Raw genomic sequence first — 106,305 nt, 5'->3', positions numbered from 1 at the left:
TAAATAATTCCGTGTTTCTGGGGCCTCATGCCCTGCTCAGCCCTTCCTAGGATCAAATATTCCATGTCTGAGGGAGGGATCAAATACTCCATGTCTGAGGGAGGGATCAAATATTCCATGTTTGAGGGAAGGATCAAATATTCCATATTTTGTGGAAAGATCAAATATTCCATATTTGAGGGAAGGATCAAATATTGATCAAATATTCCATGTTTGAGGGAAGGAACAAATATTTATCAAATATTCCATATTTTGTGGAAGGATCAAATATTCCTTGTTTGGGGGAAGGATCAAATATTGATCAAATATTCCATGTTTGGTGCAAGAATCAAATATTCCATGTTTCCCAAGCTGCATCTCCACAAAGACCACACCGGGAGATCTGGCCCTGCTCTCAGACACCCCAAACCAAGGCCACTTAATTTCCTTAATAAAAGACAAAAGCGACTTCGATTTATTAAACCACGTAAGTGATCAAAATAGCAAAACATTTGCAAATATCAAATTCACCTGGGAACAATGGTTTCTTTATGTTTCACTGAGCTTTTGTGTGCTTTTCTCATTCAGAGAACAATTTGGATAATAATCCTTGGAAATTTGTTGCATATGGGTCCTTAATAGCTGATAATTCAAAAAGTGTCTGTCTGACAGTGCTATCAGCAGCACTTGATAGCTCTACAAATGTCTTCTTAGGAGCTGTCAAAGTGTCAGAAATTAATTAAATGTTAGCTTCTGTGACTCAGAGTGAAGGGGAAAAATCAATGCTAAATACAGCAACAGTTTTTTCTCCTCTCCTGTTGCCCTTTCATAATGCAAAACTATCTCGAGGAGGCAGAACCATGCAGAAAATGTAGGGTGGGACAAAAAAAAATTAAAAAAAAAAAAAAAGCAGGGGCATGGAGAAGTGTCTTTGAGGTGTAAAAGGGTTTGAGATGGGCAGGATCAGCCCCTTGGGCCTGGGCTGGATTTTCTGAGCTCTGGGTGCAGGAATAAAAATGGCTTTAAAAGGGAAAGGCCACAGAGAGGGAGATGGGCTCAGCAATTCCAGCCTTTTCCAGGCTGTTCCAGCTCCCTGCTGGAGTTGGAGGAGTCATTTATAGCTCATCTCTTGTGTCCATTCATCAGCAATTTACTCAATGGTGCTTAGGGAGTGTGTAAAAATCCCTGGATAAAGTAATCAACATTTCCCTTCATTTCCTTCCTGTCTTCCTCAGGATTTTTTTTTTCTTTAAATAGAACTATTTTCACAGTAATAATTTTTGTCCTTATATGCATCGTGGGGAAAGTTAATGTTTGAATATTGTACAAAGGAAAAGATTTGGTGTTTCTATTTAAAAAAATAAAAAGTTTTAGTTTGGGAATATGAAACAGAAGAAAAAGCTCCAAATATTTTGCATGTAAAAGGGAAACTTAAACACCAAAATCTAGGAATTAAAACGGTGTGATCACACAATTAAAGGCTGTATCCAGTACACATCCTCGTGGTACAAACTACAGCTACATGGACAGCTCTGTAAATTCCCAGCTTTGCAAAATTGGAGTTTTCAGCCCTAAAAAGAAGCTTCTCCTCCCCAGCCCCGGAACTGGCAGCGTTTGGAAGCATTCTTGGTGGCCATTAAGGAGGTTTGTGAGTCTCTCAGTCCTGCTTTGAGCAGCAATTTGGATTTCAGTGCTGACAGCTCCTCAGAAAGAGGAAAGAAAGAAGCACTTAAAGAGCTGGCTGGGAAAGGGACAGCTTTCCCCTGCCCAGCCCAAAAATTGCATTTTCCTGGGGAAAAGGGAGAGGGAAGGGATTAAAAACCACAGGGAAAAAAAGGCACAAACAGCACCCGGCTCTGGCCTGGCTGAAGCTCCTGAACAGAGATAAAACCGAGCCTTGGTTTGAGGGAGAAAGAGCCCAAAAAGGAACAAATTCCCTTGAGAATTAAGGGCAGCAAAGCCGCTGTAATTCCCACCCCGGCGATTTCCAGGGTGGCTGAGCTGATCCAGCCATGGATTAGCTGCAGGGTCAAGGGCAGACAGGGCTGCAAGGTTGCAGTGTTTGGTGGCAGCAGTGCAGCAGCACCCTGCTGCTCATCCCTGCTCCAGAAAACCTCCCTGCAAACATTTTTCCAGCAGCTGGGGGTGTGACATCTCACCAATACCTTATTTAAAAAATATAGTTTAAGTCTTGCTACTCTGGCTGAGCTAGCAGCTCGCTTGTAAGTTCCCGTGTAAACAAATCATGAAAATAAAAATCAATCTATTCTAGTGAGAAAAATGTTCACACCTCTAAAAGCAAAAAGTCTTTCCCATAAGAATCTGCAAAAACAATATGTAAACACCTAAGTAGAGAAAAAGTCTTAACACGTACACATACAGACATTTCCTAACAAATAAAAAAATATATATAGTTTAAAATGTATATAAAATATATATTTTTTTATATCATACAGTATATAATATAAATATACCATACAGTATATAATATAAATATATCATATAGTAAATATAGTAGCAAAAAAAAAAAAAAAACCAATTTGATTTAACACAGTGCCTTCTGATAGCCCTATAAAAATATGAGTTGTACAATAAAGATTCAGCTTTTCAGCTTAAGAAACCAAGAGTCCCGTGTGTTTGAATTACAGCAGGAGGGAATCTGCTGGAACCCACAGGGACAAGGCAGGCAGGACAGGGCCTGGAGTGCAGAGCCAGGGGTTTGCCCTCCTCTGCTGGCAGCTCCCCGTGCTTTTGCAGAGAGCAGACTGGAAAATGTTCATTAGCTGTGGCAGTATTTCCCCGTGATGGATCCTCTAATCACGGTGGTGCCAAAGAGCACGAGGGGGATGCTCACAGCCCAGCAAAACCCTGCGTGTCTCTGGCAGCAGCTGGAACCTTTTTCCTCTCAGAAACAGCAAAGTTGGAACTCTCCTTTTGGTTTTCACACCGCCTGAAAACCCTTCGAGGTATAAAACCCTGGCAGGGCTGATCCTGGTAAAGGTTTGGGGCCTTGGACCAAAACTTCAGCCAGCCTTTGCTCCTGCATGGATGCCCCCAAGGTTTTGCCTCAGGCGTGACCCATTTAGGATAAAACCTGGAGTTCAGGGTGAGCTTTCAGCGCCCAAGCTTTCCTCTGGACTCAAGGCACGATTTTGGGACCTAACTCCCCACCCCGAGGAGCATGTCCCACTCACAGCAGCCTCCACCTGCTGTCCCCAAGGCATTTGGCCTGCAGGTGTTGCTAAATTGATATTTCCTGCTAATTGCTGCTGCCCAGGGGTGCCCATCACTCCCAGACAGATCCTCTCCAAAGGCTTGGCACAGAAATCGATGTCTAAGTGGAATTTGCACAGAACACTGCCTCCCTGGATAGTGGCACTTTGCTCTGGAATTCTGGAATCAGCGGGGCCGTAGGAAACTGTCAAACTGACATCCTTTCTGTCCCCAAGGTGTTGGCTTGGCTCTGCTGAGAATGCAACCAAGATATTCCACTCAAAGGAAACAACATCATTTCTTCGGAGCAGAGAGAAGGTGGAAGAAAAGGGAAGGGGGAAATGTGTTTGAGGAGCTGCTTTGTTTCCCTGCTCAGGGGTTTTGTGGAGGGGGGAAAAAAGCATCTCCAGGAGTAGTTTCACTATTTTTTATTTTGCATGCAAGCCCAGAACTGCTGTGGATTCCTGGCTGTGGTTCCCTGAAGAGAAAGGAAGGTGTGGAACAGCTGCCACTGAGTGAGAACCTTTAGCTATTCATTTCTGCTCAGGGGACAGGTCTGCAGGCGCTGAGGAGGAGGAGGAGAGGCCAGGAATGAGGAAAATATTGTAAATCCTTGGCCTGGGAGCGCTGCTGGTGCTGCTGAAGATGCCCATGCCCTGCCCTGGGCTCCTCAGCTGGCACAGAAGTCACCCAGCAGAGCCCTGGTGGCTTTAAATAAACGAGCCTCCCCCGGGCACTGATGAAATGCAGCGGGGAGGTGACAGGGGAGGTGACAGCCGTGACTGAGGGCCTGGCAGTAATTACACCTGAGCGCTTCTGAGCACGGCGTGGAGGAGGCTCAGCTCTGCTTTCCACACTCCCCGTGCCCTCTCCGGTGCCCAGGAACCAGCACCTTTCATGGGCAGGAGGTTTGGCCACCCCTGCACCCACAGGGGCAGAGCTAGAGACAAAAATCTGATACAGGCATCTCCTCGAGCCCGGGCTTGTGAGCTCTTGGAGATCTATTCCGACAAAAATCCTGCCCAGGCTGGGGCTTTCAGCGGGATGAATTCTAATTTCAACACTGCAGCCTTCATATCGATCAAGCCAACAGTTCTGCCGTCAGCTCCTTCCAAAAACCTTTTGATTTCTGGAAAACCTTCCTCCTCTGCCTCTCTCCCGGCTCCCCGTTCCCCAGATCCTTCGCTATCCAAGATATCAAGGGTGTTTTAATTGCAGCTATTGCTCACTTCTGATTCAGAAGAATTCTGTGTAATACCTAATCGGGTGCTCTTGCTCGAAGGTGCTCACAGTGCCCCTGAGCAGCTGATGCCAGCTCTGCCAGGTGCTCAGCAGAGCTCTGAGGGTGACAGCACCCCGCTGCCACCGCGGCCTCGGAGTCACCCAGCCGAGCTGCTCTTGCTGACGCCGCGGTATTTTCTGTTCCCAGCGCTTCCCTGCCTGACTATGGCAGAGCTAAAAGCTCCCTGCACCAATTCCAGGCTGGGATTCACCCCCTGCCAGGCGGCAGAGACCCTCAGGAGCCTCCTCGGGAGTGCAGCGAGGGTTTCCAGCCTCTGGGAGAGGGTTAGCAGGACAACTCCAGTGCCTGGGGACTCCAGAATGTCAGGGCTCAGCGCTGGTTTTGAGGCAGATTTCTCAGTTCTCCATTTGTGGTGCTGCTCCTTCGATCATCCCTCTTTCCCTACGGAATTTTTGCAGAGTTTGAATTTGTGGGAAAGGGAAGAAGTTTTTTCCATTTTGTCCTTCATCCCTGTGACGGAGCAGAGCCTTCCCCAGGAGCAGAACCTTCCGCTCTGCCCTCCCAGCTGAGCTCCAGGGCACACATCAGGCTGGACCCCCTGCAGAAGGATGTCCTAACCTGAATTTCTCTGGGGATTCACTGCCTGCTGCTTTCAGGCCCTCTGCAAATCTCATCATTCCATGTTTCTTAGCAAGTCCTCATGGAAGGGAAGAATTCAGGGATATCTTCCCTAGAGGAGGAGGAATGCTCCTGTAACTTCCTTTAACCTGCCCTTCTGCTAATAAAAAAGCAGGTTCCACTTTCAAAGGAATCTTTAAAATTAAAGATTAAGGCCTTGTCTTCATCCAAGACTTGCAACTAAATATGGTTTTATCAGAAATCCTCCAATTTTAACATTTTCTCACTCCAGCATGTTAAACTTCAGCCAGGAGAGGTCGGAGTGGATTGGTTTGTGTTGTTTGCTTTGGGGTTTTTGTCATGAATAATCCTTTTAAGACCAGTTTGGGGTATAAATAGTTCCCTCCAGCAACAACCTCCTCCCAGAAAAGCCCAGCACTGCCCCTGCCCACCTGGAATTCAGGAGAGGTTTGGGTCCTGCCTGGCAGGCTGCTGGAGCAGAGCCTCGGGTTCCTCCTGTTCTTTAAGAATCTGTGGGTGCAGGGCAAGCTTTGATCTCTGCAACATTTGGCAGACGAATTTTTTCAAGCTGGAGCTGCTCCAGACACAGCCCACTTGAGCCCTCCTCAGCTGGGTGGAGAGGACGGGCAGAAAAGGCTTTTTAAAAATCATGTCTGACTCTGTGCTCTCAGCTTTGGACACACAACCAGAAATACTGGGCACATCTCGGTTTTCAGTGGTTAAAGGGAAGGATTTTTGCCTTCCCTGTGCTCTCACACAGGGATGGTCTCTGTCAGAGGCAGCTCCTCAGCCTGGAAGATATTGGTTCTTATTAAACATTGCATTGCTATAGACCCAACATCCTGTTCTCTACAAAAGCTCTTTTTTTCTCCTCATAATTCCTTTATCTGTATCCTAATGCCAGATCTCTCTGACGAGATCCGAGCCTCTGACTAATCTAATAAATTCCCAGCTTCATGAATGCTGGTGATCTGTATTTCTTTAGAATCTGTGCTGTGTTTGAGATCATCCACCAATGTCTGCAAATAACTCTTAATCAGTCACACAGCCAATTGTATTAATTCTGAGGAATTGGAAAGGTTGAATCTCTTCACTTCCCACCCCCTTTAGTTATGTACAGAAGTGGCTGAAATTTGAACAAAATACTTTTAAGTGCTGGATAAAACGTGGCAAATATTTAAGGTTTTTTTTTTTTTTCATGATTTGTTTTTTGTCTGTCTAATGTTCACATTTTGGTACTTGGCATTTGAAGTGTAAAACAATTTAATTGCAGAAATAGGTTGTGTTAATTCCTTGGCTGAATAAACCCTTTTTGCTTCCCCTCCAGCCAGGCTTCCCCTGTTTATGCAGCACCTGGCACAGGGATACTGTAGCTCCTGAATCCTCCAACCACACTTTATTAAAAGTAAATAATAATAATTCAGATTGAAGCCATCAAATATTTGCCCTCCACTTATGTCAGCGAGCACTCGTTGAACATCTGCTCTTTCCATCGCCACTCCTCCCCCTGAGCTTGTTTGCAAAAATGTTCGCCAAAAGCAGCGAGTTCCAGAGCAGAGCTCTCTTTATCCCCTTTCCCTCCGCCCTGTTCTCCTCAGATTTGTGGGAGTTTGCCCCAAACCATCCATGACTGAGCTTTGCCCCGGTCCCTTGCACAGCTTTGATGAGGATGTGTCAGTCAGCACATGACTCCCCTTGCTCCAGGGGCCACTTCCCTGCACTTCAAACCCCAAGAAAACACAATGAATTATTGTCCTGTCCCTCCTGGCCAAGGAGCACAGCCAGCTCCCATCTCAGAGGGAAGGCTCTGAGTATTCCTCCATCCACTTCTCCTCAAATTTCAAATCCTAATGATGCTTAATCATTTAATCCCTGGGCTACAGCAGCTCAGCTATTCAAATCCTGACCTCCAGCACCCACCTCTGTCGTCTTCGCAGGCAAAAGCAGAGGAGGAGAAGCCACCTCTCCTTCTGGATTCGTCCTTTCCCAGCTGCTGTGGGCACTGAGCCCTGCAGGAATTGTGCTGGATCAGCAGCTCTGGAAATCAGCATCTGTTTCTCCTGGGGAGTCCTGCAGATCCTGCTCTGCCCTGGGGCCTCTCCACCACAAGAATTTGCCTGTCCTCCTTGCTCTGACCTTCCCCAGGGCTCCCAGATGCACAGAACGGTTCATTGCCTTTGATAGCTGCGATATTTCATCCCTCCCTGCTCTGCCTTCCCACCCTGGTGCTGCTGCATCATCCTGTCCCCTCTCTGCTCAGCTTGCCCCACCCACAGAGACACAAATTCTCCTCTTTGCTGCTCCTTGTTTTGCCACAAAAACTCACATTCTTGGGAAAATCATCACTCCCAAGCAGGGTCTTCATTTTCCCTAAGGAAGATGCTCAGCTGGGTGCCCTGTGGGTGTTTCTGTGCATTTTGGGCAATATTTTTCCCTGCCTGGCCTTTTGAAATGTTTGCCTGGTCAATCAAACTTCCCAAGAGCAGAGGGGTCCCACACCACATTTTAAATTCTCGCATGTTTAGTGAAGTCTGGTCATGGAAGGATTTTTCTTCCATCAGGTGTGGTACCACCTGTTTTCCAGGTGAAATTGTGGCTATTTTCAGATGAAATCATGGCTATTTTTCAGATGAAATCATGGCTATTTTCCAGGTGAAATCATGGCTATTTTCAGGTGAAATCATGGCTATTTCCAGGTGAAATAATGGCTATTTCCAGGTGAAATCATGGCTATTTTCCAGGAGAAATCGTGGCCATTTTGCCTTTTGCCTGTTACAGAAGTGTTTTAAGGTTTTCTCTTGTTTTCACCAGCAGGAGCCACCAAACTGAACTTCTGCCATCAAGGCCTCATTAAAACTCAGGCAAGCTCCTTGAGGTGCTGCAGTGGAGCCCCAGCTCAGCTGTGGAGCACAGCCCAGGGACAGATTGGACTTTCCAGGTGTCTCCAACCTCTTGAGAGAGGATCCCTTGCTCACTTCATGGGTTTGGGCTGATCCTGCCTGAAAGAACAGCTTGGAAAGACAAATATTTTCTTCCCATATTCCACAGAACTTGTTGGGAGCATCGCTTTCAAATCTCCAGCCAGGGGAAAAATGTGAACCTTCAGTGCTGCATTTTTTGGCTGATTGGAGGAATTTCTCTCTCTCTGCCCCTGGGATCACTGCACGTGCTCAGCTGCTGCTCTCCTGAATTTTATTTGACTTTTACACAGTCAGCAAAATTTCCAGCCTGCTGGGAAGTGCACACTCCATCCATGATGAGCCCAATTCCTAAATCCAGTGACCAGGACAGTGAATTGCACATGATTTCCATTTCCCTTTAATCCACAAAGTCATTAGCAGGGCTCCACAGAGCCATGAATATTTTCCCCTGCTTGGCAGGGAGCAGATTTTCTTTCAGATGAAGCATTACAAGCAGCTCTAATGTTTTTAATTAAGGTGCTGGGTGCGAGTTGTTGTGGAAGTTCAGGCAGGACTGAACCCAGGACTGTTTAATTCATCAGCAATAAAAATCACAGGGGGCAGGGACTAAAATCATGATCTGAAGGTGCCCAACTTGCTGAAGGTGAAACGGGCACAGAAAGCCAAGAAAAGCCTCCTGCAGGCTCTGCTCTTGGTCATCCTGCAATAAATATTCTCTAAATATTCTCTTTTACGTGCTCAGGCAGCACTGGGGTTCTCTCCAGGAAAATGCCCAAGGAACCCCTGCTGTGGTCTGCTCTGCCATCAGGCCTTGCTGCTCTGGGACTTGTTTTTTTCTCTGGCACCAGGAATCAGACCCACAGGTCACTGTGTTTTCCCACCTGACCCGTTAAATATAATATTTTTATGGGAATGCTGAAAGCTGATGGACATGTGCAAGTTATTGAACTCCCTCTTTAGTAATTGCTCTGCCTGTTCTTTTTTTTTACCCTTCTTTTTTCTAACCTGTGTTTATTCTCTCTACAAACAATGCCTCTTAAGCTGAATTTTGATGGTTGCGATTCTGAGGCCTCCTGAATCAGAAATTCAATGGTAAAAATTAAATTGCCAAGTGTAGACCCAAAGAAACTTGACTATTATTATTATTATTATTATTATTATTATTATCCTTCCTTGTCATTTTCTGTTAGGGTTGTGATTTCCTAATTGATTCTTCCTTCACACTGAGAGAGAGAAAAAAAAAAATAAATCTTGAGATAAATAAAAATAACACTTGGAAAGGATGACAAAGGCAAGTGCAGAGCACCAGACATCACATGTAGACAAACATCCTCCCACAGGATGGGTTCCTGCGCATGGATTTCTCCTTTCCTTAGTGAAACATCCCGCAGGAAATGCAGGTTGGGCTGCAGGGAGGATGGCTGGGCGCCAGGGGATGGCAAAGGGGCAGTGCCAGGATGTCCCTTGGCTGGGACATCCACCCCAGCTCTGCACCCTGGCCCTGAAATGGCCAAACCTGCCCCCAGACCTGTGGGGGCAGGAAAGCAGAGGCCTCTGAGCAAAGCAGACTTTGTGCCGATGCTGATTTCGTTTCATTCCCAAGGGGAAGGGTTTAGGCCAGGCCTGGCTCTTTCAGCCCCTCAGAACCAACACTAACTATCAAAATAAGGGATTTTTAAAAGTGCAGCCTCATCCCACCACGTTTGCTCTACGTGCACACTTCCTTTGGCTACAGGGACAGGAAAATCTGCCCAATTTCCTCAGACCCTGCTCCAGAAGTGGTGGTGCCACCTGAGCCCTCGCTGTGCTGCAGCCACTGGGACTCCCAGAGTCCTTTTTCCTCCAAATGCTCCAGTAAAACCCCAGTGCTGGGCCAGGACAGGCCTGGGAAAGGCTTGGTGTGCCTGGAGCACAGCCTGAGCACCTCCCTGCTGTGCCTTCCTGACTCTGTAAAACACAAAAAAACATTACACGGGCACGCTGCTGCCCTCAAGGTAAAGAGGGCAGTTTATTTCCATTTATAGATTTCCAAAAGTGACAGTGGATTGGAGGGTGACAGTGCCACCTCTCCAATGACACTGGACAAACCAACAATCCATCAAATTTCTCTTCTTCCATAAAAGAACGCAAAGCAATAAGTCATTTACAGAAAGTGTGGGAGAAACTTTGTTGTACGAATGTAAACATCAGAAGGCTTGGAAAATCTTAAAAAGTCAGGGTGGCAGTTTCCAGTGGGCAGAGCTCTGTGCTGCTGCTCCCTGCCAATCCCAATAGCACTGACCCACTCCCACGATCCAGGGAGCAGCAGCAGGCAGGGAGGGAGCCCTGAATTATTCCTGGGTGGAAATCCATGTGGGTGGGAGCTGCACCTGCCCAAAGGGGCTGGAATTCACTCTCAGTCCTTGGTTTCAGCGTGGAAATAAACCCAGAGCCCCCTGACCTGTTCCCTCAGTGCTGTCCTTGGAAATGCTAAATCCTGCTCTGCATCCCGTGGCTGAATTTGAATTTTGCTCCTCTTTCAGTCTGGTTTTCTAGAGAGGAAAGATAAGCAGCAGCCTGAGTCTCACTGGTACCTTATGTGCAGTTGCAAAATAATCATAACAATAATAATAACAATAATAATGATAATGTCAGTGCTTTATAATAATAACTGTCATGCTTTAATGAGCTCCTGTTTTACAGCACAGGCCCCGGGCATGGATCACAACCTGCCTCACAAATAAAAATAAACCAATGTGTGGGACTCCACTCACATGGAAATTCTGATGTTGACTTTTTGACTCCCTTGTTAGTGAAATAAAGAAAATCCTCTAATCCTTACAGTTTTGCCATCAAAGTGCAAATGAGGAGCTTTACACATGCCTGGACATGGTGGGCTGAGGTATTCCTGTAACACTGATTATAATCCCCATTTTAGTACTCACAAACACATTTTTAGAGCATCCATAACCTCATGGGGATGATGAATGATTCATGTGCTGGGACATGAGTGATTCTTCCTGTTCAACAATATGTATGTGAATGTGGGGGGGTGTTTCTATTTTTGAGGGCTTTCAAATTAGCAAGTTCTTTATAATTGTGGCTTTTCAAAGCCGGGTGACTAAAATTCACCTCCCAGATCTGTGTGGGGACGTCTCAGGGAGAGCAGGAGGTGCCCTGGCCCCTCTCTGGGCTGGGTCCCAGGGATGGAGATAAGGCTGGGACTGAAAGGAGCTCAGAGCAAACAGATCAAGTGCTGCACACCTAATTCCAGGCTCAGGAATCCCAGAGATGATCACATTTTTCTCAGCTGCCGTGCAAATATGCAAAATCTTGGAATAAGCAGATACAAAGGGGCTGGGGGTCAGGGAGTGCTTGTTGCAGGGAATCTTAATTTGCTGGAGCTCCAGATTGCCCGAGATACCAAAACAGGCTGGAGCTCAGACAAGTCATTTGCGAGGTGCCATGTTTTAGGTAAGAGCTCGAAGTTCTCTGCTGGAGTGTGTCAGCTGCAGCGTTCAGGGGAGCTGATTGAAAAACCTGAGCTGCTGCTGAAGGGTTCATTTCTCTCCCTGGAGCTGCAGATTGCACAGAGCACTCTCAGTGGCGTTGATTTTGCTGATCCATCCCCAGCGCTGGCGGTTGGCAGCCTGGGGCAGCAAGCAGGATCCAGTATTTGTATTTTTGTGTGTATTTATCAGTGAGCAGGATCCAGTATTTGTATTTTTGTGTGTATTTATCAGTGAGCAGGATCCAGTATTTGTATTTTTGTGTGTATTTATCAGTGAGCAGGATCCAGTATTTGTATTTTTGTGTGTATTTATCAGTGAGCAGGATCCAGTATTTGTATTTTTGTGTGTATTTATCAGTGAGCAGGATCCAGTATTTGTATTTTTGTGTGTATTTATCAGTGAGCAGGATCCAGTATTTGTATTTCTGTGTGCATTTATCAATGAGCAGGATCCAGTATTTTTGTGTACGTTTATCAATGAGCAGGATCCAGTATTTATATTTCTGTGTGTATTTATCAACGAGCAGGATCCAGTATTTATATTTTTGTGTGCATTTATCAGTGAGCAGGATCCAGTATTTGTATTTCTGTGTGCATTTATCAATGAGCAGGATCCAGTATTTTTGTGTACGTTTATCAATGAGCAGGATCCAGTATTTATATTTCTGTGTGTATTTATCAACGCCAGCAGGATCCAGTATTTATATTTTTGTGTGCCAGGAACAGCCGAGGCTACAGAGAAATTTGGGATGAAGGAAACTGCAGGAGGATGCCCAGCAGAGGCTGCAGAGGGTTTCTCTCGTTCAGGTGACTCGGTGATTACCTTTCCCCAGGCGGCCCAGGGATTTATTTATCCCTCTCTCGAGTGTGAAGTGTGGCCGTGCCTGAGCTGGGCAGCCCTGCAGCGCTCTGTTATCTCAGCTTTTATTGCTCCTTGCAGTCTCTCCCTCTCCCCAGCGCTCCAGAACACATAAAGCTGCATTTACATTTTCTGAATGGACTAATCATGGCTCTCTGCTTTGATAAAGAAAGTGCAGCCTCCCACATAACCACATGGAAACCAACAGGGAAGAGTAAACCAGAAATAAACCCATTCTGGGGGGTTGAGAGAAAAATACCCACCAGGATAATTGGGAGGGATGTACAGAGAAGCAGCAACTGAACACACAGTCACATCTCCAAAAAAAAAAGAGAAAAAAAAAAAATCACAATGCTAAAAATACCCAGGTGAAGGACAGCGAGAGAAAACATGATTGAAGCAGAACAATTGGGAGAGGAGTTAATAGTTATTAGCAATCACTTCAGATTGAATCTGGGCTGGTTTTGTAACAGCACAGGGGATGATGCATCTGACAGGACTTAAACAATTGCCTCCCCCTTCCCCAAAGGATCTCGCTGGCAGCACCCTGGCACTCACTGCTCAGTGTCCCTGCTCCTCAGGGGCTGCTGGAAGTTTTTACTGGTAAAAGTCAGCAAAGTTTGATCCCAGACAAAGCTTTCCAAATCTATATTCCGAGCCTTAATGCATTTTAATCTTCAACCCACTGTGTTTTCTCTTGGAGCCTTAAAAAATAACCCTGGGAGGCCAAAGTTCCACCAGTCTGGAATCTCTTTATCCAATTCTGCCTTTGCCTGGGCAGGAGTGTGAGAATGGAGAAATGTTTATGATGTTTCTGCAAACACTCCCCCATCACCCAACTGTTTGCTGTGCCAGCCTGCTTTCTGTGCATTCATTAACAATCTGTGGACTTCTCTCCCCCGGAATTGCAATTCCCCAGGGTCCGCAGCACTTGGGAACGTTCTGCATCCACAGTCCTGTGCCAGGCCTTTCCAGCTCAGCGTGGATGTGTTCACTGTCCTGCACCTCCTGCCATGGAATATCAGCTCTGGGCACGTGGCAAATCCAAAACTGAGCTCCAGATTTTCCTTCCTCACAAGGAATATACCCACCAGGATAATTGGGAGGGATGTACAGAGAAGCAGCAACTGAACACACAGTCACATCTCCAAAAAAAAAAGAGAAAAAAAAAAAATCACAATGCTAAAAATACCCAGGTGAAGGACAGCGAGAGAAAACATGATTGAAGCAGAACAATTGGGAGAGGAGTTAATAGTTATTAGCAATCACTTCAGATTGAATCTGGGCTGGTTTTGTAACAGCACAGGGGATGATGCATCTGACAGGACTTAAACAATTGCCTCCCCCTTCCCCAAAGGATCTCGCTGGCAGCACCCTGGCACTCACTGCTCAGTGTCCCTGCTCCTCAGGGGCTGCTGGAAGTTTTTACTGGTAAAAGTCAGCAAAGTTTGATCCCAGACAAAGCTTTCCAAATCTATATTCCGAGCCTTAATGCATTTTAATCTTCAGCCCACTGTGTTTTCTCTTGTAGCCTTAAAAAATAACCCTGGGAGGCCGAAGTTCCACCAGTCTGGGATCTCTTTATCCAATTCTGCCTTTGCCTGGGCAGGAGTGTGAGAATGGAGAAATGTTTATGATGTTTCTGCAAACACTCCCCCATCACCCAACTGTTTGCTGTGCCAGCCTGCTTTCTGTGCATTCATTAACAATCTGTGGACTTCTCTCCCCCGGAATTGCAATTCCCCAGGGTCCGCAGCACTTGGGAACGTTCTGCATCCACAGTCCTGTGCCAGGCCTTTCCAGCTCAGCGTGGATGTGTTCACTGTCCTGCACCTCCTGCCATGGAATATCAGCTCTGGGCACGTGGCAAATCCAAAACTGAGCTCCAGATTTTCCTTCCTCACAAGGAATTTGTGCACAGAGGGTGAAATTGAAAACGAGTTATCCTGGAAGGATTGTGAGGGGTGTGAGCCAAATCCATCCTGTTCATGACTGGAGAGCTACAAAACCATGAAGATGAATGTTTTTCAAAGGGTTTGGTGGTTTTTTTTTTGGCTGCTGTTTTAAGGAATTTGTGTCTGGTGATTGTTAAAGAATGATCCTTGAGGGTCCCTGCAGCTCAGGGTATTCCTGGTTCCATCAGCTTCACTTGCAACTCCAAAGTTAAAATACCCAGAGGATGGGAGGGTGGAGATTTGCTGAATTAGAGCAAAGGAGAAGAACCCCCAGGGAATGGCCCTTTTTGTGCCAGGCCTGTGCCACAGAGGGGGAGCAGCTCTGTCACGGGTCCTGCCTGCTCCGAGCTGCAGAGTAAGCTTTTTCTGCTGCTCCAGCTGCATTTCCCAGCAGGTTTGTCCCTGCTGTGAACCCTGCCCCGGAGCCTGGAGCAGCTTGGAGCAGCCTGGAGCAGCCTGGAGCAGCTTGGAGCATCCAGGAGCATCCAGGAGGAGCCTGGAGCAGCCTGGGGCAGCCAGGAAGAGCCTGGAGCAGCCAGGAGCAGCTTGGAGCATCCAGGAGGAGCCTGGAGCAGCCAGGAAGAGCCTGGAGCAGCCTGGAGCAGCCAGGAGCATCCAGGAGCAGCCTGGAGCATCCAGGAGGAGCCTGGAGCAGCCAGGAAGAGCCTGGAGCAGCCTGGAGCAGCCTGGAGCATCCAGGAGGAGCCTGGAGCAGCCAGGAAGAGCCTGGAGCAGCCTGGAGCAGCCAGGAGCATCCAGGAGCAGCCTGGAGCATCCAGGAGGAGCCTGGAGCAGCCAGGAAGAGCCTGGAGCAGCCTGGAGCAGCCTGGAGCATCCAGGAGGAGCCTGGAGCAGCCTGGAGCAGCTTGGAGCAGCCTGGAGCAGCCAGGAGCAGCCAGGGCAGGGCAGGGGGACAGTCCCAGGCCCATCCATGCAGTGCCATGGGGGCAGAGCTGTGTCCCTGCCAGGTGTGTGGCTCCCAAGCAGGGCTGGGCACACGAAGGGCACCCCGTGTCCTGCTGCCTGGCACGGGGGCACAGAGGGGTCACCCTGTGCCTCTGCTGACCCCTCTGTGGGGACAAATCACTCAATCCCCACGGCCAGGCAGGCTCAGGGGGGGATCCCCCTCAGCTCAGGGTGATTTGGGGTGTGGAGCAGCGTCAGGACGGGCACAGGGGACACTGTGTGGCCACTCACCCATCCAAACCCTGGCCAAGCCTTTCCTGCAGGGTGACAATGACACAGGAGCAGGATGTCACAGGGAAGGAGCTCTTAAATACACCCACTGACTGCTCCCCTGCTTTGTGGGGTCACAGCCTTCTCTCTAAGCCTAAAGCTTGCACATTTTCTCCTCCAGTGTGCCAGTGAAGCTCTTTTCCACACACAGCGTGTGTGTGCCCATGGAAGTCAGGTGGAAATGTGGAAAGCACAGCAGATTCTACACAGGGGTTCATCAATCAGTAGAAAACTCTTTTACAAACTCTACTCAAAAGTAAAGAAGGAAGCCTTGAACGTAACAGAATTTCTGCAGCATGGAAAAGAAGTTAAGGGGGGGGAATAACAAAAACTACAGCAGTCTTTACTTAATGGAGTCAGAAATATTGCCAAGAGTTTTTTCTAGATTACTACAAGCAATTACTTCAAAAGAGATAAAAACCATGGGTTTGAGTTGTTAATACCACGGTGTGTGTAAAGAACAATCATGCCACGAAACCCTGAGCACGCAGGAAACCCAGCCCACGCTGTTTTGCATGTGTAACCTATCTGACCACCTCCATTATAACCCTGGTTATTTATAAAACAACCCAAGCTGTTTTTCTTTTCAACTTGGAGCTCCACTCGAGGAGCAGTGATTCATGCTCCACACACATGCTGGGAGCTCTGCAGTTCCACGCCTGGCATGTGGGAAAGTCGGGATGAGAGAGAGAGACTTGAGAATTACCGAGTGGGGATGTGTGATCTGGGGTAGAAACAACCTACAGACAACAACAAAAATACTCCAGGGCTGAGCAGGACCCAGCAGCATCCTGGAGTTTGGTTCCCTGCCCTAAAGCCACACTTTGCACTGGTTTCAAAAAGCTGGATGGAACTTAGGGCTGGGGGGAATGGAAAAAAGAAATTAAGGTCGAGACAAAGGTGATTGTAAACACAAAATCTGCTTACAGCGTTCAGAGAAGAATTTCTGAGAGGTTTCCTTCCTGGGGTTCTTCAGGAAAGGGTGACAGATCCCCTGTTCTCCACTGGGGAAGATTGTTCTACATCAGGACTGGTGCTGAGCACGAAGTCTGAAAGGATGCCAGTTTTGCCTTGATGTAAAAGACTGAGTGTGGTAAGAGGTAAAAAGAGTGTTTTCCCTCAAATAATTTGACTGAACAATCTTGTTCCTTGGGGAGCTGGAATGTACCCACATTATATCCTCTCCACACATCCTCCTCCTCCACTTCTCCCTGTCACTCTCTCTCCATTGTCTGTATGAGAGCAACGTTCAACATCAAACTTCTAAAAACCAGCCGAGCTTCTTAGCAGCTCCAAATGCCTCTTTAGCATACAATAACAATTGTTTGTTGCTTTGCAGTGAGTGGTTTAGATGGAGAAATGAGACAGCCTGAATTCCAGTTTGAAAACCCGCTCTCGCCTCTTGTCTTGCGGAAGGGAGCAGCTTAATGGATCCTTTTGGTGTAATGACAAATATTTTCCTTATTCTCCTGTCTTTATTTCCATCTCTAGGCAGTGGTGATCACAGCAGCCAGTGCTGTCTGTGTTGCCTCACCAGGATATTCACAACATTTCTATTTCTGGGAGAAAAAGCACAACACGAATCTCTTACCTTCACGCCATATGAATCCCTCGAGCAGAGGTGTGAGCACTTTGTGCCAAATAAATCCAAAACGCCACAACTCTCCACCGTGGCTTTTCCCAAGCTCTCCCAGGCTTCCAGGCACACTTCTTGGTATTCAGCAGAGGAGCAAAAAGAAAGGCAATCACCTGCCTGACCCCCGCCAGCCGGGAGCGGGGCGGGTGGAACTCGCCGTGGGTAAGCCCGGGCTGGGCGCTGCTGGAACTTCAGGAGCTCGGGAAGGGCTCAGCTCCCCGGGAAGGGCTCAGCTCCCCGGGAAGGGCTCAGCTCCCCGGGAAGGGCTCAGCTCCCCGGAATTCGCTGTCCATCCCCTTCAGCACCCGGCCGGCTGGCGAGGCAGCAGCTCCGGCTCCATTTCCCAGAGCCCAGGCTTGGCTAGCGGCTGAGCAGAGCCGCCCCTTCCTCCCACGGACAGATCCCAACAACCTGTTTCCACTCCAGCTCCCTTCTCCGGCCGCGGGATGCGAATTCCCGCAGCGCTTCCCCCTCTGCCTCGCCCGCCGCTGCCGCTGCCGCCGCTGCGGGGAGGGGAGGGAAGGGGAGGGGAGGGGGCGAAGTTTCCTCCCCCGAATCCCACGGACTCACCCCGGCGGGGATGGGCGGCTCCAGCCCCGGGGATGCGGCACCGGCACCGGCCCCGGCACCGGGACAGCGCCGGGCGGAGCGCGGGGCCGGGGCCGGGGGGGCTGGCGGGGCTCAGCCGCCCCCAGCGCAGCCCCGGAGAGAGGAGCGAGATGGGTTCCCACCCCCAGGAACCCCTCGGGGGGGAGCGGCCCTTCCCTGCGGGCTGCTCTGCCCCGCCAGAGCTCCCGGGTGAGCGCCGGGGATGCTCGGTCAGGGATGCTCGGTCAGGGATGCTCTGCCAGGGATGTTGGCTTAGGGATGTTAGGTCAGGGATTCTCGGCCGGGGATGCTCACTCAGGGCTGAGCAGGACCCAGCAGCATCCTGGAGTTTGGTTCCCTGCCCTAAAGCCACACTTTGCACTGGTTTCAAAAAGCTGGATGGAACTTAGGGCTGGGGGGAATGGAAAAAAGAAATTAAGGTCTAGACAAAGGTGATTGTAAACACAAAATCTGCTTACAGCGTTCAGAGAAGAATTTCTGAGAGGTTTCCTTCCTGGGGTTCTTCAGGAAAGGGTGACAGATCCCCTGTTCTCCACTGGGGAAGATTGTTCTACATCAGGACTGGTGCTGAGCACGAAGTCTGAAAGGATGCCAGTTTTGCCTTGATGTAAAAGACTGAGTGTGGTAAGAGGTAAAAAGAGTGTTTTCCCTCAAATAATTTGACTGAACAATCTTGTTCCTTGGGGAGCTGGAATGTACCCACATTATATCCTCTCCACACATCCTCCTCCTCCACTTCTCCCTGTCACTCTCTCTCCATTGTGTCTGTATGAGAGCAACGTTCAACATCAAACTTCTAAAAACCAGCCGAGCTTCTTAGCAGCTCCAAATGCCTCTTTAGCATACAATAACAATTGTTTGTTGCTTTGCAGTGAGTGGTTTAGATGGAGAAATGAGACAGCCTGAATTCCAGTTTGAAAACCCGCTCTCGCCTCTTGTCTTGCGGAAGGGAGCAGCTTAATGGATCCTTTTGGTGTAATGACAAATATTTTCCTTATTCTCCTGTCTTTATTTCCATCTCTAGGCAGTGGTGATCACAGCAGCCAGTGCTGTCTGTGTTGCCTCACCAGGATATTCACAACATTTCTATTTCTGGGAGAAAAAGCACAACACGAATCTCTTACCTTCACGCCATATGAATCCCTCGAGCAGAGGTGTGAGCACTTGGTGCCAAATAAATCCAAAACGCCACAACTCTCCACCGTGGCTTTTCCCAAGCTCTCCCAGGCTTCCAGGCACACTTCTTGGTATTCAGCAGAGGAGCAAAAAGAAAGGCAATCACCTGCCTGACCCCCGCCAGCCGGGAGCGGGGCGGGTGGAACTCGCCGTGGGTAAGCCCGGGCTGAGCGCTGCTGGAACTTCAGGAGCTCGGGAAGGGCTCAGCTCCCCGGGAAGGGCTCAGCTCCCCGGGAAGGGCTCAGCTCCCCGGGAAGGGCTCAGCTCCCCGGGAAGGGCTCAGCTCCCCGGGAAGGGCTCAGCTGCTCGGGAAGGGCTCAGCTCCCCGGGAAGGGCTCAGCTCCCCGGGAAGGGCTCAGCTCCCCGGGAAGGGCTCAGCTCCCCGGGGCCAGGCTCCCCCGCAGCAATTCGCTGTCCATCCCCTTCAGCACCCGGCCGGCTGGCGAGGCAGCAGCTCCGGCTCCATTTCCCAGAGCCCAGGCTTGGCTAGCGGCTGAGCAGAGCCGCCCCTTCCTCCCACGGACAGATCCCAACAACCTGTTTCCACTCCAGCTCCCTTCTCCGGCCGCGGGATGCGAATTCCCGCAGCGCTTCCCCCTCTGCCTCGCCCGCCGCTGCCGCTGCCGCCGCTGCGGGGAGGGGAGGGAAGGGGAGGGGAGGGGGCGAAGTTTCCTCCCCCGAATCCCACGGACTCACCCCGGCGGGGATGGGCGGCTCCAGCCCCGGGGATGCGGCACCGGCACCGGCCCCGGCACCGGGACAGCGCCGGGCGGAGCGCGGGGCCGGGGCCGGGGGGGCTGGCGGGGCTCAGCCGCCCCCAGCGCAGCCCCGGAGAGAGGAGCGAGATGGGTTCCCACCCCCAGGAACCCCTCGGGGGGGAGCGGCCCTTCCCTGCGGGCTGCTCTGCCCCGCCAGAGCTCCCGGGTGAGCGCCGGGGATGCTCGGTCAGGGATGCTCGGTCAGGGATGCTCTGCCAGGGATGTTGGCTTAGGGATGTTAGGTCAGGGATTCTCGGCCGGGGATGCTCACTCAGGGATGCTCGGCCAGAGATATTCGGTCAGGAATGAACTGATTCAGGGATGTTCGCTCAGGGATGCTCGGCCGGGGATGTTCGGTCGATGCTCCTGGAATGCTGGCACCCTCCGAGCCCCAAGGTCAGCACTGTCCCCTCGTGTGCCCAGCTGTTGGCACAGCAGGGAAAGCTCAGTGTCCCCCCAGCACAGCAGGGAAAGCTCGGAGTGTCCCCCCAGCACACAGGGAAAGCTCAGTGTCCTCCCAGCACACAGGGAAAGCTCAGTGCCCCCCCAGCGAGCACAGGGAAAGCTCAGTGTCCCCCCAGCACAGGGAAAGCTCAGTGTCCCCCCCCAGCACGGAGAGCAGGGATTTCTGTGTGAGAAGGGGCCGGAGCTGTTGTCGCCACTGTTCACAGCTCGTAAAGCTCCGGTGTAAGGATCAGGGCATCGCATCCTTCCCAGTCCCCGCACGTCCTGGGCATTTGCTAAAAACCTCGGCTGTAATTCTCAGCTGTGCTCCTTGTTTAAACACTCCCTGTGCTGCTAAAGAGATCTCTTTGCAATTCAAGTACCAAGAGAAACCATTTCCTCAAAGTATGGCTGCAGTTGCAATATTTAATACCTTCTTATAGTTTAATATCCCTAACGCCAGCTCACTTGCAGTGCATTGGCAGTCCCCCATCTGAAGGGTGTTTCCTAAGAAAGCTCCTCTTTATTTCCCCAGTAATAGCTCAAAACCTTTTCTGAATGTATTTTTCATGTTATCAAACAGCCCTAGACAAGGAGAGAACAGAGTGAAACTCATCTCTGTGGTGAGGTTTAAAGAAATTCAGTTGCTGGAGGTTTTTCTCCAAACGAGTGGATTTCAAATGCTGCTTTCAACCTCTCTGGATGGTGGAACCCTAAATCTCCTGGGATGTTGCATTCCTGAGTTGCTGTGTGTACACTCTTGACTTTCTGAGTCATCTTCAGAGCTAAAGTCAGACTGAATTCTCCTGAACTTTCCAAGCGTTACTGCAATAATTTCCTTTTCATCCGATTTATGTGAGTATTGCAATGCCAAAGGAGCCAAATGAGCTCAGCAAAGAACAATTATTTCTTCTGGAAAGCAGGACAGCAAAAGCTCTCACACACTTTGCTTGCATCAAGATAAATATATTTATTTAATGGATGGACAAGACTTCTTGGAGATGTTTACTCTTTCTCTGAGGCCAAGAAGAACCTGTCCTCTCCTTGACTCCTTGGGCTTCCAGTTGGATCACAAGAATATTTTCCATCCAGCCATCCATAAGAAAATCAACTCCAATGTGAGTCAGAAGAGCAATTTAATAACTGAGAACTGGGTGAGGTGTTTAATGGACGAGCTCTGAGTCTCACTGACTCTTTGCCATCTGCCTCAGCCTGTTGATTTACAGCGTTTAACTGCTTGTAAAACTCATCTCTCTGTGGGGCTTTTTTTCAGTCCTACTAAAGAAAAGAAGAATTTATTCTTTCCCCTGGAAAACGATGGATTAAAGTAATGGCTGGTCTGATGGGAGATGTGCTACAAATCACACCTGCCTCTGCCAGAAACGCACCTTGTCTCTGGGTCTGCAATGGGAAGAGCTGGAAAAAAAACTGCAGGAGTCTTTAATCAGGTGATGGAGATGTCTTTAGGAAGTTTAAAGTGAGATTCATTTCCCTTGCATTCCGTATCAAGGATTTCAATAAATGCCCTAGAGTCAGATGAATCACGGGAGAAAATAAAGCTCAATAACAAGAAAGCCAAAGCCAAAACAAAATGAAACTTCAAACCCACGAGTGCAACCTTCTCATAAGGAGCAAAATCTTTTCTTTTCGGGGCTTTTCTGCTTTGTGGAGTGCTGTTCCTGGGGCAAATATTGGTAAATATCCTGAATGTTCTGTATTTCCTGACCATGTGTTCATTTTTTGCTCCTGTAACAGAGGACTCAGAGCAGCACAGGGACTGGAAGGGGATCAGGTGCCTCCTGCACTGCACCAGCCACAGAAAAAGGGAAATGCCAGTGGGATATCAGCCCCTGACAATGAGATAATTCATTCTTTTGCTGCTCTGCCACAGGCTGCTGGCGTGGAAAGCTTTGGAGAGAGAGCTGAGGTCTTGAGTGATGATTTGATTTCTCTAATGAGAGGAGCAGTTGGCCACAAATGCTGAAGAGGAAACATTTCTGACACCTCTGGGATAAGGCAGAGGTTTTTAAGGGCCAGTCCTGAACTGTAGAATGAACTTCCCTGCAAGTTTATCACAGCTTTGTTGCTTTCTGTGTCAGGCCCGTCTCTTTCTGGCACCAACATTCAACAAATACAAAAATGAGGAAGATTTTCAGAGCAAACCACTCCAGTTTGCGCTCAGTTCCTCCTCCTGCAGAAACCAGACCCACCCAAGCCCTTTGACACTGATTAACTGCTACAAGAGCATCACACACACTCCTAAATGCTGCTCAGGTATCATATAAAGTGAAAAAAAACCCCACAAAATCACAAAACCGAGCCCAGTGCAGAACCTGGTCTGCTTCACTTCAGGGTGCTTGTTAACTCATTGGAGATGCTCCATAAAACCAGTTCTTCACCCCTAAAAAATCAGGGGTCAGCGCTGTGCAGCTGAGGAGGAGAGTGAGGAAAATGCAACAACCAGCCCAAGCTGCTCAGCCTTTCCCTGCAGCACCCACAGCCCAGCACAAATGTAACACCTGAAATGCCAAACCCCGCTCAGGGGTGAAAATACAAGTCCCAGTTCCCCGGTGAGAGCCCAGCCTGCCTCTCCAGCAGCAGCAGAGCCAGGCTGGGGCTGGATGCTCGTGCAGACCCCGCTGGGAGCTGCCAGAGCTCCTCTCCCCCCTGTGCTCCCTCCCAGCGCTGCTGCAGACTCATCTGGCTGCAGCTTGTGCCACCTTTCTTACAAATCTCTAAATTAGCATCCCTTGCAGATGTTCCCTCCCAGGGCAGGCCTATATCTGACTCTGGAATAAAAGACCTGCAGCTCAGGAAGGCAGATTAGTCATAACGAGCCTTCTGAACTCGAATGCTCTGCGGTTTTCTCATCTCCTCTGCCAAAACAAGCAGCACTCCCTGTGCACACTTGGAGTGTGGAGGGAGCCTTTGCTTTGCTCAGCAGAACAGGCTCAGGGAATTTTGGTCAGAATTGGCTGATTCTCCCTGTGGGATTGTTCTGTCCCCGTGCCCTGCGCTGGGGTGTGACAGCTCCTTAGTGCTGCCAGAGGAAGCTCCCAGGGCCTGGCACGGGCTGGCTGTTAATTGCAGATGTTAAATGCAGCCCTGGGAAAGGCAGGCTCTGGACACAGACGTGTCTGAGCCGTCAGGAAGCGTCCCATCAAATGAGCTGTGCTTTAATGAAGCCACTGACTCATCAGCTGGGAGGGCAGAGCAGGGCTGATGGTCTGAGGGCAAGGCTTGTGCTTTGGGTGCTGCAAATGAAGTGAGTCCCCCAGGTAAGGGAATTGCCGTTTTCGGGTGCCTGAGCTGCAGAAGGAGGTGCCTGGGGTGTGCCCCCCTGTGGGGGCTGTGGAGCACATCGTGTTTCACCCCAGCCCTGGGAGGTTTTGGTCCCCAGACCTGCTGCATTCCCAGAGCATTCCCAGTGCACTCCCAGTCATTCCGAGTGCAGCCCCAGTGTGTTCCCAGTGCATTCCCAGTGCATTCCCAGTGCACTCCCAGTCATTCCCTGTCATTCCCAGTGCATCCCCAGTGCATTCCCAGTGCACTCCCAGTCATTCCCTGTCATTCCCAGTGCATTCTCAGTCATTCCCAGTGCATTCTCAGTCATTCCCAGTCATTCCCAGTTATTCCCAGTTATTCCCAGTCATTCCCAGTACATTCCCAGAGCATCTGAGCCCGGTCTGTCCCCCCAGCTCTGGAATTGCCTGAACCAGTTCATTTCAAGCGCAGGAAATCAATAGTCTTGGGTGTGAGATTCCTTCAGAAGCCAAGATGGGTATTGATATCTCTGGCAAGGAAATGAATTCTCCTCTCCTTGCTCATTCCCCTGGATGGGCCAGGAGGATGCTGTTACTCCCATGAATCAATAATGTCAATAGTGGCCTCAAAATATTTCTTTTTTTTCCAAAAAGCAATCACCAGAAAGTTCTAATCTGAGAGGGAAGGCTGGAAAAGGGATCTGATCTACCCATGCCACTGATTTCCTGGGGAGCACTGGGCACATTTTGGCCTTTTCTCTGTCTTAGCCTAAAGTTAGGGCAGAGTTCTGGATTGTCATGGGAGTGGAGTTGACACATATTTGATATTTGTTAATCAATTGCCGTTTCTCACGGCTGTTTTTATCCTCTGAATTGTTCTGTGCAATCCCCACAGGATCTGACTGGGGAAATGCTATCCGTGCATATTCAAACAGAACAAAATTTGCTGTGGTGGTGTTTGTAACAACATGGGCTGAGCTCTCTGGAGAGCAAAGCCAGGCTCAGAGCAGAGTCCACGATGATTTATCCGCGGTGAAGGGCTGGGCTGTGCACACTGGGGTGGCACAGCACACACCCCCTTCCCAGAGCAGCTTTTTGGAACCTGAAAACCTCTCTTCATTTCCTTCTGGCGGACAGGGATAAAGGATGTGCTGCTGAAAGGGATTCCGTGGCAGGCCCTTTGTTTCTCCCCAAATGCAATATTTTGCAGGACAGATAAGGACAAGAGGAGGAGGATTTCAAAGCACCTGGCTGGGTGCAGGTTATTAATTCTGATTCAGCCGAAGAAAATCCAGCTCCTGGCTGTTCCAGCACCCGTGGGGCTGCTCAGGTGCTGTCAGAGCTGTGTCTCACCAGGGAGGCAGAGAAATGTCAGGCTGTGTTGGCCCCAAATATCTGAGTGTCCCAAGTTTTGGGTCCTAACTGGGTAACTTTAAAAGGTAGAAGGAGAAGAGTGTTCCTGTTCTCTCCATCTCTTTGTCTGGTGCTTTCTCTCTGCTAACAAAGGCCCTTGGGAGCCTTGAGTGTTGGCAATCAGCTTGGCAAAATTCACCTGCCTTGCAAGAGCCTCTCTTCTGCCTTTTCTGAGCTGTTTTTCTTTTCTTGCCTCCTTGTTATTCTTGCAAAGCTCGGCAGCCAGCGAAGACGTGTAATTAGAGTTAATTGTGATTGCTCGGTGATGCAACAGCCCCCCACTGACTTCAGGGTGCTTCAGGCTCCCAGGGAATGGGAATATTTCAGCAGGACAGAGTCCCCACAGCACTGGGGCGTTTGTCCTGCTCCTCTGCCTGGTCCCAGGGGAGGTGGCAGTGTCACCTCGTGCAGGTACATTCCGTTTTCTGTTGGTTTTTGAGGCTGGTGCTGACAGATCTCTGGTGCTGATCAATGCCCCAGCTGCAATTTTTCCTCCCCGAGGCCCAAAGGGAGGTGACAACACTTTGATAGATGATCAAAGCCGCTCTTGTCACATCTCACAGCTAAACACCCAGCCCAGAGATGACTCCTGCCCTTTCTAGGATCCAGAACCCCCTGGGAATTTTGCCTCGTTGTGCCTCTGTCATGATGGGATTTCAGAAGGATCTGCGTTAAAGAACCTTCTGGCTTGCTGGGAGAAAAAAAATGCATTTTAACAGCATTGAAAATCCCTAATTGACATAATTCTGGGCTGCTGTAGTGGCCACTCTGGACAGTGGATGGTGCTTTGCCCTGCTGCGCTGATGGGGATTTAATTACTGGACTTTTGGGCAGCACAAATCCCAACCCTCGGGAGGGGACCACCCTGGGCTGAAACTCTTCATTTTTTTACTGCGAGACAGAAAAGAGCAGAGAGGAGGGGAACAGATGGGCCCTTCCTGGTGCCACACACACACAGACATCTCCAGAGTGGGAGGGAAACACCAAACAGCAGCTGGGAGTGGGAGAGGGGGGAACTGGGGCGCTGGGGAGGCTCCGAACCGGAGAAAGGCGGCTTCTCAATGAGGCAGGAGAGCTGCACCTGCCGGGGATGAGTGAAAGCCCCAGGGACAGCCGCCCACGGGCCGCGGGCTGCCGCGGAGAGGCTGCGAGACAAAGCTTTGAATAATTACAGAGAGCTCTGCGCGTCCCAGGCCCGGGGCCCTCGGCGGATCCCGCCGGCCGCGGCCTGCTGCGCGCGGGGAATGCGGGATGCAAGGGGAGTTTTTGGGGATTTCTGAGGGGAATCGGGGCTGCAAAGGGTGCTTTTGGGGTTCTCTGAGGGGAATGCGGGATGGAACGGGCGTTTTGGGGGATTTCTGAGGGGAATCGGGGCTGCAAAGGGTGCTTTTGGGGTTCTCTGAGGGGAATGCGGGATGGAAGGGGCGTTTTTGGGGTTCTCTGAGGGGAATTGGGGCTGCAAAGGGAATTTTTGGGGTTCTCTGAGGGGAATGCGGGATGGAAGGGGCGTTTTTGGGGTTCTCTGAGGGAATTTGGGATGGAAGGGGCATTTTTGGGGTTCTCTGAGGGGAATGCGGGATGGAAAGGGTGTTTTGGGGGTTCTCTGAGGGGAATGCGGGATGGAAAGGGCACTTTTGGGTTTCTCTGAGGGGAATGCGGGATGGAAGGGGCGTTTTGGGGGTTCTCTGAGGGGAAGTGGTGCGGGATGCAAGGGGAGTTTTTGGGGATTTCTGAGGGGAATCGGGGCTGCAAAGGGTGCTTTTGGGGTTCTCTGAGGGGAATGCGGGATGGAACGGGCGTTTTGGGGGATTTCTGAGGGGAATCGGGGCTGCAAAGGGTGCTTTTGGGGTTCTCTGAGGGGAATCCGGGATGGAAAGGGCGTTTTTGGGGATTTCTGAGGGGAATCGGGGCTGCAAAGGGTGCTTTTGGGGTTCTCTGAGGGGAATGCGGGATGGAAAGGGTGTTTTGGGGGTTCTCTGAGGGGAATGCGGGATGGAAGGGGCATTTTTGGGGTTCTCTGAGGGGAATCGGGGATGGAAGGGGCATTTTTGGGGTTCTCTGAGGGAATTTGCCTGCTGCACACAGGGAATTGGGGATGGAAAGGGCATTTTTGGGGTTCTCTGAGGGGAATTGGGGATGGAAGGGGCGTTTTTGGGGTTCTCTGAAGGGAATTGCCTGCTGCACACGGGGAATTGGGGATGGAAAGGGCATTTTTGGGGTTCATGGAGGGAATTTGGGCATCAAAGGGCATTTCTGGGGTTCTCTGGGAGCTCTGCATGCTGCTGCCAGATCGAACGTGAAGCATATTCCTCCTTACCCTCCCCAGCCCTTCATTCCTGTTGTTTTTTTCCCCCAAATAAAAGTGTGTGTTAATCACCAGGATGAAACTTTATTGCTGCAGGAACATTTAGGGGAGGAAAACCCTCTCTGCTGGGAATTTTGGGATCAGTGGTCAAGGCGTTCAGGGAGCAGGCTGCTTCAGCAGGAGCCTGATCCCTTCCTGCCTGCTCTGCACCCAGGTGTGCTCAGCTCACCAAATCCAGCTGGCTCAGCCTTTTCTGCAGCACAAAACCCTTCCTGTGGTATTTTCGGGAGGAAATGACGAAATTTGACTCCATGTTCTTAGAAGACTAATTTATTATTATATTATATTATACTATATTACATTACATTATTTCTATTATATTCTATTCTACTCTATTCTATTATATTTATTTTAGTATACTATATTAACTTATATTAATTATATTACATTATATTATATTATATTACATCATATTAATTTTTGATATTATACTATAGTCATTATATTTATTTTATTATATTTATTCTATTTATTATATTATATTATATTCTGCTATGCTAAAACTATACTAAAGAATACAGAAAGGATACAGACAGAAAGCTAGAAATATACTAAAGGAAAACCCATGACTCTTCCCAAAGCCTCGACCCTGACTGACTAATGAATAAAAACAATTCACATGAAACCAATGAAACAACCACCTGTGGCTAAACAATGTCCAACCAATTCCAAAGCAGCAAAACACAGGAGAAGCAAATCAGATAATTATTGTTTTCCTTTTTCTCTGAGACTTCTCAGCTTCCCAGGAGAAAATCCTGGCAGAGGGATTTTTCCAGAAAATCCCGGTGACACCTTCCCCAACCCAGGCTCTCACACCGAGGGCGCTTCCCCAGCTCCTTTTCAGAAATGAGATTCACGAGCTACCTGGATCCTCTTTGCAGTTCGGGAAATAATTACTTTACGCAAGATAATTTGCTTAAAACCATGACAGTTTTAACTATAGTTTAAGGCTAAATGACTGCTCAGCAAGACAGCTGGTAAAATTCACCCTGTAATAAGACTGCAGCAATGTAAACAAGCCCAGCCCATTTAGGGCTTTGAGTTAATATAGACGTCAAATACTTTCAATATCTCTAAATTTCCCAAAGCATCAGGCATTTCCCTCCTTTGTAAACGTGTTTGTAATTGATCTCATCCTTTATCACCTCAAATGTCTGTCCTAAATCCATATAATTGATTCTGTTTGAACATAAATTGAATTAACCTCGGAGGAAACCTCGTCTGGTTCGTTGGAGCGCCACAGGCTCGGGTGGCACGGGGATGGGGAACGGAGGGAATTCCAGGCCGGGCTCCTTCTCCCTTGGAACGTGGCTTTTTCCAAAGAAAACGCAGCCTGAAGCAGCCAAAAATGACAATTTTTACCTTCTGTGGTAAAACATGCCTGGGGGATTTTCCCTCTGTTCTGTAGAGCTCGTTGTAGGAGCTGCGCTTTGCTTGATTTTAAGGTTTTCCCTGAGTTTATTTCCTCATGCTCAGGAGCTTGGACACCTCCAGCCAGGCAAGAGTCACCACCAAACCAGGTTTAGGTGACAGGCTGAGTTTTTCCTCTCAAATGCTGATAATTTGAACAAAATCGGGCTCAGGACTTGCTAAAACCGTGCTGTTCACTCCATTTGCTTTGCTTCAGTCCTTCTGAGAGCCTGACCCAGCCAGAAACCAGCCTGGAGGGCAGGTGAAAATTGTGTTTATAGAGAAGCTGAAAATATATAGAAAATTATCTATTATTTCTTATATATATATATATTCCTGCCAATGAGCCCCTCTGCAGCCTCCTGGCAGGCTGAGCAAAGCCAAACCATTCCAATTCCCCTCCCCAGCAGCAGGGAGGGCTCTCTGGGGCCTGATGTCCTCTCTCCTGCTCACTTCACAACCACCATCCAATTGGAATTGTTGCCATAAAGCTCCAAATCCATTTGCAGCCGCTCGAGTTGGGCTGATTTATTGCTGGCTAATTATCTTGCCGCAGTCTTGAGGATGGAATAATCGCCCTGATTTGCATAATCAAGGCCTGGGAGTCTTTAGAGCAAGGCTGGCTCTCAGCAGATGGCCCTGCTGTGTGTGGTTGCATCCCATCTCGTGTCTCTTTGCCTATAGCAAGAGTTTACTGTCTTTTACTAATTAAGTGTAATTTACATTAATATGGAGAGTTCTCCCCGCGCTGCTGTCGGCCTGCTGAAGGCACAGGCAGCCCTGACCCACCTGTGGGGCTGAACAGGAGCTGGGACAGGCAGGATCCCATAAAAAAGTGGAATCCCAGAACGATTTTGGCTGGGGAGGGCCTTAAAAATCATCTCGTTCCAGTTTGCCATGAGCAGGGACGCCTTCCACTGGTCCAGGCTGCTCCAGGCAGAGCTGATCACTGCACACAACAGGACGGTTTCCCCCTTTAAACCAAATAATTCCAAAAAACCTCCCTTAAAACAGAGGCGTGGTCTGGATGTGCCCTTGTGAAGAAGGAAGAGGATCCATAAAACCTGAGAGATTCCCTCTGGAAATGTGATTCCTCCGGCTTCCAGCTTGCCATTAGATTAAAAACCACACACGCAAAAAAAAGGCTCGGAATTGCGTTTCAAACCGAAATTTTGACTTGACATTTCTGAGCCCTGTAACTCTGTGCCTTAAAAACGACACCAGCACTTTTCATCTGCCTTTAACGTCGGTTTTATACCAATAATTACCCTCACCGTGTAATTAGCTGAGTGTTCTGAAGCTCTGCCTGTCATCACAGAAATGGGGCTGCTCCCGTGGAAGGGTGAACGTTCCTGGGCTCTTTTATTGCCTGAAGTCTGAGTTTTCCATCCTTGGCTTGCGTGTTTGTTGGTAAAACCATCACACGGGAGGCAGAAATCAATAAAAATTCTAAAGCATCTCATCAGGGGTGTTTCGTCGTTATGGCTTTATGCAGGATGGAGAGAAGGAAGGCTAGCTTTGACAGTTCAAACTCCTCGACTTTAGCTATTTACCTGCAGTGCAGATTTTTTGATTTCAGCTCCATTTCAGATGCCCTGCACGTGTTTCTGCCCAAAACCTCCCTGCATTTACCGCTGACACCAACCCAAACGGGTTCAGTGTCCTGATGCTCCAAAATTGCCAAAAAGCAGCAGAAATTGCCTCATTTCCCTGCACTCTGTGCCCTCACTGCTGAGTTTTTGAGTGTCTAATGAGGGCTGTGCTCTGAAATTACCCTGTGACCTGGGCAGTTCTGGGCAATAAAAGGAGGAAAAAGGCAAACAAGGGCAGGGCTTGACTCGGAGTCAATCCACTGCTTTCCCACCCAAACTGGAGTGGGCACAGTGAGAGCTGAATTCCCAAGTGTTCAGCTCAATCTTGCTTTTAGACCAATCCTCAAAGGATTTTGTTCCCTTAAATGGGTGGGGTGGGAAAGCACAAACTGCTCTTTTTCCTTTTTTTTTTTTTTCCCCAAGTGTAATTTTTAATTAGGTGTCTAATTAGGGAGGAAAACTGTCATGGAAATTACATCTTTGAATTGTCACACGCAGGAAGGTGAACTTGGCACTTCTCCCTCTCTTTTTAGCTCCTCTCCTTGGAGCTGGGATGGCTTTTTATCCATGGGGCATTTTGTTGTGCTAAGGTAGCCTGGGAAAAGCCTGTGCTCATGATCTGAGGGTGGGAAATTCAAAGCCAATCCCACAAACTGTGCCTTTTCCCCCACCTATTTCATCCTTGAGGAGAGAAAAGCCACCTCTTGTGCATCTGCGTTTGCAGGACCTTTTTCAGGGGAAATCTCCTCCCAAGAACCATGGGGAAAAAGGGAATTGGGTTGGGTTTACAGCGTTTTCTTCTCACCAGGGCACCCCCGAAGGGGTTACAGGGCCGGGATGCTCATCCCTGGCACAGCATTCCTCTGGGAAGCTGTGCAAAGTTCAGGAGGAGCCTCACCTGTGTTTGCCCAAGCTCACCTGCTCCCCGAGGAGCCGCTCAGCCCTCCGCAATAAAAGCAGGAAAGGTCAGCGCTGCATGCCTGATGAGCAGCTCTGCCCAGGGGACAGCAGCTGACCTGGGGTTCTCACAGCCCCCAGGCCTGGCTTTTCCCTGAGTTTTTGCCCAGTTAAACGTTCAAACCCAGCTTATTTAGGGATAAATCATCTTCTCAAGAGCGTTCCAACTCGCTGATTCCTCCACTGCCAGCCAAGGGCTGCTTCAGGAGTTGGTAAATCAGGTTTAAAAGGCAAATTAACACTTGGAGATTATCTCCACTCTCGTTTTTCCCTTTATTTTGAATTCATTTCAGGCTTACCCGCGGAGCCTGCAGGATGTATCACTCTGCAATCAGAATCCTTATTAAAAAGGAGCGGGATTGAGCTGCTAATTCCACAGAGCCATTCTGCAGCTCGCAGCTCGCTTGTAATTTAGATTCAATCGGCAAATAAATATGATAACAGGCTGCTGCTTATTGAACCAACAGACAGGGAAGCTCTGTCTTTAGGAGCTGCTGGCAAAGCTGTGGGACTTGGCAGGGCTCTTGTCTGGCTGCTGGGCCGGAACTCGGGAAGCAGGAGATCCTTTTGTAGGATCTATCCAGGCGCTTTCCCTGCTTGTCACCTCTCCTGCTGCTTCATTTCATGAACAAACCCCCATCCCTGCTCCTGCTGTCACCCTGAGCCCACCCTGGCTGTCAGACAGCCCCATCGATCCCAGTATTGATCCCCATCCCAATGTGATTTCCACAGAGCGTTCCCAGCGTGGCAGGTGACGGAAACAGAAGAGCTGTGGCAAAGAAGGGTCTGTCGGCAGCAAATCCAGCAGGATCTGCCTGCTCCTGCCTGGGATCAGCTCTGGAATGCTCAGCACCATGTCCTGCCTCGAGTCTCAGCTCCTGCTCCAAGAACCCGGAGCATCCCCTGCCCCTTCTCCAAACAGCCCCGTGCAAACACCAGGCAGGGAGAGAGGAGCTGGCGTTGCCAGAATTTACTGGGAGGTGAGATGCCCTATTCCCACTTTTCTTGCACGAAAATTTGCCCACGTGTCACAGCAAGAAATCCCCACGAGGCTGAGCAATGCAAACGCTGGGTTCTGTGCGTTTGGGAGGCAGGTGTCAATGAGCTCAGTCAAGCACTTTCCTCCCAGATCAGGGCTCTAGAGCTGCGGGCCAGCAGTGACAGCACCCCTGCTCGTTAAGGAGTCACGGCCCTGGGTTAATTACCATTGTGCTGGGAAGCAGATGGAGCCCGGCTGATTTAAAGCCATTTCTGATGCCTCAGGGCGTTCTCCTGCAGATTTCTGCCAAACAAATGCAACAAATGTAAAACAAATACAAAACAATTCCCGGCAAAAATGCAAAAGTGCCCGGCAAAAGCAAGGATTTAGCCATGGGAAATGCAGTTTGGCAAGTGGCTCTGGGGTTTGTCACTGGGATGTGGCACTGACCTGCAGGATGGGTAAAGCAGGGAGAGCTTTCCCTTGGCCTCTCAGTGGAGGGCTGATGGATCTTGAAGCAGAGGTGTCACTATCTCTTCAAAATCATCCAAAATCATCCAATTTTTAATCCCGTTTCGGAGGGAAACTTTCCATTCCATGTAAAGTTCATTCCACAGCTTCCACAATTCCCTTTTCCCACTTGCTCTGCTCCTCCTGGACATTTGTTTGCCTGTCCTCAATAAGAGTTACCAATTGTTTCTTTTTCTCCAGTTGACATTCCAACACCAGGGGGAAAATGCAGAGATTTAGGGAAGGATGGGAAGGGAACTAATCACTTGAGACCTAATTAGCAAGGGACTCTCACAGGGACGTCCTCCCCGGGTAATTGCTGCTCATTTTCAGCTCAGGATAGAGGAAGACAAAATTGTTTTAGGGAGATTATTCAATTCCCTGCAAAATCCTGCGAGGAGCACGCAGTGTTTGAGTGGGGAGGGTGGAAAGGAGGGATTTACAAAGGGTTCTCTAAAAGTCTTTAATTACACAGATTTCCCCCAGTTTGGTGTGGGGCTCCTGAGGGATTTGCCTCCAGCTCCTCCTGCTCTCTGTGCAGGATGCTGCAGAGTCTCTGGTGCTACAAACCCATTTCCTTTTGGAATATCCCAGAATTATCACCAGGGCTGCTCCCACCCTCAAAACGCCAAACAGAGGCAATTTGGAAGCTGTGCAACGCCAGCTGAACTCAGCCACCAGCAGCATCCAAACCATTCCTGTTTATTTACCTCTCTAACTGGCTTTAAAACATGAAATTTGGGCTTTTTTCCCCCCTGCAGAGCAGCCCCAGCAGTGTGAGAGCTGCACAAGGCATGTGTGCTCCTGCAGCTCATGACTCTAACACTGTGAGTGACTTGTTCTGTTAGCATGATAAACACATGCTGGAGAGGAACAGCACTAATTATGACCCTGTCACCTTCATCAGCTCCCCACTAATTGTTTTGGCTTTTTTTAATCTCAGTGCTTGGAGATGAAACATGATGTTTGGTTCTGCAAAGGAGTTGAAAAGAAAAGAGAAGAAAGAATTGCATTTTAAAATAGAAGCATCAGGTAGATCTTTCTGTTGGATTTGAAATTCAAATGACAGAAATTATAACTTTTTGTGTGTTATTAAAATAAGGCATGGGAGGTTTTTAGAGGACTTTTCTGGGACTGCCCAGATCGAGTCTCAGTCCACTGCTTCACCTTGGGTTGTGCTCTCAGGATCCTCCCAGCCCAGGATCAGGGTTCTGTGTGTCACAACACAATAAAACTTCCCTAAATCTCTCCAGGTGTTGCCAGACAGCTCAGAAACCTCCCCAGTGATAAATCTCTTCCTCATTTTTTGAGGATAAGAGGTGATATCTCCTTATTATGGGCTCTGTGGATCTTGGGAGAATAAAGATTAGGATTCAAGCCTGCAGCAAAAACAAAAACCAAAAAACAAACAAACAAAAAAAACCAACCAAACAAACAATCTTTTGTTCCTCTGGCTCTCCAAAATAGCAGGTAAATGGAGCAGAATGTGGATTTTCTGCTGGGCATTGCTTGACAGTGATGTACAGGTGTGAAAAACTGCATCAGACCTACACCAAAAATACTGAATATTTCACAAATGAGAATGAGGGCTAAGGTTTGATTAGGGGAAAAATGTTCCCAGGTGCTCCTTCATCCCTTCCCAAGGGTCAGACTCTGTGGCTGCACCAAGACCAGAATTAAACCTCCCAGTGGGAGCCACTCTTGGCTTCCATGGCTCAGAAATGTTCTGACAAATAAGATTTCTGTGAAATAAGGGATCTCTCAAACCTCTTAGCAAAGCTTGCAGGATGTTACTGCACCTGGGGAGAGCTCTTGAGGTGGGGAAGGTTTTCAGCCACTTGAGAATGTTCCATTTCCAACATTCCCAGAGCAGTGATGAGGCACAGCTCAGCCTGTGACACTCAGGCCTTGTCACAGACCTTCACACAAACTGGTTTTATTTTTTGTTTTACACCAGCTCTGAAGGAATATTGGAGAAATCCATGGACCTCAGCCAGTGCTCCACCCTGTCCTCTGTGCTGGTAGGTGTTCAGTGTTGTTTTGGTGTCTGGATGTGCAAAGAGCAGCAGAGCAGAAAACACCAGTGCAAGGCAAGGCTCCCCCGGAGATGTGGTGTGGAAAATGCCTTAACTGGGGTGTCCAGGCTTGGTGCAAACACATCCATGGAAAACCAGCCGAGGAAATGAAGCCAAATGTATAAATATGAATGAAAAACAAGGTTGTGAGCAGCCCAGGCTCTGATTTCCCACGGCTGCCCTCAGTAATTTCCACCAGCAGTTGTTTCAGCAGCCTGGAAAAGGAAATTGCTTGGGAGAGAGAGCCCGGGGTTGTTCAGTTGTGCAGGTTTCTGTTCCACCACATGTTTATAATCAAGAGCAAGTGTCCAGGTCTGCTGGGCTGGGCTTTGCAGACACCTCTGGCTGGGCACTTTAGGAAACATTCCCCTTTTGGGGGAGGACAAAGGGCAGTGAGTGTGGAGAGCAGGAGCTGCTCCCTTCCCCTGCATCCCACGCTGCACAGCCTGGGCAGGAGGGGCACAGAGAAGGTGCTGTGTGAAATACGGAATCACGGTTTGGGGTGGAAGGACCTTAAATAATTCCAACTTCCATGGGCAGGGAACCTTCCATGGGCCAGGCTGCTCCATCCAGGAATGCCTGCTGTGCCAGAGCAGACTGGCTGCTCTCAGCTGCCCAAAGGGACCTCGGGCTGCTGCCCAGGAACCAGGAGCTGCTCTGGATGTGGAGGGAGCAGCAGCTCCCCCTGAGCCGGGCGGGCTGGGAGGCAGAGTCATGAATAAACATGATTTGCTCTGCGACTGACGCACGGCAATCAAAGGCAAACTCGTTCAGAGTTTGAAATCCGGACTTTAATTGCCAGCCCACGTTTACCTGGCTGTGTAGGCAGGAGGGAGAACTCTTCACCCAGCTGCATGGGGATGCTGGCTCTTGGCAGGGAAGGAATTGCTGGCAGCTCTTCTGGGAGGCTTCTTTTCCTTCCCAGCTCAAAGGACTGTCCTTCCTCCTGCTTGGCACACAGAGGTCATTAAATAAAGAAAAGACATTTTACATCTGCAGAGTAATTAAACAGCAGCCATTCCCATGGCAGAGCTCGGCTCTCAGGCTTGAGGAGGGATGTTTGTCTTGGTCATTTTATTTCTCAGCTTGAAAACATTCAGATCATCCAGGGTAATCCAGGAGTGGTTAAAGAAAACTGTCCTTCATGGGTTTCTGCTAATCCAGCCCAAACTGGTACAAATACCAAAAGCAAAGTTTCAGCAGGGCCCTTTCCAGGGACCAGGGAGTTGTTTTCACACAGCCTGGTTGGATGCAGCTGCAGTAAATGAGAAAAAGGGCTTTTGCTCTGCATCATTTTTAATAAAATTGATCCTCGCTCTCGACAAAGATCAAAGAAATCGAATCCGTGTGGGAAGACACTGAGCCCTGTGGGCTCGGATTAATTCCACTCCCCTCATCCCATGGCTCTGCAGCACCCCATCCCCACGGAGAGCCAGGCAGTTGTGTAACCTCATTAACCCAGCTGCCAGCAGCCCAGTCTATATTTCCTATAAGTTCCTTTTCATTGCCTTTGGCAGCCAAGCAGCAAAGCAAACCCAGTGCCCTGATGGATTCACAGAGAATAACCCATCCTTGTGTCCCTGCCCAAACCCAGGCCCTGATGGATTAATGGAGAATAACCCATCCTTATGTCCCTGCCCAAACCCAGGCCCTGATGGATTCACAGAGAATAACCCATCCTTGTGTCCCTGCCCAAATCCAGTGTCCTGATGGATTCATGGAGAATAACCCATCCTTGTGTTCCTGCCCAAACCCAGGCCCTGATGGATTAATGGAGAATAACCCATCATTATGTCCCTGCCCAAACCCAGGCCCTGATGGATTCACAGAGAATAACCCATCCTTGTGTCCCTGCCCAAATCCAGTGTCCTGATGGATTCATGGAGAATAACCCATCCTTGTGTTCCTGCCCAAACCCAGGCCCTGATGGATTCACAGAGAATAACCCATCCTTGTGTCCCTGCCCAAACCCAGTGCCCTGATGGCTTCACCACTAACCCATCCTTGTGTCCCTGCCCAAACCCAGTGCCCTGATGGCTTCACCACTAACCCATCCTTGTGTCCCTGCCCAAGCCCAGTGCCCTGATGGATTCACCAATAACCCATCCTTGTGTCCCTGCCCAAACCCAGGCCCTGATGGATTCACAGAGAATAACCCATCCTTGTGTCCCTGCCCAAGCCCAGGCCCTGATGGATTCACAGAGAATAACCCATCCTTGTGTCCCTGCCCAAACCCAGACCCTGATGGATTCACCAATAACCCATCCTTGTGTCCCTGCCCACACCCAGTGCCCTGACGGATTCACCAATAACCCATCCTTGTGTCCCTGCCCAAACCCAGATCCTGATGGATTAATGGAGAATAACCCATCCTTGTGTCCCTGCCCAAACCCAGGCCCTGATGGATTCACAGAGAATAACCCATCCTTGTGTCCCTGCCCAAACCCAGGCCCTGAGCTGGGAAGCCATCCAGAGGTGCAGGAGATATCCCATGATCTCAGGAGAGGCTGCTCAGCACCATTTTCACCCCACACTGGCAGTGCTGTTTGGTTTTTTGGCCAAACTTTCAAAATAACTCCTAATAGCTACTAATGTTGCGGTGAGTAAAAAAAATCAACTTTAAAATAAAAACTTTTTAGTCTCAACCCGGGCTTTTTTCTCTTTGGCTTCTTGTTGATGTTTAGGCAAAACATCTGAGCTGCCTCTTCTCCCAGCTTGCTTCCCTCTCCCTGCTGGCTGCTGGCAAATTGCTGTGGATCAGTGCAGCAGCACAGGCGAGCCTCGGCGAGGAGAGGGGAAGATTAATTGAACACTTAATTCCTTCTCTTCTCATTTGATCAGCTAAGTGGGAGAGGTGCTCCTGGAGGCCTCGTGTGGCTGTGAATCAGAGCCCCAGGCTGGGTTTGTGTCAGGCTCAGAGGATTTTGGAGCACACAGCCCTGCAGGCTCCATCCATCACAGCTCCTGGGCCCTCCTTCCCCAGCACAGGGAGCAGCAGCTCCGAGAGGGAAGGGTCAGGGTCAGGAAAGGCTCAGCAGGAGGTGAGGGACGGGGACAGGGCTGAGGGAAGCTCTCCAAGGGGCAGCAGCCAGCTGGAGCCAGACAAGCCAAGCTCCATGGCCAGACTGTCGTGGGGGCAGTAAATCAGCCAGAGAGGGCGAGGCAGGGGGGAAATGAAAAGTGTCTGCAAGAAAGCTGGAAAATCCCAGAGCTGGGAGCCACCAGCAAACACAGAAAGAGCTCTTCCTCCTCACCAGCCTGGCACAGAGCTTCTCTCCTGGCCTTGGCACCACAGTTACTGCCTTGGCACCACAGTTACTGCCTTGGTACCCCAGTTATTACCTTGGCACCCCAGTTATTACCTTGGCACCCCAGTTATTGCCTTGGTACCCCAGTTACTGCCTTGGCACCCCAGTTACTGCCTTGGCACCCCAGTTATTGCCTTGGCACCACAGTTATTGCCTTGGCACCGCAGTTATTGCCTTGGCACCACAGTTATTACCTTGGTACCCCAGTTATTGCCTTGGTACCCCAGTCATTACCTTGGCACCACAGTTACTGCCTTGGCACCCCAGTTATTGCCTTGGCACCACAGTTATTACCTTGGTACCCCAGTTATTGCCTTGGTACCCCAGTCATTACCTTGGCACCACAGTTACTGCCTTGGCACCCCAGTTATTGCCTTGGCACCACAGTTATTGCCTTGGCACCACAGTTATTACCTTGGTACCCCAGTTTCTGCCTTGGCACCCCAGTTACTGCCTTGGCTCCCCAGTCACTGCCTTGGCACCCCAGTTACTGCCTTGGCACCCCAGTTCCATCCAGCTCAGGTGCTGCAGACCCAAAGTCCTTTCTGCAGCTCAGCACCAGGGCTTGGACCCCACCAGAGCCACGAGCATCACTTCAGTGTGCAGCAGTGCCTTCCAAACACCAGGGCTTTGCTCAGCGAGACCTGAAACCAGAAACCTTCAACGTCCCCGTTCTGCCACAGGCTCCTCGTTCCTCCCTCACAGAGTTGGTTTTTCTCTGCTTTCTCTGGTTTTTGCCTCAATTCCAGAGTGAGGAAACTCCTCGCTGGTGTTTGCCTGCAGACAGATGGAGGGGCAATGAGGAGGAGTTGCCACAGCTCCCCTGGCCTTATTAATTGCAATTAGTCACCAGATTTTAACAAACCTCCTGCCGGGGCTGGCACTCTCAAAGGACACTTCCTTTATATGGACAATTTTCAGTTCTGCCAATCTCCCAGGATCTCCTGCATTCTGTGTCCACCCCAGTGGTGCTAAAGTTTGATTTTAAACATTTATTTTTATTGGAGAGCCCAGACTGACTGCAGAGTAGACAACAATAAATTCTCCCCATGGTGGTTAAGTGACAGGGGACACGGGGAGGGTGTGGCACACACACATCACAGATTCCTCTGATTTCCCTTTAATGTGTTGCAGAGTTTCATCTGTTTCCAAATGTGTTTCCAGTGCCACCATCCCACGAAATTTCTTTTTTAATTGGTTAAATATTTGAGATTCCCCCCCCCCCCCCAGGTTGTCCTGCAAACACACAGATCAATGTACAACGGGGTTTCATTTTCTGTGATAATGGCCCAGAAATTTCTGTTTATGAATTGATCAAATATTGTTATCCCAGCTGAAAGGATCCCAGGAAGGGTCAGGCTGGAAGGAACCCCCTGGTCGCAGCTCCCTGCTCAGCCCAGAGCACAGGATTGAGTCCAGATGGCTTTGGAATATCTGCAGGAGGGGGTTTTGATGGAAGCACTCCCCAGCACCGTGTGTGCTGCAGGAATGTGCCTTTGGGAGAGCCCGGCCCAGGCAGAGTCACATTTCTGCATTAGCAGCACCGAGAATTCCAAACCTGCCCAGAGAAACCACCGGGTTCATTTGCTTTGTGGTGAGAAACCTGAGTGGCTGGGATGGGATTTCCACAAGCCAGGGGTGCTTTCAGCAGGGGGGTTTGTGTGTGGAACAGAACTTCTGTGTGTGGGATGGAGCATGCTGAGAGTGGAGCAGAGTTGGTGCCTCTGTCACAGCAGCTCCCCACTCAGACCCTCCCTGGTCACTGCTGCCCCCCAGAACTGTGCTGCCCCCCTATAACTGTGCTGTCCACCCCAGAACTGTGCTGTCCACCCCAGAACTGTGCTCTCACCCTATAGCTGTGCTGCCCCCCTATAACTGTGCTGCCCCCCAGAACTGTGCTGCCCCCCTATAACTGTGCTGTCCACCCCAGAACTGTGCTCTCACACTATAGCTGTGCTGCCCCCCTATAACTGTGCTGCCCCCCTATAACTGTGCTGCCCCCCAGGACTGTGCTCCCACCCCATGACTGTGTTCCTCCCCATAACTGTGCTGCCCCCCATAACTGTGCTCTCACCCTATAACTGTGCTGTCCCCCCAGAATGGTGCTCTGACCCCATAACTGTGCTCCCTCCCCAGAGCTGTGTCCCTCCCCATGACTGTTCTGCCCCCCAGAAGTGTGTCCCCCCCATTTCCAGCCCTGCCGGGGTTTTCCCTGTGCAAGGCTCTCTCAGGGGTTGCTCGGTGTCTCTCCCCTCGCGGTGAGGGGGATTCTCCCCAGGATTTTCTCTGTCCCAGCTTTGCCCAAAGGCACAGATTTGCTGTCTCTGCCTCACTGCCGTGCCCAGGCTGGGAGGAACAAACCCAGCGGAGCCCAGCCCGTGGAGAGGAGCCCGGAGGAGCTGAGGAGCTCCAGCAACACCAACCTAATGGGCTGGAACCTGCAGACAGACGCTGCCAAGCTCCAGATAAAATCATTTCACATAAACAAGGGCTCTGCCACAAGGGCTCCAAATCCCACGCAGAGAGGACTTGAGAAGATTTTTTTTTTTTTTTTAATCCTTTTTTGCTCGGTTTAACTCCTCCCCGGCACTTTGGTAGCAGTGACATGGAGACAAGCAAGTGTTTTATCTCCTGGAAACCGCTCACATCCTCCCTCACGTCCCTGCTCTGTCCACAGAGCTCCAGCCCCATTACACAGACGATTTATGTCTGTGCTTCTCAGCTTTAGGCTGCCAGCAACTTCGGGAGGGTTATTTGTCCTTAAGTACTTGTAATTCTTCCTCTGCAGGAGCATAATCAGTCATTATCAGCGGCAGTTTCAGGCTCTAATCATAAAGCTGTTATTTCTGCTTAATCCTAACCTTGCTAAGTATTAATTTGATGTTTAATCCCCCTGGTATCTGGCAATATTGGCCTGTTATTATTGCTGTTGTTGCTGTTGTTTATGTGACAGTGAAAAATCAGCCCTGTAGGAGTCATATCCTTAATTATTTACCGTTCATTTGCCAAATCTCAGTTGCTCTCTTGCCACCCTGGGTCCTGCAGTCTCTCAGGGCAGTGTCACCCCAAAGTGCCCCACGTGTGGTCAAAGGGACGGGTGACACTTTGAGGAGGGGACAGATGCACCACAGACTCGCTCTGCTCTTTTAATCCTTCCACCACCTTTTAAAAAACAAACAAACAAACAAAAGAACTGCAAACCTGTTAAGGTGTCAAACAGGAGGTGACAATTTATCAAACCTCACCTGGAGAGAAGTGACAGAGCCACTGCAGGAGCTGCAATTAGCAGCAACGCCATCATTAAGCAGTAATGACCTGCTGGGATCAATGGAGCCATTTCACAGACAGCTCAAGGGCTGGGGAGGCAGCGGGTGCCAACAGCTCCTGCGGGCTGGGATGTCCCCGGGAATGCTGGGGTTTGTCCTAAATCAGAGCCCAAAAGGCTCTTTTTGGTGTGTGATGCTCTGGAGATGTGCCCTGCTCTGTCCAGCCTGGCAAAGCGAGCTTAGGAGCAAAAATCCATCGGCAGGGAGCTTTTGGGGGCTGCTGCTGCAGCCCTGCCCCTCAGCATCCCCCTGCTCTGCAGCCTCTCTGCTGCTGCTGCTGCTGAGGAAAGCCAGCCCGTGTGACAGCCCGGCTCTGCTTTTCAGGGCTGCGACAGCGACAATTAACAACGACAATTAACAGTGACAATTAACGCAGGGAACACACGTGGGGGACCTTCACGTGAGTTTGCACCGTAAAAGCGCACGTTTGTTTTTACTGTAAATCTGCAGTTTCCACCTGGGGCTGAGGGAGAGCAGCCAAGGCACACCGAGCTGGGCTCTGCGCTCACTGCTGGGCAGCAATTCCTGCTTTCCCAGGCAGAAAAGGCGACAGTTGTGATGCCAGGCGTGCCCAGGGGCACAGGGCACACGCAGGCTGTGCCACCAGAGCTGGACATGGAAAGCAGAAGGCAGCAAGTCCCTTTGGATGAATTCTTGCAGCCTTTGTTCATGGCAGGGAAGAGCAAGCCCTCGCTCCCGGCGCTGCCTCAGTTTTCAATGTATAACTTTGAAAGCTTAATCATCTTCTTTTCACAAAGCCTTATGGTTTATATATATTTGGGTTTTTGTTACCCATTTGTATTCACCCTTTTCGCTGTCAATTTAAGCTTAATATTATTAAAATTGCTCTGGCTCGCTCTGCTTAAAATTCTGCAGTTACAGGATTTTTTTTTTGGGAAGAAGTGCTAAGTCAAACGCTTTCTCCTATTTCTTGTTTGTCTTTAATGACTCATTAGAGCATCACCTCTGAAATGAGGAAGCAATAAACCTGCTCTGAGGAAAGCCTGGCAGGCAGCTCTGGCGGCTGCTTTGATTCTCTGGGATGGGAGCTGGGATTGTTTTGGGACACAAATCCCCTCCAGAGGTGCTTCCTGAGGGGCTGTCCAGGGACACAGCGGGTTAAAAACATCATCCTGCTGCAGGAAGGGTCGGAATTCTGCTTTCTTTGCGGGGTGAAAGGGGTAAATCAGCTCTCCACCTTACTCGGGAGGGATTAAATTTGGCTTTTAAAGTGAAACCTGGAGGAAGGCAGCGCTGGTGCCGCTGGGGACGGGGCACCCTTTGGTGCAGAAATCCGTGTGAGCTGCGGAAATGTCTTTTTAAAATTAAATTTTATTTTTCCGGAGGGTGGCGAGAGCAGCATCCCTGGAGCAGCAGCAAACCCCAAAATCCTCCCTGGCCGCCTCCCTGCGCTCCAGTCGAGTGCCAAACCCTCCCGCAGTGAAACTCGGCCCCGGTGATGGGTCCGGGCAGCCCGGAGCGAGCAGAACCAGGAGCCCACCCCGGCTGCCGAAGGGGTGCCCAAAATCCCTGATCCTGCCCAAAATGCGGGCGGGAAGAGCAGCCCCGGAGCGCGGATGGAGAGCGGCGCTCTCCCCTCCCTGCCCGCGGGCTGGCTCATCACCTCGCGGGTGAGAAAAGCGAAAATCCCCCCGGAGCTGAGGAAAATGATGTTTTCTTCCACGTGCGGAGCATCTCTGTGAGGCTGGGCTGAGAAATCCGAGCTTTGGGCTCCGACACGGGAGCTCTGTCCCGGCGCTGTGTTTGGGGTGATTTATTGCAAACTGCTTCTCAAAACGTGAGTGAGGAGCGATATTGGTGATGGGGTGAGGATGTTGTGCTCGGGGGGTTCAGAGCGGCCAAAAAATCCCCGTTCTGGGCTGGACGGACAGCGCTGCCCGCGGCTCCATCGGCGTTTAATGAGGATTCACAGCTGGCTGAGCCGGGCTGAGTCACTGCCCTGAGCCCTGCGCAGCTCCAGCTGCTGGAAAAACAGAATTAATGAGTTAGAAACTTCAGCCCGTTCATTATACGTGTGTCAGCGTGGCGTCTTTGGGGCTTTACGGCTGCGCTGAGAGTCCTACAATAAGAGAAGAGAAGAGAAGAGAAGAGAAGAGAAGAGAAGAGAAGAGAAGAGAAGAGAAGAGAAGAGAAGAGAAGAGAAGAGAAGAAGAGAAGAGAAGAATATATTTGGGTTGCCGGGACCTCCTAAAATATGTGGTATTTTTGAATCACAGATGGCAGCTCTGTGAAGCCAAGCACCTTCTCAGCACTGCACAAAATCTCTCCTGGGCCACAAGGAGACACAATCCCAGGGCTCAGGATCGTTGTTCTCCCATTCAGGCACTTCCTGAATAAAATCCCTTTTATTTTTTTCCCCCTTTTCCAGTCGGCACGGGCTGCTTTGCAAACCTGAGCATTCCCGAGCTGCAGGAAGCTGTGTGCCCCGGGAAAGACTGTGATTGCCAAACTGCTGCAGGAACGAAACAGAAAGAGAAAAGTGGGATGTTCTTTAGGTGATCCTTCAGGGAGATATCGAGGCCGCTGCTTTAAAGTGCTGAGGAACACCCCCGAGTGAATTTATGGGAGGAAATAAATAAGGAAGGTGGAGGAAATAAATAAGAAAGCTGAAGGAAAAGCTATTTTGGAACTTCACTCCCTGAATGCCGTGCCTTGCAGCATGGCTGCTGGTAAACGCTGGCACAAGGGCAGTTATTTCTCTGCCAAGATGCATTAAAGGTGTTTCACTTTGCAGCCTGGAGAAATGCAGAGAATTCCATGTGGGAAGGGGGTTCCTGGTGCTAAAGGAGGTGTCAGGGTGTGAAGGGGACCTGCTTGGGCCTGGCCAGGAGCTCCCTGAAGTGATTTTCTCTTTAACCAAATCTATATTTTCTAATAGCTTTTCATAACTTCATAATTGCAGGCAGCGTATTTATTTACATCAGCAATGGCTGTAATTACAGAGAATGCAAATGTGTAATTATTTAATTAGGATCCATAATGAGGCTGTGGAAGGGAGCTCGGAGGCAGATGTTCTTGGTGAGCAGCACTGGCCAAGGCTTTGTGCTTTGTGGAGGGGAAGAAAGTCGGGATACAGGAGGGTGCAGCCAGGAGCTGAGCGCAGGAAAAATGCCGCTGTGGCTGGGGAAACCTGGATTTCTGTCCCGAAGGAGGAGGTGGGGTTAGCAACCCCTCACTGGGATATCTCAGAGCAAAGGCTGGTAGGAACATCCTGCCGCTCCTGGGTTCTTTTCCTGAGCAGTGGCAGATTTCCCGGGAATGCTTGACTGCCCATGGAGTTCATTTTATCGGGCGTTTAGCAGCCTCTAGAGAGCACCCGGAGAGCCGCAGACCTTGGCAGGTTGAGTTTCTGACTGCAGCTCCGTTTGGTGCCTCGCAGAGCCCGAGCCCTGCCAGGGATGTGCCCCAGGGAAGCACTGGAAGGCTCTCCAAAGGCGATGCCTCTCCAGGAAGAGCCAGACAGGGGAAATCCTGTGTGGATTTCAGTGAGAAAACCCAGCCCAGCACCTGCTTTACTGCTGGGGTGAGAGGCTGGAGAACAGCCCCGTGGAGAGCAGGGCAGGGGCTCGGGGAGAGCATCTGCTGGAAATGCAACCCTGCAGCTCAGGGAAAGCATCTGCTGGAAATGCAACCCTGCAGCTCAGGGACAGCATCTGCTGAAAATGCAACCCTGCAGCTCAGGGACAGCATCTGCTGGAAATGCAACCCTGCAGCTCAGGGACAGCATCTGCTGGAAATGCAGCTCAGGGAGAGCAGGGCAGGGGCTCAGGGCCAGCATCTGCTGCAGGTGCAGCCCAGGAGCATCCCCGGCTGTGCCTGCCCTGCCCGGGGACAGGAGCAGTCCCTGGGGTGGAAGCTCTGTGTGCAGGCTCGGGGCTCCCAGGGACCCCTCGCTGCTGGGTTTGCCGAGGCTGGGATGTCCCCTGCCGGGGGTGGCACCTCGGGACTGGCACACGTCTGGGCTCCTGCTCAGCCTGCTCACGGGGCACTGTCGGATTTCCCCTCTGCTGCACCCGGGGCCATTCAGAGCCTGAGGAACCGCTGAGAACCCCAGGGCTGGGGGGTTTCTGCTGGGTTTTTGGCTCTGAAGGGGAAGGGCTGGGCAGAGCAGCCCGGCTCCTGCACACGGTGATGCTGCAGGACCCGCCAGCCCCGCTGACATCAGCTGTGACTTCATGCGGGCTGCCGGGGAGGGCGAGTGGCCCCGAGTGTCACAGCCCGGGGACCTGTCTGGGCTGGCTCTGCTCCCTCCCAGGGTGGTGAGTGTCACCCCGGGGTGACCCCCCCGCGGTTAAAAGCTCTGGTTTCAATGCAGGCAGTGAGGTACGACAAGGCAGAAATGCCATCCAGCCTCCTGACAAAGCTTTTCCTCTTCCGTTCCTGGGATTTGGGTCCTCAGCAGCTTGCAAGGGCAAAGGTTCAGCTGACAAGTGACAAATAAACTGTTTGGAAATGGGAGGAAAAAGAGCATAAATTAATTTCACCCTAACAATTATTCTTCTTCTTTGACTCATCTCCGAGAATAAATCCCTCGGGATATCTTTGTGCTGGAACACGGTACAGAGAATGAAAACATTTCATCCCTGACATCCTTAAATTCTGTATTTATTGGCTGATGGATGAGAATCCAGGGCCCAGCCTCTCCTGGCTGTCCATGCTCTGCAGAAACACGAACAGAGGGACATCAGATCCCTGCCCTCACCTGTGCCAGGTGGGAGGTGACAGTGCCCTGCTCAGGGCGAGCACTGAGGTGTCCCCATCACAGTCACGGTGTCACAGGGGTCAGGAGAGCAGCAGCGTGCCCATTCCCTGCCTCTGGGGAGGTTGGCACCATCCCTGCAGGGAATTGCCTGGAAATTGTCTGTGCTTCACGCCGTGCCAGCTGCTTTTTAAACAGATTATTGTACCCGGTTCTAGCAGTGCCTGCAGTCAGTTCCTTCCAGGCAGAAACCAGTTTTCCTGAAATTGCCTTCTCAGCTCCGTGATCATTACCCGGCAAATTGCCTCGGGAGAGAGGCTGGAGCAGGGCAGGGGGTGGGGGCTGCTCTGCAGTGGGAGAGGGAGCAGGAAAATCCAGCAGGGGCTGTGCTGGGAGCTGTGCCTGTCCTGGGACTCACAGCCCACACCAAGGATGCTCCTGGCTCTGTCCAGGGGTTTAAACTCCCTTCCTTCACATCAGCCTCAGGTGGGGAGGCATGGAAGGCTGTTTTAGAGCTTATTATTAATTCCTCTTTATCTTTTTTTTTTTCTTTTTAATTTTATTGTCTTTATTTTGACCTGGGAAAACGCACTGCAGGATTTTTTCTCCATCATGAGTCCTGCCAGGCTCAGGCAGGTGTAGGTACTGCTTTGGGGCATTTCTCTCATTGTAGTTTCCCAGCAACTCAGAGAGGGACTTGGATGAGAGAGGAGCCAAAGGGGAGGGAGGAGATGAGGTGAGGAAGGAAATGGTCCAGGAGAGGGCAAGAGGCCTGGGGAGGGGATGAGCTGTCTGTGCCTCTTGTCACCCACTGTCCCCAAAGATCCCTTTAATGCCACAGCTTCCCCTGGGGTGAGCACAGGGATTTTTCAGGCTCCAGTCACCTTCAACTTCACCCCTCACACTTAGAACTTAAACACCAGGTGTCCCTCAGAGCACAGGAGAGGAGCTCACTTGTTGTTTTCCAGAAGAAAACCTCACCCTAGAGTGAGGAATGTTTTCCCAAAATCCCACCTAACCCTGCTCTGCTAGTCTGAAGCCATCCCCCTTGTCCTGGCCCTGTTCTGGTACAACACCTCCAGGAGGGGCTCAGATTTTCCGGGGGAAGGGATGGAGGAATCAGCACAGCCCAAACCCCAGGAGGGGCTCAGCTTTTCCTGGGGAAGGGATGGAGGAATCAGCACAGCCCAAACCCCAGGAAGGGCTCAGTTTTTCCTTGGAGAGGGATGGAGGAATCAGCACAGCCCAAACCACAATTAAATCAAACACAGCTCAGCAAGGCTGCTAAAGCTGCTCTGAGATCTCCAAATTGGGAGCAGCACCAGGGCAGGCGTGGAATGCAGAATTTTATGAGCAAATTACTGACTCCTTCCTGCTGATTCCAGCAGAAGAACTGCGAACAGTTTGTTTGTTTGTTTGTTTGTTTGTTTGCTGCTGCCCAGAACCTGCCCAGCCTCGGCCGTGCCCTCCCCATGCTGCCCTGACCTCGCCAGCTCTGGCTTCCAGCACAGCCCACATCTGGCTGGGCGCTGCACAGCTGGGCTCTGCTCTGCTCCCCGGGGACAGGGAAGGTTGTTCCCATGGGAATAAATCAGAAAAGTGGCAGAGGGAATGTTTGCTGCCCCACAGCACCTCTGCCATGTGTGGGTACCCACTGCCAGGCTCTGGCACTGCTGCTGCTGCTACTCCCCTTTGCTTCTCTGCCCTCCAGAGCCAGGGAAGGTGATGGAAATGGAGGAAGGAGCTATGCTGCTGCTGCCCTGCCCCAGGAAGGGTTTGGAGACCCCTCAGTCCCTGCCCTCCCTGCAGGGTGATGGAATTACTGATGTGCTGGGATGAGCCTGGAAGGAGGGAGGATCGTGACTCAGAGCAGAGGCAGCGCAGCCTGGGGGAGGTGTCCTGGCTTTTTAACCCGTTCCTGGTGAATCCTTTTGGATCCTGCCCTGGTTCCTCCCCTCCCCTGCCAGGACCAGCCCTTGCCTGCCGGGTTTTGCTGCGGGGAAGGTGTTTGTGCCCTGCTGGCTGTGCTCACGCCTCTGCTTAGCTTTTCATCTTCGTTTCACTCTGAAAAGGTTGAGTTTCTGGCAGGTTCTGGGAGGGGAGATGCCCTGAACTGGTCCAGCAGCAGCCCCGGGCTGGAGGAGCAGCCTGGTGAGTCCCTGTGTGCCCAGAAAAGCTGTCAAAGGATGCTCGGGCTGGATTCTGTGCCTGGGCTCTTCCCTCCTTTCCCACCGGTGCTCCAGCACCATCTACAGTCCTGCCAGGATGCTCCAGAGGCACAGGAAGGGGTTAGAGCTGAGCCAGTGATCTGGGGGATATTTGCAGCTTTTCTGGCCTGAACTCTAAATGAAACAGGGAGCTTGGAGAAAAACATTCCAAACCAAGCCCAAACCCCCCCGTTTTCCCAGCAGCTGCCCAGCACAGGGTGGTTTTGTGCCACAAGACACCTGGTGCTGCTCAGAGGGAGAACAAACCCCACCTGAACCTGCAGGACAGGTCATGAAACATTCATGGGAGTTCCTTTGGTTAAATAGCATTAAAAATTCATTGGTGCTTCACTGGAGCACCGAGCCAGCAGCTGTGGCTGTCAGGGATGGAGAAATAGGGGGGAAAAGCCTTTATTCCATGGGACAGCTCTTCCAGTCTGCTCAGCTGCTCTTGGTTTGGGGGGCTGGGGCAGCCCGAGGGATTTCTGCTCCACCAGAACAGAAAATCATCCCCTGCCCCAGCACAGCCCAGCCATGGGCTGGAAACTCCTTTTTCAGCAGCAAGAAATCACCTGGAGAGTCAGGAGCCGGCTGGGAGCTGCTGCCTGGCCCTGCTGCTCCCTGTGGGCTCCAGGCAGGCAAACCCAGCTCCTGGGGAGGTGAGCTGATCCAGGGGCACTCAGGGTGGGGAGGGCAGCCAGCAGCCCTCACCTTCCTTCACCTGCACCTGGCTGCAGGGGTGGGGATGCTACAAAGCACCTGGAGGGTTTTTTTCCCTGTTTTTTTTTCCCCTCTTTAGGAAGTTTTGACTCGGAGCTGGCTGGAGCTGCAGCCCCTCAGCTGTCCCTCGGGTTTCTCATGTGGCAGGAACGGGAGGGGAAGGGGGCAGCAGGTGGGAGATGGCTCCGGGGGCTGAGCAGCCCCACAGCTGCTGCTCTGGGCCCAGCGGGGGACAGGAGCATCCCCTGGGGACACCTGGGGACACCTGGGGCTGCAGGGCCCCGGCAGCAGGAGGAGGGGGTCTGGGGACAGGCCGAGCCTGCGGCGCATGCACAGCAACCTGAGCTGGCTGCTGCTCCTGCCGTGCTGAGCCCACAGCTCGGCCCTGCCGGGGCTGCTCCGGCCCTGCTCCGGCTCTGCTCCGGCCCTGCTCTGCCCCGGAGCTCAGCCTGAGGGTGCCGGCCCTGCCCGGGCTGCTCCGGCTCTGCTCCGGCTCTGCTCTGCCCCAGAGCTCAGCCTGAGGGTGCCGGCCCTGCCGGGTTGCTCCGGGTCTGCTCTGCCCCAGAGCTCAGCCTGAGGGTGCCGGCCCTGCCCGGGCTGCTCCGGCTCTGCTCCGGCTCTGCTCTGCCCCAGAGCTCAGCTCCTCGGCCCCGGCATGGCCGAGCCCAGGACAGGGACACAGCGCTTCCCGGGGCACGGTGGGTGAGCTGCTGCTGGCCTTTGGGTACAGGGAGGCTCTGGGTGCTGGGCTTGGGGCTCTGGGTCCTGAGATCTGGGTGCTGGGCTCTGGGCTCTGCCTCTGGGTGCTGGTCTTGGGGCTCTGGGTGCTGGGTATCTGGCTCTGGGCTCTAGGTGCTGGGCTTGGGGCTCTGGCTCTGGGTCCTGGGCTCTGTGTGCTGGGCTCTGGGCACTGGGCTCTGGGTGCTGGGCTCTGGATTCTGGGCACTGGGGTCTGGGTGCTGGGCTCTGGATTCTGGGCTCTGGCTGCTGGGTCCCAGGCTCTGGGTCCCAGGCTCTGGCAGAGCCCAGGCTCATTTCAGCTCCTCCTGCAGGAAGGGAGCAGCTGAGCCCTGGAAATCAGTGCAGGGCCTTGGCAGAGCTGGGGGAGGCCCTGCAGCCCCGCTGACCCCCTGTCCCTCCCTTGCAGACCCTGCCGAGGTGTCCCTGGGGTCTCTGTGCAGCGCCAGGAGGCTGCTGCTGCTGCTGGGGCTGGCGGGGCTGCTGGCAGCGATGGCAGCTGGGACGTGGCAGCTCGGTCAGTGCCCCAGCACAGCCCTGCTGCCCTCTGAGAGCCAGCTGGGGCTGCCAGCAGTGCGGGTTGGGGTGGCAGCCCCCTGGTCAGCCCTGCCTGGGGTGGCTGTGCTCCTGGAGAGGCTCTGCACCTGTGGCAGCGGGCAGGGCTGTGCCCAGCTCTGGGCATCTCTGGGTGCTGCCAGGCTGTGGGAGCCCACCCTCACCTGCTCTGTCTCCTGAAGTGAAGCACCTGAAGGAGCCCCAGCCCGAGCAGGGCTCCCCCCAGGAGCAGGATCTGGAGGTGACCCCAGCATGTGATGATGAGGAGGAGGAGGAGCCCGTGGTCCGGGGGGCTCCCAGCACAGGTTTGCACCTTGGATTGGTGTCCCATGTGGGGAGAGGGGAGCCCGACCTGGCAAGGGCACAAAAGAGACTCTTTAAAAATCAGTTCCTGCTGCATTTTGCAGCTTTGCTTTTCTCTGAACCCCCAGCACTGCAGCTTCACTGCACACAGGGATCCCACAGCAAAGGGAGCTCTTCCATGACTCCTTTGCCTGGGACCCCTCTGGCTGGGCTCATTTAGGGTTTCCAACTCCTCAGGTGTTTTTTTCCTGGGGTTTAGGGTGGGTTTTTGGCTGTGCATGACCCTGCACAGGGGGAGAGAGCTCACAGGTTGTCTGCAATGGAATGCCTTCAGTGTCTTTCAGGATCAGCACAGCCAATTCCTTGCTGGAAGCACGGGTGGAGGCACACCCTGGCTGGCTCCTGGTGTGCCACGGGCACTGGGACCCCTCCCTGGGCACCCTGCTCTGCCAGCAGCTCGGCTACCTCAGGTGGGCACGGCACAGGCTGCTCCTGCTGCCCCTTTCCAGGGGGATGGCCTTGGCAAAACCAGCTGGGCTTTGGCAGGGCAGAGCCAGGCCACAGCATTCCCTGGGGAAACCGGGCCTGGGATCTGCAGGAGCAGCTCCAGAAGCTCCTTCCAGCCCAGCAGGTCATTCCCAGCTGCCAGAGCTGTGGGACTGTGGCAGGGGCACAACCCTGACCCCTTCCCAGGACGTTTCTGTCGCTCTGCAGCATGACCCAGCAGAAGGGAGTGAACCTGAGGGATGTCCAGGTGAGTGCTGGGCAGCAGTTCCTGCAGGTGAGAGCCCGGCAGGAAGGCAGCCTGGAGGACATGTGGCAGGTCAGGTAAGGGCGGCTCTGGGGCAAGCAGGGCTTGCTGGAGCCTTTCCTCAGGCTGAACCCCAGAGATGTGCGGGTGCTGTGCAGCAAACACCCCTTGGGGAGCTGCTGCAGCTGCCCTGGGGCTCCCCAGGGCTTTGGCCGGTGTTTATCCTGACCAGAGCCTGCCCACACAGGAGCAGCTGCCGGTCGGGGCGCATCGTGGCTCTGCAGTGCTCAGGTGAGCGATTCCCTCCCCTCCTGAGCCCCAGGGTCTCTGCCTGGAGGCAGCAGCTCCTTCCCCCAGTGCCCCTGCTCCCCCCAGCAGGAAGGGCTGGGCTGGAGCCTCCCCCGTTCCTTGCAGAGTGTGGGCTGCAGGCAGGGGCTGTCAGGGTGGTGGGGGGCACAGACGTGTCCCCCGGGCGCTGGCCCTGGCAGGTCAGTGTGTGCCAGGGCTCCCAGCACCGCTGTGGGGGCTCCGTGCTGGCCCCCGAGTGGATCCTGACGGCAGCTCACTGCGTGCACAGGTACCCCGGCTCCCTGTGCCCATCCCGGGCTCCCTGTGCCCATCCCGGGCTCCTTGTGTCCATCCCGGGCTCCCTGTGCCCATCCCCGGGTCTCTATGTGCCCATCCCAGGCTCCCTGTGCCCATCCCCGGCTCCCTGTGTGCCATCCAGGCTCCCTGTCCCCATCCCCGGGTTTCCTGTCCCCATCCCGAGCTCCCCGTACCCATCACTGGGTTCCCTGTGTGCCCATCCCCGGGTTTCCTGTCCCCATCCCGAGCTCCCCGTACCCATCATCGCGTTCCCTGTGTGCCCATCCCCGGCTCTCTGTCCCCACCCCGAGGTCTCTGTGTGTCAGTCCCGAGCTCCCTGTGTGCCCATCCCGGCCTCATTGTGTGCCCATCCCGGCTCCCTGTGCCCATCCCCAGGCTCTCTGTCCCCATCGCCGGCTTCCCTGTGTGCCCATCCCCGGCTCTCTGTGCCCATCCCGAGGTCTCTGTGTGCCAATCTCGAGCTCCCCGTGCCCATCCCCGGCTCCCCGTGCCCATCCCGGCTCCCGTGCCCGCTGCTAGCCCGCAGCCCGGTGCCGGTAGCCCGCACTGCCGGTGCCGCGGTTGCAGGCAGCTGCCAGCCCCAGCCTGGCTGGTGTTTGCGGGAATTGTCACGCACGGCTCGCTGCGGCCGGAGGCGGGCGTGCCAGTCCGGGCCATCATCCCCCACCCGCTCTACAACGACAGCAGCCTGGACTACGACATGGCCCTGATCAGGCTCCAGGTGCCGCTCAACTTCTCACGTAAGGAAGGGGCTGTCCCGGTGTTGTCCCGGTGTTGTCCCGGTTCTGTACCAGGGCTGTCCCACTGCTGTCCCAGTCCCGTCCTGGTGCTGTCCCGGTTCCGTCCCGATCCCGTCCTAGTGCTGTCTCACTGCTGTCCCGGTCCCGTCCCAGTCCTGTCCTGTCCTTCCCCGTTGTTTTCTGTCCTACCCCCCAGTATCAATTTGCCCAACCCCAGCCTCGTCTGAGCATGCTGGCAGAAGAATCGCAGGGTGCTTTGGGTTGGAAGGGGTCTGAAGGCTCATCCAGTTCCACCCAGGGTGGCACGGACACCTCCCACTGTCCCGGGGGGCTCCAGGTCCCTGACCCTGCTGCGGGACAGCCCGGCTGGCACGGGCAGCACAGCATGCCCCGAGCTGGCAGTCCCGGGGGTGGCTCTGCAGTGTCACAGCCCCTGCGCCAGGAGCCTTTCCCGTCCCCGAGGCAGGCTGAGGGCTCTGCAGCCCGTCCCTGCTGTCCCCTGCGAGCTGTCGCTGTCGCCGCAGGTGCCGTCCGAGCCGTGTGCCTGCCGCCCGCCCCGCGGGACCTGCTGCAGGGCACGCAGTGCTGGGTGTCGGGCTGGGGCCACACCGCACCTGGCCAAGGTGAGCTGTGCCCCTGCCCTGCCCTGCCAGCCCCTCCCGTTCCACTCTCCCTGGGGGCAGTGCCACCTTCCCCTGCCATCCTTTCTGCTCCCTCTGGTTTCCCTCCTGGCTCCTCTGTGTCCCTGTCCCCAGCACAGGTGGCCGGGACGCTGAAGGAGGCGCTGGTGCCCCTGATTGGCACCCGGAGGTGCAACAGCTCCTGCGTGTACAAGGGTGAGCTCACGGCCAGGATGCTGTGTGCAGGACACCTGCGGGGACACGTGGACGCCTGCCAGGTAGGGCTGGGACACCCGGGGGTGCCCGCACCACCCTGGGGACAGCCCTGGGGAGGGACAGGGACTCCCCGAGGTGCCTGCACCACCCTGGGGACAGCCCTGGAGAGGAACAGGGACAGCTGGGGGTGTCTGCCGCCACCCTGGGGACAGCCCTGGGGAGGGACAGGGACTCCCCGAGGTGCCTGCACCACCCTGGGGACAGCCCTGGAGAGGAACAGGGACAGCTGGGGGTGTCTGCCGCCACCCTGGGGACAGCCCTGGGGAGGGACAGGGACTCCCCGAGGTGCCTGCACCACCCTGGGGACAGCCCTGGAGAGGAACAGGGACAGCTGGGGGTGTCTGCCGCCACCCTGGGGACAGCCCTGGGGAGGGACAGGGACTCCCCGAGGTGCCTGCACCACCCTGGGGACAGCCCTGGAGAGGAACAGGGACAGCTGGGGGTGTCTGCCGCCACCCTGGGGACAGCCCTGGGGAGGGACAGGGACACCCGGGGGGGCCCGCACCACCCTGGGGACAGCCCTGGGGAGGACAGGGACAGCTGGGGGTGTCTGCAGCCACCCTGGGGACTCTCCTGGTGAGACAACAGGGACAGCCCTGGGGAGGACAGGGACAGCTGGGGGTGTCTGCAGCCACCCTGGGGACAGCCCTGGAGAGGGACAGGGACACCCCTGGGTGCCTGCACCACCCTGGGGACAGCCCTGGTGAGACAGAGCCTGCCCTGAGGTTTGGGTGCTCCCTGAGCAGCTCGAGGCTGGGCTGGACGGGGCCTGGAGCAGCCTGGGATGGTGGCATCGGGCAGGGGTGGCACTGGGTGAGCCCCAGGGACCCAAAGCAGGCTGTGACTGTGGTGTTCTGTCACTCTGCCCCCAGGGGGACAGTGGGGGCCCGCTGGTGTGCTGGGATGGGTCCTCGTGGCGCCTGGTGGGGGTTGTGAGCTGGGGCCAGGGCTGTGCTGAGCCCAACCACCCCGGGGTCTACACCAACGTGGCTCAGCTGCTGCCCTGGATCCACCAGGTCACCCAGGTGAGCCCAGCTCTGTGCCCAGCCTTGCTGGTTCCTCAGACAAATCCCAGGATCCTGTTGAACTCCTTCCCTGCATGCACAAGCCTTTAGGACAACCTTTCTTATGGTACTGATTGCTTTTTTTTTGTTTCCTGTTTTACTGATTTTCTTAGATCCACTAGGAATCAGGAAAGGACAGACTGCACACAGCAACACTCTGCCCTTCCCACAAGTGAAGGACAGCCCAGGACTGGCTCCTCCTGCCTCACAGACCCACACAGACTCCCAAACGTGCTCAGTATAAATAGTTTATTAAAGAAAATAGCAAATTCCAATTCTGTGAACAATCAACAGGGGAGAAGTGTTTTTCAAAATAGACCATTTTGGATTACTGTGTGTGAAGGGACAGGGGATCCTATGAGGTGTTCTGGGAACACTTGGAGGGGGGAAACATAAAAACACAAATGTTCTGGGGTGACAGGAAAGCCTCAGCCCCTGCACAAATGCCTGGAAATGGGAACAGGAGTGGGACAGAAGTGCCAATGACGAGGAGACAACAGGAGACAACAGATTAAAACATTAAACTGGGACTGAAACTCTTCTAAGCACTACAGGGCAGGAAGGACTTTGCTCCAGGTGTGCAGCACCTTGGTCTCTGGGCTGAGCTCAGTGGATGCTCTCAGGGAGTTTTTCAATTAAAAGAAATGTACAATAATCCAAGCATCAAACACAGCCTTTTGTGACTTCATGCTGTGAGAGCACCTTTCATTCCCTTTGTGTATTGGTTTACATTTCTCTGATCACTCCTGAAGGACAGAAAATACAACACCAGAAAGACAGAGTTATGCAATGCACACCCAACACAAACAGAAAAGGAAGAGGTGAACTGGCTTCTGCACTTGGGAAAGTGACACTGAAAAGCTCTAAATCAGTTTGAGGATATTTTCCATGAGAATAGAATTTTCCTACTTGTGAGAAATCCTGTGATCAATGGTTCATTCTTTCCCCACATGCCCCTCTGAAGTGTCTCTCCCTTGAGGTCTGCTCCTCAGGGGAAGCTGAGGTGGGAAACTTTGGCACTTCCTGGAGGGATATCAAAAGCTCTCCAAGTCTGTGGGTTCCATGTGTGCTTTGGGGGACAGAAGAGGTCACAGAGGGGCTGCAGGTCCAGATGTAGAAGTGCATAGAAGAGTCCCAGCTGAGCACTGGAAAGGCCCAGCCTGAGATGAGGTTACAGGAACACTGAGCCAGGAAATGCTCCTTCCCCCAGGTGAGCTCCAGGAAGCACTTACCCAATCCCAACGTTTCCCAGACCAGTAGAAATAAGAAAAGTGAAATCAAAAAAGTATTTGGAAGTGTCAGTTTGCTCTTGCTGTGTCACAAGATGCAGGTGTAAACTGGAGTCACTTGATCTTGGCCAGTGCTGCTGCTCTCCTCTCTGTGTTCTGGAACAGGGCTCGGATCAGACTCTTCACCTCAGCTGCTGAGAATTCCTCTGCCAGAGGCCCCTTGCCATCTGCCCACCTGGATGGGAGACAGGGAGAGCTTTATGTCACCAACCTGCCAGAAATGGCACCTCCAACAAGCCTCCAAGGACCTGTGCCAGCAGCTGATCCTGACCCTTTCCTCTGGAAACAGAAAGGAAAAGGAAAGGAAAAGCTCCTGCTCCTCCTGTGAACTGCAGCTCCCTGGCACAGGTCTGGAGAAGCAGCTGGAAAGGAAAACACCTACTGATCCACGATTTCTTGGAGGTTGGCCTGCAGGATGATCATCAGCTCCTTGAATGTCATCCACTTCTGCACATAGACTGGAACTTCCTCTTGGTACTTCTTGTTTTTGTCTTCTTCAAGCAGAGGGGTGAAAACTTGGGGTCCCTCCTCCACCATGATCCTGCAGAGTGAGTACAGCCTGTCTGCATCCTCTGCAGAGATATCCTGCAATGGGGAGAACATGAACAGAGCCCAAGTGAGGTTTATTTATGGAGTGCCAAGTGAAATGAAATATTGGCATTGTGAACATTTCCCGTGGACACATGATTAGAATTTCTGTGTGGATGAACTGCTCCCCTGAAATGTGATTTTGGGGAGAGTTTTTGGAGGTGACAAACGCTGTCCCCAAGACCCCCCACGGCTGTTACCTCCAGGGCAGCAATCCTGGTGACAATCTCTGCCAGGGCTGTGTTCAGTAAGGCCCCCATGGCCTTGCAGTACACGTTCACAGGGAGCACATCCTGCCACACCATGCCCAGCCTCCTCAGCTGGTGCAGCACCTGCAAGGAACAGCAGAGTGTGACACCAGACAGAACCCTGGGAAAGGCACCAGGAGAGTACAAATGGGGAGAAACAACGGAGCAATCCTGCTAAAGACACAGCCCAGGACAAAAAACCCAAACCATCACATCAGAAAATAGGTTTTTTAGCAGTTGCACAGCTGTCAGGGCTGAGATTCCACACTGCACCTCCCCAGGATACCTGCAGGCACTGGATGCTCTTTCTCTGCCTTCCTCACCTGCTTTATGGCTTTATTTGCTGCACAGTAATTCTCCTCATCATCCATGTTGGAAAAATTCCTGGCACTCGAGAGCCTCTCCAGGATTTCTCCCTTCTGCACTCGCATCTGGGCCAGAAAACACTCCATCCCTTTAGGAGCAAAACAAGCAGAGAGAAGCAATTAAACAATTACCAAATTTGCTCTGCCTATTTATGACTGCAAGTGCTGAATAATGAACTTGCTATTATGTTTTATTTTTAATCAAATTTCCAGTCTCCAAACAGTCTCTCAGGGCCAGTTTAACCAGTGAGCTCTTGTGCAGCTTGCATTGCTACAACACTGCTGGAAAAAAGCAGAGCAGCAGAACGAATTGTGGATGACTCCTGTTAGCCCACACAAACCTACCTCTGAATTTATTTCTGTGGAATAACTAAGGAAAATATCAAAGGACTGAGCAGCAGATCCCAGAACACATCTTGCTGGATACTGAGCTCTTCTTGGGACTAAGTTCACAAGAAATACAGGTTTCAAAGAGCCAAAACTTCCTAACTCAGAAAATGTTTCTGCCACTTGTGCTAACACCACCAATCCACTGCACACACTGAGCGAGCAGCCACACCTCTGAGAAACCACTCAGCAAGCGCCAGGGTGAACTCCCAGGTGATCCAGAAGCACATCTGGAGAGGGGAAGGGGGGAGGGGAGTTACCCAGCCTCCTGAAGCCAGGCACCAGGTCCACGAAGGTGGCAGCGCCGTTGCTGAGCACGCTGGTGCTGCGGTAGCGGAACTGGTGGCCCAGCGTCAGCAGGTGGTGGGCGATGTACATGCAGTTGTTGTGGTGGATGGCAGCCAGCTGGGGCAGCTTCTGCAGGTTCTCCCTGGCCCAGCAAGGAGGGAAAAGGAGAAATGGGTTTATTTAGAGCTGGTTCTGTTAAAAAAATGCTCGCGTCTATCCTAGAGAAACGCACGGTGTGTCAGCAGGTGGTGCTGGCAAAGCCTGACTGACAGCAGAGTAAAACATGTAACGTCTCACAAACCCACAGGAACTGGCAGGAAAAGGGTCTGAAATGGCACCGAGGCATTTGAACCCTGTGTTATCCCACTCTCTTTCCAGCCATTCAAACAGGAATACATTTGTTAGAGCAAAGTCGCAGTGAGGAAAAGAGAGGGAGGGCCTCTGACAGGATTGTGAACTTTCCATCTTCATTGCTGCTTCTTCACAGCAGAAACATCCTGAAAAATCTGTGCATCAGATCTGAGGTCAAAGTTACATGGCTGGAAGCAAATACAGCTGTGTGAGAACTTCACCCACACCCTTGATCATAGACTGACGACACAGAAGCTCTCAAGCACCTGCTTCATGCAGGTATGGTTTAATTAGAGATTGGGCAGTTGATTTTTGCTGGTGGAGCTGTAGTGGACAAGTGGGACTGTTCCAACAGCAGTATTCCCCCTCAGAACAGGAAATGTGGACACACTCACCTGTGGTATGTGGGCACTACCTCATAGAAGAGCTGGAAGATGTTCCTGACGCAGTCAAAGAGCTGCACACAGCTACAAGGGCAAGAGAGCTCATGTCAGCCTGGCACCCATGCCCTGCTCACAGCTGCCCCTCAGCCTGCCCAAACAGGGCTCATGTCAGCCTGGCACCCATGCCCTGCTCACAGCTGCCCCTCAACAAGGTTTTATGAGCAGTGAAGCACTGGCACAAAGAGGGGATTGTCAGGATCAATGACAGCATTGTCAACACTCTGGAAAACTCTCAAAGGCTGTGGCGACCTTGAGGGTCAGTGTGGAAGGGAGATCCATGACAGCCCAGAACAAAGGGGACACTGTCCCTGCCCCTCCAGGTGTGCAGGAACACTCAGCCCCCTCTCTGCCCCTCGAGGGTAGCTGTTACCTGGGCAACTCTCCTGCTTCAGGGCTGTGGTTAAAGTTAAGTTTACACGGATCCTGTTTGTTTTTCCCCAAGAGCCCTGCCAGCTGCAGGCTGGAGTTCTTTGTTTTCCCCAGCACAAAGAACTCTGTTCACACTGAGGCCAGCACTTGGTTTTGGGAAAAAGAAGACGGGTTTGATTTTTCTAAAAACCTGAAGGAACAGCCTGCAGCAGTGCCAGTCTCCTGCCCAAACCCAGGCATACATCCTCCAGCCACAACAAGAGCAATGACCGAGTCTAATTTTTCAAGTTCTTTAAATCTACTACAGATGCTTGGTGCTGCTAGAGGCTGACACACAAGCTACTAAATAAATAAATACAGTTTTGATAAATAATGCTAACAGAGGAATGGCCAACAAGCCCTACCAGAGGTCTGTGCTGGTTGTGGCCTCCAGCAGGGTGTGGTAAGCCAGCTCCACGAGCTGCTGCACGGAGCAGCTGATGCGGCAGGTGGGCAGGCTCAGCGTGAAGGGGCTCAGCCTGCTCTCACTCCCCACGTGCACTGTGCCATTGTGCAGCAGGCTGGAGGCTCTGTGCAGCTTCCCGTGGTCTCCTGAGGCAGGATCAGGGAGCTCTGGGATGGCAACGCTGGAATCAGGTGTGATCTAAGGGAAAGAGAGAGGGTAAGAGAATTTGGAGCTCTGCAAGATTAAAAAGACTCAATGGCAGAGATTTTAAGACTCAAGATAAACACAACACTGCAGCACTATTAAAAAATATTTAGAGATTGTTTTCCAGATGGAAAAACTGTGTGAGGCATCCCCAGTCACCTTCACAGTGTTGTGTATTTCTGAGGTCATCAGGCTCCTGGCTGCCATGATCACATCCTGGCACTTCTTGTTGGCAAAGTGGGAATCGACATTGCAGGCGTATTTCAGCAAGGCAGTGGTGTCTTCCTTCAAAAACTGCATCTTCTTCAGGGCCTTCTCAAACTCCTCTGTGGACTCGATCACCTGAGGAGAGCAGACGTGTTCCATGTTAGCACAGTCTCCAAAAACCAGGGAACAAAGTTAAATTGGGTATAAAGGCCGGAAGCAAAGGATGAACGAGGTTTTGGAGGGCACTGACCACTGGAATGCCATCCCACTGGAGTGCCTGGGCTCTGTGTTCAAGCCTGAGGGGCTTTTTGGGACCCACCTCTTTGTACTGCTCCAGTTTGCTGCTGTTGGTTGGGATGGAGTTCACCAGGCAGTTGTGGATGAGGCAGTCTGAGAGCTCCTCCCAGATGAGCTCCCCCAGCAGCTCTGCCAGGCTGACTCTGCCTTCCTTTCTGCCTTCCCCAGGCTGCTCCAGAGGCACATCTGCATCCCAGAGAAGAAAAACAGATTTTAATACAGCTGCTTCCTGGGCCAGACCCTCGATCAGCTCAAAAGCCTTTCCTCCATTTTCCTTGCACACAATGCTGATTAACAATCAGACATTCTAGAAAACTCCCATTAAATGAACAAGGTACTGATCATAACTAACTCCAGAAGAGAGGAACTACATACTGAGCAGGTATTTGTGCAGAACTTCAAACACCAGCTTGATCTTCTCAAACACCTCCATAGGAGAGGACTCATCCAGAGCAAGCTCCTGGGACCTGAACCTCAGGATGAACACATCTGGCTGTTCCTCTGGGACTGGCTCCAGGGACGGGTGTGAGATCAGAGGCTTCAGGATGTACTGCAGCAACAAGTGGCCTGAGGAAAGGGAAAAACAGAGGTTTTCCAACAGCAGATTGCTCCAGTGAGGTCCAGCCCTGACTGTTCTGGATTTAGAGACTGCAAGGAGTAGGAGGAATAATCCCTTGATCAGCTCTGTCAGGGAATTACTAATGAGGTAAACTGTTCAAGCATCAGGCTATGAAACCACATAGTCACAGGTCAGAAGTACACTGCATTGTCAGGAAAGGAGAAATAATTCCAGGTAGATAATGAGAATAAATATTTTCCTGTTAGTAAGAGTTCCAGCATTCACCTCAGCAGGAAACACAAGCCAGGAGAGGAAGAAATTTTCCAGTGTCCTGTTGGAGTGAAGTGGATCTCACTATCCACATCAAAACAAGCCTGAAGTATCCCCCTGAGCTACTGGGGCTGTTTCTGGGGTCTGTCTTACCAAAATCTTTGAGCTTGGAGTGCAGCTCTCCCAGGACAGCCAAGGCCTGCAGCACAGCAGCCACGGCGGGGACAGCAGCATCCTTGTCCTGGGGTGGCACCGTGTGCAGGTGCAGCTCCGAGAGCACCACGGCCTCCAGGCTGCTGCTTCCTGCACACAAAGCACACCCAGGGCTGTCACAGGGCACAGCAGAAGCAGAGATCCACCCTCCCCAGAGCACGAGCTCCTTCAACCCCCTCAGCCCAACAGCTTCACTGCATGTCCCACCCTGCAGGTGACAACAGGGACTTCAGTGGGGCAGAAAGAGTGAAAAAACCCCTGGGAGCACCTTTGGAAGGGGGAAGCTTCCACACAATGAGCTTCTGCCACTCCTCCCCGAGGTGGTAGATGACGTTCTGCGTCTGCACTGTGAGCTCTGTGCTCAGGGCCTTCAGGATCTTCAGCTCAAAGCCCTTGCGGGACTCCAGGCTCCTGAGGCTGCTCCGTGCCTGGGGGAGAGCAGACACGGCTCAGCAGGCGCTGCCCCTGCCAGGAGCCATCCTCTGGAAGCCAGGCAGGGCACCCAGCACCCTGCCAGGGGCCACCGCTACCTTCTCCAGCCGCTGAGCTGCTGCCACGTACTGCCGGTCCTGCAGGGCACAGCTGCACTCCTTGACAGTGGTATCGAACTGCAAAGGCCAAACACAGCTGGTGTCACTGCAGCTCTGCTGGGACACCACAGACAGACAGCCAGACTGGAGCTACAGACAGCCAAACTGGAGCTACAGACACCCAAACTGGATCTACAGACACCCAAACTGGAGCTGCAGACACCCAAACTGGAGCTGCAGACACCCAAACTGGAGCTGCAGACACCCAAACTGGAGCTACAGACAGCCAAACTGGGAGCTACAGACAGACACCCGCCCAAACTGGGAGCTACAGACAGACACCCAAACTGGGAGCTACAGACAGACACCCTAACTGGGAGCTACAGACACCTAAACTGGAGCTACAGACACCCAGACTGGGAGCTACAGACACCCAATCTGTGAGCTACAGACACCCAAACTGGGAGCTACAGACACCCAAACCTGTGAGCTATACACACCCAATCTGTGAGCTACAGACACCCAAACCTGTGAGCCACATTCACCCAATCTTTGAGCTACAGACACCCAGTCTGTGAGCTACAGACACTCATCCAAAACAGAAGCCCAGAACAATGTCCCACACTGAGGAGCAGGATTATTTTGCTCCCCCTCCTCACCTCCTGCAGCTTTTTCAGGACGCTCAGGACCAGCGTGTCCCTGTCCAGCTGCTGCTTCAGCTCTGTGAACTCAGCAACAGCCACGTTTAGATCTTGCTGGACCTAAAACAACAGCAGCTTTCAGTTCACTGACAGCACTGGTTAGCACACACCTTTTCCTCTTAAATTTCATTTATCATTTATTTCTGTTCATAGAATAATTTGGTGAGGAGGGAAAAAACTCCATCCTTTTTATCCCTGTGTCCCACCCCCTGCCCCAGCCAAGGCTGGTCCTTCTCCCTGAAGGACACAGTGACACACTTTTCCATCCACGCCAGAGTGACAATCCCTTAATGACAGCCTTACTGTACACCCTGGTGTCACCTCAAGGCATTCTTTAGGGCTGATATCACCCAGGGATCCCAGCCACAGAACCACAGAACCTCCTGAGCTGGAAGGGTCCTGCCACAAACCCCAACATCCCATCATGAAAGCGTTTTCTGAACACTCCTTGAGCTCTGGGGTTTGGGGCTGTGACCAAACACCCCACGATGGGGCGGGGGGCTCCAGATTTGGGATGAAATGGAGCAGAATGTCCCCGGGGAGTCACCTCGTTCTCAATGCCAGCCTTGAGCAGGTCGATGTTGTTGGACAGCCCCTCCACCTGTGCCACCAGCTCCTCTGCGCTCTGCATGCTGGGCAGGAACTCGCTGTACTTCTTGTTGATCATGGTGCACACCTCTCCCTGAGGACGGCGGGACAGAGGGACAGGACAGCCGGCACGGGGTGAAGGAGCAGGGCAGGGCTGGGCACCCCGGGCTAGGGCTGGGGCACCCCAGGATGGAGAGGGCTGGGCACCCCTGGGTACCCCGGGATGGAGAGGGCTGGGCACCCCTGCCAGGGCTGGGCACCCCTGGGGCACCCCAGAATGGAGAGGGCCGGGATACCCCTGACCAGGGTTGGGCACCCCTGGCTAGGGCTGGGCACCCCTGGGTACCCCAGGATGGAGAGGGCTGGGAACCCCTGGGTACCCTGGGATGGAGAGGGCTGGGCACCCCGGGATGGAGAGGGCTGGGATACCCCTGACCAGGGCTGGGCACCCCTGCCAGGGCTGGGGCACTCCGGGACGAACCAGGATTGACACCCGGGGCTGAACCAAGGCTGGGCACCCCAATCCAGCTGACCCAGGGCTGGACACCCGGGGCTGAACCAAGGCTGGGCACCCCAATCCAGCTGACCCAGGGCTGGACACCCCGATCCAGCTGACCCAGGGCTGGACACCCCGATCCAGCTGACCCAGAGCAGGACACCCGCTCCAAACCAGGGCTGGACACCCCGATCCAGCTGACCCAGGGCTGGACACCCCGATCCAGCTGACCCAGGGCTGTACACCCGCTCCAAACCAGGGCTGGACACCCCGATCCAGCTGACCCAGGGCTGGACATCCGGCCCAAACCAGGGCTGGACACCCCGATCCAGCTGACCGAGAGCAGGACACCCGCTCCAAACCAGGGCTGGACACCCCGATCCAGGCGACCCAGGGCTGGACACCCGGCCCAAACCAGGGCTGGCCACCGAGCTGACCCAGGGCTGGACACCCGGTCCTGACCGGCTCCGGCGCAGCGCCGCCCCCGCGTGTCTCCCCGCGCCCCTTCCGTTCCCCGTGCCTTGCCTTGAGCTCCTCGACGCGGCGGGAGAGGCGCCCGACGCGGGCTCCCAGGTGCTCCTTGTCCAGCCGGCCCGAGTGAGCCAGCACGGCCGCCACCAGCGAGCCCGCCCGCGCCGCCATGGCTGCGCGCCCTACGGTGGCCGCGAGGGACACGGGACCGCGGCGCGGAGCTCGAGCGGCGGGCCGCGGGTTCGAGACTGCGCGGGGACAACTGGAAATGGGGGGATAGGGGACCGCGATTATGGGGACACGGAGATGCCGGAGGATCCGTGGGTGGCGTGAATTGTGGCTGCAGGAGGACACCAGTGGATGCTGAAGGTCTATGGCTAGCAGTGGATGCCGGGGTCAGTGGCTATGGGGGACCAGTGACCGCAGGGGGATGCGGAAATTTTGGGGACTCCCCAGCTCTGCAGTGTTTCCTGGCTGGGGGGCACCAGTAGGTACCAGGGGTCCAGGGGGACAGGGAGATGTGGGGCTCAGTGGCTCCTGCAGGGTTCCTTGTGTGCCTCCCATCCCTCCCGGGGGAGGCAGCATCAGCCCCCGGCATCCGGTGCCTGACGCAGCCCGGGCGGGAGGTGCCTTGTGGTGACAGCTCTCCCCACGTCCTGCCAGGGGGACAGAGCCAGCACCGCCGTGCCATGCCGGGGGGAACGGCCCTGAGTGCCTGGGCACTGCTGGCCAGCCTGGCCGTGGCCCCCTCGGGGGTCCGAGGTGAGTCCAGAGGTGCGGGGTCAGCGGCCGGACACTCGCCGTGGTCCCTGCTGGGAAGGAACCCCGGGGACTGGTGAGGTTTCCCAGCAGGAAAGGTTCGGAATGTCCATGGGGAAAAGGGAGTCAGTGCAGGAGGATGGGGGAGCCTGCTTAGCCCAGAGTGGTTTTGGGGCAGCCTGATGTGATGCTTCCTCCCCAGGAAGGAGCTCCGAGCTCTGCGCTGCTGGTCATCACTCAGAGGTGAAGCTCTGCTCCCTTCTCCTTGCACAGGGCAGATATTCGTGAAGGAATTCAGCGGGAAGGTGTTCCTGGAGTGTGTGAGGAGCCAAGGCAAGAACATCACGTGGTGGAGAGATGGGAGCACTGTTGGACACGAGGCACAGCTGGACCTGAGTGGGGTCTACGACGACCCCAGGGGTGTCTACGTGTGTCAGACAGGGGACAAAAGGAGCAGCCTCCAGGTGCACTATCGCAGTAAGTGCTGCACTCCTGCTTTGCCAGAGCCAGAACCGCTTGGAGTTTTCCCCCAGCCAAATCTTGAGGGAATTTTCCCTCATCTGGGAGTGTCTCCACGGGTTTGCTGCAGGTTCCTGTGCGTGTGGTGTCACTGTGACAGCCCTGCAGCCCTGTTCAGTGCCACGACCTGCTCCTCTGGCCCTGCACGGGCTGTGGGGGACACGTGGCAGCTTGTGGGTCACACAGCAAACCCAGCTGCTCTCTGTTGGACTGGCAGAGCTGGCTGAGCCCTCTGGAAGTGCCCCTGCCCTCAGTGTCCGTGTCCTTTTGGGCTTGCAGTGTGCCAGAACTGCATCGAGGTGGACGCTCCCACCATCTCGGGCATCGTCATCGCCGACGTGGTGGCCACGCTGCTCCTGGCAGTGGCCGTGTTCTGCATCACTGGCCACGACAGGGGACACACCTCACGAGGTGAGTGCCTGGCACCCCTGGGGGCTCTGTGCGGCACCCAGGCGCTGCAGCCAGCTCTTGGGTTTGTTTGGAAGTGTTCCCCACGGTGCCCGTGGCTCCCCTGAGCTTGTCCTTCTTTCTTCCTTCAGCTTCTGACAAGCAGAACCTGATCTCCAATGAGCTCTACCAGGTGAGTGTGGGGGCACCCCTCTGTGTGTGGGGACACCTTCAGCACCCCTGTGTGTGTGGGGGGACACGTTTAACCCCCACCCTGTGTGCGTGGGGACACTTTCAGCCCCTCTGCGTGTGTTTGGGGCACCTTCAGCCCCTCTGTGTGTGTGTTTGGGGCACCTTCAGCCCCTCAGTGTGGAGAGAACCTTGCCAAAGGCTGACCCAGCTCGCCCTCCCAGGGCTGGGCAGGTACAGTTTGGGCTCATCTCCCCTTTTTTCCCCCTGGCAGCCCCTGGGGGAGCGGGAGGAGGAGCAGTACAGCCGGCTGGCTCCCGCCCGTGCCCGCAGGTGAAGAGGAAGACTCTGAGACTGCCTTCATCAGCGTGCTGCCTTTGCTTGGGGGACCCTCCAGGGTGGGCTGCTTGCAGCTCTGTGCTCATTCCACCACCTCTTGCACTTCTAAATTCTTGCCATTAAAGATGAGCCTGTCCCACGGGCTCCCTGCTCCATCTGCTGTGTCCAGCTCCTGGGGAAGGGGCACAGGGATGGGGTCTGGTCACTGGGACGGGGCACAGGGATGGGGTCTGGTCACTGGGAAGGGGCACAGGGATGGGGTCTGGTCACTGGGAAGGGGTCTGGTCACTGGGAAGAAGCACAGGGATAGGGTCTGGTCACTGGGATGTGGTCTGGTCAGTGGGAAGGAGCACAGGGATGGGGTCTGGTCACTGGGAAGGGGCACAGGGATGGGGTCTGGTCACTGGGAAGGGGTCTGGTCACTGAGAAGGGGCACAGGGATGGGATCTGGTCACTGGGAAGGAGCACAGGGATGGGATCTGGTCACTGGGATGGGGTCTGGTCACTGGGAAGGGGCACAGGGATGGGGTCTGGTCACTGGGAAGTGGCACAGGGATGGGATTTAGGATGGCAATGCCAGGTCTCCACTCCCCAGCCCCAAGCAGAAACAGTTCATGTGGTCTGAGTCCCCAAAATGGGACACAGACAGGGCCAGGCAGCATCACCTCACCCTGGAAGGACAAGGAAATATTCCCCTGGTGCAGGTAAGCACAGAGGCAGGGCTGCTGCCACTGCCTCGGTGCTGATCCTGCTCTGTGAGATGGCACTGGCTGGGACAAACATTGGGACACACTCCTACATTGATGTACCCCAAAAATGGTGATAGCAGCACTGGGGTGTAGGAAAATTTAGGGGTTTTTTGAAGCAAAATGTAGGCCCAGAGCAGTGCAAGCTTCTCCCAGCCCAGTGGTGGCTGAGCAGTGCTGGCTTGCAGAAGGTGAGAGCGTGGCCCTGCGTGGGTTTGGAGCTCTGGGGGATGGTTGTGCCCTGTGTATCTCTCCATCTCCCCGCTCAGGCATGGGGCCTGCTGTGGTAAACGAGCCCAGCTGTGCCTCTAAACCGCATCCTGGAGCTGCTGGGGTGCAGCTGAACACCCCCAGCCCTGCTGCGCTGCTGCTTCCTCTGCTCAGGGCTGCCTCAGCCAGGCTTTGGGCTGGAGCAGGCACCAAAACAACCCACGGGCCCCTCTTAACCCGTGCTGCACACCCACTTGTGGGGTTTCACTGCCTGCAGGGCTGGAAACGGAGGCCAGGCTGTGAGGGGAGAGCAGGACCAGGTCAGAGGCAAATCCCCTTGAGAAGGATCCGCTCTCAGCCCAGGGAACCCCAAAAGCAAGTGGAAATACTCAAGGTAGAAAGTAAACCTGAGGGAAAAGCAGCAGGAGCAAATCCCCGTGAGGAGGATCCCCTCTCGGCCCAGGGAACACCAGAAACGAATGGGGGCACTGAGGGCAGAAATTAAGCCTGAGGGAAAAGCAGCAGGAGCAAATCCCCGTGAGGAGGATCCCCTCTCGGCCCAGGGAACACCAGAAACGAATGGGGGCACTGAGGGCACAAATTAAACCTGAGGGAAAAGCAGCAAGACCAAATCCCCCAGAGGAGGATCAACTCTCGGCCCATGGAGCACCAAAAGCAAGTGGGAACACTCAAGGTAGAAATTAAACCTGAGGGAAAAGCAGCAGGAGCAAATCCTTGTGAGGAGAATCCACTCTTGGCCCAGGGAGCACCAAAAGCAAGTGGAAATACTCAAGGTAGAAAGTAAACCTGAGGGAAAAGCAGCAGGAGCAAATCCCCCAGAGGAGGATCCACTCTCGGCCCAGGGAACACCCAAACCAAGTGGAAACACTCAAGGTAGAAATTAAACCTGAGGGAAAAGCAGCAGGAGCAGAGAGAAGTGTGAGGGGAAAAGGAGACCAGGAACGCCCAGTGAGGCTGCAGTCCTTTAATGAGAAGGAAATCTCTTGCCAATGTGCTCATTTCTGTTCTGGGCCGGCACACCCAAGCACACCCCGGGCTGGGACAGCACATCCCTGTCCTGTGGCCACCTGGCTGAGCCCAAAATGCCAGAGGCTCAGCAGAGAGCTGGGAACAAGCTGGGCAGAAGCGTTTCCCGCAGAGCTGCTGGTGCCAGGCTGCCATCACAGGAGGTTCAGAGGCCCCTGGGTGCCAGGCCTGCGTACACCTCCCGCTGGCCCTTCCGGATGGGCTGTGGGGAGACACGAGCAGAGACCCCGGGTCAGGAATCCTCACCTGAGCCCACAGGGTGTGGAGAAAAGCACAGCAGAGCAGGGGCAGTGCCCAGGCAGCTGCAGCTCTGCCCCCACATAAATCCCATGGCAGCACCAGAGAAAGGGGCTGTGCCCTCACCACCCTTCTCCCTTTTCCTGCCAGGAAATCTGGGAGCTTGGCTGGATGCTTCTTCAACGATAATTGACCTGAAACAGCCCCAGCCCTGGCTGTCCCTCCCCGGGGATGGAAAGGGACTGTCCTCACCTCATAGTCCGGGTTCGGGACAGGGGGAGGCCGCTGCATCTTCTGACCTGAAACAGAGGCACAGAGAGGGTGAATCCCTGGGGGTTCCTGCCACGAGGGGCCTCCAGGCTGATCCCAGGGCCAGGCACACCACGGATCACCTCCCATGGATTTATCCTGAGCTCCTGAAGAGCCAGCTGCTGCCAGGAGGTGCAGGGCTGGCTCCAGCACAGCGGCCAGGGAAATGGGTTCCATTGCAGCAGCCAGCCCATCCCTGCACAGAGACAGCCTGGAGAACACCCCTGGGGAGCAGGAGCATCGCCTGGAAGCTCGTGGGGAGCAGAGGATGCAATGAGAGGGTTTTCTGGGTGCTCAGAGGGCGGCACAGGCAGCAGGGATGCCTGCAATGGCTCTCACCTCGTGGCCGACTGTCCCCAGCAGCGCTGGCTCGTCCCTTCCTGCCTTTGCTGAAGTAATAGACCAGGATCAGCACGCCCAGGGTGATGAGGAGGTCTGCAGTGATGATCCCTGCCACAGTCAGGGCATCCAGCTCCTCACAGGTGGCACACACTGCGGGGATGAGGGCAGGGGATGCTCAGAGCCCAGGCCTGGCTCAGCCGAGGGTGGCACAGGGCTACGGGCAGCTGGGAAGGGGAAAAGGGCAAACTGAGGGGAAAGGGGAGAGTCCTTCTGCCAAAAATGGGCTCTGGGACTGGCCTCAGCAGCACCACATTCACCCAGCACTGGAAAATCAGTGTCAGCCCCAAAACGTGCCACTGCCACGTGCAGGTGAGGGGGCTGCGCTCACCTTTGGCGTTCAGGTACAGCTGATGCTTCTTGTTACCCAAGGAACAGCTGAGGTTGGCAGGAGTGCTGTCATGGTCCTTTATAATGAACTTCCTCTCCTTGGTGTCCTGGGTTTTCCCAAACAGGTCCCACCGGATGTCCTCGTCCTCCAAGGGACACGTGATGGTCACCGTGGTGCCAGAAATCTCCACCAGGAATTCCCCTTGGGAAGACACACCAGTGAGAAAGGAAACCGAGGGCAAAAGTCAAATATTTCTACCTGATTTTTAGTCAGTACAGTCTTTATGTCCCGCTAAATACTAAAGAATGCTGGTAAAATTCACTTACCCTCCAGTTCTTCATCTGCAAAACAGAAAACAAGAAGTGTTAAAAATCATCTCACCATTGCCTCACAGTGTTGGAAATGCCCAACACTGGTAATAATTAGGGACCAATTTCTCCAATCAGTAAGACCACTGTCAATCAATGAATTGATTGACACGAATTTTTCCTGTCCTGCAATATTTACAAAATTCAAATCTTCCTATTTGACTCTTAGTCCTCACTTTTGAGGCATATTTGGGGTTTTCAGCATGATAAATAGTCAAGGATGGCAGTAAAATACACTTACCCTGCTGAGCTGTGGTGCCAACTGCAAAAAAAAAGAATAAGAAATGTAAATTAATTGAGCTTCAGATATCACACACCTTTCCTACTCCCAGGACACCCTTTCTGAGCTCAGCTGCTCAAAAGAGATGTTTATAATCTCACATTCATGCTGAAGACATCAAACATTCTGGTGGTGAGACAGGATGTTGTTGTGAACTTGGAAGCCATTTTCAATGCAGCCTAACGCAGAATGGAAACTTGAATCATTTCCCAACCCAGCTCAGAGAAAAGGGCTGTTATTGCAAGATGCAAACCCCGAAATTCTGCTTTGTTATCATGGAGCAAACACTGCCGGGAAATCCTGGTAAGAACCTCTGTCCTCAGCAAGAGAACTCGCTGTAAACCAGTTTATCTGTGTGGGTTTTCTGCCTTGTAGGAAACAACTTTGCTCCATGAGAGGCTCTGGAGCTGGGATATAAAGAAAGAGCTTTTAAGAGGTGTGAATCATATTTGTGATTTCCTTTAAAGACATTTGTCCTTTTGCATAAAGTAACAAAAATAAACTACTGCAGATTTGAATTCCACAGCGGACCTGGCTGGAGAGAAGGTGACCTGATGGTTTTTATTTTACATAGATACATTTAAATCTGGAAAAAGAACAGGCCACTGATAAACCACATTTTCTGTCTTCAAAGATTGGTATTTGCAGCACTTTGGCAGAGTAGTTGGAGTATTGTAACATCTCTAAATGCATTACCTTGCACACTCATCTCTCCTCATTACTGGGTTCCTTAGAGCCTTTACAGGTACTCTGCACTTCATCCCAAACCAGGGGCATCCCAACTGCCACCACACCCCTGACATCCCACCAAGCCCGAATCACTTACCCAGGATCACCAAACTTGGAGAAAAGGGCAGGGATAAAGGATAAAACCAAAATTAGGAGCGTGGAACCTTGCAGCTCACACTGCACCGACCCTGCTGTCTGAAGTTCGGGGACTCACCTGCACACAGGAGGAGCCCCAGGAGGGGCAGGCACTGCTCCAGCCTCATCCTCGTGTTCCTCCTCCTGCTGCTCCTCTCCACCACATCAGACTGGCGTGGCTGTGGCAGGAAAGAACACGGTGGCTTTTCTAGAAAGAAGCCCGGGATTGTTTTTCCCAGAATTGCTACCGACCCGAACAGGGCTGGGGGACTCACTGTTTCCAGAGCAGCCAAGGCAGACCCAGACACGTGAAATCAGCCCAGGTCAGGAAGTGCAGAGGCTCAAAATGTGTTCGTGGGACGTCACTGCCAGCCAGGGGTGGCTGCTCTGCTCTGCAGCAGCTCTGCAGGGCTCGGGACAGCTCCTGGGAGGAGAGAGAAACGAGCTGGAATCAGATTTGCCATCAGGACCTTCCCAACAGCTTCTCAAAGTGAGAGCTTGAGGGACTCCAACTGCAGCAAAGGACTTCATGTGGAATCCCAGCATGGTTTGGGTGGGAAGGGACCATAAAGCCCATCTATAAAGCCCATCCCATCCCAGCCCTGCCATGAGGGACACCCTCCACTGTCCCAGGCTGCTCCAAGCCCCATCCAGCCTGGCCTTGGGCACTGCCAGGGATCCAGGGGCAGCCACAGCTGCTCTGGGCACCCTGTGCCAGGCACCCCCCACTCCCAGGGAACAATTCCCACCTCCCAATATCTCATCCATCCCTGCCCTCTGGCAGTGTGAACCCATTCCCACTGTCCTACCCTCCAGCTGCTGACCAAGAGCCCCTCTCCATCTTCCCTGCAGGTCCCTCCAGGCACTGGCAGGCTGGAAGGAAGGAACCAGGAGCTCCACCCAAAGCTGAGCACCCCGAGCCCTGCCCGGGCACAGGCCATGGCCCCCTGCCCATCCCCTGCCCATCAGCCCCTCCCAGCAGCATTTTTGGGAAGTTATCCCGCTCGGGCGCTCCCGATGGAAGTGGCTGGCCCCACTAGAGGGGGCTCCTGGCCCGGCCAGCGCCGCACCAGGGCACGGTCCGTGCCAGCCGGGGCTTGGGCACGCACAGACCCCGGGCACCGGGCCAGGGCCGCTCCGGGCTCTGCCCGCGGGGTGCTGGCAGCAATCACCGTTTGGTGATGCTGGGTAAGTGATTCAGGCTTGGTGGGACACCCGGGCTGTGGTGGCAGCTCCCACCCGGGCTGCTGGGATGCCCGCTGGTTTGGGATGAAGTGCGGAGTGCCTGTAAAGGCTCTAAAGGGACACGGGGGGAGGCTGCTGTGCCCCGTTTCCTTTATTGGGGTGCTTTCCTTGGCCGTCAGGATCCTTTTCCTCATTTATGTTTCCAAGTAGAACATCAGAGAGTTTAGGTTACTGGCGAGCGTGCCAGGGACTTGCTCTTCTCTTAAAAGTTTGTGTTTCGTAAAAGGATGAAGATCAGCAGAAGTCTGCAGGCAAAGGGGCTGTTCCCAGCCCTGTGCAGAACCAGGATTAGGAAGTGGCAGCAAATTGGCCGCTAAACTTTGATCGCAGCCTGAACAAAGCCCCAGAGTGGTAAATATTCACGGTGGGAGGAAACAAAAGGAGGCGATATGCTGGAATTGTAACTGAGTGGAAACCTGGGGAGATGGAGCGATGAAGGGCTAACACGGGACCAAATCATTCCAGGAAAATGGAGATCCTTGGTGTCCCGGAGGCGTTAGCACAGCGGGATTCTCTGCTCTGTTCTGGGGACAATCCAGGGAGATGATGGCCTCGGTGCTGGTTTTCCATCTCCAAATCGCTGAAGGGAACCCCAAACACGCAGAGGTTGAGGCACCTTCCCCTTGCACCCTGCAAGGGAAATCGGCAGCAGGCACAAGTGGAAGCGGTGACCTGGGATGACTTCTCGGGACGGATGGTGAACACAAACACCGCCACTCCGGGGATTTATGGCCCTCGAGTGCAAACATCCTCATTTTGCCGACACACAGCCTCTGATCGGTTTCACACTCTCACAACAGCCACGAGCCGACTGTCGGGGATTTATGGCCCTCGAGTGCAAACATCCTCATTTTGCCGACACACAGCCGGTTTCACACTCTCACAACAGCCACGCGCCGACTGCGGGATGTTTTGTGTCCCACGGAATTTCTCACTTACTGGAATATGGCCGGGCTGGGCCCATTTTCCACCTGATTTCCCCCAGAACTTCCCAAGCTTGGGAAGCTGGCTACAACCAAGGAACGTTCACATCACTTTAGGGTAGGTGTCTGTGCTTGGTGGGACGTTTCCTTCCTCTGGATGAGGGCCCGCACTGCAGCCACGGACTGTCAGTTTTGGGCGGCTCTTTTTAGGATCGTTTGCAGGCTTTTTGCCGAACAAATGGCCCTCATTCCTTGGAGCCACCTATGAACACCTCCAGGCAAGTTGTTCTTTTACCTCCCACAAGAGGGGAGTGGTTTCGGGTGGCGGCTGGGAGGAGGAATGATTGCAACACCAAAGAGCAGGGGAATATGGGAGGGAGAAGAAATTCATCTTACCTTGGGAATCGCTGATTTACGGCAGGACTGAGCGGGGCCGGGCACACCTTGGCACGGAGCGCGCCCCGACTCGGGCAGGGGAGCGCCCACCTTCCCTCGCAGGCCGAGCTGGGGGCAAGGAATCCGCCCCGTTGTGCTGGGAAGGCTTCGAGAAACTCATCTTCTACCCGGTCACGGAGGAGCCGAAGCGGATTTGCCTCCGCAGCCCGGATTTGTCGCCCCGATGCGCGGCCGCGCCTGGCTGGGCGCTGCGCTCGTCCTTGGGGCGCAGCTCCGAGGTAAGGAAACCTGTCCCGTGCTGCCGCCTCACTCCCCTCTTCCGATCCTAAATTATCCCCAAGGATGAGGCTTTCCCCCCCGTCCTCGCTGCCATTCTTCCTGCTCGGGGTTCGCTGGAAGCGGCACGAAGCGGTTGAGTTTCTTCCCCAACAGGTTTGGGCGTATTCCGGAGGAAGAGCACCGATCTCCTCCCTGATTTCCTCCTCGGCTCCGCTTTCAACTTCTTTTTCCCTCCTGCCAGGAATCTGAACTTTACTCCCAGCCTTTCTTCTTCTTCTTTCTTTTTTTTTTTTTTCTTGCTACCTTTGTTCCTAAACAGTCGGGGATTGTCCAGGAGCTCCGGCTTCAGATCCTTTACACAGCAAAGGCTCCAGACTGACACGAAACTCACCTGAATTTTCAGTGCTTTCTATCAAAACACCTGGACTTTAATAACAACACATCTTCCTGTCCCAAATGCATCAGCACACGGATGTAATCTGCCTTGGAAAAAAAAACATTTTACTCTTATTTCTCGCTTAGTTCTTTTCAAGGAGTTTAGAATGAAAAGATTTGGCACCGAATCCATGTATGAGCAACGTGATCTCTGCCAATGAGGTTTTTCACGTGTGAATACTCTCAATGCTTTGGCATTCCAAGTCTTTTTCCCTTGGAGATAAGGAATTATTTGGAAGGAAGTATTTAGTAATAAGCTATTTTAAAATACCTCTTTATTCTGAAGCTGTATTTTACAACCCTGTATAAGCTTTTTTTTTGGCTTGAATCACACTGGGGTAAGTTATCTTCTTAATGTGACAGGATATTGAGACTTTCTATTTCATTCACCAGCAAACCATTAATTTTTCTTATTTTTCATTTTCCTCCTGTCTTTTCCTTGCTCTCCTTCCTGCTGCTTGTCCTTCTTCCAGGGGAGCATCGAGTGAGCGATGCTCACTTATTTCTAAAGCAGCAGCCATGGTGGCTGTGGGGATGTTTCTGGGAAAAACAAATCCACATTTATCTTGAGGATTTCCTCTAGACCTGATTGAATTTACCCGCAGTTGCTCAGCTGGGTTGTAAAGCCTCTAAAACCGGCTCTGGATGTACCAGTAAGAGCAGTTTCACCGTGGTGTGCACGAGGCTGAGTAGAAAGTGTAGAAAGGGAAGTTCCAGCATGGGAAATAGCAATTATTGGGTGGGTCCAGTCCAGTCTGAAAGGGTTTTTCTGAATAAATCGGCAGGACCACCCCCCTTGGAATGCATGAGACACTCAGGCGATCCCTTGCCAGCACAGATAAGGCTCCCGGGGAGCTAAAGCTGATAAGAGCAGCGATGAGCTCGCTCGGGACTGTGATTTCCCCCTGTGTTTGCCCTGCAGCGCTGTGGCTGGCGGCGGCAGTGGAAGTTCACACTGCCAAGGAGGTGGTGGCCGTGAACGGGACCAACCAGCGGCTGAAATGCACCTTCTCCAGCAGCAGCCCCGTGAGCCAGCAGCTCTCAGTGAGCTGGAACTTCCAGCCCGAGGACCTGAGCGCCCACGAGCCGGTGAGTGAGATCTCCGTGCTCCCTTCCAGGGGCTCCCCTCACCCCAAAACCCAGCGCTGGGTGAGCAGTGAGTGGGTACAGGCACACCCAAACCCACAGGTACACCTGGGCCTTCGTCACTTGCGGTGATTAATCCGAGTCCTGTTTATAGACTCTGCCTAAAAAACACTCTCATGTTTAGTTTTGGGTGGTCAGGTTAAAATATTTGCGGCTTTACGAAGCTGGACCTGCTGACACCACGGCTGAGCCCTGTCTTAGGTGAATCCTGCACCTGATGAGACTCCAGGAATTTCCCAGGTCCCTTCAAGCCCAGGCCATTGGACGTTCCTGTGACTTTTGCAGGTATTTTACTACCTGAAGGAGCCCTACGAGCCCCCCTCGGGCAGGTTTAAGGACCGAGTCACCTGGGATGGGAACATTGAGCGCCACGACGTTTCCATCATCGTCTGGAACCTGAAGCCCAGTGACAACGGGACCTTCACCTGCCAGGTGACAAACTGGCCAGACGTCTATGGCACCATCGGGGAGGTGCGACTCCGGGTTGTGCAGAAAGGTGAGAGGCCAAGAAACCCCCCAGGGGCCGTGTGGGTTTAAGCAGAGTGGCATTCTTTTAGGAAAAAAATGTTTCACCGAAAGAATAATAAAGCACTGGGATGCTCTTCCCAGAGAGGTGGTGGAATCACCATCTCTGGATGTGTTTAAAAAAAAAGCTGGACATGGTGTTGTGATAAGACACGAAATGATGACACAGACACTGCTGCTCTCGAGGGGAACAAAAAGAAGAAGAAGAAGAACTTTATTTTCTGACTCCAACATTTATAGTTTTCCAAAGGTGACAGTGGATTGGAGGGTGACAGTGCCCCCTCTCCAATGCCACTGGACAGACCAAGGGTCCATCAATTCTCTCCCCCTCCATGAAAGAATGCAAAACATAAGTTATTTACAGAACTGTGTGTGAGAAAGTTTGTTGAAAGAATGCAAACATCAGAAGGCTTAACAAAGTCTTACAAAATCAAAACAACAGACATGGCACCTGGTGCTGTAGTCTAGATTCTGAGTTGAGGTGTTGGGACATAGGTTGGACTTGAAGATCTCAGAGGTCTCTTCCAACCTCAATATTCTGTGTGATTCTGTGATTCTTCCACACCTGGGAAAATCGTGGGATTTCCCACGTGGACTTCCCATGTGGAAATCGTGGGAGAAAAGGGGTGGTAAGCAGAAAGCACGAGGGGAAAAGAGGAGCCCGAGGACAGGTTTTATTCACAGATACAGGACCCCAGCCTCGTTCCTTCTCTGCTTCATTCCTCTGTCTCTCCCCACGCAGTGAGCTTCTCAGAAATCCATTTCCTGGCCGTGGCCATCGGGTCTGCCTCGGCGCTGATGATCATCGTGGTGACAGCCGTGATAATCTGCCGGCAGCGCCGCAGGAAGGCGCGAGACAGGAGGCTGGAGGCGGCAGACACCGAGCGGTGAGGCCACGGCACGGGGGAGGCTCCTGGGACAGCTTGGAATTTGGCTTGGACCCTGCACGGAGGGGAAACTGCCAACCCAATTAGCGATAATTGGCGGCGTGCAGGCAGAGCAGAGCCCCGGGATGGACAAGCTCTGGATCCTCTCTGCCTCTTGCCCTTCTCAGTGGCTCCTCACTCAGAAGGACGCAGCTGCTGAGCACCCTGTCCCCCGAGCTGTGGTCACCACTCGTGTGGCACACTCACCACGTCACCTTGGGTGTGCTGTGTGTGACTCAGGACATCCTGCTGATCTGCCTGACACTGATTTGGGCTTTTTTTCTCTTTTTTTTTTTTTTTTCCCTCCCATTTTTATAACAGTAAAGAAAAGGAGAGCCTGAAGATGGGGGAAGAAAAGGAACCCATTCCATTGGAAGATTAAAGGTCTTTGCTGGTGTGCACAATGCAGGTACCCATCCAAACCTTCTCTAATTAATGTCTCAGTGCTCCTGTGGACTCCCCAAGACATTCCCTCGGGTATTTCCCTGCTGTTCACAGTCAGAACTGAGGCCACAGTCACACTTTGCTGTTGAGGATCCTTCAGAGACAGCTGCACAATCCCTGAACAATCACAGCCTTTTCATGTACAAGAGATTTCTCCACCCTGGCGTTGAGGAGCATTTGTAGGAAAGTCATTGTTGCTGCTTTCCATGGCTTGCCTGCTTTGTAGGTGAACAGGGATGAATAACTTTCCTTTTGTCAGTGTAGAATCTGCTTTTTGATTACTTTAACCTTTATTGTTTTAAAATTGCAACAGGAAGTCTGGCACTATTTCCATATTCATTGTCTTTGCTTAAACATGTCAGCACAAATTTTACCCACACTTTCTGAGGTCAGCAGTTGCCTCTATTATTTTGGTTTTTGACAATAACCCTGAGTAATGGCTGTTTGTTTTTCTTCCAATCTTTCTTCTCAGGTTCTTCCAAAGCAGCTGGTGAAAGCTTGTAATTTGGGGTGTTAGAACAAAGCTGGATTACAGACGCCCCACGCTGCCAGTGCGGAACCTCTGCTCAACCTGAAAGTCTTGCATGGAAAGAGGGTGACTTTACATGAGCTGTGAATTCCCTCCAGTGAAGCAAAGCAGGAGGATCTTGCCCCACGAACAAAGAACTTCCCTTCATCTTCTCACCTGCGGAACGGGAGCACGGCTCCTCTGGAAGATGAAAGTGCCAAGGCTGACTGAACAGAGGGCTGGGAGGTGTTTGAGCAGATGCACTCCTGCACCTTAGAAACCACAACGTGCCTTTGTGCTGCCCTGGTTTTATTCCCTGACACTCCTCCCTGGCATCCTGAGAAGGAAGACTGAGCAGTGAAGTCTCAGCTGGTGCAACAAACGTCCTTGGAATCCCTTTTGTATGTTAGATGGACACTGTTAGAGCTGGGCAAGGTCTGCTGTTTGTTATCAGGGATGACATTCACCAGCCAGGGTGCTTTGCACATCCTTCTCTGGCAGCTTTGGGGGATGAGGGGAGTTTTCTGCCTGGGCTCAGCAGCTCCCCCCCATTCCCATTCCCACTCTTGCTATCCCAGTGCTCCCCTCTGGTCCCCAAAACTGGAACCCATGGATTTCTAACGGTGTCTAAGCAGCCCCAAACCGATCCTGTTACAGTATTTACCCAGCCCCAAATCACAGCATTGGCCTGTTTGTTTGTAGAGTGTCTTTATGGCTTTATAACCTGTGAAGTGCCAGCGTTCCCTGGCTCCTCCCTGGCTGTCTGTTTTCATTTGCACTCGCCTGTGTTGTAAATAAAGGCACCTTGCTGACAGCTGTGCTGGTGTGGAGTGGGCTGTGACCTGGGGACCCCTGACACCTGAAATGAGCAGATTTGCACTGTTTGTCCCCAAAATCAGATTTGTTACCCGGTGTGCAACAAACCAATAATGAAATACTTCAGGGAGACATTGATTATTGATTGCAGAGGAGCCCAAGCCCAGGTGCTTGGTGGTGTCCCACAAATCCAGCACATCCACTGGACTTTTACCACCATTTGTGCACAGAAATCAGAGTTAGTAAATCTCCAAGTCCAGCCCCTCTCTTACAATGGATTATTAATTCCCATACAAGTTTCCAGCCCTTCTCTTACAATTGATTATTAATTCCCATACAAGTTGTGTCACCCCAGCCAACTTCTACCCCTGCTCAGGGGCAGGCTCTTCACCTGGCCAGGGTCTCTTTGACCTGTAGCTGTGATTTTTGATATTAAAACCAAGATAGTTCAGCTCTAGGATATATAAACCTCGGGTGTTTAGCCCAGTTTGCAATGTACACACAGACACACATCAACATCTTGATTTATTGCATCCCTAAAACTTGTGTGTTCCAGGGTGTCCTTGGCTAAGGGATGCTCCCTGTTCCCCTGATTAGGTCTCTCTTTTTTTTTCCTGATTGTGCTTGAAAATCTACACAGATCTCACAGCGAGGAACATCCTGACTTAATAATGTAATCCTGACACATTCCTCGATTTGTGGGCACCCAAAAAAGCCCCCAAAGCTCAGTGAGCAGGCTGGCGGTGACAGGAGCCTCAGGGATTTGGGGACAACAGCGGTGGCCGCGCTGGCCTTTCCCAGCAGGGCTGCCCAGGTGTGCCCACCCAGGTGTTCGTACCCAGGTGTGCCCAGGTGTTCATACCCAGGTGTGCCCACCCAGGTGTGCCCAGATGCTCCCACGCAGGTGTGCCCAGGTGTTCCCTCCCAGGTGTTCCCAGGTGTTCGTACCCAGGTGTGCCCAGATGTGCCCACCCAGGTGTTCCCTCCCAGTTGTGCCCAGGTGTTCCTGCCCAGGTGTGCCCAGATGCTCCCACCCAGGTGTGCCCAGGTGTTCTCTCCCAGGTGTTCCCAGGTGTTCCCTCCCAGTTGTGCCCAGGTGTTCCTGCCCAGGTGTTCCCAGGTGTTCCCACCCAGGTGTTCCATCCCAGGTGTTCCCTCCCAGGTGTACCCAGGTGTTCCCAGGTGTTCCCTCCCAGGTGTTCCCACCCAGGTGTTCCCACCCAGGTGTTCCCAGGTGTTCCCTCCCAGGTACCATGCCAGGTGTTCCCAGGTGTTCCCACCCAGGTGTTCCCAGGTGTTCCATCCCAGATGTACCCAGGTGTTCCATCCCAAGTGTACCCAGGTGTTCCCACCCAGGTATTCCATCCCAGGTGTTCCCTCCCAGCCGTACCCAGCCGTACCCAGGCGCCGCGGCCATTTCGGGGCTGCCCCGCCCTCACCTGCGCCAGGTGAGCGCCATGTTCCGGGGCTGAGCCCGGCCGGGATGCGGCGCCCAGGGCCGGCGGGGGCCCGCGGCCGCCTCCTCCTCCTCCTCGTCCTGCCGCGGGGGGCTCTGCTGCTGCTGCTCGGTAACGGGGGGCTCCGGGGCCGGGAGGGGCCGGGAGCGGCAGTGCCCGGGGGTCCCGCGCTGGAACCGGGCCGGCAGCGCTCGGGATGCGGCTGCGACGGCCGTGGGTGGTCCCGGGGCAGGGGGAGGCTCGGGAAGGGTGGTCCCGGTGCTCTGGGGGACTGGGGAGGCTCGGGAAGGGTGGTCCCGGTGCTCTGGGGGATTGGGGAAGCTCGGGAAGGGTGGTCCCGGTACTCTGGGGGACTGGGGAAGCTCGGGAAGAGCCGTCCCGGAGCCGTGGGAGGCTCGGGCAAAGGTCTGCCCGGAGCGGCGGGTGTCCCGGGGCGGAGGGAGACTCGGGAGCGGCCGGAGTTGAACGGGACAGAGGCGGCTGCGCACCCTGGAAACAAGAACTGAAAGTATTTGCTGCTGTGGGGAGAGTTTTGACCCTGTGCGGGTGAAATTCAGGCGCTGTGGCCAGAGCCGCAGAGCAGAATTGCTTTAAGTCCCTATAAAGCTGGTACTTGGTAACTCGTCAGAGACCCAGCTGATTCCATTTCTCAGCTCCTTGTCTCCACATCCAAACACTCCCGGTGCTGCTGCCCCGGTACCTCATTTGGAGCCGGTTCCAGTCCCACGGAGAACAGGGCAGGGAAGTTTTCTGCTTTCCTGCAAATTTCAGTGCTGGGGAGGGAATCGTGACTGTGCTTTAGTCCCTGAATTCTGGCTGACCTGCACATTTTTGGGACAATTTTTGCACCTCTCAGGTAGCAAGAAATGAATTCACAGCCTTTTGTGCCTGTTCCATCAGGTGTCTGCAATGCTCTTTCCCTGGAAATTAAAGCCAGTCCTAAAGTCCGAGCTTTTGTGGGTGAGCAAGTGCTGCTGAAATGCTCCTTCAAATCCAGCTCGCCCATCACCGAGAGCCTGCTGGTGGACTGGACCTACCGGCCCCTCACTGGGGGCCAGATGGAGACCGTAGGTGGAACAGGGCCAGGCCTCTGGGCATGCTGAAAATTGGAATTTTCTCTTTGCTTTGCTGGGCTCTGCCTCGCTTTGTGGTTTGGGATGCTCGTTGTTGTCTTCTTTCCCCTGTAAAATTTCTTTGGTGTTTCTCTGGGGGGGAAAAATGTTCCATAATAATGCTAAAGTAGATAAATTCAGGGGGTTGTCACAAGTGCTGCACTGTGCACTGCACAGGATAGCTGTAAAAATTCAGTTTGTTGCTTTATTTCTCTTATATAGGAAATATTCTTCCTGACTTCTTAATGTGACATAATTCCTTTCTTTTTACAAAGCAAAATTCCTTTATTTTTGCAACGCAAAAGCAGTTCGCTCTGTGTGTTCTATTGCCACAATCCCTGCCTTTCCCTCCTCGCAGATTTTTCATTATCAGTCCATCCCACACCCCACAACAGGGGGGAGGTTCAAGGACAGGATATCCTGGGTCGGGAATGTCGCTAATGGTGACGCCTCCATCGCCATCCTGAACCCAGTGCTCAGTGACAACGGGACGTTCATCTGCAGCGTGAAGAACCCTCCAGATGTTTATCACAACATTCCCCAGACCGTGCTGGTGGTTACAGAGCGGGGTAAGGCTCCCTGCCCTCGCTTTGGCCTCACCCCTGTGACAAGAGCTGCTTTGTGGGATCTTGGAATTCTGAGCATCACGTGGGAAATGCTCCCTGGACTTCCACGCTGGAGTTTCAGCAGGGGTTGCCTCAGCCCCGCTCTCTGAGCCCAGAACTTTGTGAACTGCTGAATTGATTTGGGGCAGGAAGGGACGGGGGGAGCTGTGGTGACAGCAGAAATCAAAAGTGTCCCTTTGTTCAGAAGTTTTCAGCCTCCGCAAATTGCGGCAGAACAAGTTAAACATTGAGGAAACGCTGGCCTAAAAATAATCTCCACATCACAGAGCTGATTGTCAGTACCAATTTCCTCATCTGCCCTGCGTGCCAGCCCTGCCCCAAATTCCCAGCTCAGCCGTGCTGATGGAGCTGTGGCGTGCCTCCCTCTGCACCTGAGCCTGGGCTGGGCCTGGGGACAGGAACCCTGCAGGTTTGGGGAACACAGGGCTGGGGACAGGAGCCCCACGGCTTTGGGACTGCAGATTTGGGGTCAGGAGCCCTGTAGGTTTGGGGACTGGAGCCCACAGATTTGGGGACAGGAGCCCCACGGGTTTGGGGACTGCAGATTTGGGGACAGGAGCTCCGCAAGTTTGGGGACTGGAGCCCACAGATTTGGGGACTGGGCTGGGCCTGGGGACAGGAACCCTGCAGGTTTGGGGAACACAGGGCTGGGGACAGGAGCCCCACGGCTTTGGGACTGCAGATTTGGGGTCAGGAGCCCTGTAGCCGCGGCCGCCTCCTCCTCCTCCTCGTCCTGCCGCAGTTTTGGGGACAGAAGCCCCACAGGTTTGGGGACAGGAGCCCCACGGGTTTGGGGACTGCAGATTTGGGGACAGGAGCTCCGCAAGTTTGGGGACTGGAGCCCACAGATTTGGGGACCCCAGTTTTGGGGACAGAAGCCCCACAGGTTTGGGGACAGGAGCCCACAGATTTGGGGACCTCAGGTTGGGGGTCAGGAGCCCCACAGGTTTGGGGTCAGGCATCACACAGATTTGGGGACTGCAGGCTTGGGGACAGGAGCCCCACGGATTTGGGGACCACAGGTTTCGGGTCAGGAGCCCCACAGGTTTGGGGACAGGAGCCCCACGGGTTTGGGGACTGCAGATTTGGGGTCAGGAGCCCCACAGGTTTGGGGACAGGAGCCCACAGATTTGGGGACCTCAGGTTTGGGGACAGGAGCCCCTCAGATTTGGGGACCTCAGGATTGGGGACAGGAGTCCCACAGGTTTGGGGACCGCAGGTTTTGGGACCACAGGTGTGGGGACAGGAGCCCCTCAGATTTGGGGACCCCAGGTTTGGGGACAGGAGCCCCACAGGTTTGGGGACCTTAGATTTGGGGACCTCAGGTTTGGGGACAGGAGCCCCTCAGATTTGGGGACCCCAGGTTTGGGGACAGGAGCCCCTCAGATTTGGGGACTCCAGGTTTGGGGACAGGAGCCCCTCAGATTTGGGGACCTCAGGTGTGGGGACAGGAGCCCTGCAGATGTGGGGACAGGCTGTTTGCAGCCTGCCAGCCCCGTGTGTCACATGGGAGGGCCACCAGGCTGTGCCCTGGCTGTGTTTGTCCCAGAGGCTCAGCCAAGCCGTGCCTCGCTGTGTTTCAGGCCTGGCCTTCCAGCTGAGCTCAGCTGAGCTGCTGTCCATCCTGGTGTTCCTCCCTTCTGCCCTCGTGGTCATTCTGCTGCTGCTGAGGATGAGGAGGAAATGCCGGGTGCTGAAGGAGAAAGGAAAATGTGGCTACAAGAAATCCTCCATTGAAGTGTCTGACGAGTAAGTCGCGGCTGGAGCCTGTATTTCCACTTTGGGGTGTTGGCTCAGGCACGAGGGATGATTTCCCCACCGTCCTTCGGCACAAACCGAGTGCAGTTCAGTCACTGGTGTCTGCTGCTCACCCAGCAGGCAGAGAGCTTTGGGAGATCCCCGAGCTGGAGCACAGACCAAGGGCTGCACATCCCCTTTTTGCTGCCACTGGCGTGAGGAATGCCGCGGAACTGAGGCAGTTTGGGGTCAGGCATATTTCACTTCTGTAATGAGGTTTATTTGAGCCTGAGTCAGCAGGGTGTTTTGCATGTGTGTGCTCTGTGTGCTGCGTTTTGGGGTGAAGTCCCCACAACAGCAAAATAAACCAAATAAAGCTGTCTGTGGTGGGCTGAGCAGGGATGTCAGGTGCTGAACTCCCTTCTGCTCAACCCCTTGCAGAATATTTTTTATTTTTTTTTTACTGCAGTCTTTTAATGATTTGATTGGTGGTGTAAGATTTACCAGACAAAAAACAACTTCTGTTTGAATCTTTGTGGCACGGAAGTGCCACCTTCAAAATGAGACACCTGGCAGCTCTCAGTCCTTTTGGCTTTGCTGTGCTGACTTAAAGGCTTTTCCTCACCATGGAAAACCGTGTGGTGCCACCAGAATTCACAGTCCAGAGGAGGCACTGGAGTGTCTGGGGGGAAAGTCCAAGCTGATGCTGTGTTTTCCCTGCAGGCCTGAGCCCTCAGACACAGCTGGCTGCGGGGGGAAACTCAAGGAGTGGTGCCTGAACTGCGTGGTAAGTGAAAGTTGGTGTTTTCACAGCGCTTTTGCCAACTTGAGTGCTCAGAGCAGGTGCTGAGAGCGGCAGGTGGAGTGTCCCAACACCTCTGGGTGTCCAAGGCTGTGCCAAAGGCTCCTCGGAGCTTCCTCGGCTGCAGGGAGTGAGAGCTGCTGGTGGAACTGCTGGGGAAGCTGTCCTGAGATCCATCAAACCGATTTTTCTGGGCTTGATTGAGTCAAAGCTGTCACTTTGAGATGACAAATCAGGGCTGAAGTGCCAGCTGCTCTGGGGTTTATTCAGGGGCTCTGCCCGAGCAGCTTGGGGCTGGCGGTGCTGTGGTGGGGAAGGCAGGCAGTGACCCCCCAGCCCTCTGTGTTTCTGCAGAGCTGCTGCACATCTTCCTCCTTTCACCTCCTTCTCATCCAGCGGAGCGTTGCGAAACCCTCGCGGTTTGTTTGTTTGTTTCTGCTTTTTGTTTGTCGCGCTCTCTGAAGCCTTTTGTCTGTCGCGCCTTCTAATTCTGCTGCTTCCCTCCCCAGCCCAGCAGCAGCTCCTGTTAATCAGTGCCTGTGCTCCCGCCCCTGAGTGCTTTTGCCAGCTGCTGCCCTTGTTTTGTGTGAGTCCTGCCTGCTGGAATGGGCAGCCACATTCCAGAGTAATGCCCAATTCGAGAGGGCTTTCATTCTTTGGGTGTCCCACAGGGCACATTTCCCTCTGGGGCGCCTTTGCCTCTCATGCACACGCTCGGGACGTGAGTTAAGGAGGGTTTAAATATGTGTTGTTTGATGCACTCTCCTAATGCCAGTGATTTTAAACGTCCTAAATGCCCCAGCCTTCAGACAGGCGTGTGCTGATGGTTTCTATTAGGTACGGGATGAAAAACAGGCAATTACGTAAGTTGTACATGAAATATTTACAGTTCTGCATGAGACACGGCAGGCGCAGAGCTGGGGGCTGGGAACGAGGTTTTGGAGGGGTGAGAGAGGCAGGAAAGCTGCCTCGGAAGGTGGGAGGGCTGTGCCAGGGGATGTTCTGGAACCAGGGAGGTGCCCGCAGGAGAGAGGGGGAAGGATGGAGCCCCAGCTCGGTGAGGAAATGCCGTCAGGACATGGGAGATCTTAAAAGTTGAAAACTGTCCTCTGATCCCCTGGGAGGGGTCAGATTGGAGGGATAAAACCCTGAGAGCAGTGCTCTGTCAGGTGTGATCCTTTGCTGTCTGCTACTGAAATATTGACCTGCTCAGGTCTGAGAATGCTGCCCTCTCACTTTTAACAATTCTGCAGTTTTGAGGTTTCTCTAACGTGCTTTTTCGTGCTTCGTATGTGACCAAACAATTAAAATTGTGAAGCCAATTGAAAATCTCTTTAGCCTGCAATATCTGGGTGTCAGTGTCAGCCTTGCAGAGCTGAGGTGTTTGGGTGAGCTCCCAGCTCAGAGCTGCTTGTGGGGACACCATCAAACACCTGCTGTGGTCACAGCAACCGGGGGCTTCTAAAAGTGGCTGAAAGCCAAAAATTGGGGCTGCTCAGGGCTGTCTCTGCAGGGCTGTGCTGCACTTTCTGCCTCATCTTTAGCTGCTGCTTCCCTTAAAATGCTTTTCACCTGTGGGTTACAGCATGGTGATTGTGTCTGGGAGAGGTCAAACAGATTAAGTGCTTTTACTTATATTTATATTTATATATTTGTATGTATATAACTATATATAAACATTTTAGTTATAGTTATATTTATATTATATCTATATTCATAATTATATTCATATATATATTTATATTTCTATAGTTGTATATTTCTATAGTTGTATATTTCTATAGTTGTATATTTCTATAGTTGTATATTTCTATAGTTGTATATTTATGTTTATATTTATATTTATATTTATATTTATATTTATATTTATATTTATTTCTACCAGTGATTTTGCAAGTCCTCTGGCTTGTTCAAGCACAGCAGGATTTTTGGGAAGCGTTCAGGCTCTTGCCAGAAGCCCAGCCAGGCTCAGCCTGTGGCTGAACTCATGGTTTGGTTCATTTCTTCACACATAATCTCAGTTTCTCTCCTGTTCCCCGTTTAGGACACAGATGAGGAAGATCCCTACTGACTGAAGCTGTGGAAAAAGACTAAAATTACAGCACTGAAAATCGTGGTTAGACCCCCCAGAGGCTGCTGGCTAACCAGTGCAGATTGAAGGACGTGCTCTGCTCTTGGTGGATTGGAGGAATAATGCTGATGGGATAATTCAGTTCTATTTAAACACAAAATAACGATTTTCTAAGAATCTTTCTCATTTATTGGGGAAAAGAGAATCCCTTGCCCTCGGATCTGTGGGGCCCAGAGAAGCCCCAGGGCCTGCAGTGCCAATGTGCCTTGGTTTTCCTGCAAGCTGCTTTGGTTCACTGGTTTGGTTTTTTGGTGACATCTCTCTTTTCCTGAGCCCTGGAAATCCAACTTTTTGAAGTAAAGGCTGCTCCAGCTCTCTGGGCACTGCCAAGGTTTATCCTCAGGTTTTTGGAACATGCTGACTCACACCAGTTTGATGAAGTGATATCTGGCATCCTCTGTGCTGGAGTGAAGAGAACCTACTGCTTTTGAAGTATTTTTTTTATTTTTTTATTCAGCTGCATCACTGGCTACCGCTCCTTCTACCTGTAGAAGCGAAGCACAATTCATTAAAAACCAATTTATTTTTCTTTTTTGAAATCAGAAATGCAAATGGGGACTCTGTTTCTGGGGACACACAACCCCATCTACCTCAGCCACGGACTCAAGCACTGCCCAAAGGAATGTTCTCTTTGCAGTAGTTGTTTTCTTCCTCCCTTCTTCTAGGACCTGTTTTAGGGAAATGGTTCCCTGTGCAGCATTACTTCCCCTCTATGAAGGGCATTTCCTCTTTCAACAGCCTTATCCACCAAGGAATGGCAGAGAGCAGTGGAATTCATCCACTCAATCCCTAAAAAGCTGCTTTCTTTCTGTATCAGTCAAATATTCTCTTTTTCCAGATGTGCTCCAGGTTTACTGCTGACTTTGCTGTGCAATTACCAATAAATTGCATTATTCCATTCTGGGCTGTGGGTCTGTTCATTTGGCTAAATACAGCTGAACCCATAAAACTGCCATGCTGAGGTGTAAAAATTATAAAAATAGTTTGATGATGGGTAAAGGTTTTTAGGGAGCAGATTTAACCCTAAAGAGGACAAGTACCAGGCCCCCCTTCAGCATCTCTGCAGCTTTCAGGTGTGGTGAAGCTCTCCCTGAGAAGTAGGTCAGCTGTAGATCTGTGTCTCCAGATAAATACATTTTTCCCCTGTCTACTAAAAAAGCAATATTTCAAGTGTTTGTGCTCGCTGGTGACATATCTCTGTCAGCCAAACTTTCCTGGGAAAGGCTGCTGGGGGATCACACAGCCCGGGGGAAGTGGCTTTGTTCCCCTCTCAGCACTCACGACTTCCCCTGGGGCACCAAAGGCTCTTTTTTTTTTGCTGAAAAACGCTGCATTTCAGCTCTGCCTCCTTGGCCATGAGTGTGTGGATTCTGGGCAAATATTCCTGGTGCAAAGCTGAGCTGCCACCTTGGAGCTGTGAGTGGTGCTGGGCTTTCTCCTCCTCTGCCACCCATATGGAGATTTCTTGGTGTGGTGATGCATACAAGTAGAGATATTATAAAAGAAAGGCCTTAGAAAATCCGGCCTAAATTACCTAAAATCAGGCTAAATTACCAGCTGGCCTGATACTCCTAAGTGCAGCTAGCTCCTAAGTTCTCATAAGTTAACCAAACAACCTATTCCAGTGAGGAAAACAGGCTGCACTTGTAACAACAAGAAATTTGTCCTGTGAGAATCAGTGAACAAAATATGTAAACATTCCAAGAATAGAGAGATTTGATAGAAAGGTAAAATGCCATTTACCAACCAAGGAATGTAGCAAGGAATCTGCTAGCCAGTTGGAACTGAACACAGGGTCTGTGAAAAATGAGTTATGTGAGTAAAGAAGGGGCTTTTCTGCATGAAAAAAACTGAGTCCTGCCTGCTTTATTGCAGCAGTGTGCCATGGGAGCCACTGACACTGGAATGGAGAGAGGGAATTCTGGAATGGGTAAAAATGGGGTGCTGGAATGGGGAGCACTGGGATGCTGGAATGGAGGGAGAGAATTCTGGAATGGGGAATAGTGGGATGCTGGAATGGGGAGCAGTGGGGTGCTGGAATGGAGGGAGAGAATTCTGGAATGGGGAACAATGGGATGCTGGAACGGAACACAGGATCTGCGCTGGTGTTTCAAGGAAAAAGGAAGGGTGAGAATGGGCTTTCAAAGTGGCCAGGGGGGTTGCAGCAGAGGCAAATCAGAGTCTGGGCTGTGTTTCAGAAGGAGGCAGCTGCCCGTGCTGTGGCAGGCAGGCTGAGGGCCCTGGCAGCCCCAGGAGGAAGGCACAGCCACGTCACCCAGAGCTGCTGCCTCACTGGGACGGGATCCAGGGTGCAGCACTGACAGCTCTCTGAGCAGCTCCGGTCCCAAAACAACGCAGGAGGGAGCACAGGGTGTGTGCCAGGAACCTCTGTGTCCAGGACTGGTCATTGTGACTGGTCAGGCCAGTCCCTCAGCTGGGCCTGAGCCCCAGCTCTCCCTGTCAGGTGCCTTCTGGAGCTGCCCCATCACCCCTCTCGGGCCGATGCGTCTGCAGCTGGTTTCCCCTCTCTGTTGCACATCCTAATTTCTTGTTCTGCTTCCTCTTGCGTGTGAAAGTGACCATCAGACACAACCTGCCAAGAAAGACCTTGCATGTGCAACCTCCTGATGATTTAGCAACTGATTCAGATATTCCCAATTCAGACACTGAATCAGCTGCTGAAGAACACAAGGCGAGCTGACTTTTCCAGGCCACTCCAGGTGAGTGATTTTTGCTGTAATATTTATTTCTGGATGGTTTTTTTTTTTCATTTGTTTTTCCTGAGAAGAGAACCGGGGGAGCAGAAGTGCTGGTGACTGGGATGCCATGTGCAAAAGCAGGGGATGTGAAGGCCATGTGGTGGCTGTGCCCCTTTCCCCCAGTCTGCTTGGGAGAGGCGATCTGGATGTGTCAGCACTGGCACACACAGAGCAGCCTGGTGAGTGGGTGCTGGCTCCAGCTGGTGCCTCCCAGCACCCTCTCCCTGCTGTGTGTCACAGGGGGAGACCCTGCAAAAACGTGCTCCCAGCCAGGACCAGAAATCCTCCTCGAAACCAGGGCAATAAATCCAGCAAGGACCCGGTGGCAAATACAGCCCAGAGCCCCGGGAGCTTTGGGAGGCTCTGGGTACAGAAATCTCAGCTCTCTGCAGTCAGACAGGACTGGGTTTGAGCTGGCTGCTCTTTTGGCTCCCAGGGGGGTGGTCCTGGGAGGTGCAGCTCTGCAGGTTTTGGCAGTGGCTCTGGGAAAGCAGGGTGCTGTGCCTGGGGCTGAGCAGGAGCTGTGTTTGTAGGTCGGCTGTGCAGCCAAGTGTGTCAGGGCAGAGCTGCACAGAGCACAGCAAAGCACGCAAAAACCCAGCCCAGAGGGGTCCTGTGCTTGGAGAGGCAGATGGCAGAGAATTCCAGAAGGTTTACTGCCACTTCTCAGGATTTTTTTGTTTGTGCAAAGGGCAGGGTGATGAAGGTGCAAAGCTGTAGTGATTTTCTCAGCCTAGAACTGATCCAAGGGTCCCCAGCAGCAGATTCTGGGTCTGGAATCCCTGTCTGAGCCTCTCACTGGCACAGTGGAGCAAAACGAGAGAAGCCACCAAAATGCCAGAGATGATTCAGCTCTTGTCTTTCTATTATTTCATTTCTGCATTATTGGAAAATACCTGCTGTAATGCAGCCTCAATTGCAGCTCCACTGAGGGCTCTCGGGCAGGAGAGCTGCTCTCAGTAACCACTCACCCTTAAAAGCAGGGCACAGCCAGGAGTGGTGGAGCAGGGACAGGGCAGCAGGGTGCTGAGCCCTGCCTGCCTCGGGACACTGCCTGGCACGCTCCTGGTGGTGGCAGCCAGTCCTTCCCCGGGCTGCAGGATAAATCCAGGCTGCAGAAAGATGTCAGCTTTATCCTGAGAGATGTGGAGCAGGTCGAGCTGAAGCCAGAGATCAGACGTGGCGCTGCTCCAGCAGAGCCTGTCACGGTGTGCAGCACCCAGGAGCAAGGATTAGATCTGGAGGAGGGGGTCTTGATTTAGGACCCAGCTTCTCTGATGAGCAGAGTCAACACCTGTGAACATCTCAGCTCAGATGTCAGAGGCTTGACCACTAAACCACCGGAAAGCATCGTGACTTACTTAGAGGAAAAGATGAGGGGGCTGAGCCCTGTCCCCCATGTTCACTCTTCCTTTCCAGGTCTCACAAACCAGAGCCCTGTCCCTGCCCTCTGTGCTGTGCTGAATTCCAGCCTCCCAGCCTTGGAGGCTGCACACCAGAGTCTTCCTCTGACCTTGAGCTGGCTGCCAGTCCTCGGTGTCCTGCCCCAGGGACACTGGAGCATGTGTCACCTGTGCTGTTCTTTTCAGAGGGAGATGAAGGTGTTGCTGAGCCTGGCCCTGGTGCTGACATGGCTGGGTAAGCTCTGAGTTTTATTCCCTTCTGCTTTCCCCTCTGCCTTTGCTCTCAGAGCCATCAGTGTCTCTCCTCCTGTGGTGAGAACCCCGTGGAGCTGCTCCTCTCCTGGGTGCCAGTCCCTCTCTGGGCCTGCGTGTGCTGCAAACTGCACTGCCATCCCTGGACGTGCCCTGGATTGAGGCTCCAAGGCTTTGAAAGAAGCAGAACTGCTTCACCAAGTCTAAACACAGGGAGAGGTTTCCAAGGTATTGATTTTGGCTCTGCTCGAGGCAGGCAGCTCCCTTGGTCTTCACCGCTGGCAAATATTTGTCATTTTCAGCTCCTCACCTGGTCAAGACCAACAGAACTTGTTTGGGAAGCTGCAGCACTTTGCGTTCATTATTTACAGGGTTTCAGACAAACACTTGGTGCTTGGCCAGGGCCCAGCCCTCGGTGGTTGTGGACAGGCTGGGTGCAGTGGCTCAGCCACGAGGACGAGCCTACCTGTCTGAGCAGCTCCCCTGAGCTGAATCAGCTCAGCCAGCTCTCAGCAAACAGCACCAGAGCCTCATCCCCCCTTGCAGGGCCACTGCAGGCTGGGGCACGTGGGGCTGATGAGCTCCAGTGACGTTTTCTGCCCCAGTCATTTCAGAAAATCTTTTGGTACAGAGAAGACTTTTAATCCCCTTCTTGCCACACAGTCTGCAGCCCAGTCAGCCGCAGCTGCCTTGTGAATGTTGTCAGCTCTGTGCTCTTTGGTGTTCCCCTGGTTTGCTCTTTTCCCCACTGTCCAGCTACTCTAGAAAGCTGTTGCTACCTGGCCAGACAAGCACAAGCCCAGGTCTGGAGCCTGTGAGCAAAGGGGAAAGAAGCCAAATGGGTAGTGAGGGAGGAACTGAAATTCGTGTGAAGCACTCGAATCGCCCCTGGCCTGGTGCAGATGAGATCAGCACAGGTTCTCCCAGCCTGTGAGTCACAGGCACAGCCCTGCAGGCGCTGCAGGCTTTGGCTCCGAGGCGTGGAGAGGGCAGGGGTTGTGCTTCCCAACTCCCCTTCGGCTGCATCACCACGGGCAGCAGCCCTTGGTGTGGCGGCGGCAGGATGTGCTGCCCCACATCCCAGGCACGCCACGAGCAGGGGTCAGGCACGGGCTGGGCCTCTGCCCCGCTCAGGGCCGTGAGCCCCAGGCTTCCCTGGAGAGCAGAGAGCGATGGGGACAGGCAGGCTGCAGCTGGCCGTCCTCCCTGGGCTCATCCTGCTGTCCTTGTCCCCGGCAGGGCGGTGCAGCGGCGCTGCCGAGGTGTTCACGGAGCCCCAGCTCCGAGCTAGGGCTGGAGACTCCGTGCTGCTGCAGTGCCTCTTCCTGGACCCCGACAGCAAGGGATGGACCCTGCACAAGGTGGACTGGCTGCACAAGGCAGGAGCTGGCACGCAGGTGGGTCAGGACAGGGCTGGCAGGAGAGGGGACACGGGGCTGGTGGCAGGGGAGGGAGGGTGAGACAGCCGTGGGCAGGCTGTGGGGAAGCAGCTGTGGGGAGGCTGTGGGGAAGCCCATCGTGGTCACCAGGCCATGAGGAGAGGAAGTTTTCATGAGAGGAAGAAGGGTGCCCGTGTGGGGGCAGTTCTCACAGCAGAGGGGGAGCACAGGAGAGGAGGAGTGCATCCTGGGGCTTTCCCTGGGAGTGCCGGGCTCTGGGAGCGCACGGGACAGAGAGAAAGTGAGAACTGAGAGCTCTTGAGGAGGGCCAGGCACCTGCCATCCCGCACCTGCCATCCCGCACCTGCCCTGGCAGGAGGAGATGGTGTTTTTCTACTACAGCAACCACGGCGTCCCCGCGGGCCGCTTCAAGCACCGGGTGCAGTGGCGGGGGAACACCTCCCGCTGGGACGGCTCCATCCTGCTGCAGGACCTGCGTCTCAACGACAGCGGCACCTACGAGTGCGAGCTGCGGCTGCTGGAGACCAGCAGCGTCTTCAGGAGCCGCACGGTGCTGCTCGTCAGCCCCGCGGCGCCCAGAGGTGCGCGATGCCCCCCGCCCGCCGCCTCCCGGGGCTGCCCCGGCTCTGCGGGTCCCCGCGGTGCCATCCCCACCTCGGTGTCCCCCCCGGCAGGTGCCGAGGATGTCGCGCCCCCGAGAGACTCCGGGTTTTGGCCGGCAGTGGTGGGCTGTGGCTGCGTGGCCGTGGTGGTGGCGTTCCTGGCAGGGCTGTGCGTGAGGAAGAGGTAAAAACGCTGCTCTGGGTTGAGGGGGTGAGGAAGCAGCTCCCTGCTGCCCTCCCTCCCCGGCCAGGCTTTGCCCCGGTGCTCCCCAGGTGTGGGGTGCCAGCCTCCTGCTGCCATCTAGTGTCACCGTGCCCCGGCCGTGTCCCCTCGGCTCCCAAACCTCCTGGGCTGTGCCGGCAGCACGGATAGCCCGGCCCGGGGGTGTGCTAAGGGATGTCAATGTCCCGGGAGAGGCAGGGAGGGACAGGAGCAGCGGGTGATGCTCTGGCCGGAGGTGACACTGCCGCTGCCTTCCCTCGAGGTTCGCAACCGTCACAGCCCTGGAGAGGATGGGGAAGAGCAGCAGCAAGGGCAAAGCAGAGGTGAGAGCTGAGGGGTCACGGGGATCCCACCCTGCCCAGGCACCGGGGGTCGTTTGCTGGCCAGCTCCAGCCGTGGCTCCTGCAGTTTGTCCTGTGGCTGGGCTCAGGCAGCCCCTGTGTGTCTGCGGGCTGCTCAGTCCCAAAGAGCCTGATCTGCCCCTCGCAGGAAGCACTTTACTCCTCAATCCCTGGAGCTGAGGTGCCCAAGGCTGAGCAGGAAGCAAAGAAGAAGAGGAGAGCTGAGGACACATACATAACCATGGTGAGGAGCTGCAGCAGGCGTGGTGGGACCCCCACACCACTGCCCCCCTCGTCAGGGCCACGGCACACAGGGCCTCACTCCCTGTGCCAGGCCCCGGCATCCCGTGCCCCCTGCCCCCTCCAAAGTCACCCTGGTACCCGTGGTGAGGCTCACACCTTTCCCTTGCTCCCTGCAGCACCCATCTCACTGCCAGGACAACGGCGTCTACGTGGAGCTGGCCAAGAGGGCCATCCCGTCAGAATGGATGGCAGAGGGGGCACAGGGGCATGGACACGGCCAGGAGCCCCACAGCAGGCCAGAGGAGGCACTTCCCCAGCCCCCAGAGCGGCAGAAGTAGCTGTGCTGTGGCATGGCAGCCCTTTTCCAGGTGTGCCCGAGACACATTTGTCCCTGTGAGGACTGAGAACTGGTGACACGTCACTGTGTGCCCCGGCACTGCTGGGGCACAGCCCACCCCAGCTGTCTGCGGGGGACCAGGGGACCCCTGTCCCTCCAGCTCCTGTCCCCTGGACTCGAGAGGGTGGGCACAGCTCACGCTCCAGCTCTGATCCTGGCCCCGGGTGAGGATCCCCAAGGGGGGAGACGCAGCAGGAGCCGTCACAGTATTTTTGTGTAGATAATAAAACTCAGGGAGCCTTCCCTGATGCCGTCTTCGTTTTACCTCCAGCCTGAGCATGTGATGTCCAAGCGTGCCAAAATCTGCCTGGCCCAGGGCCTGGGAGCCCCTGAACCCAAGCGCAGCCTGGCACGGGGCACCCGCCAGCCCCAGGCGGCAGCACAGCCAAACGGGGCAATAAAGCAACAAAGGGGTGCCGTGGCAGCAGGATGGGGACTGAGGGGAGCAGCACCGAGCGCAGGGCACCGGGGTCCCCGCCGTGCGTCCCCTGCCCACGGGCGAGCCGCCGGTGAGGGGCAGCGCAGGCCGGGGGAGCGCGGCCGCCCCTCCCGGGGCCCCGGGGCAGCGCCGGGGCGGGCTCTGGCGCTGCTCCCGCTCTGTCTGTGGGAGCCGGGCGCTGTCTCGGGTGCCGGGCGCTGTCTCGGGTGCCAGGCGCTATCTATAGATGTTTGACACCTCCAGGTGCGGAGGGAGCCGGGACCCCTCAGCTCGCACCGCCGCCGCCTCACTGCAGCGCCGCGCTGCGCTCCTTGGTTCTCGTTGACACCCTGCTCTCTTTTCCCGCAGGCAGCCGCGGGACCCAGCTCGGGAGCAGCCAGCCCCGGAGCTGGGGGTGGGGGGCCGGGGGTCGCACAGGGCCTTTGGAGGGTCGTGTTAGCCGTAGCAGCAGAGCACAGCGGGCTTTTCCTGCCCAGGACAAAGGGTGGCAAAGTGCTGTGCGTGCAGTGTTTGCTGAGCAGCGCTGCCGGGACGCTGCCGGGCCTCCTCTCCCGGCTGTCCTGCTTCCCCTCCTGGCTGTGGTCAGGCAGCAGAGCCCCTCTGCATCGCTCCCCTCTGCATCGCTCCCCTCTGCATCGCTCCCCTCTGCACCCCTCCTGCCTCCCCGGCTCTGCTGCACAGAGCTCAGCCCTGGCTCTGGGGCAATCCTCGCCTCTGTGCCCAGGGATGCTGTCCCAGGAAACACGCCGTGTCCCGGGGCCTGAGCAGCGCTGTCACTGCCCCTCTGTGCTCCAGGAGGTCACTCCTTGTCTTCCTGCCCCCATCCCTGCGGCTGGAACCCAGGTGTGGGCCCAGGGCCCAAAGGCTTCCTTGGGGCTGCAAAGGGGAGCAGAGACTTTCTCCTGCCCTGTTGCTGCTGGGCAGAGCCTCCCGGTCCCGGGGCTGGGAGAGGAGAGCTGTTATCCCGGGACAAGAGGCTGCTGGAGAAGGGGAAGGAACCTGCAGCAGTTTTGGAAGCGATGGAAGCGACGGAGCTGTCCAGGAGAAGGCAGGTGACCAGGAGCACCTCCACCTGCTGCAGCCTACCTGGGGCATCCTGGCTGGGCTGCTCGGGCCCCTCTGCTGCTGCCAGCCTGGAGCAGCCCCTCTGCCCTCTGCCTGCCTCCAGGAGGGCATTTCCAACCCTCTGGAGGCCCCCGGGGCTCTCCAGAACAGGAGCTGCTGCTGTGGATGGTGCGAGCAGGGCTGGCCGCCAGCCTCCAGCAGGGCACAGGGGACACCCCTGCATGTCCCCAGTGTCCCCCGGGGGCTCAGAACCCACCGTGTGCCACAGAGCAGGGAGCTGGCAGTGCCAGGAGCTGTCGCCTGCAGTTCAGGGGAAAATTTTTCCGCCCTCCCACTCCGGCGGCTGCAATCCACCAACCACAGCATTTACTGCTTTTTTTCCCCTCAGCACCGCTCCAGCCATATTGGGCTGTGGGGAGCGAGCGGCTCTAATGTTCTATGTCACCTGCAAATAACCCGGGCAGGGCTCGAAAAAGCACCTCCACCACCTCCACAATCCACACCAACACCACGTCCTCTCCACACACAAAAGTCCGTCAAAATGAGCCCGGAAGCCTGGCTCCCGCAGCCCACCTTGTTCCTCACTGGCCTCACCTTGCTGCTCTCGCTGGGTAAGTGTCGGCTTGAGCCCCCTTGCATGTGCCCAGGTGGGGAGACAGCCGTGCCCTGGCCAGGAGCCCCTGCCCGTGTGCCAGCCCGGGTGGCACCGTGCCGCAGGGGTGGGGATGGTGGTCTGGCGTGCACCCTGCGGAGAGCCACCAGCCAGGGTGACCTGCTTTCGGGCGGGGTGGGGGCTCTGCTGCCACTGCATCTCCTCCTGAAAACGCCCTGCGTCCAGAGCACAGAGCCCTTGGCGTGCCGGCCAGGGGAGCGGGCTGCGTGGGGACAGGGCTGTGCTGCCAGGGACTGTGCTGCCCTGTGCCTGTCCCTTGGGTGCTGGCAGTGGCTGTGCTGCCCTATGCCTGTCTTCTGGGGGCTGTGCTACCCTGTGCCCATCCTTTGGGTGCTGCTAGGTGGGCTCTGCTGCCTTGTCACGGCTGCCAGGGGGCTGTGCTGCCTTGTGCCTGTCCTTTGGGTGCTGTGCTGCCCTGTGCCTGTCCTTTGGGTGCTGTGCTGCCCTGTGCCTGTCCTTTGGGGGCTGTGCTGCCTTGTGCCTGTCCTTTGGGGGCTGTGCTGCCCTGTGCCTGTCCTTTGGGTGCTGCCCGTGGGTTGTCTGCCTTGTGGCTGTCCTTTGGGTGCTGGCAGTGGCTGTGCTGCCCTGTGCCAGCCCTTTGGGTGCTGCCAGGTGGGCTGTGCTGCCTTGTGGCTGTCCTTTGGGCGCTGCAGGGGCGCTGTGGCTGTGGCTGTCCCCGGGCTGGTGGCCGTGCTGGGGCCGTGCTCTGTGCATGCCCTGCAGCAGCAGCAGCAGCAGCAGCAGCACCAGCGCTGTGTCAGCAGCTCCCTCCGCGGCCGCATCGGTCGCTCCTCTGAACACCATCCCGGAGCTCCTGCCGGGCTGCTTGTCCCCGAGGAGAGAGCCTGGGAAAGGAGGGTACAAAACCCAGTCAGGGCTGCTGTAGTTGTCCCCCGAGCCTGGGTGCAGCTTGACAGAGCGCTGGGAGCCTGCACAGCGCTGCAGGACACGGCCTGGATGGTCCTGGGGGTTCTGGGGGTTTCTTCCCCCAGCTCTGTCATCCCCCAGGGCCGAGTGCCCAGCCAGTGACAAAGTTTGGACCCACTTGGGTGCCCCTAGGTCCTGCCAGGCCGTGGTGTCCCTGCTTGGGGTGGTGACAGGTTTGCTGCTGGTGGCACCTCATCCCTCTGTAGAGCCCTGAGGACAAGAGACAAGGCCAGGTCACCCACCTGCAGGCACACAGGGCCCCGTGTCAGGGCCACTCAGACAATGATTCCATGCAGGGATCCCCTCCAACCACTCCTGCTGGGACAGGCCAGCTCCTGGCTCTTCTGTCCCATCCCTGCAAGGTTTTCTTGGAGGCATCAAAGGTGGTGGCTGCCACGGGGCAGCAAGGCTGTGACCCTGCCTCGGGACACTTCTTCCTGCCTGAGGTGCTGTGACCCATCCCCCTGCACCAGCTGTGCCCATCCCTGTGTCCCTGAGCCCTGTGGGAGCCCTCCCTGCTCTGGGGCTGGGTGTGGGGTGTCCCCATGGCTGCCAGCACAGCCAGGAGCCATCCCAGGCCTTGGCCATACCCGAGGGCACCGCTGTGCCCCCAGGAGCCTCAGGGTGCTGCTGGGTGGCAGTGGGAGCTGCTTGGCACGGCTGTGCCTGCAGCTCGGGCAAGGCTCCTGTCCCTGGCTGCAGAGCCTGGCCCCTTTCCTGCCCTGCTTGCAGGCGGAGCGCAGCGGAGCAGCCCTGACATGCGCCCAGCTTGGCCTCGGCAAGAAGGTTTGAGAGCAAAGAGCAGCAGCCCAAGGGGAGAGGTGAGGTGATCAATAAAGCACCTGGTGGCAGTGTCCCTGTGCCTGCCCTGGAGGGTGTCACGGCCCCCCCAGGACATTCTGGTCCCTCCCAGGGCTCGCTGTCCCCGTGTCCCTGTGCTCCTCAGGGCCTGGCCTGGTGTTTGCAGCCAGCTTGGCTGCACAGGAGCCTGTTCCCCTTGCCCAGCCTGGGGACCAATGCAGGTGTTGGGTTTGGGTGCTGCTGAGGGGAGCTTCAGGGAAGGAGTGGAGGAGTGAGCAGGGCACAGACACCCCATCCCTGCCCTCCCCAGGTGAGTCCTGCCCTGCCAGCTGCACCAGGTACTGCCCCTCTTTCTCAGCAAGGCCAGCGATCAGGGACGGGCCTTGTTCCCCAGCAAGTCCAGGGATCAGGGACTGGCCTTGCTCCCCAGCAGAGACCTGGATCTCCTGCTGGTCATTCCCAGCTGGAGAATCCTTGCTGGCAGAGGAAAGCATCTGCATTCCCCGGGAGCACCGGGGGCGGCCCCGGCAGATGCCAGCCCTCGCTGTGTCCTGCTGGGAATGCAGTGTGATGAGCTCAGCCGTCATTTGCCTGTGGCTGTGGCGCCGGCCCTGCTTGCTGACGCTGCAGCCTCGCACAGCGCCATCGATCCCGCAGCAGCACAGCCTCGGGGGACGGCCGGGAGCGGGGCTGGCCTGCAGGCAGCACCGGCATGGCACAGCAGGGTCATCAGCCCTGGCACGGCAGGGACGATGCTCTGCCCGTCCAGCCCGGGGACGGTGCCAGGGCTGCTCCCCTTGTTCCTGCTGAGCAGGGAAATTCCGGTCCTGGCTGGATGCAGAGTGTGTGGGTGTGCCTGGAAGGCAATGCCAGGCCCCAAGGAGAGCTCTGTGCAGGCAGGGCAGCATGGGGACGTGGGCTCAGCTGTCAGGGTGGCTGCCTGTGACACCCCCAAATCCATCTGCATTCGGCAGCGCCCCCGAGACTGGGCATGGAGGTCATGGCCCCTGCCATCATCAATGCCCTGAATGGCTCCTCTGTGAAGCTCTCCTGCACCTTCAACTCCTGCTACAAGGTGGAGAACAAGCAGTTTTCCCTCAACTGGACGTACCAGGAGTGCAGTAACTGCTCGGAGGAGCTGGTGAGTCTCGCTGGGGATCTGCTGGGGTCCTGGCACCAGCTCGAGGGGCGTTGCTTGGGGTTTCTTACAGGGCAGCACGTGCAGGGAGGGGGGTGCTGGCTGGGAAACGAGCCCGTGGGGTGCCACACGCTGCCTCACCTGCTGTCCCCACGGCTGCCCAGTTCCTGCAGTTCCGCACCAAGATCATGAACAAGCAGCTGGACCGCTTCGGGAACCGCGTGGAGTTCACCGGCAACCCCGCCAAGTACGACGTGTCCTTCACCCTCAAAAACGTGCAGCTGGAGGACGAGGGCACCTACAACTGCTACGTGCTGAACCCCCCGGACCGGCACCGGGGCCACGGCAAGATCAGCCTGAAGGTGCTCACCAAAGGTCAGTGGTGCCCGCGCTGGGGGCACCCGCGGGGGCAGGGTTTGCTCGCAGAGCTCTGGTGTCCCCACGGCCACTGCGCGCCCTGAGCCCGTGCCCTGTGTCCCCAGAGCCCCCGAAGCACGACTCGACGGTCGCCGTGATCGTGGGCGCCTCGGTGGGCGGCTTCCTGGCCGTGGTGATCCTGGTGCTGATGGTGGTGAAATGCGTGCGCCGGAAAAAGCAGCAGAGGCTCAACACGGACGACCAGAAGACAGAGGAGGAAGGGAAGACGGACGGCGAAGGCAACCCGGATGAGGGCACCAAGTAAAGGCCCCCTGCCCGCCCCTCCCTCCTGTCCCCTGTACAGTGTGCCCCTCTTGATGTGCTTCCCAGAGCAAGGATTTCTGTCTCCCCAGAGCATCCCTCCTTCCATGCAAACACCCAACCCAGCCTGGAGCAGGGCGCAGAGAGAAGGTCCCTGGAGCCTGGCTGTGCTGGGCAGGGCTGGGGAGGGGGGCTGAAGCCCCTGAGGCTGAGCTGGGACCAGCCTGTCCCCTGCTCTGAGTGCCAGCGTTGTGAGGAGGTGCTGGGGACGGGCTGGGGGTGGGTGAGGGGGGGCCCTGTGCAGCCCCCACACATGGAGGGCCTGGAGCAGGGGGTGCCAGGAGGGACAGAGGGGTCTGGCCAGCCCCGTGCCCCATTGTCTGCTCTCTGTCCCAGTGGAAAATGTGAGCAGGGGCCAGCAGTCTGCCCTTGGGGTCAGGACTTATCCCCAGGTGCTCCTGCTGTGCCTGAGCCACTGGCACTGGTGTTCCCATCATGTTCCCATCCCGAGGGATCCTGAGAGCTGCCAGTCTCCTCCTTGCAAGCTCGTGCTCCTCAGGGACTGTCCCGGGCTGCTCAGGAGTCAAGGCCATGAGCCCACCCAGTGTCTTGGAGCTTTGCAGTGTTTTGGAACCATTAACAGCCCTTGGTGTGTGAGGGACTGACCCTTCTGCCTCTCGGGCTGGTTTGGGGTCTGAGCATCTCAGCCCAAGATGCTGGGCTGACCTTTTTGTGCTCATTTCCTTCTTGGGAAGGGTGATTGTGGTGGAAAATGTCCTGCTGATGTCAAACTGGGGTGGTGGGGAGTGCTGGGGTGAGGCTGCTCGGGACAAGGAGCTGTTGAAAGGGAGAGGAGCTTTTGGGCACTTGCTGGGAAGGACTGGGCACAAGAGCAGGCCCAGAGTTAGGACAGCTCTGTCACCCTGGAGCGATGCTGAGACTGCCTCCTGCAGCCTCCCTGCAGAGCACTGCACACTGTAACTGCCATGGCAATGCACTGCCAGCGTGCCCAGCCCCCTGTGCCACCTGCCTCACCTGGCAGGTGAGCTGTGCTGGCTGCAGCACCGGGGCTTCAAGCAGGGAATGACCCAGGGCAGTGTCCCCTGTGGCACCAGGCCTGAACTTTTCTCTTCCCGTGGCTGCCAGGAGGGGGACAGTGCCCGGAGCCACAGGGGACACTGCCCAGGGACAGGTGATGGAGGTCCTGTCACCCACGAGCAGCACTGCCAGGGGAGAAGGGACACCTTTGCCACGTCCCTGTGTAGGTGCCACCGTGGCACTGCCATCAGGCCCCAGGGATGGCGGGACAGCTGTGCCCTCCCCGCTCTGCCCCATCGCTTTCCACCCCGGCCCCACGTGCCCCGTCCATCCCACTCGACCCCGCTGGGCTCCACGCTGCTCCCCTCCCATCCGCAGCAGGAATGTGCCGTGTCCCACGCCTGCCTCCCTTCCCTGGGCCCCGCTGCCCCGGGAGGGCCGGGCTGTCCCCACCCCGCACAGTGCCAGCGGTGCCGCAGGGCTCCGCGCCACTTTCCGCCAGCACCGGGCTGTCCCCGGCTCCTGGTGGGCTGAGCCAGCACCTCGGGGGCACGGAGGCCTCCGAGTGTTGCACACCACCAGTCTTGCATCTGCCTTTCATTTCTTCTCGTGCACTATCCTTGGATTGCAACTTGCCAATGCATCTGTCTGTACGTGGCTGTGCCCAGCAGAGCTGACAAATCCAGATCTGTTCACACGGGAGGGGCTGCTCTGCCTCTGCGCCTTCCCCGGGCTTCTCTGGCCGAGCACCCTGCCGAGCGTGGGATGTTTTTATTGCTCTTTGTACAGTCAAACAAACAAAAGAACAACAAAACACCGACTTTGCCCTCGATGCTTTTGTGCCGCAGCCCGGAGGGGCAGGACAGGCCCCTCACCTGCTCTGCCTGGGGGGTGAGCCCGCTCCGGAGTGGAGCTTGGTCCTGCTGGGGTGTTTTGGGTGCTGAGGGAGCCCAGGGCACCCTGTGTGTCCACAGCTCTGTCCCTGGGAGGTGGCCCCGGGGGTGGGAGCGCAGCCAGTGCTGCCCCAGCCTTCCCACAGGGAGATTCCAGGGGTGCTCCACACCCACTGTGGGGCTTCCAGGACCTGTGGCCTGTCAGCCTCTCCACTGTGCTTGTACAGAGCTGGCATTGATGGCAGCTCGTGGCAGGTAAGGCTCAGCAGGCTCCAGCAGAGCCCAGGGCACGATGGACACCCATAGCTGATTGTTCTCCCGCTCCAGCAACGCCGTGGGGATGCTCCGGAGCAGCACGACACAACTGGGGCACAGTTAATGGACACATCCATCAGCTCAGCCACCCTGGAGACACGAGGGAAGCTCTGAGAGCTGCCCTCCACCCTGCCTCTCTCTGCTGCCCTTCACTCGGGGCTCCAGTGCATCCCAATTCCTCACACAGGCGGGGTCTGGCCCCAAGGCACTGCCAGCACCTCTTACCACCTTCCAGCCCTGCTTTACCCCCTCCCCAGCCCCCCACGTCGCTCAGCCCCCTATGTCCCCAGCAGAAGTGGCAGTGGGATGAGCTCTCCCGGTGTCCCTGTCCCTGTCCCTGCCGGGCACTGCGCCCTGGGCACCTCAGCGTGGGGTCAGCGCTGCGGAAAACCTCCAGCTCCCCGTGGCACCTCTCCCTCCCCGAGGAAGGGCACCCAAATCACCTCTGCTGTCCTGCTGACACAGTCCTGCAGCGCTGGGGAGTGCAGCAAATCGATCCCTGGGAACAACTTTCCCGTGCAGGGAGGAGGACGTGGGGTTATCCCCACCCAGCTTCAGGGGTCAGTACAGCCACGGGCAAAGGGGTGGGGGACCCCTCCGCATTTTTAGGATGCTCGTTAGGATGTTGCTGGCAAAAAACTTGAGGAGAGCAGTGGGATCACAGAACAGACCCCGTGGGACACAAGGGTGAGTTCTCCTCGCTGCAGGGGACTGAGGGCAGTGACAGAACCCCCCAGCACTGGGGCTTCACAGCTTCTCCAGAACCGTGGACATTCCTTGTTACAGAACACTGAAATTCCCTGGGCCAGCTGGGATTACAGGTGTTAAAGAGCACGAGAGGGGCTGGGAGGTGGCAGGGACTTCTGCCTGGTGTTGTGCAGTCACAGGGGACTGCTGGGGTGTCTCAGGGAGAGTCCAGAGCCACGGTCCCTGCAACGCTGCCCTGCTCCCGGGGCTGGGAAGTAAACAGAGCACCTGGAAAGGGGCTGGGAAGTAAAGAGAGCACCTGGCAAGGGAACAGCCTCGGGCAGTGAGGGGTGTGAAGGGCAGCTCTGAGGGGACAGAATAGCGAGGGTTCTGTGGAGGTGGCCGCGGGCTCTGCCGGGTCAGGATCAAACTTTCTCCTGGGATACAGCAGGGCTGCCTGAGCGATTCTTGCAGATGCTCTGCAGTGGCTGCCGGGGGACGCGGCCGCTCTTCCCCTGCCTGTTCAAAGGGCCGGTGGAAGGGGGTGAGGAGGCTGTGCGCTCCGGAGGGCAGGCAGCTCCGCGGGCGGGGGCGAGCAGGCAGCGGCAGCGCAGGGAGAGGGGAAAGCACCGCTCCGAGGGAGAGCTGCGGGCAGCCGAGAGCTGGAATGACAAAAGCAGCAGCCGGGTACTCACCCGCAGTCTGTGCCCGGGACTTCTCGCTCAGCTTCCAGCCCGGCCAGGACAGTCCTGCAGAGCCTGATCCCTGCGGTGCCTCCTGCCCACCGCCAGCTGCAGGGATGCCAGGCCACTTTGTCTTTTAAAGGTCACAGCCAGAGGACCTTGCAGTAAATATAAGGTGCTGATGGGAAGCTCTGTTCCAGCGCTGCCACCTCCTCCTCCCCCTCCATCGGCAGGAGGGCTCTGCCTGATCCGGGAGCACAGCATCGTCTGGCTCGGGCGCGTTTGGGAGGAGGCTGGGGCTGTCCTCCGGGGGAAGCGGGATGCTCCAGGGCAGCCGGGGCCAGCGCTGTGCCTGCTGCGCTGGAGCTGCAGCCCAACTGCTCTGCTCAGCCCTACCTGGTCGGTGGCCACGTGGAGGGAGGCAGGAGCCCTCCTCGGAGAGCAGGCATTAACCCTCCCAGCCCCGCCAGTGCAAGGTGAGAGGGACTGAGGGTACACAGGCAGCCACTGTGCCCCCGGCAGGCTGTGAGCCAGCTGGCAGCACGCTGAGCCCTCCTTCCTGTCCCCAGAGAGGTGACAGTGCCCGAGCACAGGGTGCTCGCCCTCCCTGGAAGCAGATGCAGCAGCCTGGTGCTGGGCTCAGCAGGACAAGTTTCCGCTGAGCCGCAGGAGCCCCGGGTCCCACACCGGACATCCGTGTCCTGCCGAAATGCCAGGGCCAGCTGCTGCCGGTGCCCTTCCTGTCACAGGGCTGGGGAGAGCAGAGCCCTGCCCCGGCCCGCGGCAGTGGCAGCTGTCCCACGGGATCAGTCGGCCGAGGAGACCGGCTGGAGCTGCCGAGTGTGACAGCTCCATCAGGCTGGTGACAGCCAGCGCCCTGCTGCCAGCAGCGGGGCTGCGTGGGCACAGCTCCCCGGGCACGGGGATGCCAGGCTGCCACCCTGCTCAGCAGGGAGATGTGGCTGCAGGGCCATGTCAGCACCGAATTAGCGGGGTGCCCACCTGCCCAGTGCACCCCGCTTGTGCCATGCCCGCAGGAGCTCTGTCATGTTTACTGGCCAACCCTTGCAGTCAGGTTTCCCAGCCTTCCTGCCTCCAGAAGGATTCAGGGCTCTGCTGGCAAGATTCTCAGTGGCAGTTTAGCCAAATGCATCCCAACTTGCATCCCAAATGCAAGCGAACTTGGCAGGCACCTGAGCATCCTGGGAGGGGTATCCCTGCACCAGGGTAGGGGTGCTGCTCTTCCAAGTCCGCGTTGCTGCAGGTCCTGTGTGCTGCATGCTGGCCTCAAACTCACCTGCACCTGTGCCTCTGGCCCCAGCAGCCACCAGGCAGCCCTGCGGGGGTGACAGGCGTCCCTGCAGCCCCGAGGATCCCTCTGCCTGCCCCCTCACAATTAGTGATGCTCCAGCAAACGCTGCGCTCCTCCTCCCGTCCCCACACAGTGCCTGCAGCTCCTCTCCCCTCGCTGTGTCCATCACCTTGCTGTATCCATCCTCCCTGAATCCATCCCCTCCCTGAATACATCCCCTCCCCGAATCCATCCCCTCCCCGAATCTCTCCCCTTCCTGAATCCATCCCCTCCCTGAATCCATCCCTTCCCTGGATCCATCCCCTCCCTGAATCCCTCCCCTCCCTGAATCCCTCCCCGCCGCCCGCCAAGGCACCTTCTGCTGCATCAGCAGAGCCGCGCACGCCGCTCCCGCAGCGCTGCCCTGCCCGCTCCGCCGGTATTTTTCCTGCCTCTCTTGCCAGCTCTGCAGCCCTAACGCCTCAACCCACAGGCACTGCTGGCATCTTCTCAGGCTCCCCTGGGATGTCCCCGTGCCCTGCAAAGCCTCCTGCTTCCCCTCCTCTCTGCTGCTTCGTGCTGCGGGCCGGGAGCGCTGCAGAGGGGGCGGGATGGGGATGGGGAGCATTTAAGGGGCCCTGAAGGTGACAGGCTGTGGCATCTTAGACGTGCAGGCAGCATCGCTGCAGGTGAGCTGCTCTCACACCCAAAAACCAATCAGTCCAGTTCGGGAAAGCCATGCCCAGTCCCTGGGGTGAGCTTTGCCAGGACGTGTGCCCTGTGTCACTGCAGCCCAGAGAAAATTCAGCGCCGTTCCTGCTCCAGGAGTGCGGCAGCACCTCCTCCCCTTCCCGTCACGGCTGTTTTGGGACACGGCACGGGGCTCGCTGGCTAATGGACCTGGGCACGGAGGTGAGGCTCTGCCTGCCCGCAGCACGCCCCGGGCTTCCATTAGGGCTCCTAATGGCTGCGAGAAAAGGTGGCTGAGACGGGAACTTTTGCGCAGACCATTATCGCGGAACAAGATCACGGTGAGAAAAATAAAAGTTCTGAGTGTTCCCTTTGGCGCCGGGCGGATCCCTCTGCAGCCGTCGGGGTCTGGCTTTGCATCCCACCTGTGTCTGCCGTCTGTCCCGGGGATGGAGGGCAGGGACACCTGATGCCACACTGCTGAGGTGCCCCGAAGGAGAGAGGAGCCCCAGCCTTGTCCTCTTTTGTTGTCCTGGGAAGCCACTGGCCTTAGTGGCACTTTGGGCTCTTCCCAAGCTGGCCCAGGGCAACACCAGCCCAGTGTTTTCAGGCCAGCACTGAATCACTGAGGTTGGAAAAAAAACTCTAAGATCAAGCCCAAGTATTACCCCAGCCCTGCCAAGGCCATCACTAAACCGTGTTCCCAAGTGGCACAGCCATATGGTTTTTGAACTCTTCCTGAGTTGGTGACTCCACCACTGCCCTGGGCAGCCTGTGCCAGGGCTGTACAACCCTTTCAGTGAAGAAATCTTCCCTAAAATCCAACCTAGACCTCCCCTGGCACAGCTTGAGGCCGTTTCCTTTTGTCCTGTCATTTGTTACCTGGGAGAAAAGCCCGACCCCCACCTGG

At 54.5% G+C, this 106,305-nt stretch overlaps 9 protein-coding genes across 12 annotated transcripts in view; 7 read left to right on the top strand and 2 right to left on the bottom strand.

The window, feature by feature from the left end:
• The first annotated feature begins 49,658 nt into the window (after positions 1-49,658).
• On the top strand, positions 49,659-54,778 carry TMPRSS5 (transmembrane serine protease 5). Its single transcript, XM_041413732.1, has 12 exons — positions 49,659-49,701; positions 50,151-50,258; positions 50,479-50,601; positions 50,934-51,069; positions 51,314-51,427; positions 51,598-51,641; positions 51,765-51,927; positions 52,524-52,696; positions 53,221-53,319; positions 53,452-53,594; positions 54,465-54,617; positions 54,770-54,778. The coding sequence occupies exons 1-12, from the start codon at positions 49,659-49,661 to the stop codon at positions 54,776-54,778; spliced, it is 1,308 nt and encodes a 435-aa protein (XP_041269666.1).
• A 110-nt stretch (positions 54,779-54,888) lies between these two features.
• ZW10 (zw10 kinetochore protein) lies at positions 54,889-64,147 on the bottom strand. 2 transcript variants are annotated; one of them, XM_041413975.1, is made up of 16 exons: positions 64,020-64,139; positions 62,958-63,092; positions 62,369-62,470; positions 61,710-61,787; positions 61,448-61,607; positions 61,120-61,269; positions 60,513-60,704; positions 60,160-60,323; positions 59,793-59,975; positions 59,389-59,627; positions 58,568-58,639; positions 57,794-57,963; positions 57,105-57,235; positions 56,734-56,865; positions 56,328-56,530; positions 54,889-56,120 (listed from the first exon to the last, which is right to left on the bottom strand). In XM_041413975.1, exons 1-16 carry the CDS (start codon positions 64,134-64,136, stop codon positions 56,000-56,002), a joined length of 2,349 nt encoding a protein of 782 aa, XP_041269909.1. In that variant the 5' UTR covers positions 64,137-64,139; the 3' UTR covers positions 54,889-55,999. The 2 variants fall into 2 exon arrangements, with proteins under 2 accessions (XP_041269909.1, XP_041269910.1); XM_041413976.1 differs by lacking the exon at positions 62,958-63,092 and having other exon boundaries at positions 64,020-64,147.
• Positions 64,148-64,613: 466 nt separating this feature from the next.
• Positions 64,614-66,286, top strand: LOC121340873 (T-cell surface glycoprotein CD3 gamma chain-like). The gene is made up of 5 exons (XM_041413924.1): positions 64,614-64,727; positions 64,998-65,201; positions 65,523-65,654; positions 65,783-65,823; positions 66,094-66,286. Exons 1-5 carry the CDS (start codon positions 64,655-64,657, stop codon positions 66,154-66,156), a joined length of 513 nt encoding a protein of 170 aa, XP_041269858.1. The 5' UTR covers positions 64,614-64,654; the 3' UTR covers positions 66,157-66,286.
• Positions 66,287-68,142: 1,856 nt separating this feature from the next.
• CD3E (CD3e molecule) lies at positions 68,143-73,636 on the bottom strand. Of its 2 annotated transcripts, none has more exons than XM_041413884.1 (9): positions 73,514-73,636; positions 71,225-71,373; positions 71,029-71,128; positions 70,047-70,067; positions 69,764-69,778; positions 69,438-69,638; positions 69,047-69,199; positions 68,651-68,697; positions 68,143-68,363 (listed from the first exon to the last, which is right to left on the bottom strand). In XM_041413884.1, exons 3-9 carry the CDS (start codon positions 71,075-71,077, stop codon positions 68,307-68,309), a joined length of 543 nt encoding a protein of 180 aa, XP_041269818.1. In that variant the 5' UTR covers positions 71,078-71,128; positions 71,225-71,373; positions 73,514-73,636; the 3' UTR covers positions 68,143-68,306. The 2 variants fall into 2 exon arrangements, with proteins under 2 accessions (XP_041269818.1, XP_041269819.1); XM_041413885.1 differs by lacking the exon at positions 73,514-73,636 and adding an exon at positions 71,759-71,877.
• A 22-nt stretch (positions 73,637-73,658) lies between these two features.
• On the top strand, positions 73,659-78,458 carry MPZL2 (myelin protein zero like 2). Its single transcript, XM_041413883.1, has 6 exons — positions 73,659-73,791; positions 75,150-75,316; positions 75,659-75,869; positions 76,641-76,785; positions 77,146-77,233; positions 77,741-78,458. Exons 1-5 carry the CDS (start codon positions 73,737-73,739, stop codon positions 77,204-77,206), a joined length of 639 nt encoding a protein of 212 aa, XP_041269817.1. The 5' UTR covers positions 73,659-73,736; the 3' UTR covers positions 77,207-77,233; positions 77,741-78,458.
• Positions 78,459-80,075: 1,617 nt separating this feature from the next.
• MPZL3 (myelin protein zero like 3) lies at positions 80,076-87,288 on the top strand. The gene is made up of 6 exons (XM_041413925.1): positions 80,076-80,160; positions 80,950-81,116; positions 81,520-81,730; positions 83,371-83,536; positions 84,248-84,311; positions 86,371-87,288. The coding sequence occupies exons 1-6, from the start codon at positions 80,076-80,078 to the stop codon at positions 86,395-86,397; spliced, it is 720 nt and encodes a 239-aa protein (XP_041269859.1). The 3' UTR covers positions 86,398-87,288.
• Positions 87,289-89,136: 1,848 nt separating this feature from the next.
• JAML (junction adhesion molecule like) lies at positions 89,137-94,266 on the top strand. The gene is made up of 8 exons (XM_041413944.1): positions 89,137-89,177; positions 90,806-90,854; positions 92,111-92,268; positions 92,627-92,852; positions 92,946-93,057; positions 93,359-93,419; positions 93,586-93,681; positions 93,857-94,266. Exons 2-8 carry the CDS (start codon positions 90,812-90,814, stop codon positions 94,016-94,018), a joined length of 858 nt encoding a protein of 285 aa, XP_041269878.1. The 5' UTR covers positions 89,137-89,177; positions 90,806-90,811; the 3' UTR covers positions 94,019-94,266.
• A 1,711-nt stretch (positions 94,267-95,977) lies between these two features.
• Positions 95,978-101,652, top strand: SCN2B (sodium voltage-gated channel beta subunit 2). Of its 2 annotated transcripts, none has more exons than XM_041413945.1 (4): positions 95,978-96,192; positions 98,957-99,123; positions 99,285-99,495; positions 99,603-101,652. In XM_041413945.1, the coding sequence occupies exons 1-4, from the start codon at positions 96,123-96,125 to the stop codon at positions 99,800-99,802; spliced, it is 648 nt and encodes a 215-aa protein (XP_041269879.1). In that variant the 5' UTR covers positions 95,978-96,122; the 3' UTR covers positions 99,803-101,652. The 2 variants fall into 2 exon arrangements, with proteins under 2 accessions (XP_041269879.1, XP_041269881.1); XM_041413947.1 differs by lacking the exon at positions 95,978-96,192 and adding an exon at positions 97,808-98,002.
• Positions 101,653-105,646: 3,994 nt separating this feature from the next.
• The window catches only part of SCN4B (sodium voltage-gated channel beta subunit 4), an 8,376-nt gene continuing 7,717 nt past the window's right edge, over positions 105,647-106,305 (top strand). The window contains exon 1 of the mRNA XM_041413910.1: positions 105,647-105,736. The gene's annotated coding sequence lies outside the window, so the exon portion shown is untranslated. The remainder of the gene's footprint in view (positions 105,737-106,305) is intronic.

This window comes from Onychostruthus taczanowskii, unplaced genomic scaffold (genome assembly GCF_017590055.1).
Source record: "Onychostruthus taczanowskii isolate IOZ18803 unplaced genomic scaffold, ASM1759005v1 scaffold43, whole genome shotgun sequence".
In the NCBI taxonomy this organism is placed as follows: domain Eukaryota; kingdom Metazoa; phylum Chordata; class Aves; order Passeriformes; family Passeridae; genus Onychostruthus; species Onychostruthus taczanowskii.
The sequence above is the reverse complement of the archived record's forward strand: the minus strand, read 5'-3'. Positions and strand labels throughout refer to the sequence as shown.

Bases quoted from the DNA above. Each gene is read 5' to 3' on its own strand.
- CD3E (XM_041413884.1), bottom strand. From the start codon at position 71,077: ATGAGGCTGGAGCAGTGCCTGCCCCTCCTGGGGCTCCTCCTGTGTGCA. The intron at 70,068-71,028 runs GTGAGTCCCCGA...TTTTTTTTGCAG, and splicing joins GGGGCTCCTCCTGTGTGCAG to TTGGCACCACAGCTCAGCAG. The intron at 69,200-69,437 runs GTGAGCGCAGCC...TCATCCCCGCAG, and splicing joins GCTGTACCTGAACGCCAAAG to TGTGTGCCACCTGTGAGGAG.
- JAML (XM_041413944.1), top strand. From the start codon at position 90,812: ATGAAGGTGTTGCTGAGCCTGGCCCTGGTGCTGACATGGCTGG. The intron at 92,269-92,626 runs GTGGGTCAGGAC...CTGCCCTGGCAG, and splicing joins AGGCAGGAGCTGGCACGCAG to GAGGAGATGGTGTTTTTCTA. The intron at 93,682-93,856 runs GTGAGGAGCTGC...TGCTCCCTGCAG, and splicing joins AGGACACATACATAACCATG to CACCCATCTCACTGCCAGGA.
- TMPRSS5 (XM_041413732.1), top strand. From the start codon at position 49,659: ATGGCCGAGCCCAGGACAGGGACACAGCGCTTCCCGGGGCACG. The intron at 49,702-50,150 runs GTGGGTGAGCTG...CCTCCCTTGCAG, and splicing joins ACAGCGCTTCCCGGGGCACG to ACCCTGCCGAGGTGTCCCTG. The intron at 51,428-51,597 runs GTAAGGGCGGCT...CTGCCCACACAG, and splicing joins GAGGACATGTGGCAGGTCAG to GAGCAGCTGCCGGTCGGGGC.
- SCN2B (XM_041413945.1), top strand. From the start codon at position 96,123: ATGAGCCCGGAAGCCTGGCTCCCGCAGCCCACCTTGTTCCTCACTGGC. The intron at 99,124-99,284 runs GTGAGTCTCGCT...ACGGCTGCCCAG, and splicing joins GTAACTGCTCGGAGGAGCTG to TTCCTGCAGTTCCGCACCAA. The intron at 99,496-99,602 runs GTCAGTGGTGCC...CTGTGTCCCCAG, and splicing joins CCTGAAGGTGCTCACCAAAG to AGCCCCCGAAGCACGACTCG.
- MPZL3 (XM_041413925.1), top strand. From the start codon at position 80,076: ATGCGGCGCCCAGGGCCGGCGGGGGCCCGCGGCCGCCTCCTCCTCCTC. The intron at 80,161-80,949 runs GTAACGGGGGGC...CTGTTCCATCAG, and splicing joins GGCTCTGCTGCTGCTGCTCG to GTGTCTGCAATGCTCTTTCC. The intron at 84,312-86,370 runs GTAAGTGAAAGT...TTCCCCGTTTAG, and splicing joins AGTGGTGCCTGAACTGCGTG to GACACAGATGAGGAAGATCC.
- MPZL2 (XM_041413883.1), top strand. From the start codon at position 73,737: ATGCGCGGCCGCGCCTGGCTGGGCGCTGCGCTCGTCCTTGGGGCGCAG. The intron at 73,792-75,149 runs GTAAGGAAACCT...TTTGCCCTGCAG, and splicing joins CCTTGGGGCGCAGCTCCGAG to CGCTGTGGCTGGCGGCGGCA. The intron at 76,786-77,145 runs GTGAGGCCACGG...TTTTTATAACAG, and splicing joins GAGGCGGCAGACACCGAGCG to TAAAGAAAAGGAGAGCCTGA.
- LOC121340873 (XM_041413924.1), top strand. From the start codon at position 64,655: ATGCCGGGGGGAACGGCCCTGAGTGCCTGGGCACTGCTGGCCAGCCTG. The intron at 65,202-65,522 runs GTAAGTGCTGCA...TTGGGCTTGCAG, and splicing joins CCTCCAGGTGCACTATCGCA to TGTGCCAGAACTGCATCGAG. The intron at 65,824-66,093 runs GTGAGTGTGGGG...TCCCCCTGGCAG, and splicing joins TCTCCAATGAGCTCTACCAG to CCCCTGGGGGAGCGGGAGGA.
- ZW10 (XM_041413975.1), bottom strand. From the start codon at position 64,136: ATGGCGGCGCGGGCGGGCTCGCTGGTGGCGGCCGTGCTGGCTCACTCG. The intron at 59,976-60,159 runs GTGGGTCCCAAA...TGCTCTCCTCAG, and splicing joins AACTGGAGCAGTACAAAGAG to GTGATCGAGTCCACAGAGGA. The intron at 56,866-57,104 runs GTGAGGAAGGCA...TGTTCCTTGCAG, and splicing joins CAAATAAAGCCATAAAGCAG to GTGCTGCACCAGCTGAGGAG.